The sequence below is a fragment of the Oxyura jamaicensis genome, chromosome 1, assembly GCF_011077185.1.
Source record: "Oxyura jamaicensis isolate SHBP4307 breed ruddy duck chromosome 1, BPBGC_Ojam_1.0, whole genome shotgun sequence".
Taxonomy (NCBI): domain Eukaryota; kingdom Metazoa; phylum Chordata; class Aves; order Anseriformes; family Anatidae; genus Oxyura; species Oxyura jamaicensis.
Genome location: NC_048893.1, coordinates 28,067,140 through 28,211,318, shown reverse-complemented (window position 1 = coordinate 28,211,318; position 144,179 = coordinate 28,067,140). Strand labels below are relative to the sequence as shown.

General features: G+C 38.9%; 2 protein-coding genes and 1 long non-coding RNA gene across 4 annotated transcripts; 1 reads left to right on the top strand and 2 right to left on the bottom strand.

Annotated features, from left to right (window-relative positions):
- Positions 1–71,605: 71,605 nt before the first annotated feature.
- On the top strand, positions 71,606–79,927 carry LOC118170230. Its single transcript, XR_004752582.1, has 3 exons — positions 71,606–71,797; positions 79,536–79,620; positions 79,710–79,927. It is a non-coding gene; the product is annotated as an uncharacterized LOC118170230 (long non-coding RNA).
- Positions 79,928–82,876: 2,949 nt separating this feature from the next.
- On the bottom strand, positions 82,877–105,179 carry TMEM168 (transmembrane protein 168). 2 transcript variants are annotated; one of them, XM_035332302.1, is made up of 5 exons: positions 104,926–105,179; positions 100,197–101,463; positions 89,084–89,226; positions 87,740–88,014; positions 82,877–84,171 (listed from the first exon to the last, which is right to left on the bottom strand). In XM_035332302.1, the coding sequence occupies exons 2-5, from the start codon at positions 101,331–101,333 to the stop codon at positions 83,624–83,626; spliced, it is 2,103 nt and encodes a 700-aa protein (XP_035188193.1). In that variant the 5' UTR covers positions 101,334–101,463; positions 104,926–105,179; the 3' UTR covers positions 82,877–83,623. The 2 variants fall into 2 exon arrangements, with proteins under 2 accessions (XP_035188193.1, XP_035188199.1); XM_035332308.1 differs by lacking the exon at positions 104,926–105,179 and adding an exon at positions 103,174–103,736.
- A 2,350-nt stretch (positions 105,180–107,529) lies between these two features.
- Positions 107,530–141,531, bottom strand: BMT2 (base methyltransferase of 25S rRNA 2 homolog). Its single transcript, XM_035332317.1, has 5 exons — positions 141,251–141,531; positions 129,433–129,574; positions 120,701–120,874; positions 115,115–115,229; positions 107,530–110,168 (listed from the first exon to the last, which is right to left on the bottom strand). The coding sequence occupies exons 1-5, from the start codon at positions 141,504–141,506 to the stop codon at positions 109,539–109,541; spliced, it is 1,317 nt and encodes a 438-aa protein (XP_035188208.1). The 5' UTR covers positions 141,507–141,531; the 3' UTR covers positions 107,530–109,538.
- Between the last annotated feature and the right edge of the window lie 2,648 nt (positions 141,532–144,179).

Genomic DNA, 144,179 nt, shown 5'->3' with positions numbered 1-144,179 from the left:
AAAGCAGAAGGAGAACTGTCAGAACTAGAATTATCTGAAGAACAAAAATCCTGTTTCATGAGGTTTTTAAGATTTTGAAGATCCAATATTTATTTTCATTCCACCAAAGCATAACATTGTAAAATTATACATGAAGTTGCCTGCAAATATCCATTTACATATCAGAAATCTCAGGTTTTCTTGTTCCTTTCATCCTGTCTGACTGTTCACAGATTCAGAACCTTCCCTAGTGGAAATATCATCAGAGCAACATGCTCCAAAAAGCTTTAGGATTTTGAAAATGTTTATTTTGACAAATAGAATTGCAACTGTTTTTAATTAGAACTCTGATTAAGCAACATCTACATAAAACAAATGCCAAATAACAACTAAAAATTGAATTTATGTTTTGACTTATAACTGAAAATCATCTGTCCAAGATGTTTAACTTGATCTTCTTATAGGTTGCTGGTTTCATTTTTCTTGGAAGATGCTGGTGAATAATAAAAGTTGGACGAAATCCTTAGCTTGTAGCCCTGTGCTACTGGGATTAAAGGAGCTGTTCTCTTCAATTGAGAAAAAAGCACTTTCAGTCCATTACTTGTTACAGTTCTTATTTTCCTGATAGATTAACAAGAATACTGAGATCTAAAGAGAAGAACAGAGGGGATGAATGTACTGTGTCTTCCTCTGGGATACATAAAAACTAGCAACACCATGGCCAAAGAGCTTACTCTTATTTGAGAACTTGATCAATCTTAGAATTCAAGAAAAGGTTTTTATAGACTCTATTTTCTATCCTTTCTCTTGTTTCTGGGCCACATTGCAGCAATTGAAATGCTGTCCACGATGCACTGATGAGCCAGCAAAACCCCTGAATGGTAATGAGAAGCGTCCAGTGGAAACAGGCTCAGCACAGTGCTGCTGCTAATTTATCATTGTGAGGCAAACCGACTTACACAGAAGGGTGAAAGGACAATTTAAAAATCTATCGCCTGCCAATTTAAGAATCTATTGATAATTATGGGTTTGTTTTTCATGTTCTGCGCTGCTCATTTAATATCAGTATCTTCTGCACCACATAACTGACTTTGGAAAATATTGCTTGTCTACAAGGTGATATGAAATTTTCAGAATCACTCTTTGCAAAAGCTTGTGGCTGATTAATTGACTCCCAACAATTACTGAACACTCTAGTGTTTTTTTTTTTTTTTTTTTTTTTTTTTCTTTCCCTGAGGGGAACACAGAAGCATTTTCATCAGAAAACCTCCCCCTGGGTCCTCATAACCATATGGGTAGATATGTGGACTATTTTAAATTGGTATTTCAACAGCAAGCGTGGCAAGGATTCTAGCTCTTTTTGTGCGTCGTCAGTGACCAACTGACTTTGCATCCTGGAGCAAGCTTAAATAACTAGATAACGAGGGAAAAGGCTAGCTACCTGCAAACTAATAGTAATAAAGAGAACTTCCTAATATTATTTTAATAGAATTTTAGGTGTAGGTGGCTTATTTATTTATTTATTTTAATAGTATCAACCAATCAGTTCACTGCGGTAGGGAAGGAAAGTTTTTTAAGATTGCTTCTTGCACAATCTAACCTATACAGCTTTATCGTGCCTGGTTTACCTCACCTGGTGCTTGTCTCATAGAAAAACCTCAGGCAGGAGGACCCACAGGGCCATGATGCCGCTGACAGGGACTGAGTCAGCTTGTCGAAGTGTATGGGGAGCAGATGACATCTCCTGAACTGATTCAGCAGCTATAAATAAGCACTGACTGACTCATTTAGGTCTTTTCCGTGAAGAAGAGTGATCACAGCAAAAAAAAAAAACACGGGATAAACTGACAAGAAAGAGCCACCTGACTCTCCGAGATGTTCCTTCATAACGTTTTGTGCCTGCCCTACCAAACGCCCTCCTGTCCTCGAGCACTCGCTTTAAGGTCTTATCCCCAGGTGCCTCTACAGAGGGGAGACCAGGGCAGGCGGGCCTGCCGCTCCTGCCAGACAACAGCCGACGTGTGGGGGGCTGGCTGCCGTGAGGGGAAGGCCGTGGGTGTGTGGGAAGGCGGTGGGCTTGAGGGACGGGCAGGGCCTAACACCGCCTGCCTTCGTCCTGCCGGGCCCTCCGGGCACCGACAACCTCCCGGCGCCGCTCGCTGGCGCAGGGCGACCCCTGGCGGCCATTTGGGAGGCGGGCGCGGCCCGGCGGGGCTGAGGCGAGCCCGGCGGCAGGGGGAGCCCGGGGAGAGAAAATGGCGGCGGGGCGGGACCGGGGGCTGAGGGGCCCTCGGAGCGTGGCGGTGACCGCAGGCCGGGGAGATATGGGGGGCAATTTTCAGCCGGATAATCCAACAGTGGACTGAGGCCCTCGGCCGCCCGCCAGAGCACGGCCACGGCAAGGCTGCAGGCGCCGATGTGATAGCGGCGAAATGTCGGGTGCGAGGAGGAATGAAAGCGCCTGAGCCAAAGGGCTGCAGGCTGGCTGCCAGGGCTGGCTGGAGGCTGCTGCCAGGCAGAGACGGGTTTTCTTCAGTGACTTTAATATTTTTTTTTCCCTTCAAGGGCAGCTGTAATGCCTTTTTAATAAGTTTTTAGATGCTTATTGCTATTATTTCCATGGAAATTGTCAAGTCATCTCCTTGCCGGGCTTGGAGGAAGAGCAAGGAGGTTTGGCAGAAGTTCAGCAGATGAAAAACATTAACTTAAAAATTAAAAGAGGGAAATGTGGATATAATAAATACAAATTTTAAAGTATTTTGCAATCTGGTCAGCACTGGCTTTGTCATCCCAGGTATGTGAATCAACTCTGCTGTACAATGGTACACCTAGGGAACTCGTGAACAAGTCTAAGAAGGAATTCAACAGCTCAACGCGTCTTTTCAAATGTCCATGGGCTTTTAAACGTCCCCTTTCACTACAAACACGGCCACTTTTGTGCAGAGGGCTGTGTGTGCTCCTGGGAAAGGGCCTGTGGTGAACCTAGAGGAGACAAGGAGGGCAGCCCTGCCCAGGCGATACAAGGCAGGGGCCCGTGGTCTTGCACAGCTGGGAGCTGGGGGCAGCACTGCAGTGGTTGTAGGGTCCGGCTGCTGCTTTGGTGGTTGCTGCCAAGCAGGGCCTCACCGTGTGTAGGCTGCCTCGTGGAGCCTTGAAGGGGGAGTGTTTTCTGGGCAATGGTTGGCTGGGGTCCCTCTGGTCCGTTCAGCATCTTTTTCTCCTTCCTTCAGATCCGTGATAAAATGACGTTTTGCCACTGATTAGACAGGGCACTTGCACCAAATGTAAAATGCAACTAAACCTATTAGACAACCACTGACATGGACCCACACACACATAAGTCATTACTTTGACAAGGGGTAGGCATAGCTGTTGTTTTGGAGAGGGGTAACCCCTCTTGAAAATTGTTATAATGCAAGGTACAATTATGTATCAGTGATCTATCCACTCATTTTGAGATGGAGAATTTCTTAGGCCACTTAGCCTTTCTGAATACCCTTTACAGCTAGTAAAGATAAAGCCATTTCTTTCAATAAAGATCCTTCAAGAAACTATTATGTTTTACAGACCATCATTTCCCTTGCTATAAGAATCTAGGATTCATAGTCTGAGTTTCTGACATCTCACTGAAATAGCTACATCAGTTTTTCCCAATATTAGGTTATTATGCAGAACCTGCCATCCCAAAGTATCCATCAAACTTCTTTCTGCTTTTTCTAGGAGCAGTCAAACACCCCAGGTTGAGCTGGGTCCATGCACATGGGTCGGACCTCCCACCACTGAGAGATTCCAGTCTCCTGTGTACTTGGCTTTCCTTTTGGAGGAATTCTGTTCACAGTCCCAGGATTGCTGCCAGCTTGCCGATTGCTCTGCGTGATCGTAACCTGTTGTAGTTTAAGGCATTTCAAGACAAACTCGTTTGTCTCATTAAAGCTGTCATTCTGATATATACAAAATTTTGACTGGTATTTATTAATTTAGCTATTTGTCATGGCAGAAAGAGAAGCATATTCTGACAAATACCATCATAATTCAGTGCGTCTCAGGACAGAGTCCTGCTTCCATTTACAGGACTGCAGCCTTCACATTTTTAGTACCACAAGTGTATTCCACAGACAAGGGAAACACACCTTTCCTGGACAGTCAATACAATTTCCTATCCTTTACTTAGGAATAACAAACACTAATACGATTACCTAGCATTCAATAAACTATTCAGAAAACTTTCCATACAGGTTCTACTTTGTGACTGCAGGTGTCCTTGACGAGTGTGTTTCAGCAAAAGGTCTTTATGGTAGTTTCCAACAATTTGTGTTGTACAGCTTAGTTCCAGTTCTTTGTTAGGTCTCTAAAAAAGCAGTGGGGTTCCTCATTTCTATTTCACTTGTCTCTTTAGGGGATTCTTTTATGATTACCACAGACTTCTCACCTGCTGTTAATTTCTTGCCAGCTATTCATGCACTGTATTTTCTTGTTCCTCGTGCAAAAACATAAACTTCATGTGAAAGAACTACTGATACATTTACTTGAAACCTTTCCTCTCTCTAATGTATTTTTCCCCCATGTAAGTGGTACAACTATAACAGGTGTCACTGAGAGCTGCATTTAAACCTGTAATTTGAGATCCGCAGTCCTCATCTGGGAAATAGGATGCAGTAGCTGAAATCTTCTCAAGCCTGCTGCATCACAGCCGAGCAGCCTCTCATTGAGCTACCGGGCAAAGCAGGAGTAGGGACAGTAATACTACCACTGTCTTTTTTATCCTGTGAAGACCATGATTCATCAGATGTGCTCTGAAAAGCTGAGCAGATTGGGCACTGTAGAAGAGAGAGATGTGCAAGCAGCTCATTTCTGAATCCTGGCAGATCTTAGCTGTGAACTAGATGCTAATGGATTAGCATTGCCAGGAGAGGGTACTTAGATGCTCAGGGAATCTTTCTGCTGCAAAGATGCTTTTGGCTGCTTCCAATGTATCATGGCAAATTAGTTGGAGTTTTGAAGTTCTTGAATTTGAGCACAGATGCTCAAGGGGCAGTTAGCTGGGAAAGCACTGGAAACAAGGTGCCTAAAGCTGTATCCTGGAACCCAGTCCAGGCATTAGAAAGATAACCGAACAGGAGGAGGATCTCTGAGGATCTCTGTGTCACTCAGATCCCAGTAACTCACCACAAAGGTGATTGTCATGATGATGTCCGTTTGTTAATCTACACATTAATCTCCCCAGTCTACTGGTGTGAAGTGGAGGGAGGCAGCAGCATTTTGCTGGTTCAAAGAGGCATTGTGGGGATAAACTAAACAGTGTGAGACATCTATTGATAAGAACCAGATAATTACATATTTTTCCAGAGGAAACAGTAAGTAAAATTCTGTCCAGTTCAACAAACACGGGATTTTCCTTAGAATCAGCATTCCACCTGGACATTGTGAAAAGACGAGAGCTTCTTAACCCTGCTCCTGTATAGCATGCTCTAGGTGAGCCTGCTTGAGCAGGGGGTTTGAACTAGATGATCTCTGGAGGCCCCTTCCAACCTCAACCATTCTGTGATTCTGTGATTCTGCTGTTTTTCCTCTGTCAATTCACATTCAGAGCTACTCAAAAGTAGTTTCTTTGCCTCTGAAAGGCCAAAGGAGGCCTCTTGCTCGCTTTGGAACAGGTGGGATGGGAGAGGATGCTCCTTAGCTGCTCAAGGGCTAGAGACTTTTCTGGCAGTAATAAGAGGTGACAATGGCACTGCTTGCTTTTTTTTTTTTTTTTTTTTTTTTTTTTTTTTAACATTATTTTTTTTGCTGGCAGTTTTTCCCTGACTCCATTCAGCATTCCAATCTCAGCACCCAAAGTGCAGAGCATCCCTACACGAGCATTGCCCGAACAAGTTCAGTGTTTCTTGTTTGCTCTGGAGTGTGTGCCTGGGTGGGGGTCAGGGCTCACAGCAAAGCAGATGGGCTGCAGGGAAACAATGACGTTCCTTGGCAGACCTTGATCCATTTTTAAAGCCTCCTGATTTCCCTTTCACATTACAAATTACTGATTAAGGAAAAGCACAGACATAGGATTCCTGTACATTGAGACATAGAGTTTATGGAAGATGTAACATTCTGATGCCTTCAACGACATCTGCGCATGCCTGGATACATTCACCAGTAAATGCAAAAAAGAAAACTTCTTTGGGGACAGGTGCTAAAAATAGGGAACTTGCAGTAAAGAAGTTTAAAACAAGCGCTAGAGAGAAAGCTGAAGGCTTTTCCGGAGACAATACAGACTTTTTCCACTAGGTGGTGGAAATCTGCCACCATCCAGAGCTTTTAAAAAAACAGGAGAAAACCCACATAATTGTGAAGGGCAGGCTGAATTAAGATAGAAAATAGCTGTAATAACAGCTTACGATGTATCGATTAAAATGAGTTCTCTGCCTGTCGAAGAGACAATCATAGAAAATTATTCTTAATGCTATCCATGACACAAAGGCAAAAATGTCAGTTAGGGAGGTTTTCTGATGTTTTAGAAAAGGAAATGAAAGAATAATTTAATCTAAATGGATTCTCTCACCCTTTACAGAAGGACTGTCATCTGTAATTTCAGACCATAGGAACTCAGGAAACAAATCTCACATGCATTTATTTATCTTCAACTGACAAAATATATTTTTTAAATTAGTAATTTTAATTAGCATGCATCATAGATTTCCTACAGCCTAAGACTCACTGCCATGTAGGCATTGTTTCTGAAGGTGTCCTCGTGGTGGCAGCAAAACTATCAATTATTCAACAACAACAGATTTGAAAATCACAGAACTTTCTGTTGTTCTTGGCACAATCCTTGGCTGGAACAGCAGAGACAAAGCACATGCTCTGCTGCTAACATCAGAGGAGGAACAAGAATTTGCAAAATCATTTGCTTCTTCTAATACAGCACCAACAGATGACCACTGCTGACTTTATTCCACACTTTCTCCTTCAAAGCTACTAGTGTGCCATAGCTGATGTAAGATCCGTGTTTTAAGATGAAGGCAACAGTCATGGACACAGTTTTCAAAGATACTGAGGACCTACTCTGTTTGCAGAAACTCAAGGCTATTGCTTCAGTAGCAATTCACACATCTCATAGAACCAAGCCATCAGCAGAGCATTATTTTGATAGAAACGAGACTGTAAGATGCCTGCTTTAAAGAAGCTGTCGTTTAGATAGTGTGCTTGCCACTCATTTATTTAACAGGAGGCAATAAATCATGTTCTTGTTAGTGTCATTCTGAGTATGCTCCATTCGTTTTCTGATCCATTTTTATTCAAACTCTATATTGCAAACATCAAAACTCATAAATTATAACCGGTGTTTACATCTTGTTTCCTGGTAAAGTATCAGAGCTGAACACAGCCTTAATCTTTCTGCCCAGTGTTATTGGTACAAATCTTCAGTTCTGTTCATCACACTGAAATCTGTCTTCACTTGTACACGGACACACCTTAGTCCTGCTGCTGAATTCCTTGATATCTTAGCATCTATCATAAAAACAGCTCATAGTGAGGTTAAAAGGCTTAACTCTTCAGAGGACTGATGAGCCTTCAGTTAATGAGTTGCAGCTAATCAGTGCTCTTCTGGTCCTGTCAATGCGGGTCGCACCAACGTCCTTCATGTCAATGCCAGGGAATACGGTCTTGCATCTGATCTCCCTTCCTGACCTGTCTGCTCTCTGAGCAGCCTACAAAGCACGTGGGTACCCGACTGATCTATGCAATGGCTGTGATACTTGCTCTTTCTGCCAGTGATCTCGGATACCTGGATTCAACAGGGTTTCTTCAGATATATCTGGTTTTGCACTACTTCTGTTCTAACCTGCCTCTCTCCCTTCCTCCCTGAGTTAGACCATGTGGTTATGCAGTGATGTTGTGAGCAGGGAGGCTGTGGAGCATGAGGCTAGCTTCATCCCCCAAAACCTTGTAGTCAGAGAATGACAATCCTGTTGTTCAGACTGGCATTTTTATACAAACCCTTTTATTGTCTGGGTTCTTGGACTTACTAGCTGTGGCAGTATCTACTGCTTCCCTTCTCCTTCCTCCACTCAGGGAGTGACTTTGGATGAACCTTAGGTAAATATCTTGACTTATACATGATAATTAGACCTTTTACCTGAATTGCAATATCTGATATGTTTCTGGTTTACAGAACAGCAAAGCATTTCTTTCCCCGCTCTCTAAGTCTTCAATACGTATCCCACTTCCATTAAAACTTTCTTTCAACATCACAGTTGATAGGATGAATGGAGACTGAAAACAGTGTAAAGAGAAACTTACTTATACATTCCTGTCCTCATCTAGATGGTATGAGAATTTTCTAATAATGTGTCCTACTGTGCTAATGGGTCTTCTTACCTCTGCTCTACATCTGCCATCAGAGATGTGTAGAAACACTTACAAGCAAGTTCTGTCCTTGGTGTCTCCCCCAAAAACTCATGCAGAAGAATGAGAGCTGTGAAGTTTCCCTCTGGCTAAATAATTTAAAATTTACATAATAAATTCTAGAAAAAAAATGTTATTCTTTATAATATGCTTTTATATATGAAGGCCATTTTGTTGCTTTTATGATGCTTAGTGGATTACAAAATTAAGTTGTACTATGTGTTTAATATGGTCTGGTAGTATCAGGACAATTTTGAAAAGGAAATTCACAGCCAAGTGGAAACCAAAACAGAAGACATGTTAGCAACTTTCTAGAGAATGACCATGAACTCAAACTCTGGTTGTGGTAACCAGAAGGTGGCTTGTTCAGTTCTGTTTACTTTAAGAGCCCATCTGTTCTTCTTTCCTTTCCCTGGATGAAGTGATTCTGCCAGAAGACCTGGTTACAGTTACCTCCAATCTGGCTACCAAAAATATTAGTGTGTAGCGGTTGTTCTGAGACTAGCGTGAAACACTCTTCCATGAATAAGCCATTCATGTGGGTGCTCACAGGAGGAAATATATTTTCTTTATTTATTTGTTTATTTTTGAAATGAATAGCTGGAAGACAAGTATGCTGGTTACACTACAATGGGAGGTCCAGATCAAAATTTACATGCAGGGCTATAGCAAAGAGTGTTAGAAAATCTCAAGTTAGCTAGGAATACCTAGACAGATATAACCATAGCTAGGTTACTTTCTCCTGCTAATTGATTTTTTTTTCCTTCCTGTTTATTTTATGGACTTCTGTTAATAAGAGCGTTCCATATTGCAATGGAAATGTTGAAAAAGGAGGCAGTTATTCCTTTTTTATTTGATATCTGGAGTGTCATTTAAAAAGTTAAGTTGTTTGAAGAGCTGAAGAGCTGAAGCTCTTTTTTTTTTTTTTTTTTTCTTTTCCTTTTTCTTTCTCTATTTTTTTTGTCCTGCCTTTTCTAAGGAGTAGAAGCTCTGCATTCCACACATATGCTAATAATTTCAAGAAATCCATTATTCATTAAATGTTACAACTAATTTTAGGTCTTTCATTTTGCAATGTTATCCTTCACCCTCAGAAACTCAGTATCACTTACATAAAGATTATTTTAGCAGTTTCCATTACACAGTCTCACATTAGCAATCCAAACCTTTTCTTCTCTGCACACAGATTTCCAACTAGGACAATATTGTTAAAACACAGAAGTTACAGGACTTGTCTTCAGCTTTATTTGCCTTTTAATGGTCCTGGTAAAGTACTATTTCATTTGCAAATGCTTCCTTTCATGAAAATGGAATATATCAACCCTAAATTGTCTTGGCTGAGCTGGCTTGAGTACAGTTGCAGCAATATCTATCTCAGACTGTACTGCTCACGCAGGCCAGTACAGTACAGGAGCAAGACTGTGCTGAATGTCATTTTATGACGACTGCTCTTCTACCAGGACCCGCACTAGCTAGTTTTGGTTTAGAATCAGGCATTCAGCTGCAGAAGAGAGAAACTTCAGAGTCCATGATACTAATTGCCACAGTGTGATTATAAATTTCATGGTTCAGGGCAAACTCAGTTCCAAGTCATGGCATTAAACCTGCACAGTTTACAGTGTCTTTTGTAAATTGGTGAGCATATGTGAAAACATTGAGTTGAGAACCTGCCTATTGCAACATTGACTTTATAATTTCTCTGTAAAGCCTAATGAAGTCTTAATCAGAACTTGTTAGACCACAGGTAGGTACTGCATCCAGTGCTGGTCTCCCCAGGACAAGGACACTGATGAAGCGGGAGCAAGTTCAGAAGAAGGCCACCAGGATAGTAAATGTCTGTAGCACTTGCCCTGTGGTGAGAGGCTGAAGGAAGGGACTCCTGCAGTCTGAAGGAGAGATGGCTTTGAGGACACCTAACAGCAGCCTGCCAGTACCCTCAGTACCATCAAGAAGATGGACCCAGGCTCTTCAAAGCAGTGCATCTCAGGAGGGCAAGAGACAAGGGACATAAATTGCAACAAGAAAGGTTCTGACTAGATGTAAGGAATCTTTTATTCCCATGAGGACAGTCAGGTTCTGGAACAGGCTGCTTAGAAATGTTTGGTGTCCGTCTTGGCATTGGAGGTTGTCAAGGTCCACTTGGATAAATCCCTGGGCAACTTGGTCTGATTTCACAGGTGACTCTGCTTTGAATGCAAGGGTGGGCTAGAAATGCCCTGAGGTCCCTTCCAATCCAAGTTACCCCATGATCTTATTCAGATCTTGTTCAGATTTGTTGAAATGATTAATTCCTACTTGTATCATAAGACAGGTTTTCAGTGGTGTGGTCTTTATTTTGATCCACCACTGGGAGGCACTTGCCTCTGCCCAAAACTCCAGGTGGCCCAAGGGTGGTTTGCCAGGATGGAAGATTCCCAGGTCCGATAGCTCCAGAGATAACTGGTGGGGTGGGTTACAGTCTCACTGAATGCATCATAGTGTTAGATGGTTTGTTGGAAAGTCTTCTCAGGGACTCCTGTAGTACACAGCACTGTAACACTGGAGCTGCTTCTCTGAAGAGAGAGAAGCACAACAACAGCAATCTGAATAAATTGCGTTTTACCCGTTCTTGCTTGTCTGTTGTCATAAGGGTACCTCCCAACCCAGTTTAACCCTTGGGTTAAGGCAGTTTTCAAGCAATTGACTCCCAGATGGTATAATCATTCCCTTTTCCTGTGTCTGATTTTAGTGCCAACTCTTTGCAGCTAGGGCTATTTCCTATCTTGTGTTTTTAATTTCTCTAGAACTAAGCAAATTCAAATTCAGTTGGTCTTTGGTATCATAATAAACCCAACAAATATTCGAGACAGGAGGGTGTACAACACATGAGTATATTATTACTAACTGGAAGAAAATGAGAAAGAAACTTGACAGAGGAATAATTATATTCTCCTAATTCCTTTATTCTAAATGTCTATCCATATTACAAGCAGGAACGGTTATGTTCTTCAAAGAAGAGTGTGATTGTGGAATGGAAGACAAAAGCACGAAATGGGTCGATAACAACAATGATAGAGCTATATCGGTTGTGTTTGTCTGTGCGTGTGGTTTCTGAGAGGCTGATAGTTAAGATTTAGCACATGCATCAGTGGGATCAATATTTATATGTGTACACATCTGTGTAGAACATTGCGATGATTTTGAAGCCACAGAAATAATATTTAAAAAGTGAAAAAGTATCTAGTACACTTCCTTCTGGGTAGGGGAGCCAATGATGGTGCGCTGGCAGCTTTCCTTCTAGCATTTTCTAATTTATGAATACCTCAATTTGCAACCTTGATATTATTTTGCTGCAGGCTTTTTACATTTCAGACAGACATATCCATGCATGTGTGCATATCTAAATGCACACATGCAAACTGTATTAAATTCACACACGTCTAAAGATGTAAAACAGTAAATAAAGACCCAGTAAGTTATTGCTCTTCCAAGGTGCCTTTGATCTAACAGATACAGTAGCAAAAAATTCCAGAAATGTAGTCTGGTACAGATGTAACATTTAATCCTAACATGTACTTTTTTTTTTTTTTTTTTCTTTTTTAGGAGAAATGATCACATTTCATTTTTATTAAAAATGTTTCTGCCCAAGAGGAGCAATTTTATACCAGTCTGGAAGATTGCTTGGAAAGCATGAGACAAGTTCCAACTGTTAATTATTATGTCTGACACTGAATTTAATACATGATGGTAAACTGCAGGCTGGACATGTTATAGGAACAATTTTCTTACATTTCAAGGTTCAAAATCCCATAAATCTCTTATCAGCTTCCTAAATTAATGATTACAAGAAATGGATTCACCTCCTCTTGTACTGGAAATAGCTCCTAGACAGTTTCCATTGGTTTTCTTGCTGCCATAAAGCCAGTCTGAAATTCTTGTTTATTTATTTATTGCAGTTTAATAGCACTCCTGGTCTTAATAGCAGCATGAAAATGAAGAAAAACACTTGTACCCTCAGAGAGTGAGGATGACTTTAACCTATCTATAGGAAAATCATTGGATTTTCTGGCTAGTTCTCTCAAATCTTAACCAATACCAGTGATAGTATGAAACTTCTGTGTAGTTTGCTATCGTGTGTGAAATGACAGCCACAAGCCAACCTGCAAAGCTGGAACCAGTTGCTTAAATAATGAGTGCAGCTTTTTGTAGATGTATGTGGTGGTGATAATGATTTAAATTTATTTATTTATTTACTTTTGCTTCCTTACATCTGAGTTAGTAAAAATTTGTACTCAGCTGAGCACATTGCTTCCTTCAGTTTACACTTGGCCCTAATAGATATGACAAGAGGTTTGCCACTGACTTCAGAAATTTCACCCAGTTATGTCTAGAACTAAATGACGACCTTTCCAGGCAGAATTTGAGAAATTCACACATTGACTGAAACTGGATCTGTTCTCTCTGTGGTTTCTGGGAATATTTGTCTTTTGAAACACTGTATTCCCTAAATGGCATTTCCTGAAGATACGCAGGAAAATAGCAGGTGATGCAGCATACATAAAATGTCTTGAATAGAGCATGGACTTCCATATGGATCTTTGGTAACTGGCTAGCAATGCTCTAGGTTGTCTGTTTTATACATTTTTCAGTCTCATATCTTGAATTTATATTTGGCTATGAAATGTTTGCTCCAAGTATGAAGGCTCCAGCTTCAGTGAAATGGATGGAAAACGTTCCTGTGCGGACTGCATGCAGCCCTGCGGGGACACCACTTAGTCACATGAAGATCTCAGACTCCATGAAGCCAAAGCGCTCGATTCAGATGCGGCTGCCCCGCTCCTTGGTGCCTAGCTATGTGCGCAGGGGACAGCACGGAGAGAGTCCTGCAGCCTTCTGGATGGGGTCTGCTCAGCGTCACGGCTCCAGCGGGCCCTGGAGCAGCAGCAGGGAGGAAGGCTTCTAGGTCATCCCATAAACCTCCAGCCTCCAGCTGCTAAGGGAAGGCACGAGAAGTGCTCATCAGATGTTTACATTTTGTTAGGATGCCTGTGGCATGAAGGCTGTAAAAAAAGAAGAGAACGGCATTAAAGGGAAAGAGAAAAAGAAAGTGGGCACAAAGAAAAGGTGAAATGAATAATTTGGCTTCTTTACCAGGACAGGCATGAGAAGACAAAGGGACAGAGCAATCACATGCAGTCCACATTGTTTTGTGTACTGTCAGGTTTATGTCAACCCTCATCTAGGATACCAGCATCATTCATTCTTCGGAAGAAAAGTGGGGTAAGCAGGAGGCTTCATTACGTGAACTGACCTAAAACAAACTTTGCAGTTCTATCTCGGGGCAGCTGTTCAACTATTAAAAAATATTTTGTGAAAGCTTCAAGTCCTGGAAGAACTCCAAGTCACTTTTGATGTTTTTTTTTTTTTTTTTTTTTTTTTTTTTTTTTTTTGAAAGCTTTAATAATAAAAAATATTTTGATTGTATAAATAAAATCTTTCTTCACATCTGAAGTTTGAACCTTTGCCCTTTTTCTGCTGTTTTGAAATCCAGACACTGTTAAAAATATATTCAGTGCTGTGGTGAATATATTAGCATCCTAAAATCTCACTTGGGAGCAAAGTTTCAGGTTTTCATTTTATTGATATTTTGCCAGAAATTATTTCATGAAGCTTTTTAAGGGTCTGGAATATCAAACATTCTATATGAAGGTGAATGTGATATATATTGAAAGTCTGGAATGATATGAAATACTGTTATCAAATTTAAAACAAATAAAGCAGGCAGAGACTGATTCTACTTTTTAAAATCTACTTTTTAAAAATCGCTATTTTGATATTATGGGATTTCGTCTAAAACTTCATTGTACTTTATTGGCTACAAATGATAAAGCATATTTATATTAGAAGAGGACATTGAGTCAGCCACAGTATGTGAACTGTTACAAAAGAGAGAATATGAGTACATTAAGGACAACTTAGCTGCAGGTTATTGCTTTACAGTGTTTTTCCATCTATGCATTTTTATGTAAAAATAACAAAGGAGCTCAATCACTGTAAGCCTAGGAATGCCTTCTGAATTTTAAACAACAAACAAATGAAAACTGCTGATTCAGTTTTCTATTTTTATTATTTTTCCACACAAGGTATTTCTGAACTGGCAGTTTGAAGGGTCTGAAAATGTCATGCATATCCAACGTCCTGAGTAACCTTAGCCTGGATGCAAATGGTACAGTTTAATGGGAATTACATTTTTTTTTTTTTTCTATCACTTTCTGCTTCCTAATAAATGTTCTAAGGAAAAACTGTTTTTTAAATACCAGAACTAGTTTCTTTCTGATATATTTTCTGACTTAAGTGTCAATTAGATGGTAACAGACCAGGCCAGAGTTGTTCTTCTTCAAATGCTCTTCCATTGAGTACAGTTCAGTCACAGTGGCCAAGAAGAAGTCTGTTGAGTTTCTCAGGGTATTGCTGGGTGAAAGATGCTGCGTCTGTGAAAATGTATGCCTTGTCCACATTCATGGAAATCTGTGGATAAATCCACCAGGAATCCCAGTTAAGTAGAGTTCTGTGGTGATTTGTGTCATCACAGTGACACAAAGCAACCAAAAGGACCTGCTGTGTCTTATCAAACAGAAATAATGGGCTCCATTCACTCTACACCAACAACAGCCAGGTAATTCCACTTTTATGTGCTGCATTACTGGAGTTACACTGAAACAAAGTGAGATTAACAGAAGCAAATTGGGCGTTGTGCTTTAGTGTGTGTGGAAAGACATTTGAACAGAGAGGCTACAGCCAAAAGAGATCACTGTCTATTAATAAGCAATGTTGTGTTTTCATTTTAGAACATTTGGGAAGGACTTAATTGTATATGAAATGAGGCATATTACGAAGATGGTGAAAGGCCTGGAGGGGAAGACGTACGAAGAACGGCTGAGGTCACTGGGCCTGTTCAGCCTGGAGAAGAGGAGGCTGAGAGGAGACCTCATCACAGTCTACAACTTCCTCGTAAGGGGGTGTCGAGAGACAGGAGACCTTTTCTCCATTAACACCAGTGACAGGACCCGCGGGAACGGGGTTAAGCTGAGGCAGGGGAAATTTAGGCTTGACATCAGGAGGGGGTTCTTCACAGAGAGGGTGGTTGCACACTGGAACAGGCTCCCCAGGGAAGTTGTCACTGCACCGAGCCTGTCTGAATTTAAGAAGAGATTGGACTGTGCACTTAGTCACATGGTCTGAACTTTTGGGTAGACCTGTGCGGTGTCAAGAGTTGGACTTGATGATCCTTAAGGGTCCCTTCCAACTCAGGATATTCTATGATTCTATGATATTCTTCACTGCCCTGTGTAAGCTATAGTCATTTTGCTAGTACAAAATTGATGTTGATTGTTATCATTTAATGCTTACTTTATTTTACACAGCATGCAGGTCACCTTTGGAAATTCTGAGGTGGGAGAGGGTAATGTAATAAAGTAAAATATGTATGAGCTAGGGAGAAGGGAAAGTCCTCTAATATAAGAAAGATTTTCATATTAAAATATATATGTATTTGAGGTTTAGTTCTGGTATTCTTTCCCAGGAAAACATCGAACTGAATTCTTTTTGTGGATACAGGGAGAATAGAATAGGACCTTTTGTCTTGCTTTCTGAATTTTATCGGACACAGACAGTAATCTTAGGTGCTGATCTCTGGTCATTTCCCAGTGCCCTTTATATTCCTCTGTTCAAAGGACAAGGATATTCATGGAAAAAATAAAAGCAGAAATCTGGTATGCTAGAGGTCTGCAGTGTTTAATCACATTAGGAAATCCATTAAAATTTGAAGCCATCTTAGAAGATGCATAGATAGCAGTCAGCTGCTGTCCCCCACACTTCTCAGATCTGTGCGAGAAAAAGATAAGTCTATATAGTAGCAAGTAATGGTTATTACACTGACATTTTTTTTTTCTGTTTGGATTTGGATCTTTCTACCAAAATCTTCCCATGCCCATGGAATTAGAAACTCTTTTTCCTTTGTAGGTAAACATTTATTTTCTATGATTATATGTTATATAATATATGTTAATTCTAATCACAAAATTGTAAGAATGCTTGAGAAACGAGTGCTCTTTTTATTTTTATTTTTCTGTTACTTATTTACATACATGAAAAATAGTTGTGACTTTGAAGTACATCTACAGATTGGATTAAACATACCTGTATTTGTGGATTCTGAGAGAACAAAGCATAATCACGACTTTGTATGTAATGAACAAATCTGTGTAGGATTAGAGAGGAAACAATTTTCAGTACTAAATAAAACAACCTTTTAATTGAAAAATTTAGGAAAACTAAAAGAAAAAAATATATATTGGTATATTGGGCTACTGTAATTATACTTTACAGATATTTTTGAATCAAATTATGTTATTAAATTAATTCAAGTCATTGTTTACTTCTGAATGTCAGCCAACAGAAACCAAGTTACACTTTGGGAACTGTATGGTTCTAAATATTACTTAGAAGAGAATCCAAGATCTGCATGAGTAAGCAACTGCTAGCTCTAGGGAATCAACAGCAGGTGATGTCCAGGGCACATCCCAAGACCAGCAGGTAAGTCAGATCCCCTCATCTTCATGTCTTGTGGGTGCAGTGCTAGAGCAGCCCAGGCTCAGCCTGATGTGTCCCTGAGTAGATGCAGCAGAGCAAAGCTGGGCGCAGAGCACCATGCTCTTAGTGGCAGAGGTAAGCTTAATTGTCCAGTGACATGTCTCTGTCATGTCACTGAATGCAGCAAGACCAAAGATTCTGGCATCATTATATTAAAGCAGCACCTCAAGAATCTTTTCTTTCTTTCTCTGCTGGTTATACTGTAGGAGAGTAATTTATTATATTGGAAAGGATGCACTGCAGTTGTCCCAGCTCCCTCCACAGGTGGTGCAGTGAGGTACAGCTACATCCCCTCCTTGGCCAAATCTGGCACAATTTCAGAAGTCCCTTCCTTTTCTGTGTCTCTTCGGACTGACTAAGGAGTTCCACAACACAACAGAGGAAAGTGAAAAGTCTTATTTTTCTTTACAGAACCGGCTTCCAAATTATTTGGAAATATATTTTTAGTCCCCTGCTAAAGACAAAAGTTATATGTCTGTTTGGCCACTTCCATTGGCAGACTTCCCTTTAACACAAGGAGAAGTAGGGCAGTCTGCTACTAACATAAACTCTTTTTGAGTTTTATCTTTACTTGGCTCTGGATGAGTTGCTTGTGTCCTTCTGGATACTGCTATGAGGATGTAGGGGAGGACAAGAGTGACAGTGAATGTGAGAACAAAGCATGAGGCAAAGCTGGATGCTTCTGGTTCTTATTCAAAGGATAAGGATCCATACCCATGTGGGCAGTTCAGAAAGTGGGGTCAGAAAACAGCATTTATCTTCTAATATCAGGAAGAGGCTGAAGAAGAAAGCTGCTAACAGAGGGGCCATCTAATATTTTAGGAAAGTCAGTAAGTGCTCCTGCACTGAGAACCAATTGATGCCATAACAAAAAGCCGTGGGTTATTTTAACATTTCTGTCCTGTTTCGTACGTGCTTGTTTTGGTTTACCTTCCCAAAACAAAATCAGATTATAATAGCAAGACCAATAGCAGCTGCAATTGGAATTGTTGTAGCTTTTCCTTTTTTGCTGATCAAATAGGACAACCACTGCCCTCTAAAAGGCAACTCAAAAGAAAGCATATAATTAATGCTTAATACTTTCAGTTTCTAGTGCTTTCATTTTCCCCCTTCACTGTCTGTACCTTTGATAAAGAGAACAAAAGATTTTTAATGGTAGTTGACAGTAAGCAGGCTTCAGTACCAGAAGTGACAGATTATATGCAACTATTGAATTTCATATTGTCACAGAGCTGTGTTCACACTTTTAATTCTCAAAGTCTGTGCACTGCATCAAAATGAATCCAATAGCTGTAAAGGACAAACATTGGAAGGGGATTTTTCTGTAATATTCTGACTATATGTAGCTGACTATCACCAAACTTGGTTTTTATGTGCTTTACCACCTAACAGATTGTCGTTTGGACTTGTGCTCACGTGCTCCTCACGCGTACCACCGCAGCAGTAGTACTGTTAAAACCATGAAGCCTAGGCACATAAACCAGGCAAAGTTTGCTGGGAGAACCAGTATCTTTTACCATAGCACCTGATATAGTTGGAGTAACTGAGAGTGCCACAACCTAAACTTAAAACAAGTCAGTGTGCTGACCCAAGGGCACTTCAGCTGAGAGAAGTGATTTAATCAACCTTTAAGAAAAAGTAAACACCCATCAGCAGGCTCTAGAGCAATGCCCTCCGACACTTTGAACCTACACAGAGAAGAACTTTATGCTGGAGATATGCACTTAAATTCTCTTCTTGATATGGAGAAAAAGTCTGAGTAGGTGTCCTAGATCCCAAGAGTGTGTTCAGCCCCCTTAGGTATTTATTGTATCTTCAATCTTATGTTAACCTGGCAGAAGTGGTCAAGAATGTTCAGCAACTTAACCCGTGAAGACCACAGAAGAAATGCCTGGTCTGGGGGTGACCAAAAGGTGAGAGCTTCTCAGCCCTACCAAAATTCAGGGACACCTTCAGCCTGCCCTGAAACAAGCATTAAAGTATCCAGGAGGTATTACTGTAAAAAACCTTGTGCTTATATTCTTGTGCCTACTATAGCTACTTTGCAATGACATTCAGGAAAGAAGTCATCACGCATCACCCCCACTCTTGAACCTTAACCATAAAGCAGTTTTTCTGTTTTTAAATATCTCTTTGCAAAATATTGAAATAAATAGTGAGAGAACAGTATTGTTCAAAGATTAATTTGCCACTGAGATTGTTTATGCAAACTATATCTTCTGTTGAGTATTTTAATGTTTTAGTGAGTCACATTGCAATTACATTTTTCCCCTTAGTTAGATGGCAGTAATTAGCTATGCTACAGGAAATTGCCTAAATGGAAAATTTTATGTAGGCTTCCTACAAATTTATAGAATATATCATGGAAATGGTTTTCCTATGCGGCTGAGAGATATGTCTTCTCCCTCACCCCAGCTTTAGACTGTTTTAAATCTATTGACTTCAGGAAAGTTATGCATGATTTACCCAAAAATGGCTTTTATTTCCAAATGAGAACAGAATCAGGTTCCTGATTCTCTATCAGCATCACTAATGAGGCACCACGTTGGTTTCTTTGCTATTTTAAAAAATGTTAACACAGTCACTTGTGGCTCAGTGGAATAAAGCATTAGCAAACATAGAGTCTGATCTACCATCTCTACCTGGGATCCTGGGATTTCATTTATAGGGCTAATTGAGAAATATCTTGTGTGTTTCCTTGCCCTAGACTTTTAAATATAGTTGTAAGAGTATTTTGCTAGCATCTTCATTTTTATTTGTGGACACAAACACAGAAATGCACATATATGCATTTATAAACACACCCGTGAAAGGAGAAGAGAAAACATATGTATATGGTTAAATCTGTTCTGGGGCAAGTACTGACAGAGATGAACAATTTGTACTGCTTCTGGAAAACACAAACATTTACAAAATTATTGAATAATTTAACTTATTGCCATCTAATTTTTCAAATGAGGTCTATTAACAAGATTTGTGAATTCTAACTGTGTATACTTGGGAATTTTGTTCTACTGGAAGTCATCATAGATCTGGATTTAATTATTTTTTAGTCAGAAAACAACTGATCATAAATCCTCAAAGTATTGAAACTCTGGTAAAAAAATAACGGCTATACAGTTGCTGAGTCAAAGTTGTCTCTCTCTCTCTCTCTCTTTTTTTTTTTTTTTTTTTTTAAGGAAATAGTTGAATTCCTGTTTTATGAAAAAGAAACTCATTGAGTACGGTGATCAGCATATCCATAGCATAATCTTTATTGTGACAAGTTTAACTGGTGGATGCAGAAATGCTAAAGCACTCCATGTAATAGCTAATTAAAACTTGTACAAAGGGAATTCAGCATGGAAAGATGGTTACAGAAAGTACAGGATTATGACTTGAGCATCTGGTCAAAAGCAAAAGAGGCCATGTCCTATTTTCACAAATAATTTGTGGACTCTAGGGCGATCAGTGCAGAGAACACTAAATACACTGATATGGGCTCTGTCTACGTTTTAACTATGCTACTTTTTTCTCCTTCTTAGTGTTTATTCTACATAACTGTAAGGGAGAAAATTCTTTTGTTTTCTTTCTAACTGTATTTTAGAGAGCACTGTGGAAACTACTTTCTGAATCTAATCTGAACATGAGCTTAGTGTTGCCCTCATTACTGTTCTGACCCCACCGTTTTATGTTTAGTACAAACATTTTATTACTTTTCATATTTTATCTCAAAATAATTACAACCTGTTAAAAAATTGTTAGTTTTTGAAAAACACAGACTAACAGAACATAGACTTACAGAATCCTTTCTTTATCTGGGTGGTAAAAAGGTCCCAAACTGTCAGAATAGTGAGCTTCCACTGTATGTGGTCATTTTAAGATACTTAATGGGATTTCATTTCATTTCAAGCAAAGTATTATTATTCTTGTTCTAATAAAGAATGCTGATAATGCTGCAACTAAATGTACCTCCATTAAAGTGAAAGATCTTTTCTGTATGATGTATCAGTCTGTCAGTAAGGGCAGTGGTGCAATACTGTACAATTTTCAGCATTATCTTGTGCATAATGCTGAAAATAATGCAAACAATAAAATAACCATTTTTATAATCCACAGTGTGCTTTGAGCCTTGTTCAGTATATCTAACCTTACTAATTGCATTTATTCTGCAATTCTTGTTATCTAAATGTTTTCTCATGTTCTCTAAAAGGCCACAGGTTTCAACAAAGCTACCCCAGGTGTGAGAGCACAATTTCTAATTAGTCTTTAGTTCTGTGACTTTTTATGGTGTCTTTTGTACAGATTACACTACAATTCATAAGAATTTTAATGTTTTCTCTTCTGGGATAATTAAACTTGTTTAGTAATAGCTAGCTCTAATTCCTGACTGGGTAGATACAGGAGAAGTAGTCAGGTATTCTTCATAGATACGTATACAAGATCCTATCTGCAAAGGGACATATAGTTTACCTAATGTTTTTGTGATTTCTTTCTGGGCTTCATAAATACATACATTTCAAGAGACTCTATTTCCATCTGCTGCTTAAAATGATTTTCTGGTTTACACACAAGGTTACATGTGGATCTGCTTACATTTTCATTACTTTTGCGGGACTTAAAATATCAAATTTTGTGCATTTGAAAGTAAAGAGGGGAAAAAAAAAAAGAGAAAAGCAATATTTTTTAAATGACAAAATTATGTTATTATTAGACTATTCATGAAAGAGCATATAGTGCTCTAGATGTCTCACTTGCTGGCTGCAATACATCCATCTGTTTTTATGTTGTGCAGCCCAAGTATAATATTGCAGCCTGGCAAGAGATTAAATGATTTATGAGAAGAAAATGCTTCAGTGAAAGCAGATCTATAAATGCAACCCCACTGCTGAAAACGCTAGTGATACTGATCAGCGAATTGCAGCAGAAATTGTGGGTCCACTGAAAAGATAAAGTGCATTTTTCTCATGGGAGAACAGGTTTTTCAAAACAACGGTGACTGTGCCAGCAGTGGTGAAAGGGGTGTAAAATTGCCTTGTTTAGATCTTAGCTTAGTCTGAGTATTATCCACCTTATACCACATATTGCTGTAATAATGGAGGAGAGGGATTATGTGGGAGAAAGAAAGAAACCTTTATGTGGCCATTTATTTATTTATTTATTTATTGGAAGTAGCATCTATTTGAAAAAATCATGGTTTTGGAAGGCTATAATTAGCACTGATTTTCCAATCAGATAGTGATGTGCCAAATTAAGCAGGGTAGGTAGCAGTGCCAACGAATACAACTGTATGGTACTTTTGAAGTTAAGATCCAAACTTTTTTTGCCATAGTTTTGCCAAACTTCAGATTCTGTGCTGAAAATTTTCTTGCTGAATGCCTGATTCACACAGGATTTTCCCTTTCCCTGGTTCATCCCCCTTTGCTTTAAAGTTTCAGCTGTTTCCAAGAGTGAGACAAAACGAAAAGATGTGCTGCTAAGTTAAGAAGAATTTTGGCAGCCTTTGCTTCTGACCAGATCTTGCATACTGTAGTGGTTTTACTCAGGTGGGTGGCTGAGCTCCACCACAACCGCTCTCTCACTCCCCATCCTCAAAGAGGAACAGGGAGAAAATACGATGAAAAGGGCTCAAGGGTTGAGATAAGGACGAGGAGATCGCACAGTAATTATTGTGATGGGCAAAACAGACTCAGAGTAGGGAGATAGTAAGATTTATTGCCTATTACTAACAGGCTAGAGAAGTGAGAAGCAAAGAAACCAAAAGCACCTTCCCCCACATCCACCATCTTCCACTTCCTCCCCCCGAGCAGCGCAGGGGAGCAGGGGAATGGGGGTTATGGTCAGTCTATAGCGCTTCTTCGCCGCTGCTCCTTCTCGGTCACTCCCATCTCCTGTGCTGTGGGGTCCCTCCCACGGGATGCAGTCCTTGCCGAACTGATCCAGCATGGGCTTCCCACAGGCAGCAGCTCTCAAGAACTGCTCCAGATATGGGTCCGTACCACGGTGTCCATCTCTCGGGAGCAAACTGCTCCAACCTGGGTCCCCCACGGGCAGCAGCTCCTGCCAGGTCACCTGCTCCTGCGTGGTCTCCTCTCCATGGGCTGCAGGTCCGGCCTGGAATCTGCTCTGGCAGGGGTCTTCCACAGGCTGCAGTCTCTGTTTGTGCAGGTCCACCTGCTCCACCTTGGTCTCCTCCATGGGCTGCAGTGTGGAACCCTGCTCCCCCGTGGTACTCCATGGGCTGCAGGGGGACATCCTGCTTCACCATGGTCCTCACCACAGGCTGCAGGAGACTTCTGCTCCGGTGCCTGGAGCACCTCTCCCCCTCCTTCTTCGCAGACCTTGGCGCCTGCAAGGCTGTTCCTCACTCCTCTCACTCTCCCAGCTGCTGTGTGGCGCAGCGTTTTTTTTTCCCTGTCTTAAATATGCTCTCACAGAGGTACAAAACAACATCACTTATTGGCTCAGCTCTGGTCAGCAGTGGGGCAGCTTCTAGATCCTTCTCACAAAAGCCACCCCTATGGCCCCCTGCTACCAAAACCTTGCCATGTAAACCCACTACACATACCTAGGTTTTGAGCAGGACTTGAAATTTGTCAGTAAGCAGTATTTGTGGCCAGAACATCTTTGCACCATGCAAAGCTACCACAGACTGCCCTTATTTCTGAAAGGCCTCAGTCTATACATGGTCAGCAGAAACGTGGAGTCAGAGCCAATAGAACAGTCTCTACAAATCCTGTCTGATCAGGGTCACCTAAATTTACTTGTAAGTTTCTCTAGTGCCTGAATTTCATCTACCAGATATTTTCAGTCTGAGAGAACTGGGATCCACCTTCTGTTTAAGGCCACACAAGACACACAGACTAAGAATCATCAGGTCTAATTCCTATGGGAGACAAGGAGCTGCGTGGCCCAGCCTGTCACCAAACCTATTTGGGGAATTTTACAATGACAACTTAGGGCACAAGCATCCCCAGAGCCTGGTTCTTCTTGCCATGCTACAGAATGGGCAGCCAATCAGGTAAGCATTTAAACTCTGAAAATTAGCGGTAACGTTATTACTCCGTGTCTGAGCAGACCGGCAGTGTGGAGAGGAAGCAGTGGCACTGGGGACAGGCATCAGGCATCAGGCAGAGGGGAGCAGGGTGGAACTCCTCTGTGAGCAAGAGCCTGAGCAGGCCAAGGAGGTGCAACAGGAGGCAGAAGAATAGCAAGAAGTGTTTCCAGAAGCTGTGTCAGCTGAACTACTCCACAGTGTCTAAAGGATATGTGATAGTGCAGGCATGCAGAGGAAGGAAACTTTAATTCTGCTTGTCAAACTGATAATTATTTGACTTCCAGGGTTCTTGATAGCGAAACATCATTGTTCTCTTGACGTGACTTCTTTATGTGCAAAATATCTGGAGTGTGAAAATCTCAGTCTCACTGATCTCAGTGTAAATTTTGTCACCAAGTCTATTTGGATGAAGATTTTACCCATAACATGTAATAAACGGAGAAACACAATCACAAAGAATCATGGTTTGTCATTTATTTAGCTTGTGTTCAAGATTTAAGAATGACAACCCCCCAAAAAAAACAAAACAAAACAAACAAACAAACAAAAAAAACCACCAAAACCAACCAACCAAAAATACCCCAACCCAAAAGCTGAGATAGAAATAGTTAAAATTAAATATGGGATGAGGTGTATCTGAAACTAGGTAGTGATTAAATAGCAGAAGTGTTGAGGTTATACACTGAGTACCAGATTCTTTTGCAGAACGACCACCTAACCCAGGTGTGTGAAGGGCAGCCAGCCAGACTTCCTTCTCTCAAGCAACTCCATGCACCAGATGCAGTCAGCACTTGAGCCTGTGACCTGTGAACAGTGTGTGGCATATGGGGTCGTGGCTGTGAGAGAGGTTGTGCTGTGTACTACAATTAACGTGTTGCCATCCACTGGAACGTGCAGTGACGTAGGTCAGAGAAGAAGACATTTCCCAGGTGTTGCCTTGTGCCGTAGTTCCTTCCTGTCATGATATAAAGATAGAAAAATCACAGAAGAACCACCTGACTTTCATATGAAGAACATTTAACTCACTCAGGCACAAGGTCACATCTCACCAGAAGCTCATAGAACCACTGTATGTTCCAAGATGAAATATGCGTGCCTGATTTATTTTACTTGAGCTTTATCCTGCTGTAAGAGCTGTGCTGAGGAAAGTATCAGTGCATGTTTAGTTTTTGGATTAACTTCAAAGATAAGTCAAACTGAATACATAGGAATTGTCAGTTGCACCTTTCTTTTTCTGTGTTCAATTCTGGGAATACTCTCTACCCACTTGCATGTCAAGATACAGTTCTGAATGTAAGAAGCTACATTTATTTTATTTTTCCCGTCTTGGTTGTCTCTTTGTATTTCTGCTGAGCACTCCCTTTGTTTCTTTCATTTATACATTAATTTATTCATTCTGCCATTCGTTTTTCCACTGTAAAGGTACCTCCACATGAAAAGTACAAACACTTAGTGCCAATCCTTTTTATAACCCTTTGGAAATTGTAAGTCCCCGTTGCCATTGACTTTTCTGTCCAATGCCTCCTGAGACAGTGGTGTCACCTCTTTTTCTTGTTGCTTAGACTGCTATAGATAAGAGGGAGAAAGCCTTTTTTATATTGTGTGGTTCTATAGAAATAACTTTTTTTTTAGAGTTTCCCGATCTTGGAATTCTTGCAGAGCAACAATGTGAGAGAGAGTGAGACAGCCCTGCATGTTACATGTGTGTATAAATAGAATTACTTAGCTCTAACTGTGACACTCCAGGTCCTTTATAGTAGGTATACTGTGAAAGATAGAAGTCCACAACTTGAGCTCTCTTCCAGCCCCAAGGGACAGTTTTCCCTCTACGGGTATGTGAGTGACTTCCACTGAAGTGAATACTAACCAAAATGAACTGGTGTGAGAATGATTCAAGCATCATGATCACCGCTGGCTTCTTGGCAAGGTAGGAATTCTTGTGTAATTAGATGCTGAATAATTCCACCAAAGTTCATCTAACCATACTGGCAAAACATTCATTAGGGTGGTACCTTGGAGGAAACATGCAAACACTGCATGGTGAATATTTCTGCAGTGGTCCTCCCAAGCCTTCAGGCTATCTGCTTTAAATACATCAGAGGCTATTTGGGAGCTGCTCTAAATCAGAAAATTGCAAAGACAGAGATTAAACTGAGGTTTTCTGAGAAAAAATAAATAAATAAAAAGAAAATGAATTAGCACAGACATTTTGGGATAATTTCTGTTCAACATTTAAACATTTCGAAAATACATTCATACACAGCAAAGAACAACAATCAATTTTCTTGTTGACAAAGACATAATGCCGGAAGTAAAATATTATTTGGTTTTCTGGTGGTTCATATTAAACTGGAGAAAATGGGACCACAATAAAACAGGCTGTTGGTGAAAAAAGTGTTTTAGATTATAAATGCTTTGGAATTTGGTATCAGAATGCTGAATATTTATTGCTGGTGCCACTCCTGGTGAATGAATGCTTATTTATCTTTTTCTGTGTGCTGGAACATAAAAAAGACAACCATCTTCAAAGGCAACATCTCCTCCTGTTATTTCTATGCCTCCAGAGATTAAAACTGCATGGAAATCATGATCCCCAGGTAGACAGATCTTTTGTAGAGGCATGTGATTGACTTTTGACCCTTTTCACAGCATTACCTCTGTAAAATAAGACTTGTGCATTGATCTTTTTACTTGCATAGATCTTGTTCAAATTTTCTGTATGCTGTCAACAAAGACATCCCATGCAATATGCTGGAATTGAAACGATTTTGCGTCTTTGCGCTTGTCAACACTGAGTTGAAAATTACAACTTGACTAAATCACATATTTGTTTTGTGGTATTTGTATTCATTTATGTTCTGAAGGAGGTTAGTGATCAGGAATGGAAACCTCAGTACTTCAAAATTTAATGGCACAGAAGGCACATCTGGGGATAGAGGAGAGGAGAGATGAGGGAAAAGGGCAATTAAAGTTCTAAAAGAAGATGGCTAGACATCACTTCAGAATCTCTTCTCAAAGACTAAATGTTTTCTGAGAAGATCTTTAAAATATTAGAGATAATCTTTTGATCTCCTCAGATTTCCTTAAGTAGACATTGAATCTTCAAGACGTTTTCTGAGTACTTAAATTTTTGTGATGCAGATCTCACTGTTAACCTTGTTAATCTTGCTGTCCATACAGATGACCAAAAATGACCAAAAATGTCCAAGCAGGGGTTCTCAAAATTTTGATGTGAAGATTGATATGAAGAGAGACTTTCTTAAGATATGATGTCCTTCTGGAAATCACAGGAATGCAGTGTCATAAACACTTCAATGAAAAATGTTGGGTATGACAATATTTACACACTGATGGCACCTGGAAGCAAAGAAGAATCAGCATTTAGGACTCTGAGTATCCTCATGGGCTCATGGCCAATCAATTAAAATTTTTTCTCTAGCACATTGAGATGATTGCTGTCTGAAACCATAGATACCTGAACTCATGCAGTCAGATATATCACCATGCTTGATCTGAACTTTAACTATTTAATGCGTTGGAATCTAGTATATAAATAATCTTATCTGATCTAAATCTAATGCTTTGGAAAGGTGAGAGATTTTTACAATTCAACATTAATGAATTCCATCAATCTGAAATTTGTCATGTGGTTTGCTCGTATTGCATTCTTCAAGAAGAAGAAAATATCCAATATAAATATTAGATGTTGACTCGAAAGGAAAGAGCTGCACTATTAATACAATGGTAGATAATTGTTATCGTGATGTTTCTTAATGACTTTTTGCCTAGAATGCAATGCCAACACGTGTTTACTTTCCCAGCTGTCGAGAATCATAGATTCTATCAATGGTCTAAGACAATACCTTTCTACATTTTCTCCTGGTGTCATTAGCTATCTGTGCTGAACTATTTTCAGACTCTAGTACTGCTGTATGTATGGCTGAAAGAGTTATTCTTCCATTTTTCATTGGAATTGAAAAGATAGCCAGTACTGAAGGTGGGTGCTTAATGTTTTCTTCATAAAATAGTACTTAATGTCATATTAATGTTGTTGTTCATCACTTTACCTATTATTTGTTTTTGACCAGGACATAGCTGTGAAACAGCTGGATGCAGTTCAACTTTCAAGACTGCAGCAATGCTAGGAAGCTGAGGAAACTTGCAGGAATACATGGAAAATAACACATCTGTACTCTAAAGATGTGTGACTGCCAGCTGTGATTAAAGTTCAAATTTATGGAGAACTACATATTCCTTGCTTCTCTTAGCTAGCCATGGCAGTTTTTGCTACCCAGTAAGATATGAATATATCTTTTGGAGAAGGATATTGTGCCTATCTCTATACCAGTATAAGATACTGGTATGGGATGTATTTTTTACCGTGCCATACCTTATCTAGAAAAATAAAGAGAAGCTGTGGAGAAATGAGCAGCCTTGTTTGTGTGTTTTTGTTTGTTTGTTTGTTTTTGTTTGTGTGTTCGTTTTTTCCTTGTAATAACGTTACTTCATATATTCGTAGAATTCTACCGTGATGCATAATGTCCATGTATTTCCACACACAGTCTGAGGCATAGGCTTTGGTCTATACAACTCCTAACTCATAGTGAGACTTTTCTCTATATCCTTATACAGCTCCTGGAATGGCAGGGATAGTGAGAGCACAACAGATGTAACCCTAATTGTTCTAAAATGCAAAGAGCTGACAGCTGAGGGTTTTCTGCAAAAAGCTCTCAAATTTGCAACCTGATTCTTTCCTTCATTAATAGGGATCCACTTAGGGGAGCAAAATACCAATACCTAGTGACAATTGATGGTGGAGAGAAATGTCTGTTAGTTCAGCATTAGTTTTTTGTTACCTGATGATGGGATGAGGGACAAATATTTATTTATTTATTTATTTAAAGTCTTTTAACGTGATTCCTTTGTTATAAGGCAAGGGAGCTTAGAGTCTACAACAGTATCTTATATGTGCTCTAATTCTGAGTAAAAAAGTAGGTTCAGAGCAGCTGTGTGGAAACACCACAAGGTCTCTGGACAGATGGCTTTTGCCTGTGGCAGCATTTCCAAGGTCTATATGGACACTGGCAATCTGAAATAACTTTTTTTTTTTTTTTTTAATGAAAGTGAGGGAATTAAAAGTTTATTGTATATTGTTGGATGAGAGCTCTGCAAGTATTTTGCGTGCTCTTGCAGTTATAACTTATATAGAAAATAGGCTAGACATGCTATTCACCACCCCCCTGACCAGACTTCTATAAATCAGTGGTACATGTTATGAAAATCTATTTTGAAAGCTGACAAGGAAGTATACCAAATCATATCATTTAGAACCAACAGAAGGTGTTCATATTTTTTAAAGCAAAAGCATACAAGGCATAATGTTGGATTGCACAGTACCACATCTCTAGTCTGCTTTCAAAGTGATGTTTGTGAGTACTCTTTTTCAATTTTTTTGAAATAACTGTCTACTATGAATTGTAATTTTTTAAATCCATTTTATATAACAGAAGCAGTATTCAATTGATTAAGATTTAATGGCAGAACATGCTAATCCAAAGAAAGGAACATAAGGTCTTACTTATTATGCTGTTTTTTTCAGCCAGAATATTATTATTATTTCTGATAGATTCTATGTTCTCTGTATTCTGTATCAGAGGCCTGATTAGCTTCATTCTACGGGGGGAGGAAGAGGAGGGTTGTTGCACACAGCCAGAGATGCCCAAATTTCAGCAGAATTGCAGGATCAGCTGTAGAACTTAAAATATTTGATTCTGTAAGTAAAAGCAATCTGTAATTTTTATAAATATTTTTAAAATGTAATTTAATCAAATAATAAATAAATAAAACCTTACATAACTCTTCACTTCATAAACGTATGCTTAGTTTCTGTGGTAAATTTTTAATGACTGTATGTCTTTACAGCACAGACTGCCAGATCAAATAGACAGCTTTAGGGATGGAAGCGAGGCTCAGGAAGAGTTTAGGCACTGAAGTACAATACTGTGTTTCTGGAGGAAGGTGCCTGCACCTGGGATGCATCAGAGGTGGTCCGAACCACCCAGATGTCATAGCTCTGTGCTTAACTGTGGCCTCAGCCCAGCTAGAACCCAGAAATGAGGCACACCTCCATTCCCAAGAAGGGCTGATTCCAAGTGGGCTTTGTAATAAGCACTTAATGCACGGCACATGAAAGTGAAGATTAGTGCATTTTGAAGCACAGGTGATGCACATTCAGCAGCTGAGACCCATTCCATGCTTCCCTCTGAGCTGAGGCAAGAGAGATGTTAAAGTTTTGCCTACCATCTCCAAAAGGAGCACAGTTACCTGCAGGCTATTGCACTTGGCTGTCTCTTCCATTTTGTTCATTGAACCTCTGCTGTCACCTAGGGAAGAATTCAAACCTCCTGAGGGATCAAGCAATTGCAGCTGTAGGAAAGGCTCTCAAGTTGAGGGACCTCTCCTAAACAGATGATATTACATTTTTTTCTCTATACATCTACTTATCCTTGCTTATATCAAAATATTTTTAATATAAAACACAAAAGTTTTAACAGCAATGAGAACACCCATGAGCCCACCTTCCAAAGTAGCTCTGCTAACCACTAATTAGAGAGTCATAGTCATCCCATTGCCTTCTGATTTCATGAATTTCAGATTTGTTGCACGCTTGTATGGGTTCAAGAGCAACGATGAAAAGAGCACCTCTGCCACTGCGCCTTGCTGGATGTGTAGGCTTTTGTGCCCACACCCTCTTTATGGATTTACCTGTAGTCTCACCAAAGAATTTTTTCAAAAATATACTTACAGTTTCATCAACTTTTCAGCAAGCAACTTGGAACTGGAATGAAAAATCTTTCTCCTCGTTTATATGGGGTACGTGATTTTATTTTTTTTTGCCTGAACTTCTGTTGGAAAATAAATTACTTAAGTAATGCTTTTTACTTGGAAATGAGTTTTGTATACTCATTCTATTTAAGCCATGTCTTTGCTTAAGCGCAGAAAGCACTGATCACAGAATATTGCAAAAAAACACAAAACATTTGGACTTGCCTGTTTTTTTTTTTTTTTTTTTTTTTTTTTCCCTTTGTGAGAACAATAAGAATGGACTACAGAAAGGATAATTCAAAGAACCTAGCAATAGTGTTTTTTTTTTATTATTTTTATTTTTTTATTTTTTTCCCTCACTATGCTGAATTTCAGGTCTTAGAGTCTCTCCTCTCCTCTTCCTCTCCTCTCCAGTCACTAGGGCATAAAATAGGGTGACATTACTGGCTACCATTTCTGCTCCAAGGCAAATTGCTTCCATGTTTTATAGCAGTGTTCTGAGAGTACTTCTGTGCTCTCAACCTCTCAAGACCTACATTACAATTTGGGGTAAGGTGGCTGTCCTACAGATCCTGCCTTTGGTACAGGCAAAATGATTTTTAATCTTTGAAAGTAGCTGCTATACACAACTGTTCACTTTTTATTAATTCTATTTGAACTACCTCTTTTGCAGGTAATTCTAGCACCTATGGACAGGAAAATTACAGCTAAAATGAAGGTTATTTTTCAAACAATGTCATTTTGTTATGAGTTAGATTTTTATGTATTCTACAGCTCAAGTCTGAAAATGTATTTTGCCATTTCAGTGGTTTTATTCTGAACCTAAATGTGCTAATAGTTTAGAACTGGCTTACTGTGTTTTATAGTTTCTAGTCTGGCCAACTGTTTTTTTTCTTCATGTGCTTATGATTAAGGTCTGCAAGTTTAGGCACAGAAAATTGCAAGTTGCGGATGCTTTTTCCCTCTACCGCCCTGAATAGAACCTGATGGGTAGGATACTATTTTGGAGAATGGAAGATGTGTCTGAACATCTTAATGCTCAAAAGGGATTTCCATATTGCTCTCCCACATACTACAGGCCTGCTTTCACAACTAAATATCTCTCACTGTGATTTAAAAACAAAATAATAATAAGCCCGGCTGTGTTCTTGGTAATAGCATTTGTAACTGCCAGATCTTTGGAGAATGCTTTAGCCTCTGCTTGCCATACAGGTGAAAGCTAGCTCGGGAACATCAACTCTGCAGAGGTGATAGGATTTTGGATTTTCAGTTGTTCTCTAGTTGTCTCTCATGTGCTGGTGCTTACCTGATCCTGCAGTGAGCTGGTTCAGATTTTCCAGCCAGCTGGTTCCACAAACTGCCTTTCCATAATGTCAGATAAATGTCAGCTTGGTGCTTGACTGTCCATACTGGGAAAGGTGGTGGGACTGCCCCTCTTGGCTGCAGGCAGTCATTAGGTACCTTAGATGTCTTCTCAAACTGTCCTTCTCTGCACATGGGGTTTTGAATTGTATTTCTGTAGTACCAAACTCTGATTTTTTATTTTTCATTTTTGTGTTGCTGACACATCTGTAAGCAGACTCTGCAGTGTCTCAGACACACCCAGGATGTAGTTTGTTTACAGAGATAAATGTGTACAAGGACAAGAGATCCAACACACTCATGACTTTGCCAGAACCAATGAGTGTGTGAACAGCATGCTGAGTTTTTTTCATCTTTTCAAAGTAAAATGTAGAGAATATTTTTGAAGGACACATGATTAAGCACATGTAATTCACTGAAATGGTCTAAAATAAGCTTTTAAACTATAACATCTGTCCTTTAAATTATCCAGACCAATTATCTGTTATTTGTCTTCATGCTAAGTTGTACTTAATTTTTTATTTATTTTATTATTTTTAATGAAAGTCAGATTTCAGGAATCACAAAACTGCATTGTTAACTGAACAACTGTATTTTCCAAGGAATTGGAGCATGGATTTAATTTTTAATGGAATAAATGGATTCAAACTTTAAAACTGGTTGGGGAAGATATTCAAATCCTACTATGAAAAAACTAGAATAAATGTCCGATCTGTTTCATTCATGTGATTTACATGCTTTCTTCATGGAGAAAAGTTTATACAGCCAACATACTGACTTACAAAAAGTAATTGATCAACATGTGCTAGTTGTTTCTTAGTCTTGTACTATTTTTTAACAATTTAAATTTTTTTTTTAAAGACAGAACATTGTCTAGTCTGAAACAGGCACAGATCAATGTAATGCTTATGGCTGTTCAGAATTACAATCTTATTCAAGCCAAATTTTTAATACCATCATGCAGAGGAGGAGCAGAAGGAAAGTACACTGATTTCCTATAATACCAGCTGATACCATCTGATATGCAGTGGAAAGGCCACAGGGAAATTAAGCCAAATATTAGTTGGAAGAAAGTATCAGAAGAAAGAAGAGGCAAATGTATGAAGTTAAATCACTCACTTCATTTATGAATACACAACAGAAAACTGAGCTGACTGAAAGAAGAATGTGAGAAAATTCTGGCACCAGACATCCCCTGCCTGTGTTGTGGCTTTCAGAAATACCTTAACTTGGCAACTCAGCTTTCTCCCAAGGGCTCTCTGCAGTCCATCTTTGTGCTCCATGTCCAACAGACAACAGCTTTGTTGATTTAGAAAACAAATAACTTACTGAATTTGTGCACCAAGTATCAAGGTCTCCTGATGTATTTATTATTTTCTCAGTTAAATGAAAAAACATATTTGATCTAATGTCCAGAACATAACTTCATTTTAATAATTCATTTCAGTATTACAGTATCAATATTGTATTAATATATTAGAACACAAGTATTAAAACATAGAAAATGAATAATAGTAACAGGTAGAGAAGGTTGTTTAAAGTTTACTATTTCTGCTTTGTGTAGCAGAGAATAGGAAGCAATTAATTTCTACCTATTTCTCAAAGCATAATGAAGAAAAAACAGCATTCCAAACATTCTTCAGGCCCAGAAATTAAACTAAACATTCATAAAATCATTCCTGTCACAACTTTTACGGCAACTAGTGCTGACTGGCCTCAACTTCATCTCTGTTACACATGATTGGACTTTACCAGTCTGACAAGTTTTGGACAAGAAACAAGCTTTTGCGTATGTTTAATTCTTTCTTTCTTGCCTTGAATTCAGTTGTATCTGGAAGTGAGGAAACCATCTTTCCCAAAGTATATTTGATAAATTATGGCAGCCAGGAGAGTCAGCTCAGGTAACCTTGAAATTGTTTGGTAGGATACAAACAGGAGACCAGAGCTTCTTGATTCAGTCCCTATTGTCATATTTGGCCACATGCTTGCAAAAAATCTGCAGCTTTCATTACATAAAATTTGGAAGCTTTCCTCTGGGAAGTTTCCCAAATGCTTCCCTCCTCAAAAACAAATCAAAACAACAACAAAAAACATAACAACCAATCAAAACCAAACAAACACACAAAAATCAACAAGGACCTCAATAACCTTAAAGTGAACTCAGTGAACAAAACACACACGATGGCAAAAAAAAAATAAAAAATAAAAAAATAAAAGGATTCCTTTGTGAAGTCTAGTACTCCTAACTGACATGTGGTCAGAGGAGGGAAGCTGGCTCATCGTTCTAGAATTTGAATGGAAAAATACTGAACAAGTGGTACTTCACAAAATACTAGTGGATTTGTTTCTTGTTCTCAATGGAAGGACTGCTTCTCCTCTCAATGAAGCTTTGGATCCAGCCTTAATTTGATCACGAACAGAATTTTAGAAATGTTTGTGCCCTTTCAGCGCTGTTCTTTCATCAGCAAATTCAGCTTGCCGCTATAGGTGCCGAGTCCACATTACTTGAAAACCCAGCACAGTTTACTAGAATCTGTCTCTTTCAGATCGCAAGCCACAAAACACTCAAGAGCTTTAGTGTAAAAGACCAGAAATGTACATGGTACAAGATGCCACAGAATAAGAGAAAGAGAAAAAATATGTGCCATGTGCTGTTCCCCATATTGGAGATTAAAGTGAAAACGACAAAGAAACCTTTATCTTGTAAATTTTTATTCAGGGAATATTTCTCTGCCAATCTGTTTGTTCCTAAGCATGAGAACATGACATGCTAGCCAAGTATCATGAAACTGAATTATGTGTTTGACTGATGACATCCTGGAGAGCTGCTAGGAAATTTGGGAGAATGCGTGATTTGGGTCACCAGAAGAAAAGAAGCAGAATTCTAGTCTGACTGATTAATGTTATTGTCCCCAAAGCTGGTATAAATGTGTCGTGCACACCTCTTGTGTGCAACAGAAAATTATAAAAGACTTAGCTACAAATTCAAAAGGTATGAAGACTAAATTTCCTGTTACTTCTCAGATTTCCCATAAAGCCTTCACCTTCTCCATGCCCCCAATCTTTTAAAAGGTGTTGAAGTCTGACTGCATTGCAGTCAACAGCCAGGCTCCAGTTACTGGTCTTCCTGTTCGTGAGGGAGTTAGTAAGGTTTATGATTTATAATTTTGTTGCAAGTTTAATGTGGAACACCCAGAGCTCCTGCCTCTATTGCAGCTCCCACCAATAAATTTTACAATTGCTATGGTGTCTGTGCTTGCAGGTTTTAATATTCAGATAAGTTGTCCTGCAGTATATTATCTGGATTTTCCAGATTTTGTAGTTTCATAGTAGCTGCTTAAGTGAAATACCTCATGTTGAACAACTTTTATTATTATTATTATTATTATTTTTTCAATACAGTTTCTGTTTGGTTGCATACCTATTTATTTCTTAGATGCCAAAATTTCTCCATGATAATACCCCTGGTTGCCTAACCAGTCCAATTTGAAGCTTATGTGTTGTTTGATATTGGAATTCGAAATGCTGGTAGTTTTGTTGTTTTTTTTACAAGTCTGCAATAAATACATTTTTGGGGCTTAGTACTGTGATAACTTTGCAGAACTTAAAATTAATTTGTCAGAGCTATGAAACATCTTCTTGCTTATAAGAAGACATTGCAATGTGAAATAATATAGAAGTTCTCATATCAGCAGCAAGTTTTATTGTCCACTAACTAGTGACCAAACTATTAGAACTTCAGCTCCTCTAAAGTGCCATTTTACCATTTAATCCTATAGAGAACACTGCTTCATGGAAATAAGAATCTGTCCTTATATAATGGCTGCACAGGAAAAACAGTAGAAGTAGTTTTCATTAGGATAAAATGAATTTATCCAAGGCTAACCCTCCAAAAACTAATTTGTGATTCTGATCATATGTTTCAGTTATTTGAAACTTGCTGTCATCTATATGTAGCCTTTTATACCATTTTATACCATTTTTATGGTATGTATGTTACATAATAACGCACTATTTTGTGGGGAGAAGAATATCACAGGTTTAGCGAACTGCTGCATTTTTGATCAGGGAGTATATCAAAATAGCGTTCTTTTTTTTTTTTTTTTTTTTTTTTTTTTTTTTTTAATATATATTGTCCTGTTTTAGTTTTGTCATTTTTTATCACATTAAATTTATTCTAAACTGAGTGACAGCTGCATCTTAGAATAAAGTTACAGTACAGCAAAATTAGATCAGTGAACGCAACAAACAATACTACATTTAGACGCTCAGATCAGACTGAGCTACAAATAATCCATCTTCTGAATATATTAGGTTATCTTATGCTTGCACATTACACTGAGCGTATTAAAAATTGACTTGTGAGGTGTTGCTTTTTATTTTTTTGAGTAAAATTAGGTATTTGGTTAGGTAATGGAAAGGAAAGGCTGAATTTCTCTGTTTCTCTACTCAAATAGCCCCTATCATTAGGTTTTCTCCTTAATGGTCAGTGTTTCTGAAGTCATGGGTAACATCTTGATCCTTCCAATAGACTTGAATTTTTTGAAATTATGTAGTTATGAAATTATATCCACTGCTAATATTAGGTTGACCTTACAAAACTCTGAGAACTCTTGTAAAATATTGTGCATTTAGAGCTTTTGGGGGTGCTCGAGACTTTGTAGGGTTGAATCTTTTCAATACAGTATTATTTTTCCTAATTTTATGATTAATGTTTATTAAAGTCAATAACACATAATAACACATATGTGGAAATGGATCCCAATTCTAGAAATTTTCATTTCTAGAATTTATCTGTGGTGCATTTATACTTATTGATTAAACATGCTGATAATGGTAAGTTTGATTTGGCTTTGCAGGTTTTTTTTCTGTAATCTTATTAACTTTTTTTTTTTTTTTTTTTTTTTTCTCTCCAAGGGAGTAAATTGATTTATATGAGCATGCTGTTAATGTTATAACTCCTTGTCTAGCCCCTTGGGTTCTAATGTTTTTTAAACACAGTACAATTATGGGAAACATTATATAGGAATGACAGCATAAATCATCCCCATAGGAGTCTGAACAGTCTGGGGAGTAATTGTATAGAGCCCTGCTGAGGTAAATAAAAACAGTAATTTAAAATAAATAGAAGACCAATGGTGCTAATGTGGATGTCTCAAGAATATCATTAAGTTTGTAATGACAATGTTTATTTGGTGTAACAATATTGGATGTAGTGTAATGCTGGTGCTTATATCATAACTTTATAGTTCATGAACCTGTCTTTTTCTTCAGAGAGCATAGCAAGTTGGCTGTGACTCCAGATCTATCCTTCAAACACCAGCACTTTCTCAAAGAGCATATACACGTGAAAAGTAGCAAGGTTCTCTAGGACTTTGGTTAAATTTAGTATCAAATTCCAGGTATAAAAATATGCTTGTGGGGATGTATTTGTTCTTTGTTTCCTGTTCCTATGTCCATAGTCAAGATGTTGGAAAAGTAGGGAAATTAAGTACTAAAAATATTTTATCTGACATTCATCCACATACAGCAGTGTTGTTGTTTAGGTTCAACAAGGGTCTTAGCCCACCTTGAGTGCAGAGTGAATTGGACAGCTGGGCATCCTAGTGGGCTTCTTGATTCACAGTAACTTCTTCATCAGTAATTAATACTTACTGATATTCCAAGATATTGTTTTCCAGTGAAAACAGTTAATCTGAAAATGATTTTTTATCAATCTGTAGGTTTCTAATGTGTATAAATCTATATAATAGAAAATACTTCAAAAATATGATCTTTTTATAAAAAAATATATTTCTGCAAAATAAATTCAACATCACATATAAAATTATAATGCCCATTATACTGTTACTATTACATTATTACTATTATATTATTAATACTACTGTATTAAAATAAATGCTGTTGGATGTTGACTTTGTTGTCCATATTGATTTATTCTAACATAACATATAAAAGCTTAGAAATTTACTTATTGTCTTAGAACATTACTTATTAATACTTGTCTGTTTTTATTTTCTTATTTTTTTATATTTTAATATTGCCTAGGAACAGGTAATACAGCTTTCACGAGCGATACAATGTTTTCCCTAAAAGTTCTTACAATTTGAAGGAGACTAATTTTCTATATATTGACTGTTCAGCTTTCAAATATTGTTCTGCAGTACTGTCTTATGCCAGAATAGAGTTTTTAGGAAACGTTTCATATCATGAAACAGTGTTCTTTGACAATATAAGAAGAATGAGAGAACATAGATGGTTTGGTGTTGGTTTATATCAAATATTTTGCTGCAACCTTTTATGTAAGTTCAGCTTACTCAGTTAAATAGAAGTATTTAGTTTGGGTAGTTGTGCTATACTAAATTAAGAATAAGCAGTAGGTAGCCATTTTTAGTATTTCTTCCAAAGAATTCTGTGCTTTTCTCCACAGCAATATTGTGGAATTTAATAATTGCTGTCTTTCATCCTGTCCTGGTTTCAGTTAGGACAGTTATTTTTCCTCCTAGTAGCTGGTAGGGTGCTATGTTTTGGATTAGGATGAGAAGAGTGCTGATAATATGCTGATGTTTTAATTGCTGCAGAGCACTGCTTATACTAAGCCAAGGACTTTTCAGCTCCTCGCTCTGTCCTGCCAGCGGGCAGGCTGGGGGTGCAGCAAAAGCTGGGAGGGGACAAACCCAGGACAGCTGACCCAAACTGGCCAAAGGGGTATTCCATACCATCTGACGTCATGCTGAACAATATATAGGGGTGGCTAGCCGGGCTGGGGGGGCCGGCTGCTCGGGGTTGGACTGGGCATCGGTCAGCGGGTGGTGAGCAATTGCATTGTGCATCACTTATTTGTACATATTATTATTATTATCATTATTATTTTCTATCTTAATAAACTGTCTTTATCTCAACTCACAGGCTTCACTTTCCCGTTTCTCTCCCCCATCCCAGAGAGGGAGGGGGGAGGGTGAGCGAACGGCTGTGTGGTGTTTAGCTGCCAGTCGGGTTAAACCACAACACATCCAAAGCTCTGTTCTTTCTCTTTCTTTTATTACTTTTCCTTTTAGTTTACTGCCTCTTTTGAAGAGAAGTAACCTACTGAGCATTGAATCTGAGCCTTCAGGGATGTTTGTCAAGAGATTTGCACCTATTCAGCCACAAAGTCTATGTTTAATCCATTTGTGGTGGTTTCTCAACTAGGTCATAGCTTACTGCTGTGGAATAATTTTGAAGTTACAGCTTCATATTACAACTGATTGTGAAGAAATATCAATATTTTTGAAAGCGGACCTTTACAACTATGCTCACTAGATTTCTCTTTGTATATGGTACTCTGCAATAAACAAATTTTCTCCTACCATCTTCTTAAAAAGATAGGTATCTCATGTCTATTACTAGATTTATTTATTTATTCATTCATTTATTTTTGTATAACAAGATTTTTCTCCTTCTAGACCACAATTGCTACATATTTTGATTCATGCTTGTAATCCACAGGTCTGTTTTATTAGACATCTTAAATAATATTTGAGTCAGAGATAGAACTTCCAAGGCAATTTAGAATTTCTGGTTCCCAGCTCTGTATATATATTTCAAGTATGTTTTTGATCCTGTTGATGGCTATTTTGAACACTGATATTCCATTTAGACCTTTAAAAGAAAAATATATTTTTTTACAATACTAAGAAAAGCTTACATAAAAGTGCCATTAAAAGCCTAAGATTTTAGAAAAAAACAAGCAAACAAACAAAAATAATTTCAGTTTGAATTTAATTACTGAAAGAATACCATATTTTCATAAAGTTTAATTTAGAATATCCCTCCTTAATCTCACAGTTCTGGACTACAGGACCAGTATGAGAGTTCTGTAGTATATGCACTACAAGCATCACAGAGGAGGCTATAATTTTATCCTGAATTTGTTTCTGAATGCATAGCAAGAAAAAAAAAAAAAAAAAAAAAGGCAAGTAGGAAAGATCTTTTGAAAGACTAATTGTCTGACATAACTCCTCAGCAGATTTGGGAAGATAACCTGAGGAGACATCAAGTCAACTCAGGTGAAACTTTTAGAAGATACTTCCAGATAGAACAAAGTAAATGTTATTGTAAAAATGTCATTATTGTGTACTCCTACTCTATGTATTAAATGTTCTGATTTAATTGTGAAATGTGTCTGATCATAAGAAAAATATCTATACTTTTATTTGTTGCTCTATGTCATTTATTCTGTAAGATTGGAAAAAAGCAATAGATGATGCTAATAAAGCTGTCTGGTTGGATCCTGCAAATCCTGTGAGTAATTGTAGTATGAACTTCATGTTCTAACATTTAATTTCTATTAGTGTTGGATTTTATTCATTTAACTATTGCTGATTTCCTAGAAATAATTTATGTAATCTGTTGTATTAGTTATATGAGAAGAACACTTTGACTCGCTTTTAAGCAGCAGTGCAATAAGCAAAATAACCTACATATACTTGTGTAAAATATATTATTTTGTAGGAAATTTTGGAGTGGGAGAACATAATGTTTTGACTGAGAAATATTTGCAGATCTACATTTCTATACCTAAAAATGATCTATCTGAAGGAAAACTTTTCCTCTTACATGTGTTGACATGGTTATGTAATGGAGATCTGTCAAAGGCATTCTCAAGCTACTGAGTTTCAGTACTGGAAAACAAACAAACAAAACAACAACAATAATAACAACAAAAAAACAGAGTTGCACAGCTTAATTTCTTCAGGTACTTGAAGTAGCTAGAGGGCTATGAGTACAAAGTCATACAAGATTTCATGGTCCAGACATACTTTGAGTGACACCATTGTGTAAGAAAGGGGTTTACTGATGTAGGCTTACCAATAGTGTCACACAGGGGACACAATTTCTGCTTGAATGGTTATGGCTAGAAACACCAGGATTGCATAAAATACAAAGCATCCAGAATTGGTCTAGGATATTACTTTTTAAGTAAAAATGTTGTAACAGATATACTCCTCTTTATATTGGAAAAATGTCACTGTGTTTCTTGGTACACACCAGCCAGATGTATATTGGTTTTGACCAGACCTGTCTCTACTAACAAGCACCTGCTAGATGGTGCTCTTTAAGCCTTCCATGTGCTTCAGGGGCATCTTTACATCTTCAATCTCTATACCAGAAAGGTTCTGCAAAATAATCATTACCTTCAGGATGTAACAAACTGACTCTGCTGCTATGCTTTGTTTTACAGAATACTCTATGTCAGAACTCTTCTGTGGAGTACTGTGGAGTAGCAGAAGAGAACCACTGTTGATTTAGACCACAGCCTCAGGCTGAATCCTTCTCATGTCCATGCTTTAATCATAAGGGGAATGGGGGGAGGGAGGGAGGCATCATAACTAATCTTAGGGCAAAAGGGGGCCTGCAGCCTTTAGAAAAAAAAATAGTACTATGCCAAGGTATAGATATTTTAGTTTGTTTGACTTCTCATGCTGTGTTTAATGAGAGAAAACATGAAACCAAATTAGGCTTTAGTTTAAGCACATGCATATCTTTGCTCAGCCACTGTTTATGCTGAAACTGGAAATGAAAATGTTTATGCTGAAATGGACCTCAGATGCTTTTGATTCTTGAGTTTTTATTTGATCTAATCTTCTCATACTGTAGAGTGTTAAATTAAAAGCTTTGTTTCTGGATCACATTTTAGTCATAATTCCATACCCATTTAATTACAATTTCTCATCCTTCCTGCAGTAACTACTAGTGCTTGCTTTAAAATAAGCAAGCCTTACTGAAGCAGAATGTTCCTCAGCACATACAGTTCTCCCTAGGGAGAAGGTAAGGGAACAACAACATGTGACAGATGTTAGTCACATTGCTATGTGTACTACTGGAAGGCATTCAGACACTATTGTGACAAATGGTGTGTAAAAACCTGCATAGAATAAAGCAGGAATAGGCAATATATTGCAACAGGTGAAGTACCATACTGAATTATCTGACTTTTGGCCATCATTATCTACATTCTGAACTACATTTTACTCACTGTCATCTGCCTGGTTAACAAGTGCTTTCTCACTATCAGAGCCGTTCTCTGAAAACAACTGTTCTTCAGAGGAAGGATTCCAGTGAATGTAATATTTTAGAGGGACCAAAAGAACTATTATTATAGTTTGAAATCAAAAGGAAGCTTACAGTGATTTCCCAGGATGTACTGATGTGATTGAGGCATTGAAATTTGAACTGATTATCCTCTGAGAAGTTGGGATAATATCAATGATGAAAGAATGCCAGCACCCCCCAAAACAGTCATTTTGATATACCACTGTAGCAGACAATATTTTCAAAAGCTAAAATTGTTTTAGAGTTCACTGAAAGAATATATGCAAAATTAAGATGGGTGGAGGCTGAGACAGAAGAACTGGGAGTGTCTTTTCTTTCTGTCAGCATGACTAAATATGTTATTTGAGTTTTGAGGAGAAAAAGGAGTTGCAGTTAAATTGAACAATATCATTAAAGTTAAAATTAAAAATACTAAGAAATATAAAGATTCATGGCTACTGAGCAGTGTGTGTGTGCACATAATAATACAGAATCAGGGGAACAGTTCTAAATACTCTTGCAGTTCACAGGGTAAAACACCTGATCAAACCTGGGTTTATTTTATCACCTCCTGACACATTTCAGTATCAGAAAGAAAGTATGCTTTGAAATAACTGAGGATCAATCAATATTAGATTTTCTTCTCCCTTCTTTTTTTTTTTTTTTTTTAAGAAGGAGCCATAGGACTTTTCAACTTTGTATTAGATGCAAATTACTTGGCATGAGACAATATTATATAATAAAGATTTTTTGCAGGTGATAAATTTGATCAGCATCTATATGAAACACACAAAATGAGAATTTGGGAAAATCCCTCAGGCAAACCTCAGGCTGGTTTACTGAAGGTTACACTTCTTTTACTACATGAATAATTAATTTTTGGAATGCTTCTTGCAAGCAAACCTTAGAATACAGAACAGCAAGATAAACCTTTTCTGTCAGAAATTACTTTTTATGCAGTATCTACATTATTATGTAATATTTGGGGCAGATAAAACATCAGTTTCTATGGTACCAATATGACAAATGGTGATGAAGTGTATGAAATGTAATTAATTATTCCTTAAAGCTAAAGGAATAAAGTCACCTCACTGGCTGGGAATTGAAAATATGATATCAAAGGATCTTGCTAAGCAAACTGGGTGATTAGGCTTCAAGACAAAATGGTGAAGGGGTGATACTGAAGAATATACTTAATTTTAAACACAGAAGTAACATAAAGGATTTCAGTGTGACTTCAAATTAATGATATGCTTCCTGAAACCAATATTTTAACTCAGGCAAATGGACTTTTAATATATGCACCTGGAGTATTTGAATTCATTTATTAGATAGCTTGAAATTTCTATATGTTACTCTTTATAGAATAGTGTTGTAATTACATACGTGCATTGTGATTAGAAATGCACACAAAAAAGAAGAATGGGAAAAACAAGGGTGTTACGCTAATCTGCTGCTTTTTCAGCGTTGTTACTCTATATTTCAGTGATTTCAGTTAGATCATCACTTTGTGATTAAACAAACGTAGTGAATGGTGAAATTAGGCTGTGAGCCTCTTCAGTTCTGGTCTTTCAATTTTTGTGATTCTGAGTCTTGCTTCAGGGAAGGTTTTTGTATAGCTGGCTAACTGGGTAAAATGTTTTGTGAGAGAGTTTATTTGTATGAGAAAAAAAAAAAAAACACTCTTCGACTAAAAGCTGCTTAATTGATAGCTTAAAATGGAAATTCAGAAATGGAATAACTGTTAATGTTCCTGGTAATTCTCTGTTGTGCTAAAAGGCACAAGAGTGCAAAAGGGAACAATGAGTAGTACTGATCTCCCATAGGAACGCTACTAAAAAAAGCCCAGCCAAGCTGTTACACTAGCATGGGTTTAGGAATCAGTTAGTCTGCATATTCTAGAGAGCAGTAGCAAGTCATTTTATAAAGCTAGGTAAAAATATTGCCCTTTTGTGCCTTGAGAAGAGTCTTGGAAACTGCTCTGTTTAAGCTTTTATTTTTATGCTTCCCATGACTGAGAGTTTCTGTTCAGAAAATGGAATATTTATGGTAAAACTGCATCTACCACTATGCTGGCCTTAAATATAATCATATATCATTGGAAATGAAATTGCAGCACTTGTTTATTGAGAACACATTTGGGTAAAAACAGTTTTGATTTTTGTTGTTGTTTTTATTTTTAATGTCTATCTTTGCTAGATTGAATGTATATGATTATTCGATAGTGTTTTTACATAAGTAGAGTTATTTTTTAGTAAAAGGGTCACTGGGTGGAGATGGATGCTGGTTTGCTTTCCAGCTCTCTAGTTAAGAGAAGCTCTGCACCTCAGCTGTTACCCTTTATTGCTGAGAGTGCTCAGGTCTGAATTTTGATCATCAGAGTGGCATATTGCAACAGTGCCTTGTACATGAAGCATAATCTGCTGAAGTAATGTAGATGAATTCAGCTTAACGTGACAAATTTGACATAATAATATTCTTGAGATTTATTTTTTTTTCCTTAGCTCAATACTAACATTTTTGTGTATGGTGGATGGATTCAATACTGATTTCTATCTGATATATGATATGCAGTTGCTATGGCTACTGTTTTATCTAGAAACTATAGCAAGATCATGAACAGTTGAAATAAAGGTAAATTAGGAATAAGTATTCTGTGTTTTAAATGTTGATCCAAATAAGTACACTTATTTACCTCCCTGTATTTGAGAAGAGTTTATAAATAATACTCTTTTGATAATACATCAACACAAGTGCCATTTTGGGGGTGAACAAAAACATCATTAAAACTCAGTTCACAAAGTATTTTGCAAAACATCATATAATAAATATAAAAACCTGAAATACTTCTCTTTTACAATTTAGTTATACCAATACATGAATCATCTCTGTTACTTAGGTTTTGATTTAGTGGTTTACCACTGGATTCTTTATATAGTTAAGACACAAATGGTTTGTTCCGTGTCTAAAATGTATTCTGTAACTGAGAAAAGAAAGGTCTAGACTACAACTCGTTATTCTTGGATGGTGTGGTCATTGTTTCTTGGCATAGTACCTCAGTGTTATCCTCATTCTTGAGTTTGAACTCATGAATAACACATTTCTACTTAATGATATATCCAGTGAATTCTGGGTCTTTAAGCACAGAAGAATCTCCTAGTCCCTTTGAGTTTAGGGCTTGGGGTCAGATTCAAATTGCCCAAATACCTTTTGTATCTCGCAGTTAGAAGGCCAAGTCTCAGGCAAATTAATTGTCTGGTTTTTGGCATCACCTAGGTCTAGAGGCAAACTCAGATAATTTCAGTCCTCCACTTTGGTTTTCATTTTTGGTGCATCAGGATGGCTGCTAGAGTATGCTTAGAGGCATCCTGACCTGGGAAAGCAGTTACTTATGTCCTCTGTAATACCTCCTATGATTTAATAATGGGCAGCAAAGCTACTGAATTTAGTCTAAATGGCTAATTCAATCTAAATGCATTGGTCTGCTCAGACCACTTTTGCTTGGACCGCACCGACTTTGGTACAACCTTTGTTGGTCACAATGGCTTTCAAAAGGAAATTTAATTTTGTGGCTCTGTATTAGCTTCTAAGTGTTCCAGTGCCTCACCACTCTCAGAGTGAAGAATTTCCTCCTAACCTCTAATCTAAATCTGCCCTCTTTTATTTTAAAACCATTCCCCCTTGTACTGTCATTATCTGAATGAGCAAAAAGATGCTCTCCATCTTTTTTATAAGACCCCTTTAAATATTGAAATGTCACAGTGAGGTCTCCCCAGAGTCTTCTCTTCTTCAGGCTGAACAACCCCAGTTCTCTCAACTGGGAGAGGTGCTCTCATAGGAGAGGTGCTCCACCCCTCTGATCATCTTTGTGGCCCTCCTCTGAACACATTCTAACAGGTCCACAACTTTCTTGTGCTGGGGGCTCCAGACCTTGATGCAATACTCTTAAGTAGAGCCTCAGAAGGGCAGAATAGGGAGGCACAATCACCTCGCTTGACCTGCTGGTTGACCTCTGTTGATGCAGCCCAGGACATGGTTGGCCTTCTGGGCTGCAAGCGCCCACTGCTGGCTCATACCGAGTTCATCCACCAGAACCCCCAAGTCCGTCTCTGCAGTGCTGCTCTCAATGAGTTCTTCTCCCAGTCTGTACTTCTATCTGGGACTGCCCCAGCCCAGCTACAGCACCTTGCACTTGGACTTATTGAACCTCATTAGGTTCTTGTGGGCCCACTTCTCAAGCTTGTCTGGGTCCCTTTGTATGGCATCCCTTCTTTCTGTTGTACCAACTGCACCACTCAGCTAGGTGTTATCTGCAAACTTGCTGAGGGTACACTCAATCCCACTGTCTATGTCATTGATAAAGATATTAAACAACATCTGTTCCAAGACAGATTCTTGAGGGACATCATTTGTCACCTGCCTCTACCTGAACATACAGCCATTGTCCACCACTCTCTGGGTGAGGCATTTAAGTCAACTCCTTATCCACTGAATGGTCCACCCATCAAGCCTATATCTTCCCAATCTGGAGATCAGGATGTCATGTGGGACAGTGTCAAAAGCCTTTCAAGAAGTCCTGGTAGATGTCATTGGTTTGTCTTCCCTTGCCAACTGATGCAGTGACTCCATCACAGAAGGCCACCAGATTGCTCAAGCACACTTTGCCCTTGGTGAAGCCATGCTGGCTGTCTCAGATCACCTCCTTATCTTGCATGTGCCTTGACATTGCTTTCAGAAGGATCTTTTCAATGATCTTCCCAGGCACTGCGGTGAGGCTCACAGGTCTGTAGTTCTCTGGATACTCCTTTCCACCCTTCTTAAAAAGTGATGTTTCCCTTTTTCCAGCCACCAGGAACTTCACCTGACTGCCAAGACTTTTCAGCTATGATGGAGAGAAGCTTGGCAACTATATCAGCCAAATCCTTCAGGACCCTGGGATGGATGCCATCAAGCCCCATTGGACTGAGGCAAAGAAGTTGCTGAGTACCTCAGCCTTCTCCATGTCTGCTGTTACCAATTCACCCTTCTCATCCATCAGAGGGGGTACACTCTCCTTGGCCTTTCATTTCTGACCAATGTACCTGTAGAATCCCTTCTTGTTATTCTTTGCATCCCTTGCCAAGCTCAGTTCCATCCATGCCTTGGCTTTCCTTATTCCATTCCTGCACATCTGCACAGCAACCCTGTGCTCTTCACAGGCCACGTATCCTTGCTTCCACTTTCTGTGCATTTCCTTCTTGTGCCTCAGTTTGACCAGCAGGTCCTTGCTCAGCCATCCCAGTTGTCTGCCCTCCCTGCCAGCTTTCTTACACAGGAGGATGACGAATTCTTGTGCTCTAAGGAAAACATCCTTTAAGAGTCACTAGCTCTGCTCAGCTCCTTTGTCCCTGAGGACAGTGTTCCATGGGATCTCATCCACTAGGTCTTTAAATAGCTCTAAATAGCTAGCTTATCAATTGGGTGGTAGGGAAATACTGCTTCATTTCAAGAGACTTGTGAAAGTTTGTGAAGGGTGAGAACTTATTTTTTAAAAGTCACTAAAATATTGTATGCATGACATATTCTGCAGCAGTACCTCCAAGATTGCCTACAGGAAACTTAATCTGATATGCAGTGGATGCAAATACATTTTAGAAACTTTTATCGTAGACCTATGGGTTATCAGGCAGAGAACATCTGAGAAAGCATAAATGTTTTATCCTTGCAACCTAATAAAGAAGGTGGGATAGGCAGAATATTGGAGTCTTTTTTCAGGTGATACTTGTTAGTACCTTTAAAAAAGTAAGAATAAAATGCAAAGAGAACAAATCTATTTTCTCAAAGCCTTATGTATGAATGAATATAAAAATTAAAATACTGTTTAATACAAAATAAAAATAATTACAGTTTGCTTACAGTAGCACATTTTTCTAAGAACGACTGCATTCTTTTTAAGAATTGATTGGGATGTACTAAAATGATTCACTGTGTTTATGAAAGCTTGTCTGGATAATGGCAAGGAACTAAATCCTCATTACAAGAAATAATTTCAGTGGCTTTTTTTCTTGTTCAGACACCTTTGGACACTAAGCATACCTCACACTACTATGATTTCATCTTATTAGCTGTACAGTCATTTCTTTCACAATCATCATCCTGTTGTGAGAATCCTAAATGCAGTACCTTGCTTATTTTGCATTTGTCAGTCTACCATCTGTGAATTGTTTAAATACCACAAAATGTTTTATATTATTAAACCATTCATGTTTACTAATTTCTGCTCCCCAGAGTATTTCCAAAAATACCAGTAGCAGTTTCGTTCCATGTTTGTCAATTGCTATTTATAATCCAGGATTACAGGTGCCTTTCACATTATAAAATGTATAGTGACAAAACAAAACAACAACAACAACAACAAAAAGCTGGAAACATATTTTGTGTTCCCTGCCTTCACAAAATAAGTATATAAAGGCAGTTCCAAGAATGGTAAAGAGTTTTTGGTTGTTGAAGATTCACTTGCATTCTAGGTCAGTTAGAATTTAGGTGATCTAATAGGTCTAAGTTAAAGTGCCTCAAATTAATGTCTTAATACTGCTTAAGATAGATCATTCACCTGGTATTTAGTAGATGTTCCAACCATGCAAGGAGACATTTATTTATGACAGTAAGCCTTCATTTTAGAAAATAAATTGATTTTGTTGAATAGGGTACTTTTTTTACTGTGATAATGCCCACTAAGAATTTGATTTTCTTTTTAACTAAAGTAGTTGGTAAGTAGTACAAATTGTGGTGTGAATGTAGCTATGTTTGCAAACTTGTATTGCCAGTATGGTTTATTGTCTTTCCTCTAGAGGAAAAACCTATACTAACATTAGCATTTCATGTGAATTTTCTTTACTTATACTATACAGGAGATTTAGTAATGTAACAACCTAGTTATAACGATCCTTTTGTTGTTGTTTAGATAACACCTTCAACCATATTTTTATTATCAGTGTTTTTTTTTGCAATATAGACCATTATAATTACTCATGGTCAATAATGCAATAAAATTAATATATATATATTAATATTATATATATATATATCTCCCTTCAAGTACTGTTTGTTTAGGGAGTTACAACTTCCCTTATGAAAAGCCTGTCTTTCTATTGCCTCTGCTGAAATTTAGGAGTACTGAGAGGTATTCATTTCTAAAGCTCTATAATCCACTTTGGGACAACACAATATATTTCTTGTACAGACCTCAGGGGACTGTCTCTGCAAAACTCCTATCCTCTTCTAGTGCACTCCATACTGCTGTGTCGGTATTACCAAATAAAATACACCAGAATGGGTTCTCTGACTATTAAGGCAAATGTCACATTATGACTTGTGTTCATAAGACCAACCTTTATCTATGTTAAACATTATGGCCATATCATACTGGGAGTAAGTGCCTGGCCTATGCTATCCCAACAATATGAGGTAACTTCGGAGAGCAGAATCTGACACAACAAAACCATAGTAAGGGATTGTGCTAAGAGGTAAATAAATAAATAAAAAAAAACTGCAGGACCATGCTTGAGACTGTCCCAGTCCTGTTTAATTCTCTAATGTAGACCAAGCTTTTGAGACTTGCCATTTGTCAGAGAAAGATGCCTGGGAATTAAGATTTTTCTTGTGCTCAGACTTTACTAGAAGATATTGATGATAAATAACTTAAATGTAGGCTTAATCTGACCCTTTTTTCTAATGTTGTTATAACTTAAAATAATGAAATGTTCCTCTCTGACTTATAACACTGAATTTAATAAATTGTTCAGTCTTACCCGTTTCTTCCATTGAGGGAGCAGATCTCCTTCCTATGCCTCCCATCCCATTCTTCAGGATATATAGCTTATGAGTAAAGATGCAGAAATCGTTTAAGTATTGCTTTCAAAAAAAAAAAAAAAAAAACACAAGCAAAAAGCAAACCACACAACAACAACAAAACAACAACAACAGCAACAAACAAAAAACATTGTGATCGTCCTTTCCCAACCTGTCTATTTCTTTATAGGCATGACCTTTGGTGTAGAAAAACTTCAAGCCAAACAGAAAAAATTATATGCATGCATTATAATTCTTAACACCTGGCAGTATATTTAGAGGAGCAAGTTGGACTGGTTTTGTAATGTTTGGGGTTTGGGTTTGTTTGAAGCAGAAACAGATATGATCAAAATATGAATTTAAGACTGGAAGGGGACATCTTGGGTCACAAAATCAGGATCCTTGCAATTACAAGTATCCATGTCATGCAACATTTTGGTTTGTCATAACATTTTTTCCAGGTCTCAAAATATAGTTTTTATTTTATCTTAAGTTTCCTCTTTTTGAAGGTAAATATTTTTTTTTTTTTTCCCCTCCAGAGAACAACCCCTCACTATTTTAAATGCAGATGTTGTGTATAGCCAGACATTTTTCTTTTTATTGCAAGTAGGTTTTGCACTGTGCTTTTAGACCTGTTGTGCAACAGTTGCCTTCCCTCTGTGATTGCAGAGGAGTCACTTTGTTCAGGCACCTTTTACAAAAGAGCACTCTACATGCAGAAGACATAAAAGTCATATGCAGGAGGCAGTTTTTTATTGGCTAAAACACATAAAAGTTCACCAACACCTGAAGAGCATTAGATGGCCAAGATAGGTACCAGTCAAGGGGGGAAGGTTGACTTCTGCTGTTCCCTGGAACAGACCCCTGATAGTTCTTGTCATTCTCTCTCTCTCTTTTTTTTTTTTTTTAATTTTATATTTTTTCCCCCCAAAAAGATTCTATACCTTTATTTGTTGCTTTTCTTTTTCACTTGATTTGCTAACAGTCCCTACCTCAGTAATCCTCTAGTTGCAATTTTACCTTTCTTATCTTGCACGGTTTTACTCTACAGATCTTCTCCTTGCTTGCTCTCACCTTGCAGTTTCCTCAGTAGGCAGAGCTAAGGTCACACAACTCGCAGCATCAGCGCTGGGCCCTGGATCTGCTCCCCGGCAGCTCTGGTGGTGGTGCAAGACTGTCAGAAGTGGCTGGAGAGAGTTACAATTGTGTTGGCGTAAAGTCCCATTGTATGTACTGTAATTAAGATTTTCCATACACATAAATATGTTTATGTTCTCAACTGCATCATTAAGGTTGTTTATGTACAGGCCATTGTTCTGAATGATTTAAAGATGCCATTACATACTTTTTCAAAAAAATGTGTTGCTAACTCATAAAACTTTCTCTACCAAAATTTTGAAATTGTTTCACATTTTAATTTCAATGAAGCATTAAGGAAATAACTGAATGCAACTGAATCACTTAGTGCTGTTACGGAACATACTGATTCCTACTTGAAAACGTTTCTACCTAGACCCCACCTGAAAGTGTAAGCTTTTTGTTGTTGTTGTTTGTAAAGATGGGAAGGGAAAGAATGGACAGGTAAAAGGTAAGGACAGAAAGGCTTAGGTTAATTAAATGAAGACAGGTGGGTAGATTTGATTTGCTGATTAATCTGCAAAATATAGTATCTGCAAAACATTTTTGCAAATAAAATAACTACAGAAAAATGACCAAGTTATGTCTTCTTAAACTTATCCATAGACTTTTATTATTATTATTATTTTCCTAGATACATTTAAATGAATGCTTTTCAATGCCACTTACCATTCTGATATATTAGGTTGCTGGTTAGAAGGAGTTCTTACAAAGTTAGATCGCTAAGAAAGATTATTTTTGCCTTGAATGTGTCAAATGTATTAAACAGATTAAAAACAGAATTCTTATCATAGTTAAAGAACAGTCCCACCCTTTATCTAGAACCACAAGGAAAAAAGTACTATACTTGTAGGGAAGGTTCAAAACAGATTTTTTTTTTTAAAAAAAAAAAGATTTTTGAATACAGAGTATATCTGCATGCTTCTGTCAAACAGGGAAATATAGGATGTGGAAGAATTTTAAAATGATTGAAGTGCAAATATAAGTCATTTCTGGTTGTCGCTTCTCTGTAATTTGTTTATTTGTTGTCTTTTTTTAAGTAGTAATGTACAGGGAGGTGAAGATTTTGATATTCATGATACTAAAATATAGGAAACCATGAGTGCAAGCAGATAATGAGTAATGGTGACTGTGAAATATGTCCAAATATGTCCAAAGGAGGGAACAGTAGTATTGTTATAACCAGACCAAGAGTAAAAACCATAAACACAAAACATAAATACTTATGAGATTTACTTAAAAAATATTTTCTGGGAAAGCTACAATAAGAAACATCTCAATTTAGTGCAACTCTGGAATAAACAGAATTATATGAAAAAGTGCAGCAGAAGGTAAAATTGGATTTGATCCCTAATCCACTGTCCAGGTACAAACACGCTGAAACATAAAGTTACTTGTCCATATTCTCTTCAGAAAGTGAGTTTTCAGGGAGGATTCTAATAATCACAAAGACTTTTTCAGAGTAGCCAGTAGAGAAGGAAGACTTTAGATCTGTGAAGAAAAAACAAAACAAAACAAACAGAAACCAACAAGATGGTAATAGCAGTATAAGTGTCACCATAGGCATGAATTACAAGTTGTTCTGCAAGGTAAGCATTCATTTAAGAGCTGTGCAGTTAATACTGATTAGTTAAATTGTTACCTTTATTATTTACTTAAGTTTATACATGTGACTTTTCACTGGGGCAAGTGCTAATTAGTCAAATGGTTTTCTTTCATAGTTGAAGTGTATACACTGTGAATTTTTTTCATATATTTCAGTTGCATTTTAGAGAAGGGGTAGCATCACTATTGTCAGATAGTAGTTGGGTAATGAGGAAGAACTGTGAAATAGGATGAGCAACATTGCCCTGGCAAGCTAAGTATAAAATTCTAGGCATCAGGCTAAGGCAGGAGAGACGTCTATACACATATAGACACATATAGACACGTCTATACACATATATGTATATATACATATTAGTTCAGGGTTTCTTCAGGAATTAGTCCTTCCCTGTGACACAAGCACAGCACTTTCATCAATCTGAATCTAAGGGGATAGTTGGTTGGTTTTGTTGGCACTACAAGAAGTTTAGAATACAGTAGCTGATAATAAGGTATAGATTGATGTTGCCTTCTCTCTCCCCACCCAATACAACCAACCAACTAAAAAGCACTGCTTAATTGTGACAGAGGGCTTTATAGGGGAAGCTAAATATGTCTTAGCGATTTCTTTCAATTTTTTCTAGAGTCTTCAGTAAGCTGGGGAGGTTGAACTGAAGAATAGCAGTTGTTGGTGGTGTAATATAGCACAGTTCATACTGCAATCTGTTGGTGTCCCAAGAACTAGTACAGCCAGTGATTTAAAAATAGTGCAGAAATGGGTAGTGGGGTGTGGCTGGTGGTTGGGTAACAAATGGCAGCATAAGAAGCAAGCCCCTCTCTACAGTGAATGAGAACTCAGGAGAGATGGAAAATCCTAAAGCTTCATGAATGAGTGAAAACAAATACTTATTGTCGTACTGGTTATCTACCCATTCAGAATTTGGTAGAAGAGACTTTTACTTTTAAATACAGGTTAAATTTTGACCAGGCTTATAGTAAGACTGTTTTCAAACTAATTTGTAGATAACAAATATGAGTTATAATTACTTTTGGGAAAAAAATGGCAGGCATGATTGTCTATATCGTCATTTGAAATGAAAAATTTTAAGAACTGTCTACAGATTTAAAGTGTGGTGACAAGCTACACTATAAACAATGCATTTTAATGGTTCCTTTAAGGAGGTAAAACATATTAAAGACAATAAGGAATCAATAAAGAATTAATTTTTGGAAAGTGTCAAACGTTATATAAATATTTTTTGAAATTGATGGATATATGAAGAGGAGGAGAATGTATTGCTAAAAATATGTTAGAGAAGTTAGAGAGGGGAGGATGGGGAAGAGATGTAACAGCTTAAGATGGCAATGTGAAATGAAGAGAGAGGGTTACTGATAATTTCACAGTAAGCTTGTATTTAGCTCAACAAGACTAAATGTTTGGAAGCTGTGTTAGAAAGACAAGGTGTTTTTAAGCAGTAAGTGGAAAATAGAAAAGCTTAATGATTTAGATTAATATCTTGAACAGCTTCAGAACATCTTTTTGACTTTCTTTAACCAGAACTTCAAAGTAAATCTTGAAGTATTTGAAATGTCATTTTTTTCTCTCCTGATTGTATTCTGGATTTGGTGTATAAGCAGTCTCCTCAACTAGATATTTGACCTTATTAGTGCCATTTCATACTCCAGAAGTAAAAGAATATGAATTTCCTGCCATTAAAGTTTCCTCAGATTTACAAGAAAGATCAAGAAGAAAGAACACTTCTGTATGCTCAGTCTTTGTGAAGTAAAGAAATGCTGTATCCTAAAAAATATTAATGGTTTGTCTGTCATTTATTTTATCCTTTGTTTAGTCATAATTTATTCTGGGATATTTAGTGTTAATTTGTCTGTTGTTGTGACTTACTACAGGATAAGAATAGAGGATAGTGTGAGGGTTGATGGTAAGCTAGAGAACATAGTGAAACCAGAGATTTGGGTGCACAGGAATTAGGCATTGAGGATGAGACAGCCGTGTGGATATTGTAGCTTGCTTGCTATTTTTCTTATTGAGAGGAGTAAAACTGAGGGTGGCCATGCATTTTATTTTAATGATTGAGAGAGAAATTGCTTCTGTCTCTAAGAATAAAAAGATATAATGTGTAGTTGGAGTATCAGCATGTTTTTCTACTGATAATATAATATAATAAATTTCATCCAGGAGTCATGCCAACTAATTAAATTTCCTTTCAAGTGAAGTTCCCCTTTTTTATGTTGGAGGAGACTGTAGGAACGTTTCCAGCTCCAGGTTACTCAAAATTATAATCTTCATAAACATTTAACAGAAGGGGACACCCCCCCCCCTTTTTTTTTTTTTTTTTTTTTTTTTTTTCCCAGTGATATTTTTGTGAGTCATCACAAAATGTAGTGGTAGTAGTGTAGTGGCGATTTGTTGTTGCTGTTTGTTTTGTTTTTTTTTTTTAGGAATTCAATCAGAACAAGAAGTCTCGTAGCTAGTATAAACACATGCACATACATACATATAAAGGAAAAAAAAAAAAGTGTGCTGTTTTATCATGAAGGGAAAAGACTTCTCCAGTAGAAGAAAAAATAAATCAGACAGACAAATTATGGCAAAGCATTGTTCCTTGTGCAATCAGTAGAGGCAGATAGTTTGACACCAACAACTGTGAGCTATGTGCTTTTTACAAATATTTTTGACACCAGAAACTCGAAAGGGCTTCTTAGTTCATCATTTGTCTTCCTTTGAAATAGACCAAGCCACAACATGTAACGTGACATTTAAAGTGACAGAATAATGCTTTCTTGTGGTTTTAATATGGAAATATAGATATGCTTGATACAAACATAAAAGTTGTGAGTGCTGAGAATGGAAAAATGATGAAAATTCCACACCGATATGTACTCCCTTTCTCTAATTAAAATAATCTAATGCCAGAGAAACCCAAAATCTGAAAAGGAAAGGCAAGAACTACAGTTTCTTTACTGGTACAGTGGTGACTTTCTTATGCTATAGAATTGAGTGTGATATTTTCTAGGATTTATAGGTATGTCTGATATTTATCATTTATTAATATTTTGAATATATTGATCCACTGTGGTATGGAGTTTGAGACTAGCTGCTCCTCCAGTCTTGGTAGGCTTGTAGAGAAGGAAAGGAAGACAAATTGTGATGGTTCTTCTATATTTTAATATTAGTGAAAAAGCTTGTAGCTAATTACAGTACCCTATGTATGAAATGTATCTAGCGAGTCTTTGGTGTGCAAGCTGTTCTAATTTACAGAATAAATAAAAGTAAAAGCACAAAGCATTCTCCCTTCTGTCTTGAACACATCTTTTTCAGCAGGAGTGTTGCAGGGTTCAGAAGCAGCACTGGCAAATAATGCCTGGTTGCTGCAGTCCTTCACTCTACCAGTTGTTCAGAGAGCAGCTGTCTGACAGCTGGGGAAGTGAAGCACCTTAGAAGTAAGTTCAAAGAAGCTGCAAAGATGAGTGGAAAAATGTAGAGTAGTTAGAATGTGGGGAAGAGAAATAAGGTCTAAATTTCATCCCTCAAAGGTGTTTGCTTCCAGCTGGGACTTTTAGAACTCAGTTTTCTTCCTGCTGAACTAGCTTCATTTTAGTATAGCTGAAAAAAAAAAAAAAAAAAAAAAAAAAGGTAATTTTAAAGATGGTACTGATTTAATTACACTTTGCCGTGTAAGGCAAACTGCAGTTCATCTTCTGTCTTTGTTTGTTTGTCTGTTATTTTTTGTTTGTTGTTATTTTCCATGGATAAGTACCACATGTTTATTTTCAGTTCTTCAGACAATCATAGAAATATTGGTTGGAATGGATCGTTGTAGGTCACCTAGCCCATTCTCCCACCTGCAGCATGACTGTTGCTAATCTAAAACATGTCAGCTGTGGCTTTCTTTATCTGAGTTCTGAAAAATCTCCGGGGGTGGAGATTCCATGGCCTTTCTGGACAAACTGTTCCAATGCTCAGGATCTTTCTGGCATTTTTTTTTTTTTTTTTTTTCTAATGACCAGTATGAACCTCACAATGTACAATTTGAGGTCATTTTCTGAAAAGTTTGACACCATTATTTTTTTGTAGCTCCCCTGCAATTAATTCTTCTAGGCTGCAGTTTGGTCTTCTCAGCCTTAATCTCCTCTTTGTCAAACTAAATAAGCTTGCTTCCCTCAGCCTCTCCTGTAGGCCATGTGTCCTTTGCCTCTTGACAGCCCTCTCCTATACTTTTTCCAGTCTCTACATTTTCTGCTTTAACTAGATGCCACAAAGCTAGGCAGACTCTTCCAAATGTGCCACATCAATGCCAAGTGGAAGAAAATGCAGTGACTTGAGATCCGCCATGACAAGCCCAGGAGCTTTTCAGCAGGGTTGCTCTTCAGCCAGTTGGTTCCCATCTGTCCCGATGCATTTGAGTATTTCTGCCCCGGGTGCTGAACTTGGCTCTTCTTGTTGAACTGTGTGACATTTCTATTGGCTTGGTCCCCAAGACCTCACTGAACTGAAAGTGGCATTTTTCAGAACAGAGTTTTTCAGTCAGTGGCTGTAATACTGTAGAATTAATCTCGTTTTAACTTGGAAAGTTTGAAGTACCTTTAGTGGCAAATAACTTTATAATATGTTTCCAAACAAAAATCTTTCGCCAGAATCCACTGCTTTGTTGTAATTGTTTCATTGTCTTAGAAGTTAGTCGGATTTCATTTGGAGAAATTTTGTAATGTAGGAATGAACTAGGTTTCTGCTTTAATTGTAATCTTGTTTTCTCTAATCTTGGAGCTATTAGGTTTGAATTAGCTTGTGGTCTAATTTTTTATCAGGTACAATGGGTCCTGAAATAAATTTTGCAGAGTGCTGAATTGACTCAATCTGTCCCAGGGTCAGACCTAGAAGTGCCAACAGTGACAGATATTTGCAACTCTATGAAGAGACTCCATATAAATCAAGAACATCTACATTTAGATTGCCAAATTAAATGTCCATTTAATGTGGGTTCAGCTACTTGAGGAGGAGGAGAGGAGAGGAAAATTTACCTTCTAGCTTTTTAGAAATGTACCAATGTTGATTTAATTATACCTTTATTGCTAATAGATGTTGTTTACCAGCTGGTAGGTAGTATGCCTAAGACTTTGCCTATTGCTCTTTCACAGCATGGTTACAACTTCATAATGAAATCACAGATTCATAGAGGCAAAAACACAGCTGTTTAAGCCCATAAAATAAATGGTTTACAAGAAAAAGCATAATCAGTAGTATCAAGTATTTTGTCAATTACATTAATAACAGAGAAATAGATAACAATGCCTATTTGACAAGAAACTGTTTTTAAGATGTTATATTTGCAAAATGCTTGTCTTTTCTTATTACAGAAAGCAACAAGACATCATGAAAGAGAGATATCCATTATTCATGAATTTAAATAATCTGACTTGCATGTGGAAAATAAGACTGAACTAGATTTTACACTGTTACAGTGGCCTTCTAAAAATTACAGGCAATTATTGTTTGTTGTCTTCTTAAACTAATCCTGTTTCTTCAGAGGCTGATTCATTGTATGATCTTGCAGTTAGTAAATTAAATATTTTCTTATTAACTTCAGTATAATTGACACCTTGTATGACTCAGAGTTCTGAGAGTAAACAACTTGGCAGAATTATCCTGTCACATCTGTGGGGCTGATTAGACATAAACATAAGTCACGACAGTTTAGGTTTGCTGTAGTACATGTGGCTTCTCCAGATGCCCCTGTATTATAAGCCTGGATATTAACTAAGACTATGTTGGTACAAAAGACCAAAGCAACCCGGAAGAAGAATATCATTACTGTATTGCTCCATCCTATATTTTAGGCAAGAACTGTTGATCTCAGCACAGAATTAGTGACTAGGTATAATATTCAATGGAAGAGTCACAGGCAGATGAGTCTCTATCTGTTTACTCAAATAACATATTTTTGGAATATCGTTCTTCCATAAGACCTCAGTTCTGGTTAGCACAAAATGCTTGAATCTCTGTATTTTTTTCAGCTCTCCTGAATATGTTTCAGGGCTTTATACCTATTTCCAAACATAAACTCTTCTCTCTTTCCACTGAAAAATCACAGCGAAGCCACTGTGTTGTTCAGTGCAACAACTGTGCAGTTGCAATGTGCAACTCTGAAATGCAGATGAGATTCGGTTGTGTCAGTTCTAAAGCTCTGTCTTCTCCCTCTCACAGCTACCCCCGTGAGAATTCATGGCATTTCTTGCTGTCTTTATTCAGGCTTTTTCTTTCAAAATCTTACAGCATAGTCTCAAGTTGACCAAGTTCCCTTCATGTTTCTGACTCAGAGACTCTGTATTCTCTAAAGATGACAATATATTTTGAATCATTATTTTTTGCCTTTTTAAAATTTTATTTCTTCCTTCCTTTGTTGAGAAGGGGTTCTCTAGTAATAGTGTTACTGTAGCTCCGATAGCCTAAGGGTATAAGCGAACCAAGGTTTATAAGTCTAAGTAACATATTTTAATTACTTTATCAGTTGAAACATTCTATAAAGAAATCAAGATTTCTCTGACACTCATCCAAGGCAAAATGAGAGATGCTGATACAGGACTTGATTAATATAGTTAAAAGAGGAAAATATAGTGACAATTAATAAAGCTTTATAGAAAAATGACATTAATTAATTGGAAAACAGGTTCTCCTTCACCAATTCCATATTTTTGTATATTACCAAATATATTCTTTAATCTGTACTTACACTGTGGATTAGCTTTCTCATTTTTCTTCAATTAAGCTCAGTTTGAACCAGTAAAACCTTGAGTTTCTAACCAATGATGTGATCACGGATCTTTAAGGCAACCTGGACAGGACATAACCCTCAGGAGCTCACTCTGGCTTTTACGGCCAGTTACAAACAGATTAGAGATCAAGATTTTTATATGTAAAAACTGTTTAAATGCATATCTTACTGTGATAGATACCGTTATGTGTCAACTGATAAATTATGTGGGTTAAAACCCATTTCACTTGAAATAATACTGCTTCTGTAGACTCACTAATATAAATGAAATTTTGGATTTGCTTTTGATCTTAATTCCATGCTTGACACCTACATCCTTCTATGAAACTGGAGTTAAATGCCTCCCAACTTAGGCAACAGCTGAACCAGGGTTTTAGAACATAAATTTTGGACTTTGGCTCTTTGGACTTTGTTGGAGGTACCTACATGCTGCAGTGTGCAGTGGTTTGTCTTGCACACATGAGCTTTGGGGCTATTTATAAGCTTTTTTTTGCTCCCCCCCCCACCCCCCCTTTTTTTTTCCCCATTGAGCTAAATGTGACTTCATTAATTGGCATTAGACAATTTGATTCCTCTATCCAACTTCAAATTTGGGAAACCTGTTTTGAATTCAACCTTTCAGCATACATAAACCTAGTATTACAATCTTCTTGATGACTTTTTTTTTTTTTTTTTTTTCTATTTAAGTCAACAGCTGTGGAAATAGGAACATTTTATTTGAATATGAACATTTTGTTTTAATTGTGAAAGTTTTGTTTCTTTAAGTAATGGTAAAGAAGGGGTTTCTTGAACAAAACCTTTAAACTGATAGCTTTTTTGGTGTCTTTACAACCTATTTTTCAAAGTATTTAATTGAAGGTTAATAGACTTCACTTTTTGGAAGTGTCATCAACTAACAGAAAGCCTTTCTTAACTTACCATAGAAAATGCTCCATGGCTCAGGGTTAGGTAATACTCCATGAAACTCATCAACTATATTTTCAGTTAGATCCATTTGATTACACAGACTAAGTACAGAATATGTTGACATCTGAAGTAAGATGAAACATTTTTAGAGAACCCATTCATGGATTCTTGGCATGGATTATCTGGAGAAGATTTTTTAATATCGTGGAATTAAACTTCATTGTAGGATTATAAATGATTACATTTACTGCTCAATCCTGCCATTACCAAGAAAACAAAACAGGTTTCCTCTAGTAGTATGTATCAGTTTTACTCCTGGACTGAGATTATTTTATGGTTATTCACATTTCAGTTTCAAATGCAGTTTAACAAGCTTACTTCTTTCCACATTTGAGAAAGTTACTTCCTACATGTTCAGAAATTTGCAAAAGTAGGTCTGAATTTTGTGGCCTGTAGAAATAACTACAACTGAAGTGACATGGAAAATCAAAAGTTCATCTCAAGTCTCTCAGTACCTCCAGAGTTGGAATTGGAAGCATGTGTTCCTGTATTGAGAGACCAGGTTTCTGACTTAAGCTAGAGTTATTTATAAAATAGTTCAAGAAGGATCGTTGTCCTTAGAGGAACCTTGTGCTTTGCCTTTGAGTTCAGCAGTAATCTGTCTGATGTAGTTGTTTACAAAAACTTTGCATCCATGTAAAACTTCAGAGAGTTGCACTTTTCAGAGTAGTCAACAGTAGGCCTAAAATGAAAAAGAAGCATTGCGCATTGAGCATTGCACTCATATCATCCTTGCTAAAGATTAATCTGAACTATGTCACAGCTCTTGGTGTCAAGGCTATCAGTGTGTCAGTGCCAGTATTTAATTCCCGAGGAAGCCAAAACCACTTCAGTGAAAATTTATCACTATCGCAAGTACAGTATTTTTTGTACAGTATTTTTTTCACTAACATATCAAAAAAGATTGTGTTTGTCTCAAATCACTTTGAAGTATTTCACAACAGGCTTTGTGTAATGAATTTTCAAAATAATATTGTACTGTACAGCTTGCAATCTTTTATCATAAATATAATACAATGGAAGAATGCATAAAGTCTCTTTTGCATTATTTTTATTTGATCTCCATTTAATACATTGATGCATAAATTATATTCCTTTATTGTGATTCAGTACAAGCTATTTAATTAAAGAAACAATTAAAATGCTTCTATTTTTAAAATATTCCCTTATTCTAGGTTAACTACTTTTCCTTCTCTGTATATATATATATATATATAATATTTTTTTTGAAACAATATCCCCTGTTTTTATTTGGGAAACATTTTTGTTCAGAGACTTGGAACCTGTTCCTTTGCTTGATTTTTGTAGGGCTGGAAATCTTCCATTATACTTTTGCTTATAAAATATGCAAGTCTAATAATTTAATTGGTGTTTCTTTTATCTTACCCATGGCAATGATTGTTCTGTAGACAACAGAGACCACATCTAGCTGCTACTGAAACCAGACTCTTTTTCTTGTAATCTCAATGGAGAGTGAAGCAGGTTTCATGAAAATGGATGATAGCTTGTAGATCAAACAAAGGTATCCCCGTGTTGCTGTGTGATGAAGATGCATCTCAGCACCCTTCTGTTCTGTCCATTCCTTGAGAGAGCACTGCTATGATGTATTATAAGCCAGTACTGCAGCCTCAGTCTGCAGATTCTACTACTAATTAAGTAGTAGGTACTACTACTACTTAAGCAGTCTAATCAAAACTGAGAATTTCTGTTAAATGAGTGTTTCTGTCAAAGGAGGCATACTAATATTCCAAGAAGTTTGTGTTGGCATTAGATACAAAACCTATACATCTGGAGTTCTTTTCTATCTGAAATTTATTTCAAAACATTATTCCATTTAGAAAATGAAGCTGTTTCATGTCCCTGATTCCAAACTGAGTTCAATACCCCAGCTTTCAATAGCTCTTAGGTCTTTTTCCTGGAACAGGAAGATTTCTGTCACCAGAAGATTATTTACTGGCTATGACTGAAGGCACTGTGACTGTAACTTCTGAGAGCTTCAGCTGAGGACTTGCTGTGTCGTATTTGCAAGATATTTAGCACCTTAATTCATATGTGTATCAACATTTGAGACCCAAAAACGAGACAACTGGTTGAGAGAAAAGACTCTCTGGGATGCCACTGAGCTGTAAGCAGTCAGCATCCTCTGGGAGGTGCTAGTGCTTTATAGTATTGCATTCCCAGCTTATACATTGTGGGGCATATCTTTCTAGTGAGGCACTGAATGCCTTTTATTCTTATCGAATTTAGGGAAACTGGGGAGGAGCAGTCTTGGAAAACTGGTCTCTTAAAAAGCATCATAAAGCATGGTCTCTTAAAAGCATCATAAATTTTACTCATTTTAGATCATTTTTCTGAGTGGCATTATTAGCATATTTAGAATTATTGTTTATTTAAAATAAAAATGGAATCTTTAAAAATTTCAATTTCCAGTATAGAAAACCAGAAAAACTGCATTATTTATGCATTTAAGTCCCTGTGATAGCGCACTGATTTACAATGAAGAAAACCATCTCACTCACTCACTTATTTTTATCCAGGCATGTTTGCACATACCTTGTTTTACCTGGCATAATTATAACCAAAATACAGCAAAATCTGAAGGAGATCTTCTGTTCCTTTGTAATACAAGTAATGTAAAGGGAACAGATTTACTAAGGCCATACAAATTAAGTCCCTTCATGTTTTTCTTGTCAACCTTTCACATGCTTAGTGCTCATTTCAGCTTGTTAAAAAGAGCCCTTATCATAACATTATAGTACTTGATTTTAAATTTCTCACTGAAGATTGTTCAGATAACTGTTCTGGCTGCCTCTGCACCTGTTTTAGATCCTGCAGGGACAGTTGCTCTTTGTAAGTCCTGAGGACCTGTGACCTCTCTCTGTGCTTTCCCTGCTCTTGCTCCAGAGGGTTCTCCTGTGCCTTTGCTCTCCTGGGGGAATGGCTTCTCCAGCCATGCTTTCATGTCTCTTGTGTCTGCACTAAAAAGCTTCTGCTGTCTTTTAAGCACAGTTTAGAAACCATCTGTACATTTCTTCTCCTCACTTTAAAATTTGTACCAGTTTTGTTTGTGTTGCAACACCATATTGGGGGAGGAGGGGGGAAGAGAAACAGATTAAATTGAATTTTGGCATAGTTCTGTTTGTCATGCTTTTCCCTCAAAAATTAGCAGTCCTATTATATTTATCACATCAATCCCTTTCAAGTATTTAGCTTTTTTTTTTTTTTTTTTTTTTTTTTTTTTTTTAAAGCAGTAAAACTTCACAGTAAATGGTAAATGACTTCATTTTTATGTTGCCTATTTTTTTTTTTTTTAAGTCTCAGGCTTTAATCCAACTTGCCATGGCATTATAATGTTGTATTTTAAAAAACATCAAAAGGCATTTTTAATTTAAGCTGAAGTTCCTTTTATCTTTTAATGGTATGACATTAATGCCAAGGTTTTGGGGATTTTGTTTAGCTATGGTTATCTAAAGATAAGCTACTGAATATATGACCTGATTCTCAACATCCTCAGATAGCCCAGGAAACCCAGGATTGCAGTTTGGTTCAGAGCCTGTTTAACAGATTTATTAGCCTAAGAAGTTCCTAAAGCTCTTGAGGTGAAGCTAAGCTCATTATTTATGAAAACAAAGCACACGCAAGTCTTGGGCCAGCGAGTACCTGTATGCTACTTCCAGTCTGGGAATATATTAGACAGCAGTAGGAGGAAGCATTTGTCCAGTGCATAGCTGTGTGCATTTTGTGCAATTGTGTAACACTGCAAAGCCAAACCTTGTCGGCAAAGCTAATTGCTTCAGAGAGAAGCATTGCATTAACTCTGCAGGTCTTGGTCCCCACTTCTGATTATGTGGCTTTGCACTGTGCCCCCTTACTGGCAGCTTTAACACCCTGGTTCAATGACACACTGGTTTCTTGTACAGATAAAATGACAACTTACCTGTGCTGGTCTTCCAAGCAGTCTAATGTCTCTCAGTTTAGTTACAAGGCATCTGCATCTTGCCAGCTTCTAAGATCCACCTAAAAACTTTTTAACCATGCCTTCTGAAGCATGCCCTCTTTAACCTGTAAAAAAAAACTGTAATAAAAATAAATAAATAAATAAAAACAGGTAAAACCAAAGCGAATAAATGTGATCCTGCAGCACTCACTCAGTTTTGTGGCACTATATAACAGAATTCACAGCCTGAAACCCTGGCTTACCCTAGGTCCATGAAGGGATTTGTGTGCCAGCAAGTTGGTTTGCTAATGTTTGCTGTCTTGTCCCCCACAGCTTAATCTGGAAACTTGTATTTACAAGCCTGGCCTCCCCAGAGCATGTCATGCACACACCTGGTGTCCAGGCCTGTTCAGCTAAAAATGGTGAGCTCTTCTGGTGCTGAAGGATTGCTGTCCTTTAGGTTCTCCCCACATTCACCTGGGATTTACAGTTTCCTCTCTGATAGTTAGGTACTTAGGAAACAGCTACACTGGAGCTTTCAGCAAAAATAAGAAAGATGAGTTTAACAGAGAGATTTCTAAGGAATTATTTTGTATTCTTACTGCATTCAGAGCAATGCAAAATAGTAGAATTTCTGCAGTTAATCTCCTCTTGGGTGTTTCTGGAGATCTGATCCAGACCTGGACTCTTGACAATCAAGTTTCTTGTACCTGAGAAAATCATGTCCTTTAAACATCTCACCTGCTGGTATAAAATGCAGATCTTACAGTTGTTTTGATTCCCCCAGCTCTGTTGCTTTCCTTATTTACATCTCTCTGGACAATATAAGGAGAACCAATTTCCCAGCCTAACTTCCTGCACAACCTATTCGGCTACTGGTTGTCTCATAAGGAGACAGTTTAGTTTCCAACTTCCTGTCCTGTGGCATTTCAAATCTGATTTAAAAAATAAAAATCCAGAAAACAAAAAGGACAATCCTAGGATCACAAACATAACAAAAAGTTCATAACATGCAGATTTCTTATCTTAGCATATCGAAACAACATGTCTGAAGTCTGCCGTAGATAAAACAACACTATTCAGTACAGAATGGATAAAACCAAAATGGCAGGCTAATTTTAATGTCAGGCAGCAAAATAAAGAGTTACACATGAAGTTTTTTTTAATTATTATTATTATTTTTTACCTTTTTGTGCATTATAGGCTGCTTTGGTGAGATCAGATAGAGGAAGGCCCGAATCTTTTGGAGGTCTGGGGAATCGCAGCCAGAAGGAAGCTTTGCTGCCTTTTCCCAAGTGTCAGCCAACGCTTCAGCATCCTCCCAGGATCCCTCGTCCTGGAGCACACGTCCCTCTGACTCAGCTTTGCCTGTGCCAGTGGGGGGCTCAGAGTTAGGCCTGGGAAGTTTTAAATTATTACAGCTGTTTTGGACAGAATCCTGAGTCAGGCCAATTTCAAAAAATGCATCCAGAGAAGATGGCCTTAAGACAGTAAGTATGTGCTAGGCTTGTGTAGTATCAGAATGTAAAATTTCATGGCTATTTTAAGCTGAATTGATGATATTTGCATTCTTTAAACTTAGTCACTAAAACATGTGGCCTAGTTTTCAGAGATTTTGCAGATCCTTTTTTTTTTTTTTTTTTTTTTTAATTAAGAAATACTGATTACATTTATGATGAAGAAGAAGCATTTAAAGGAATACTAATGAATAATACAGTATTTTGTCCCTCTTCTTCTAAACTGCTTCAGTTTAGGTGCTCTGTATAGCCATAACAGGAGACTTGTTTGACTCTCAAGTGCATACAGCTGTCCTTACAGAAAAGGTGTATGTTTGAAGGGTCATGGGGGAATACAAATTGTAGCAAAAAAAAAAAAAAAAATTACAGGCAGGAGAGAGCAACAAAATCTCAGTTATTCTGAGATGGTGTGGAAAGACTGAGAGACCCCTTGTGACTAATTAGCTCAGGAACAGCTTTGACTCAGTGCAATTGCTAAAAACATTTTAATCCGAGGTATCGATGCTTTAATAGCAGTGCAGTTTACCTTACGAGCTTTAACAGGCAGTGGTGTATACTCCAGAAAAATCTGTGACTGAGTGCTATTTACTTCACTGTGTATTGTTGTACCCATAAACAAAAAGGGCATGCAGACTACTATGAAGTCAAGCATAATTGCTCTCGATACACAGTGCTACCTTCACAAAAAGAAGTCTTTAAATGCATGTATCCCTTTGGTCAGTGTAATCCAGTTTGTCATTGCAATGGAGAGGAATTGCCACAGTCTTGTTCCTGCTTTCAATCAGGCACACGAGGCACTGGTTTGTGCTGTAATTTTAACAGCAGTGCTGTCTATTGTGTCTCGTAACAGCCTTTGTGAGCAAGGTAACGTACTTCCAAAATCAGTGCCATGTATTTTAGTGAAGCAGGAAGGGACCTGGAAGTTTTGGGACTTACGTCTCATCATTTGCTTTACTCTTCTAATTGAGGTCGTTGTTACTTGGGACAGTTACAGAAACTCTCAAGTACTTAGTTTTCTGTCCTGCTTCTTTCATTTTTATTGCAGTCTCATATGAGTATGTTACACAACCACTGGTAATCCAAGACTATTGTAAAGCTTTGGCATTTTAGCATCTGTTACATGAAGAGCAGAGGCACGCCTGAGGTAAGGGGTAGGATTTTCCAAGAGAGAGGACAAATAAACATAGGAGTTTATAGGGAAAAGAAGGCTGTTGCCTCTGACTATGTATTAGGATCTTGCAGTTCCAGTCCTTCCACAACATCTGAGATTAGACCTCTGTGCTAGGGGACAAGAGAGCTGCTCACCCTCTAACTTCCTCAGTCACCTTGTCCAAGACCCCATCTTGAGCTAGCTGAGGAGGGCATTAGACACTGCAAAGCAACCTTCAACTTCTGCCAGGCACTTTTTGTTTTGCTGGTATGTAATAATGCTGGCAGGCCCCAGCTTCCTGCTTCCTCTGCAGGTGCTCGGCACAAAAGCAGGCAGCCAGCTGGGGGCAGGAGGCAGGGACCTGCTGCTGAGATACAGAGCTTGTTCTGTGCTCACCAAAGTTTGAGCTGTCATGCTACATTACCCATTCTGGGAAAATTCGCTGTAATTCCATATTTGAGGGTATCCATTTCGTTTTGGCTGAGCCATTTCACTGGATACCATTAACGGCCTCACAAAAGTGCCTTGAAGACTACTTTACAAAACAGTTCAAGAACAGGGTATAGAAAATAAATGTTCAGAAGATCCATTCATCATTTTAAAATAGCTATTTTCCTGTGGCACTGCAGAAGTTTCAATGAGCTGACAACTCCAAAACTGAAGGTGCATCTTCACAGGGGTATTTATTTTGCATTAAGCTTAGCTGCTGCTCATGAAAGCAGCTGCAATAACAATGCAATAATTAGAGTGCACTGACTGCCAAGACAGTGTTTGTTCCTCGCTCTCTTTTGAAGGTGCTTTAAGTTCGCTGCTTCTTGATGCAGTACAGACAAAAATACACCTTTAAAGTATGGCAGTCCTTCGGTTTTTCTTCACGCCAGGAACAAGCAGTCCTTTTGCCTTCAGGTGTTATCCAGCTGTGAAGAAAATTATGGGCATTACCTGCACATTCCTTAAATCATCATCACCAGAATATGGCTGTGGTACCCTAGGACTGTGTCAGCCAAGGAGGGGCAGTTATTGACTTTGAGGGGGAAGAAAAGGTTCAGGATGGGCTCAAGAAGTATTCCTTGAAGGGTTAACTGGACCAAGATGCATCTGGCTAGCCAGCAATGTTTTATTAACACAATGAGGTAAAGGCAAATTGTAGAAAACAGAAAGAAATTCAAAACAAAGAAAATTCATGAGTTCGAAAAGGAAATGTGGATTTGAATTTCCTATTTGAAATCTCTGGTGTTTAATGACACTAGCTGGGATTTACACTCCATCAAAATGGGCGTTCATGATGCATTCACTCCTGTATACAGTAAGGAGTACCCTTCCTTGAACAGGGGTGCACACGTATGGGAGTTCTCCCTCCATCTCCTCTGCTTACTTCCATGAAACTTGTAGGAACCAAACATCTTTGTCATCTCTACATTGATACAAAATGAGATTTATATTGGCCACAGTGTTACTGGGAACATATGCAGGCACAGAAGGGGTTATTATATGTGTCATCTCCTTAGGAAACTGTCCAAAACCCAGACCTCAGCAATATTTTTATCGTACTCATGGTCTGACAAGCTGGATGGAATTTTGTCAGAGAGCACCCAGCAGAAGCCTCTTGGCTGCCAACAAAGCTGAGGACAGCTTCTGGTTCACAAAGCTGGCAAGAGAGAAGTTCAAGAGAATTCTGGCATCAACAACCAACTTGTCTACCTTGTCGGTGTTTTTAGTGTGCACACACCCTAGATTTGAGTAATAAAACCTTAAAATAAATGAATTTCTGGAGCAGTCTAGAAGCAAGGCATCAGTTAAAGTAGGTAGATTCAGTTGTATCCCTAGGTTGTTGAGATGATACTTATGGCAGATGACTCTCAGAATTATGCCATGGTGATGAAGCATTTAATTGCCTAGCTCTACAAGGATTGTTGTAACCATCAAATGAACTTTGTACCTATCTTCAGGATATGCTGAAGGTACACCTGTAACACTGCCAGACAGCCCTCCCTTCTCATCTGCCCCAGCACATGAAGATACACCCCTGCATGCCAACAGCATTTTGTGAGGGATCAATCTGCCTGTATCGTGCTGAGTCACACTTACCTTAAACACGTACATTTGTACTTTTTAATACTTTTTTTTTTTTTTTTTTTTTTTTTTTTTAGATACAGTCTGCCAATAGAAACCACTGCACAATTAGCAGCTTACTTCGTGAAGGGATTCTTAGCCTGCACTTTCTTCCATGACTTTCCCAAGTATTTCCTGGCCAACATCCTCTGAAAACCCTTATTCCTTCCCCACTATGGTGATGGGAAAGATTGCTGCTTATAACTCTTCTTGGTCAGTAGTGCACAGCAAAAAATAAAAATAAAAATCACCCACCTGCCCAGCGGCCATATATTGCAGGAGTATACAGCGAGTAATCCTGACTGCAGGGTGTCAGACATGGGAAGAACGAGGAGGGGAACCATTTACTGTCCCCAGTCTAGGGAAGAGGCAAGAATCTGTCAGCCGAAGAGGGTGGGGGAATGTATCTTTTAAGACACCAAAACAAGAAGTTAATCTTTTTCTTCCTGCCTTTCATAGTAATGGACCTTGATCTATTAGTGCTATCAAGGACTATTACCTTCTTCCTTGCAAATCTGAATGAGAAGAGAAAAATCAGAGGAGAACATGCCTGAACAATACCTAGTAGTTCAAGATGTCTGGCAGCAAGGGTTTTTGGGACTGAACAGGATCTCTCAGGGTTGGAAAGGGAAAGATGAGGGGTTAACCATGTTATAACCAAAGATAATCACACTATCAGCAAGACTTAGGAAAACAGAGATGAGTGAGGATTCCTCCTGCTCTGTGAAGAGCAGACAATGAAGAGCAGACAAATGTTTTTTTTTATTGGAAAGAAGACTGCAACAAGGCCTTTATTTTATTTTTTCTTCCTGTCACAGATTATTTTCTGCATAGGTCATAGCATATGAGATTAAGAACTGAAGGTTTGGTTTGAAGGCCCTACTGACACAGGATACCCAGCTGAGGGCTCTCTCCCCCACAAGATCTTGGTCCTCAAGATACCTGAAACAGAATGGGCAGCAAATTGTAAAACTGGAAACTTGTGATGTCTTGGACTTTGACAAATCCATGCAATAATTTCTATAAGCATCAAAATTTAATGACTTACACTTTTTAAGTTTACAAACTTCCCACTTAGGTGCACTTCATTACAGCAAAATAACATATTTTTGAGAAGAACAGGTGTTTTACATCACATCTGTGTAACTGAAAAAAAGACCTACTAACGAGCAATTTTCAGCCAAAGTTCTGTTTTCATATTCTTTTTATTATTATTATTTTTTTTACTATTTTATGAACTATGTAAAGTATTTAAAAACTCCCTGATGTTTCCATGAAATATAGGTGCCAGTGTATAAAGAAAATAATTAAGATCTTAGTGAATTACACTGTATGTTGAAAAGACTCCAAGACAACACATGCTCAGTTTTCATGAAATTGTATGATGCATTTCATTAATTGTTCAGGCCCCATATTTTACAATATTAATTAAGTTTCATAGCAACATTCATGACATTTAATAGCAATGCTCATACAATATTAAACAAAGCATTAAAAGAAAATCACAGCCATGAGCTTAATAAATTACAGGAGTGAAAACTTCCTTCCGAAATTTAAGAGAACAGTCATCCTGCTTCATTTGCGTTATATTTCATTAAAGAAAGATAAGCAATGTTTCACGACAGATTCACAAAATAGGTCTTAAAATTCTCACCAGCCATTTATAAGCTAGCCATTCAAAATCCCACAAAGTGTAAAGACAGCGTAGCCACAGCTTAAGTGGAATTTACTTTAAATTATTAATAACAAAAAAATAGTCCCCTCCTGTCGTAGCAGGAGTGCTGCTTTGACAGCCCTCATCAGAGGCCACATAATGCTCTTCCCGTATCTTTCTGGCTGCTCAGAATTTCTGCCTCCATGTTTGAAGTAGAAAACCTTGCCCCTCAAAGACTTTTAAATGGAAATCTCTAGTCTGGCAACATGCCTTTCAGATTTCCAAATTTGTACTTCATCCTTGCCTTGCAGCTTGTCAGACAGTAATTCAGCAGGCATTCAGGAGAGGGCTCTGTTGATCAGGGAGGCTGGGGGAGGCAAGGTGGGGCTCCAGGGGGAGGACCATCAGCCCTACCAAGTACAGTAGCTGCAGGAAGAAATGGATACCTTACAGCACAATAGTTTAATGTTGGCACATGGATCACAGTGATAAACCCCACTTTGGAGTACTGAATCCATCAGCAAAGAAAGGCACATAGTGCAATAACAATGAGAAAGGTCCTTTAATCACTCCCACCCTATTAAAAACTGGTCACCTCCTACCTGCACCAGCTGTGTTGGCTTTACATCAGTGGAGCACAAGCACAACAACCTTCTTAGAACTACCTGGTTGCTGATGAGTGGAGGCAGCAGTTTCTAGGGGTTGCTGGTGACTGCCTTCTGCAGGCTGGTATCAGGGGCCTGGTATTGGGGTGCTGCTTTGAAAGAAGCTTGTCTCTAGAGGTGTGATCTTGTTCAGAGAAAAGTTCTTCAAGCAGGGTGGGTCATACTGGATGTGAGGAACCTCCTTCTCTCTTCTTGAGCCCTGAAATGTCTTTACATGGCAGCAAGGGTGTCTAGGAAAATTCACTACAGGATACTGGCGCTTGACTCCTTGTCTATCATTTGCTGGAGCTGTTGGCAAAGCTGCTTCACCGGCAGAGTAGGGGCTGTAAGGAGCAGCAAATACAAGGCCATATAGGTATTAACAGTGCTGTGGAGTGGATCACTGTGCCTGACATGTACGCTAATAATGACCTAGAAACAACTGGCAAGCGCAAGAGGAGGGAGTCATGGAGAGGTGCTGGTAGTCTTGCACCCCACAGCCATTCTGTGCACTCACTTCATCCCACAACACAGTGCTAACTGGACCTTTATAAGCTCTACCGTAAGCTCTGCAATAAGTAGGTAAGCATTACCATCTGGGTTCCTTCTCTCTTTTTTTTTTTTTTTTTTTTTTTTTTTTTTCCCTTTGTTTTTTCAATATTTTGCTGTATTTGGCTATCAGTGCTTGTGGATGGCGATATAGTATAAAGCATATCAAAAAATATAACTACTCTGGAATATTTTAAATACTCTAACTGTACTGTTAAAGCACTCAGTCAGTAAGGTTTAATACTGAAGGACAGTGTTGTGTGTGCTGTACTCTAGGGGTATGTACTGGGTTTTCTTCTGTAGCTTATTAATTGCTTAAGGAAAGCTTCCTCTAATGGGAGTTTGTAAGGGGCTAGTTTGTAATTTGGCCATGATGAAGAAATTAGCATAGTAAAGGGAGTACTTGGAACTAATTTTTTGGTTTCTCCAAAGAGGAACACACACATTTTTCAAGAGAGACCTTCACATATCCTCAGATCCTTACATGGACAAGTTAGGGCTGAACAAAGTCTGTGCTGTGATTCCTGTGAGCATGAAGCAATTGAATCCCATGCTGTTTTACTTTCTGTGTATGAATGAGAGGTCTACTGCTGACATTTGTGATTCAGACTCTAACACTGACCGCTTTCTCCATCAGTGACAGAACTGCTTTGCTATAAATATTTAACAGTAATGTTTAATATTTCCAGACATGACAGAGCTGAAGCACTGAAGTGACCTGCTTTTTTTTTTTTTCTTTTCTTTTTTTTTTTTTTTTTTTTCTTTTAATGTGTGTGGTGGTTGAAAGAAGAAATTCTCCTGCTCACTTCTTGGAAAAGAGTAGAACAAAATGACAACCACATTACAAAATAATAATAATAAGATAATTAAAAAATAGAATTGTCATAAGGTACCAGAAATGCCTTGAAAGCATGGCTGACTGTAGGATGTTCCTGTGAAACCATTCTGTGCCAGCTCATTAGAGGGCTTTGGCAAGGATATTTGGCATAATATAGGTTTTATTTAGAATTAGGAACTCTGCTGCCCTGCTCTTGGCAAGAAATGAACTTGCAAATTAAACTGTCTTGTAATATAATGACATTACCTTGTGTTATGAATCATTGTAGAATTAGAAACATTGATCTGAATAAGAAATAGAACTTCTTACGAACTGGAGAAACACAGACAGCTAACATTGAGGGAAAGTGCATAGATACAAGCGATGAATGTGTTGCGTGCTCTCACAGATAAAAGCAATTCTTAAGGTCTAAGCCTGTGTTCAACACTTAAATCCTTTTTTTTGCTAAGGCTTTCAGTTGCTTCAGTGGTTATCTTTTTTCAAGTTCAATTTCTAAAAAAAAAAATCTTCTTCACTGGACATCTCAGGTGACATAATATTAAAATTTTATATTTGCCAGGGGCTTACTTTTCAATTATAGCAAGTTTGAAAAGTCTAGGTTAGGTGGAAGAAAGTTTCAAATGCAGGAGGATCGAGGCTGGGCATGTGATGCCTCTCTAAATGTTTGATGAAACATAGGGCTCAGTTCTGGCTACCGGTGGGGAAAAAACCCACAGGGATGGTTATGCATTTCTGGAGCAACTCACTGAGCATAGCTTTGGTTTAGTTTCTAAAGTGAATTCAATGCTTTTAAATCAAAAGTGCAAAAAGCCTAAATTGGTCTTCAGGGTTTGTGTCCCCTTTATAAGAAATGAATGCATTTTAGGTGTGATAATCTCATCTCCCTCAACGTGCCTCAGACTCACAGAATTACAAGTGGAGAGAGAGCGTTTCCCTGATATTTTCCTGCAAATCTTTTTCTCAGATCAAAGACAGCATCCAGCCCCCTGAAGAAAGCCAGGTTACAGAGCACTACAGCTATTTTCCTCTAGCCTGAGCATACAGGAACACAGTATGCTTTCCTGAATTTGTTGTGCATTCATAAACATCCTTATGAAGTCAAGCTGTGAGTCACATGCTGTGTCACACTACAGGGAAGAAGAATATCAGTTGTATAGCATTCTTAATCATGAGGAGAAATGGATTTGACTAAATGAATATGCAAATATCAATACAGAATAAAATTATGAGTTCTTCCTGATGTGCAAAATGCCCTGGTGAAAAATATTTTACTGTATCGATGCTTGACTTCAGGAGATTGTTCCTTATGAAAGGAAGAAAAAGAAAGAAAGGGGAAAGAAAAGTAATTTAATTTCTTCTTACATTATGTTGTTATTGAAACTGTTGGTATTTTTCTAGTTTGGAGAAGTGTAGCTGACATGAAGCTTTCACAGCATACTTTGACATTTAAAACACAGCTTCCTGTGTTTGCATTCATGCATGGCTTCCTGAGATGAAGAGTGGTAAATAAATGCTGTTTTCCTGCATACACCATGAGGATGTACTGGATGGGATTTTTTCTACAAAAAGGCAAGTTGCTTCTGGGGCCTTAAACACCCTTGCCCTAATAAATCAACAGGTGTCTGGCAAGGAGGCAGGAGTTTTCCTTCTGACCCCAAACTTGGCATTTAGAGCTATTTACACATGGTGTGGGAGGTCACAGTTTGCTGCATGCTACTGCTCAGTGAGAATGGACCTCACCACCCCCAGATGTCAGAGTAGTCCTTGCTGGAACATCTGCTCCGTGTCTCATCTCAGTATTTCACTTTGGCCTGGTAGCATGGGCTGGCTCAGGGAAAGATGCTATCTGCTGTCCTGAGTGGGGAAACCTCATCCCAAACAGCTTTAAACACTGTGCTGAAGTAACCGGAATGCTGACAGGTGAGGCCAGATTTCCAGCACCTTTAGTGAGCACTTGAGCCAGTCGTCTAGTCAAATGGCAATATCTTTCCTCCCTTACCAGCTCGTGTCTAGAGCATGTGTTTGGAGGTCTTGTCTGATCAGACCCATGAGGTCAGGTTTTCCAGGAGGAAACCCTTGGACAGAGAGGAGCTCGTAATGCTGGGCTGGGTGGTTAGGTACACAACCCCCTGCAGGCTGAGGGCTTCTAGCCAGACACAGCAGCAGCATAGAGGGGACACAGAAGTTCCTTTGACAGCTGCAGGCACTGGCAGAGTTCAAACCTTGGGGCTCAGGAGAGATGAGGTGTAAGCCCTGGCACTGCAGCAGGGATCTGAACGTGGTGCCCCTTCTCAGCAAACCGCTTGGCCTGCTACCCCTGCAAACATAGCTACCCTACTGACAGCAGTGTCACTGTATCTCTTATCCTCTTCTCCTTCTCTTTCCCTCAGCATGGTTTAAAAATGCCATTTTAATGGTGAAACAGGGTTCCAGAAGCTAACTGGAATGCTTGGCTTCAGAACAGGCTTCACAGATCCCAGTCTCAAGCTGCTCACCCGCCTGTAGCTGGGCTTTTGGCACTTCCCAGTGCTCTGTGAGCAGTGTCCTGCTTGGCCGGGGGCCTGGGAACCTGTCTGGGTGCCTCGTTTTCCTCACACGTCTGTGACTTGAAGCCCTGGGATGGAGCAACACCGTGCCTTCCCACCACACGCCTGGAGCAGGCAGAGGCCCTGGCCTGGCCCTCCTTCCATGTGAGCTTGGTGGGCAGCTCCTCTCCACCTTGTGCACCCAGACCCGCTGCATGATACCTTTGGGGCTGGCAAACAGCTCTAGTAGAGAAAGGTGCTGCTTCTGCATAAGGAGGAAAGGCCACCAGAGATGGATTTACTTCAGTGGTGGAATGATGAAGTGAAGTGCTAGCTGTGTCCTGCTGCCTATCTCCTAAATACCCAGTCTTAAAAGTATGTTACAGCTGCCATTTGGTATGGCTCTTAGGTGAATAAACCAATGTCCAGGTCTGTAGGATACACAGTTGGCAGAAGCACTGGCATGGCTCTCCTGAGCAGTCCTGATGCAGGATGACCACACACCCATGTGAGCAGTGGGGTGCTTCCACCTGCTGCAGGCCAGTTCGGAGGATGTTCCACACCCGCTGGCGTTACCATTCCCTTCACTTCTCGGTGTGGGAGGGTGTTTGGGGTAAGCCTAATGGCTTTAAAGAGGAGCTGTAGCTGAGCTAAGCACTCCAACCAAGATCTTCTGTGGTGGAGAAGACAACAAGATAAATATATGAAAAATGACAGATGGATGAGTTGGAATGGGCTGTGAACTGACAGCTTTGTGACCAGTTCTGACTTATTTCCCTTTTGTGGTCTAAAGCTGAGTGTCTCATAAATCCTGAAGACATCAAAACTGTAACTAACATAGCAGAAACCATCCAAGATCTCTGGAAATTTAAGGAGCAGTGACTATAACTAGAAAAGAAGGGAGAGTGAATGTAGAATGAGTTGCCTCGCCAAAGTGATATTTTGGGTATTTATTTCAGTTTCGATGTTGTAGGTTGACTCAGCACACTGACACAGTTGTGAGTATTGGTGGTCACACAGTGACTGTCTTAAAGTCTGACGTGGACCCAAAAATGAAAGTAATTTCACAGTTTACAGTTCTGTTTTACGGGTGAATCTTAAAGACCCTGTTATCCTCCAGCAGATGGTTGATAATGCCCTCACACTCTGCCAGCCATGAGGCACGTGGCTCCCTGGCAGACCAGAGGGCTGCAGGCTTTTCGGGGGGAGGAGAACCTGAACTGACAACAAGAGTCCTGGCCTTGGGTTACTAGCTTTGTATTTTAGAACCCTCAGCGCAGCTGCTGTCCATGAATCTGTCCCTTATCTCTTTAATTCAATTACCTGCAACACGCTCTGGCAGGACTAGCAGCTTAACACCCTGTTAAGGTTAGTTGGTGAGGAGATGGGGAAAGAATCACAAAACAAACTACGGTAATACTGCCCAGCTGCAAATTAATATCTAGCACCATGCAATGACCAATAAACCTTCTCTCCAGGGCAAGTGCAAGCTGCTAGCTTTTCGGTGGCAATTCTTTACTGTGCAATTGTACATAGCAATTTCCCAATTGTCATTAATTCATTATTTATTTATTTTTTCTCAGAAGAGCCACAGGTTGCCTGCTGCCCAGCAATGAATTCCAGACAAGTACTAAGGTCTAACTATTGAGAACTGTTGTTATTGTTTTATAAAAACAAACAAAACCCACCAAAACTCCGTGAATTGTCTCAATGCTGCACATTATGATATGGAATTAGAAACTTAGAGGAGGTTCTCGGGAGCACCCCACTTGCTAAGTTTAATTCTGGCATCCCCAGCAGGACAGTTTGCTTATCCAGAACTGGAGGTGCCTGCAGACTGCATGTGTTACAAGTCTCCGTTGGCTAATTCTGGTGTGTGTGCACACTTTTTTGTGCGTCAGGACCAGGCTGGTCTGCTTCCTCCTGTCTCTGGGTGGAACCTGTCTGTTCTGCCTTGTCCACACAGGAGCTCACCCCATTGTGCATTTTCTGTACTTGAGATGAAGTAGATGATACGTCAGCCATCAGAATCCTTCCTGATAGTTATCTTAGCTATGCTGTTTTTATTCACCTATGCCACACAAGCAGACACCACAAAATATTATTTCACTTCCTGCCCTAAGTCAAGCCGTCTTCTGGTACGTCTGGGCACAAGACAAACAGGATGCGGGGCACTCGCTGGACATCCTGCCCCGCTTCCCACCCGTCTTTCAACGGGGCCGTAGTTCATCTACCTCATGCATGTAGGCCAGTGCTGTGTTCTCCCTACATTCATAAAATCTCGTCAGAACGTGCTAGGCCTTTAGAGAATCTGTGTCTCTGAGGTACTAATCTTAGGTACTAGAGACCTGCCTTGAATTCAGCAGGGAAGGTAGCACTGTTCAGATGAGGTTTGGGTTGGAAATTAGGAGAAATTTTTTCTCAGAAAGAGTGGTTAGGCATTGGAATGGGCTTCCCCGAGAGGTGGTGGTGTCACCATACCTGGGGGTGTTCAAGGAAAAGTTGGACCCAGTGCTTAGGGACATGGTTTAGTGGGTGACATTGGTGGTACGGGGGTGATTGGACCAGATGATCTCAGAGGTCTTCCCCAACCTTAATGATTCTGATTCCTCATCTAGAGAAACATGTGGAAACTGAGAGTAAAAATGAGCCTGAGACCTGGCTTAAATGGAGTGAGCCACCTTCCTCACCGGTGATGGCAGAAAACAGGAAGGTTCCTTGGTGCTGCGGCAGGCATTTCGTGCAGACACTGCTGTGTGAATGTGCCTGAAGGTATGGGTCAGCTACTGTTGCCATTGTACTATATAAAACCCACTACCTAGGCCAGCTGTCGCTGTAGAGCGACACCTGGTTTCAGGCATTGTATTTAAAAATAAAACCATCATAATTTTTAAGACACCTCCTATCTAACAATAAATTAAATGGTGCTAGGACATGAACCCAGAAATGAAACGTGACCACCAGTCCTGTTGGTGTGTGGGGCTGGGCCACGACACACTTGTGGTGAGCTGACAGCTTCCCCAGGCAGGGCTTGGGAGCTGGTGTGGGGAAGGGTGTTCAGCAGGCAGGGGGGTTCAGCAGGCAGGCTGGATGTGGGTGCCCTGGTTTGTAGGTCAGGGTGTAATACTACGGCCAAGCTATGGCTGCGAGAGACAAAACTGACCAGCCCTGAAGCCTCTCTGTAGCTGTAGGTCTGCAAAGTCTGTTCCCCTGGCCAAAGCTCTGGATCAGGCCCAACTGTTAGTATTTCTTTTCCTCCTGGTTTTCCTTTTTTCTTCTTCCATTTCCTTCCTGGAAAATAAGTAGCCTTTCTCTAAGGATAAAATCTTCATACTCTTTTGCAAGGCAGAATAAATCTTTAGGGCTTTCAGCTATATAAACCTGATCCGTCAGGTTTTTTCCCCCCTCCCCATCTCTCTTAATGGATCTCATGCATTTATAATATACTTCAGTACCGTGGTATCTAGGGACCTTATGCACAATTTATAAAGCAAACATTTTTTTATTATTATTATTATTTTTTTTTTTTGCAAAAACTTTCTACTTCTCTTCTGGCTATTGCCAATCTCTGAATCAGGCTGTTATCTTGATTTGCAAAGGAAGCGAGTTGTCTGTTTTATGGTCTGACGCAGACTGTTTTCCAGTATCCTGGCCTTGTGTATGGGGGATGGCAAAGTCAGGCTCACGTTGCTTTATTTTAGCAGCAGATATTAATTATAGAACTGTCTATCATCAACAGAGCTTGTTACGTTTCTCCGTCAGCTTCAGCATGGGCATAAGTCAGCACTGGCCGTCCCTCAGTTCAGAGCATTAACTGAGGTGGGAATCCAAAATGTTTCAATGTAGCCTGAGATGGTGATACTATTGCTATAGAGAAAATTGAGTGTTAATGAGGACTGAAATTTTAAATTTCCATATCATTGGTTGCAAGCAGCTGCATGCACAGATTTGGAGTAGCTTTCCGGTTGGTATCCTGAGCAGTGTGTCTGCTCCCTCACAGGGTGACTGACCCTTCACAAATGCCTGAGATATGCATCTGGTTGTGCGAGGACATCACACTCAGTTTGGGTCTGGAATCTCCAAAGGTGAGCTCTGTAACACTGAAGGCCTTTTTTTTGGATCCAGCTTTTTAATCTCCAGGCTTGTGAGAGCATGTTTGTATTTCACTCCGTAGTGACGGTGCCCAATGTATGCAGGAGCTGATGAAGCCCAGATGAGGACAGCGCTGGATCGGTAGGGAACAGGGATCAAAGCCTTTGTACTTGTTGCCAAATCAATGTGCTTGATTTTTACTTGTTAATTTATCCGCTACAAAATGTTGTGGGCTTCTTTTAATATTAGCATTTTTCATCCTACATAGTAGTCAAGTGCAACTAAATACTGTATTATCGATGAGTCTGTTTTATGTTCTTTCCTAACCAACACTTGCATGATTTCAACAGCAGAAGGCTTTCTGAAAACAGGTCAATGTTCAAGAGAGCTGAATTTGAAGAGCTTTTTAAAAGTTATTCTGCCACAGTACTGGCAAAAATAAAAGCTATTTACTAGGTGTTCTAGGTTACATTGTTTTCCAACACAAATATGTAACAGCACTTAAGGAGAAACATTATTTGGACATTCATAAGTTTGAAGGATCTCTGAGTCAAATCTGAGGTTTCTTTTTCCTTTGCTGTCTGGTCAGTGTCTTAAAGCAGTGACTCCCTCTGCAGCTCTGGGTAGCGGAGATGGCATTTCCCCCTGCAGTCTTCACTGAGAGGGTTACGAGTGATGCTAGGAGTGTTTCATGAGGAGAGAGTGCAAGAACATCCCTAGTAGTTTTTTAAGAGGAATAAATGTGCCAATTTGACCTCTTCACCACTGTACACCATCACAGTTTCCTTCTGCTTTGTTTTCCCAGGCTTGATCCAAGTCAGACAGGAACCCTCCATTAACTTTAGAGTCTGATCTTACCGGAGATGACAAGTTTGAACAAATACAAATACTCACATAAATGAAATCTTCAGTTAAGACTCTAAAAAGTAATGTCTCAAAGCACAAGGAGCTAGCTTGCTGACTAAATTATAAAAAATGGGAAGGTAAAGGGTATGTTAATAATTTATGTTAATATTTACCACTTCTATTAAATTGTTAAGTTACAGATAATCCTTAGTGTTTTCAGTAAGTCCCATTGCACCTTCTATCTAAAAAAACAACAACTCTGAAACAAGACGTACACAAAAAAAAAACACAAACATGTAATTCAAGATGGAGCACCAAGGTTTTGGAAGTGATAAATAAAAACATGAAATGGAAATGAGCATCCAAACCAGCAAAATGTATTTAAGCAATATCACAAATACACACAAAAAAATCTATTTACAGATTTAAAAACAATATCTCCAGTAAAAATCTTCCCACAGAAAGGTATTTATACATAAGAAATTTAACCCAGTTACATTGTCCACTGCTGGCACCATAGATGCTTACAGCTAGCATAGCGTTAATTATGTCTTTGCAAAATAAAGGGAAAGCTTAATAAAACTGATGAAGTTTCTAGGAGAAACTGAAGGCCAGACAACAACAAACACAAGGCATGCAAAGCATAATGAACAGCAAATACTTAACTCCGGTAGTGCAAAAATTAAGATGGCTTTTATTCCCATACTTGTTCAGAGAAAAAAACACTACTGTGAATTTATGATTTGAATTTCTTTTAAAGACTGAAGTTTGTAGGACTTAGTGCATATGCATGTTTCAGCAAGGTTGATAATGTATGGGAAGTAAATGAAAGTCAACATAAAATTGATATAAATTTATAGCAACCTTTATAACAAAAATTCTGAATGTACAATACAGACAAGCATCTTGAAAAAAAAAAAAAAAAGTTTAGACCTCAAGCTACCCTTCTCAATCCATATATATAAATCCATATAATAAATTCTGGAGCATGTCACCACTAGATAAAAATAAGTTGCATGTCAATGATAGCATATGTAACATTCTTTGGAATTAGGTCTGAATTTCTCTTTCAGGCTTTGCCTCTGTATTTCATACAGAGCACAGCAGAGGGATAATCCCTCGCTTCCATGAGGAGCTTCTGGTGTGTTTTCTCTCACAGCGTGCACGTGGGACTGAGCCAGGGCTAGGCAGAGACCTGTGGAATTGCTTGAGTACCAGGCACCAGAGGAGAGCTCTGCCTTCACCTGGTCCTTGCCTGGGAACATGGGCCATGGTAGGATGTCTTGATATTAATTAGTGTAGAAGTGGTGAATTAATACTGCTGAATTCCTGAGGCTCGTCATCCTACACCCTGGATTTTGAGACAAAATACGAAGACAAAATACAGTCTCTTTGTCCAAAAAGGCCTCACAGTTTTGAATGGCTGTAAACATATATTTTAGATTAAAAAGGCATTTTCACCACGCCTTTGCTTTAAAAAACAAAAAGTAGGAATAACCTTAGTTAATGTTAATATTATTAGAAATTCAGAAAACTAGAGTTAATTGTGAAAACTGAAACAAATCTGAAAACACATGATTGGTTTTGAAAATAATCTTTTTGCAGATTGAAGAGCTGACTCTTCATTTAATTTTTAACAAACTGCTAAAGATCACAAAGTCTATCCTACAGAAAAACCTAACAGTTTAATAAATATGCTGGAAACCATTTAATAAATTGAGGCAAAAGATCAGCACCAAATGTTGTGTTTCTTCTGTACAAAATTGTGTATCATGACACTGCGGAGCAGATTTTTCACTTTAGTCTACTTACAGTTCCCAGCCTATGCTGGGAACGTCAGAAATCCCACGTTTTTCAGTTCCTCTTGTCATAGAAAGATACAGACAATGTTCATAAAGATGTAACAGTAGAAGCAAGAGAGCAAGATGTACCCATTGTAGTTAGAAAGAAGTGTTATGGTTGATGTTCTACACATGTGCAACACCACAAAGCGCACTACCTTGGTGGTTTAGTTATTTAGCTTCTGACTTACAGTATTTAGGCAAACAAGACAAAAACAGCTACACAGCTTCTCTGACTGAAGAGTACCAAGACAGGATTTCCAGAGACCCATCCAACTCTATTACTGAAGGACTAAGAACAGGATCTTATGGCTGGGAGAACAGAGTTGAGGAACATTTAGGATTCAGTGCTGGCTTATGAGAATAATTTTTCTGCCAAACTGCTTGCCATACTTTTGGGCGTGAACCCATTTGTCTAATCCCAGACTCAACATTTTACAGGACTGAGGTTTTAGGAACAGCAAAGACTTCAGATACATGTGGAAGCAAGGCAGCATTTGTATTTCTTTTTTTTTTTTTTTTTTTTTTTATACTATTTTCTTACTTAAATTCCCTTTTTTTGGTTGTTTTTTTTTACTTCAGAGTAGCTTTTCAAAAATATTAACAGCCTGAAAAAGACAGAACCACCCAGACCAGTGAGGAAAAAACCTCTCAGTGCACTTTTAACTCCAACAGAACATTACAAGATTGTCTGATTTCCTTGTTTTCTGAAGCAAATTTCCACCGATGGCAGTAGAGAATGAGGCAAGAGCTGAAGACGTAAAAGCACATAAAACAAGATTCCTGGTAGCTACTTCTCTACAATGACTATTCATTCTTCTCTTCTAATTTTTGGCTCAGTGCTGTTTTATAATAGCCTTGATCCCACCAAACAATTTTAAGGACATAAATATTAATTTCAAGATTAGCTTGTTTCCCTTCCGGTATTTGAACCTTATAGGGGATATAAATGACAAATAAGCACGCTCTAACATTCATAGGAGCTCCTGTCTGTCACACTGGTGATTCTGAACAAAGGCTGCTTAAAGTAACACATATGAACATGCAGACTGTTGCCAAAATGCATGGTCATAGTAAGTCTCTTACATATGTACATACGGTCCAGTAACAAAACACAAATATTATAGTCCTAGCCTCTTCTGTTTAAGACTGCAGTTTCTAACTGTTGCATATCCTTTAGCTGCTCAAAGAGCTGAACAAAGTGAGTGTAGCAGATTATTTCAGAGAAAATAGTCATACAAAAAGTTGTAAATACTTTAAAGTGAGAAAGTTCCCAGAGCTCTCACTTCGTTTCCTCTTTGGTTCCTAATTAGGATTTGACGAGTTTGAAACCCTGTCCCGTGTCCAGCACTGTGGGAAGAAACCAACTCATTTTCAATCTTTTCAAGCACCTAAAACATGCTTTACAGACCCAGAACATATTGAGACCACAAAACCAGTTTGCCAAATGCACTAATGGATAGGTAATACGTGGGAAATAAATCATCCAGTGTTTGGCAATATCACTTCCCGTTGGCAAATGCAAAGTGTAGTCACTCCAGTGTTTTGACACACCATACACTGCTTTCACTGTACGACCCTTTTCAGACCAGCTGATGTTGCTGTCAGGGTTACAGTTGTACTCAACCCATTGCCTGGTGAAGTCACCAAGCTGTGGAGGGTCTGCTTCCTCAACGTCTACAACCTTGGCCATTTCTGCTCCTTGCACTGCAATGTACTGGTCATTTACTTTTCTTACTTCTTTAACCCAAGGCTGAGAGTTCTCACAGTCTAGAACAATGATGAGTCGGGAACAAAAAGTGCCGTTCTTTTCTCTCCACCAGTCCAAAAGCGTGTCAAGCCGTAAAGCATCACCACCTGCAACAAGGAAATACATTTAACGTTACCATGAAGAAAGTGAAAACTCTACAGAATTTTAACTGTGACACTTGCAACTTGAGTGTCCAGCTTCTCATGCTCTATCTCAGCTCACGCTCCAGCTATGCTTTGAAAGCGAATGCTTTTATTAAGCAAAGTTACCTATAGTGGGGATTCCTTCTGCCTAGTGTAGCGGATACTTCAGGAACTATGTAGCTTTGAAAAGCAGACTACTTAAGTGCGCAAGGAAAACGTCTTGCAAACAAGTGAATAAAACTCCACTGGCTCCACAGTGACTATTAAAGTGAAGAAATTATGTCTGCGTTTTAGCAAGTTGGAGCTATGATACAGATTTACAGCAAAAACTCTAGTTTGAAAATGTCAGCTTTAAAAAAAAAAAAAAGATGACTTTCAGAAGAGGTAGAAAAACATTATTTAAAATAACTGCATTTCTATTCCATCGTGATTTTCATTGTGTAGCATAAGTACATTTAGCAGTGTTTAAAATCTTGTTACTAGGAATTGAACTGCACAGATCAATCTCAAACAGAGTAGCTGACTATTATAGAATTCACATTTCTGTCTATATGGGGTGACAAAAAAGTGCTTCAAATTAATAGCTTGGAGTTAAGGCTTTGAGCCTGATATTGCAGTTATAGTAAAAGCAAAATTACAGGGCTACAACTTTGTCCAAAACAAATGCAAACCTGGAAAAAACAGCATCAAAGAAAACCATAAGAATATACAAACATACATTAATGACAGTCTTGGCACACGATCCGCAGATTGCTGTACTTACAATATTTACAACAGAGTGTATTTACAATAGAGATTTGTATAGAAGCCAGTTTCCTTTTTTCCTAGGTAAGCCTTCTGTGTCAATTATCAGTAAAATGTATTTGTTAACATTTGAAAGGCTTATAAATAAACTTTATTTTGGTGTCACTATGCATGGGTAAACTGTCCAAAGAAAACTAGTTCATCCTTCATACGCACACAAACACACCTTCCATTTCCAACCCTACTAACATCAAACACATGCATTGATCAGCCAGCACGAGATTCAGGCACCAAGCTGAGGAAGAAATCCATGTGTCTGGCCACATCTGGCTCTTAGTCAGGCTTCACAGGCAGTTAAGCTGACAATTCAGCAACACAGACAACACTTCAGCAGCCCAGCTTTTGCCTTTGCATTAGCTGAGAATAACATGACCTCCCAGGTCGTCTCACTGCTCATGCTTTATGCATGACTAGTTAACAGTTTCTTTTGTACACTGCTGTGTTACATCCTACCTTCCAACAACAGAGAAACATCATTAGTGAACTAAAGAATCCAGTAAGCCTCCTTTAAAGGATGTCATTATAAAGCAAAGACTACATGCTACTGCTGTGCTGTAGCAGTGCCTAAGCCAGCAGTAAGATGCTCCTTTCTGTTAGATCCAAATGTTGTATTTCCTGGTTGCCATCCCTCTTAACCCTCTCCAGAGGCCAGAGGACGGCACACATTGCAGGAGATAATGACCAGATGTTCCACCTGCCACAAAATGCCACTGCCCAGCACAGAGTACAATCAAATATCCTTAGTCTTTTCAGTTTATACTTCAAGTTACATTCAGGAGCGCTGCTATCTGGCAGGATTATCAAGTTGTGCCCCATAATGTATCTAACTCTCACAATGGGAAACTGAGCACAAAAAAGGATTAAAGACAAGCATCAACTGCTTGTTCCTTTTCTTTCTGTGACTATAGATTATCTCTGAGTAGAAGCTGAAGATGTGCTTGGATAGAGAACTGAGAAGGAACTGCTAAGAAAGCTGAAAACCACCACATTTATACACTGTATTTTTATCACAGTAACTCTTTTTTATTGCAACTGGTACCTTCACCCTTATCTGAAAAGTAAAGACAGAGTTTAATACAGACTATAGCTCTCTGAACAGGTACACAGAGATCTCAACTCCTCTGCCACACTCCAAGCTGGCCAGATGTAAGCCATGATCTGGAAGCTGTTGAATTTCTGCATCAGCTTTCATCTGTACATAACCTAACAGTGTATGCTGCTGGCTGGAGGCAGTCTTGCAGTTAACAGGCTCCACACCTTGTGTGGACATGCCTGGCAACTGCACGGGGTGGCAGCTGCTCTCAGGAACAAAACCACCGTATTCTCAGAGAGGTAATTCACCCATATTGGCCCACACTGTGTTACATCACTCCTGCTGAGTACTGCTGCGGCTTTTTTAATCCGCTGATAAAGATGAAGCCTTTGAGAAAAAATACGCATTGCTCTTCAGCATGTGTAGTACTTTGGGCCTGGAATTGCACCAAAACAGGTGTTTGGCCTCCAGACGAAGACTGACCTGTGGCTGAACAGCTCAGCATGACCACACGCAAAGCTCCAATCTGTCTACACTGCTCAAGAGCACATGCTCCTGTAGAGAGACTGCTGACAAGCAGACAGCAGCTCACAGGCAAAGTACTATCTGTGAAAATGAATTCTGTCCCAGGAAGAAAACAAGTTGCAAATTTTCAAAGTTATTACTAGAAGATTCACTTTTTGCACACAGAAGTATCAGAAGCCCCATTCCATACAGCAAGAGAGCAAGGCTAAGCCCATCAGTAATGTGAAAGCCTCACAGGTTTACCAAAGAACAATTTTTACACAGTTGGGATAGAACTGCATTATTACAAAGAGATCAAAAATGGGCCAGAAGAGGGGAAAGCAGTGAAGCCTATGCCAAATATATTTTTAGGCGTTAAAACAGCCTTTTATATGTGCATTTGTAGTCTTGAGGCTACAGTGCACCCACAAGGACTCCCAGAGTCTAGGATGTCAGCAAAGCATAGTTCCTACATGATACAAGGTTTGCTGTATGTTAGACCTGCTTTTCTAGCACGGGATTTACACATGCTTCCTACCACTTTGATTAATTCTGTCTTTTATAAAATACAGAGTACATCTTAAGGACACACAGGCAATCCTTCATGACAGACTAGCTGTCACAGCAATACAGAACGTTGTATAATTCACTCATAAGTAAGTGTGCTGGTTCTGTCATGTCCAGGGAATGAGAAGAGATTATGCTTGCTCAATACAGTGAACAAATATTCCTCAAAATACAGGGAAAAATCTGTATGTAGAGCAGGAAGGGGTCATTTCCATATTACTTTTCTGGAATAAAAACCTGATCATTAAAGGCGACTTTCTTTGAAGGCAACTTCTTGAGCTGTAAGTGCAGTAAGAAATCGTGTTTCAACTTGTAAGAATACATTTGGGGTCAACAATAATTAGACATTTTTGAGAACAACTGTAAGAACAGTTAGTTTCAAAATGTTTTTTATCAGAGTGACTAAATACTGAAAAATGACATAGAGGTTCACACAGTAACATACCTGACTGTCATACAGAGAAAGGTAAGGAAAGAACTGCTTCTTTAGATCAAGTTAACTATAGTAAGTGTGACCAAAACAGAAATTTTACAATACTTTTTCTTTTTGTAAGAAAGAATTCAATGATTTATAAAGTTTATCAATGCCAAAACTACTAATTAAAAAATCCATGTAACAGTTACCTGCTAGTGCCCATTCACCAGAGCCATGTGAGTGACCACTGTAATACAAAATATAGGTATCATGTCTGGGTCCATCTGCAGTCCGAAGTTCAAGAAAAGACTTGATCTTGGAGTGAAGGGTATCAAAGGACAGTCCACTTGTAGAGTAGTCGCAGCCGTATGTCTCAATCATGTGATATGCAAAAAATCTTTGAATGGCATTAAGCATGCCTGTAGACCTCAGGTTTAACTCTTGCACATGATCAGGTGGAAGAAGAGTTGGCTGGCCATCAGGACTAAAGAGAAGAAAAAGTTATGATCAACAACAGTTTCACATTTAGTGGACTTTTAGCAATTGGCAATTTTTTTTCTTCCCCTGTGAAATATTTTCTCCTCTATGAAGTAGCACTGCTGTAAATTCAAATTGACTTGAAATGTACAGCTTCCAAACAATGCCAAATGCTGTAGTTAAATGAGGAGCCACTACCTCCTCCTCCCGTCACACTTGTTCCACTTCAGAGTGTAGTCTTTACTCAACCCCATACAGGTAAGTGACAGGGAGCGAGAAAGAGTGTCTTTGGACTTAACGCTTGCTTGTTCTGCTTGCACTCTGAACTTGCTGAACGAAGATGAGCAGTGATTTGAACATGCTGGGCTTCATCTATTTCCTGGAGTCCCAGTGAGAATACACTGCCTTCAGACAGGCACTTGTTCACACACAATTGGAACCAAGAGCAGGAGAATGAATGCTTATCTGCACAAAAAAGTCTTGCAAGCGAGTTCCAACAATAGACTTTGAGAAATGCAGGTACACATTTTCTTTGGATATTTTGAATTCATATATCTCTGTTCCAAAATAGCTTTTATTCAATATGGAACTCACTTATGCAGATACAATAATTCTTACTTGTGTGTGTTGTTCAGATGCTGATCTTTCAGCATCAGAAGCAAGTTTCAGATAATGGCATTCACTGCTTAGAAAATGAAAGTTCTAAGAAAAGGATGAAGTGGACCTGGAACAACCCAGGTATCTACAGGTATGTGTGCATATATACCTCACCATGAATACATAATCAACAAGACTTAGGATTACAAAATGCATGCTTTTATATACATTAGATATGTAAGTTTTCATAGCTATTCATTAGTCATGACAGTAAGAGGTTTGGTACTTCAAGATACCCAGTGGAATTAGTTACTCATTCTTTTTGAAAGGTGAAAGAAATGAAAAAGAAAACTAAAAAATTGTCTGTTAATTAAATTTGTATTTTCTTATTGAAAAATACATGCAACAACACTGGATTGCCTCTATTGGCTAACAGCTCATGTATGCTACTGTGAAGTTGAAGTGCACAGTAACTATACCTGCAGAAGTTGGTGGGAATCACAACAGCATACCCAACACACGTTCCTCCCAGGCAGTTTCCCAATTCATGAAAAAGCCCATGAGCCATGGATTCCAGAGGCAAAACGATGAGAAATGCACTCATGAAGATCCCATTGGTTGGCTAGAAAGAAATATATATATAGAGAGAGAGATTTAGGTATGGCATGAAAAACCCGTCCTGTATGCTGGTTATGGTTTTTAATAATTATTTCCTGTGTTTGATCAAACATAACTGGATCCTGAAACATGGAATGTGAGTTATTTTGCATAATGTAAGCTTATTTTTCCACATGTTGTTACACAATGAAGTACTTTAAAGAGAAGTGAAAGCTCAATTTGGATATCTGGGGAGAAGGTGGTTGGCAAGCAGGGATCACTCTTCTGAAAGGAATGCATTTGAAATCACTGACAGCACAGGATTTAGGTTTGAAAACCCTGATCATAGCTTAGCTTTACCTATTTAAGCAGAGAAATCACATGCCACAAAATTATTTAGTTGCATAAAATAAGTACATTGGTAAATATCAGCAGGTAAATATCAGGACTTAATCAGTAGAGTACCGCACAGAGTATCATGTACCTAGCATAAGATGACAACATACTATATTGCATCATTAAAAATACACATTTAACTATTCTTGCTTTTTAATGCTAAGAGATTTTAAAAATATTCTTAGTGCAGGCTATTTAATGTGTCACCCAAAGGATGACTTATGCGAACATTAAGAACATTATTGCAATTAAAAGACCATTCTTTATCAGCTACACAAATATCAGATGAGAAAGCAAATCTACTACAAGACTTTGTAGAGCCCATGCAGCTAAGGCCCTACATGAAACTTTCCTGTTTTGTAGACAGAAAGCAGTTTTGGAAAAGATTACTTCAGTAAAACTCACTGATACATAAATAACTTCTGTGAAAAAAAAAAAGTTTTAAAAGTTATGTTGCAGACACTAGTACTAATAAATGGTATGGTTATTCACAGAGTGGTTTGGATTGAAAGGGACCTTAAAAACCACCCAGTTCCAACCCCCTGCCATGGGCAGGGACACCTCCCACCAGAGCAGGCTGCCCAGGGCCTCATCTAACCTGGCTTTGAGCACTTCCAGGGATAGGGCATCCACAGCTTCTTGGGCAGCCTGTGCCAGTGCCTCACCACCCTCTGAGTGAAGAATTTCTTCCTAATAACTACTCTAAACCTACCCTCTTTTAGTTTAAAGCCATTACCCCTTGTCCTATCCTATACTCCCTCACAGAGTCCCTCCCCAGCTTTCCTGTAGGCCCCCTTTGAGTACTGGAAGGCTGCTATAAGGAATATTAAGTATTCATGCTTACGTAGCAAACGAAATATATTCATACCTTATAGCCTTCTGTCTTTAGAACAGTCTTATGACCTCCCAACCACACCTATTTTTGTGGCCTCATTGCATAAACCTACAGTATTAATGGTTTTTTATTTATTAATTAAAAAAAAATCTGGATATTCCCTTATTAACAGTCTCAGTGATTTGATGAGGGCTGGTAGTTCACTTTACACACAGACAAAGCAATTTATAATTTGGAAAGTAAATGAGTCTGAAAAAATGATACCTAAATGGAGTCAGTTCTTGTCGACACACAGCACTAACGCAAAAATATCCAGTTTTTAAGACCAGAAATACTGCATGACTTTTCAAGTGTTACTTACCTAATGTGCCTCCTGAGCTAAGAAAGAGTGTTTGCTGAGTGTCCCAGTTCTAAATAGTGCCCCATTGTACTCCTGACAGAAGGATTTCACTTGTGTGTCCTTGAAATGGTGACAGCAATACTTTTACCACAAATAAACACCCGGATCTGATATTACCTAATAACTAACTGATAACTGGTAACACTACTCTCAAATAACTGATAACTTAGCTGATAGCATTGCTCTCAAATTCCACTACCTGAAGCCACTAGAAGATTATGGCCAGAACCAATGATGCTTTATAGAATTCGCTACAAATGAGAAGTTTGTTTGTCTCACTTCTAGTGCTGAAAAGTGAGGCCAGACACTGAGCAGACGTCAAATTAGAACTGCTAAGGAGAGCTTCCCATTACCCACAGCCCTGCACACCTCATCAGAAAAGTGCATGTAAATCTGCTAACTGCTTGGCTTCAAAACCAGCCCAGATACAGCAAGTCTGTAAAAGGCGATAATGCTCTTGTTAATACTGTAATCAGATTTCGTGTGGTATAATGTCAACTGATGTTTTGGTGCTAATAATTTCAATCCACAAGGAGTAATGCATGCCTATTAAGTGCACATACATTATAGGAGATTCTTATCCATCTCGGGAGCTATCTTGCATCACTCTGGATACATTCCTTTCCCATTCCCCATCTTGCCTACTACTCAGAGGGTCAGGATTGATGAGTGAGTTAGGTTAAGTTAGGTATTTGGGGCAAGTGCAGAGAAGCGTTCAGCTAGTGATTCTTGAGTTGTGTCAGAGAATAAGGATTTTCAGAATAATTTCCCCAAAACACAGTGTAACAATTATGGTGCAACCTGAACTTGTTCTGTTGTAAATCAGGAGAAAAACAAAACAAAAACTTTTTTTTTTCCCCAAATGCATCAGCAAAAAGCTTGTTTTTGTTGCTCAGTTTCCCAAATATGCTCTGAAAATGAAAAGGACTCAATTAAAAAAAAAAAAAAAAAAAGTCGTGTTAATGTTCATTCTATAGAAAGTTGTTAAAGTATAACACATTGATGAAATTGTGGAGCTCTCTGGCTGAACTAGTTTCAAGATTTGAAGACTTACTTTTGAAACTGTAGAAGCCTGAAGGTAACTTGCCTTAAGTTATTATGCAGAAATTGAAGGGCTCATCTGGGAAAGCTTCCTATTTATGATCAATCTGAGGATTTTCTAAATCTTGGAAAGACTGAATGCATGGACCGTGAAGTATTATAATCCATTTTTAGAACTACGGCAAATTCAGCTTCTCCGTCATATGATGTATACGACTTTTTCAGATCTTGTTATACCAAACTGCTCTTACATTGCATTAGTGTTTTGATCTGAGCGAACATATTACAAAACAAAAAATACACCTGACCATAAAAACTACAGCTACCAGAATATCATAAAAATACTACTGTATCATTACTTGCTATGACTTTTTATTTTAAAAGTTTTCTTCCAAACTACTGTTTTTCTAAACACTCCCTGCACTCCCCAAGCCCCTAAAATATATACAAGTCAGTAAGCCTACAGGGTGTTCTGCAGTAACAGAACTTGAGATCATCAAAAAAGTTAAGTTTTCACCAAATTTCTGACCAAGTCTGATTTCTAAAAAAAATATTTACTTTTAATTGCTGAAAGTATTCCTACTAATACAAAGCTACCAGCAGGAAAATTCACAAGTACTTGTCAGATAAAGGCCCTATATAGAAATGGTAAGCATCACCTCCTACCATAGAATGGCTCAGGTTGGAAGGGACCTTAAAGAGTATCTAACTCCAACCCCCCTGCCATAAGCAGCATGCCACCCACTAGATCAGGTTGCTCAGGGCCTCATCCAACCTGGCCTAGAACACCTCTAGGGATGGGGCATCCACAGCTTCTCTGAGCAACCTGTTCCAGTGCCTCACTACCCTACAAGTGAAAAATTTCCTTCTAACATCTAATCTAAATCTCCCCTTTTTTTTAGTTTAAAACCATTCCCCCTCGTCCTATCATTATCTACCCCAGTAAAGTGTGCTCCATCTTTTTTTATAAGACCCCTTTAAGTACTGAAAGGTCGCAGTGAGGTCTCCCTGGAGCTTTCTCTTCTCCAGGCTGAACTCCCCAGCTCTCAGCCTGTCTTCATAGTAGAGGTGCTCCAGTCCTCTGATCACCATTATGATCCATCTCTCTCTGTATCCTGCTTTTAATTTGTACCACATATTAAAGAGGAAAGGGAAATGCATTCTATAGTGTTATGAGTCATCTCAGATCCATCTGAAGTTTCAAATTCATCTTCATTTACTGGCCATCTTTATGAAGTAGAGAAATATATTGTTAGGATGGATATTTTACACGTATAGGCATTTATGTAATGTAAAGATGCTGGCTGTCAGCACTTCTTCAACAATTTTGTTTTAGAAGAAATATATCACTAAGTAATATAAGAATGATTAATAGTGTTTAGAGCAGCTCCGTAGTAATAAAATATTTTAATTTAGTGCTGCAAAAAATGACAGCATTTTAAAACACCTAAACTATAACAACTTGAAATAGCAAAAAAGAAAATCTAATTAAGCTACGAATTCATGTAAATCTTGAGACAGGTCCCTCTTTTAAGATAACAGATAAGATGCAAGGTGGAAAGTTACTAAATCCAAAAGATCTGATGACTGGTCCTTAATGCAGCAGATGGCCGTGCATACATAGCCAGGGCCACAAAGGGATTCTGTTCTTTCATCTGTTGAACCCACTTTCAACTGCACTGGCAAACTTGGCCTAAAGTAGCCCTCTGTACTCCGAGTGCCCATTGACCCCAGGCTGCACCTAAAGCAAACAGAACACAGGGACCTGCACAGCAACAACACTGAAAACATAAGAAACCATTTTATCTTTTTGTCTTTGGTGGCTGTTGTTTTTGTCTGTTTGCCTTTGTCTGTCTCATTCTAAATGAGTACTTCTGAAATACACAGTGCGTTCGCAGTTCAAAGAATGTGGAAAAATAAAATGAAATAAAATACTTCTTGCCTTTGGCTACTGAAATGACAGACAATGAGAGATGGGTGACATTTGCAAGTAGTACTATCTTTCCCCTTCCTTTAGCTTTTCAAGCAATACTGAATGGTTAAATGTCGCTTTGTTAAAACACCAGAAGTAGTTACAGGTATTTTGTATCCAAAATATATAATTTTATATTCATGGATAGGATGACCCCATTCCCAAGGAGAAAACCACTGTTGAAAGTGAAGCAATTCTGACAGAGTATTTAAGGATGGAGCGTTATTTACATGTGACTGAGGAAAATAACTAAGAGGAAGAAAAAACTAAAGAAGCATTAATTTAAATTGGAAGCCAGTTACAAAGACCTACAGAAAAGCCCTTCTGATTCAAACAGAAATAAGTTCATAACCAGATGTCAACTTAGATTATCACAGAACCTCTGAAGGTCACCTGGTCCTACTGTCACCCTGCTGAGGGACAACCAGGGAAGGTGCCCAGGATTATGCACAACAGGCCAACACATCTGAGGAGGCTTACACAGATGTTTTTGCCTATTTGTGAGGAAACATTCTGCCCTGTTTTCCATTATCCAAGCTGAATTTATCCAATTTCTGGTTTTATATATCCCTAAGTGCCTGCACACACATATAAGCAAATATGAAACAAAGCTGCTTAGCTCCTCTGCATTTATCGTGCAAAACCAAAGACATATACACTCAGTGAAGAAGAAAGCTCTGGAGAAAAAGACTAACTTGATAACTAATCTACAGACATTTGAAGGATAGCTTATTCCAAATGAAAACAAGAGCTATGCTTTTACAGGAAAAGAGAAGCTTGCAGATACAATGCACATCAACAACCAGGTGAAACAGCCTTAGACAACAAATTATTTAATGAAAGAACAGTCTCTGGAGAGCAATAAATAATCAGCTACCTCTGCCTATTAAAATAACACTGGGAAAATCTAGAAAACAGTTTGCAGAAAATAGCCATCACGTTCCCTGCCAGGCAGATTTAACGTGTTGTTTCCCATCTCTGACCCCTGCTCTAATCCCAGGAAAGCCCACGCCGTTGCACAGATGGAACAGCAAAAGCAGAAGGGGTTGTCAATTTACAAGCACATTAACTTGAATCCGGAATATTCGGAATGCAGCAATTTGAATTCTGAAATTAATGAGACTGACAGCAAAGCTGAGCATATTAGCCAGATTCTGTAGGCTTACAACAAATACTTTCTCTTGTCACAAAATAACACTGGTGCTGCCTCTCAGCATTTCGCCACGGGGCTGTGGACAAGGCACGTTAACTTGGCTCTGAATTTCAGTCTGACGGCACTCATCGTGATACAAGGAACATAACCAATTGCTCCTTATTACACCATCCCAAAGCCCTGAGCCTAACTCAGCTACCAAAAGCACCCAGGCTCATGTGAACTCTGTCCTCATCCATTCTTCTCAGGTGAAGGGCTGGAAGGAGGCTCCAGAGGTCCCCGACAGCCTCAGGCAAGGTGACACCGACCAGGTACATCCAGGTACTGACCAGGATGGGACCAGAGATGCAGGCAGCCCAGAAGGGCTTGAGCGCCCCTTCAAAGGGGGGAAGATGGGCAGCAAAAATAAAGAGGGTAAGGGGTCAGCTTGAGAACGGTTCAGCGGGGCACGAGAGGGATTTAGGACCTAGCTGAAGAGATGTGAAACAGAGGGGAAAGGGGAAATGATGGTGTTGTGAAAGAAATGGAACACATGAGTCCGTAAAGAAATTGTGAGGCTGATATGCAAGTCAAACAGCAAGCCCAACAACAAGCAAAGCCCAGCAAAGACCGGATTAAAAATACAAGTCAGAAAGAAAAGCAGGGGTAAACAAAGGGGGAGTAGATATGATTTGCATTCAAAACAGTTATTTAATCTGCAACAGGAACAAAAGTACGTGTAAGTAAATTCAGAGGTTACTTAGAAAACTTTTTACTATTCAGAAAGCAATCTGTTCTTATAGAGAAGTTAAAAAAAAATCACCACCTTTGATTTTATTAAAGCATTGTGACCTGAGCTTTCAAAAACCTTCTGCACGACAGTCACACTGCATAAAGAATACAAAATCACTAACTCTCCCCAAACAAGAAAACACACACACACAATAAACTGACTGTTCTTCCACGAACAATTTGAGTTCAACAGTACTGCTCACTTAAGCGCAAGTACTCATGCATATCATGAATACGATTACTAATCCATAAAATTCACTAAAACCAAGAATAATGTACTGAAAGCACTTCATTCCATTACTTTACCTGTCTCTGACATAGTTCATTTTTCTCTTGGTAATACTAAATACGGTCTTCCAGGGATAATAATTCTCTTCAGGCAGTAATTAAGCAAAACTGCACTGCTACCTTGGCATATAGCACTTAACAAAATCTGATTTGAAGTTTCTGAGAAAAAGATTCCTCCAAACCTTTCCAAGAACTATGCTTGCAAATTCCAAGCCCTTCATCCCCAAATTTTTCATGATTTTACTAGCTTCCAGAAGAGGTAATGCCTGAGTCATCTGCACGACTTCTGCTGGATCCTATCCTAACCCAGAGCCTAATTACAGGCATGAGTAATTGCTGAAATGAGTAAGTACTACTGGAGCTAAAGAGGCTATTGATCTGACTAAAATTACTCACACAAATGTAAAGGCAGCGCAGAACGCTTCCTGCAGATTTCACAAGGAAAATTTTCAACGGGTTTCTGCTGACGAGTCAAGGTGTCTTTCTTCTCCAGCTAAAGCAGGGATTAATCTCACAAGCAGACCGTGTCACTATTGAAACATGTCCCACTGAAAAGCTGTTACTCCATTTTTGAATGCAATCAGCTTTGACAAATTACTTCTACACTCCTCGTGCTTCCTGAGGTCATCCTCCAGCTTCAGCCAGACTCGAGGGCTCTGCTCTTCACAGTTAAGTGTGATCTGTTAGAGAGGGATTCTGCTTTCAGGAGCCCCAACCCTTCCCAAGCACACCTACAGCCCCTGGCTTCTTGCAAAGGCTAGACTCCCATCGAAGCAAGGTCCTCAGCTAACAGGGCTTCACCCACAGCAGTTCTGCGTGAGTCACAAAAGCCCTGTGTGCACAACAGTGAGTTAATTCTCCTCATTTTAAAGGCCTTTCTATGAAACGAGATTATTAATATTTTTTCCTGGCAATTTTCGTCAATCAGCATGCATTCTAACCACCAATTAGCAGACAATTTTCTCTTTAGGCCTTGACCTCTTATACATGTTATAGTTATACGACGCACTGATATTACAGATGTTCAAAGGGCATACATAGCATTTCTGTAATGAAGTTCTCCATGAAACAGAACCCCTTCCATCCGCTACCCCATTTCTGGCTATAAGATAACACACACAAGCGAGCCTGCTTTTTCATATGCTAGGAAGCAACTTTCCAAGGCGCGGACTTTTAGCCAATTCTATTCATTATGCAAGAGGCCAAATGGCAAACCATTAAGCAATTCCAAGCCACCTCTCCTATTGAATGCAGTGTCATTAAACTAGCTTTCAGTACATCCTCAGACAGAGGAAAGGTATAAACACAAAGTGCTTTGCCTTCTAGGTTACACTTAGTACATTTCAAATACAATTAGCACTTACTAAAATGACATAAATCCCAAATTGCAAGTTGCAAAGACTGGAGACAGTACTGTTATTTTACACATGCAGAAAATGTTAAGAAGGAAACTTTAAAAAGAGCAAACGCATTTTCAGGAACTTCTGACTCTGGAGTACTTCACACTCCTAAGAACATAAAGAAAAAATATGTTGCAAATTTAACTAAAGACATTCTCCTCGTTGGATCTTTGGTGCAGCCTCGTGCGGTCCCCCTTACCTTTTCATGTTAGGGATGTATTTTTTATCTCAGAGTCCAAATGCATGCCTAGGAAAGACTGTAAGGATAGAATAAGCAGGCGTGTTTTTTGAGTACTCCAAATACTGGTGGCTCTTGAGCCAGACACGGGTTCCTTACAGAACATAATCCTCAATGAATTTGTCCCCAGGGACTGTGCAGTTTCCCCTTGAGCCTGTATGACTGCTCAGCACACCGTGATGCCCACTTCTCAGCTAACTTGACTCTGTAGGAGGAACTGTCCCCATCTGTCTGGCTCATTCCTGCTTCCTGCCAACTCAATTCCCCTCAGCTCTTGAGCTGGGACTTACTGTTACTTCTCCACATCACATATAATATTTCATATTCCCACTTCGTTATCTCATTTCCACGCTGAAGCATCCCCACATAGTCATTCCTTCCATGGAAACTACGTTAGGCCTCTTAATGAACTTCATCACCCTTCTCTGAACCTTCTCCTGTTTTCTGATCTCTAGGATGGCATGTAAAAATTGCACAATTATTTGAGATATTGAAGCTATATTTATACTTATAATATATATATATTATAATATATATTTATAATTTTATTATTTACTAATATATATAATAATATATATTATTAATAATATATTTATAATATTATAATATAAACATATTTATGATTTATACTGTGGCATAATGATACCTCCAGTCCTTTCCCAATACTTCCCAATACTTTTTTTTTTTTTTTTGACCATTAAAAAACATTTCCACAGAAAGGCATCTAACAGCCCTAAGGTCTTTTTCTATTACATCCCAATGTTGGTAACTTTTTTTTTCCTTGCATCAAGGGTTTCTTAAAAACAAAACAAACAAAATTCAAATTCCAACCTAATAATTAGGAATTAGGAATATATTTATACATATTTAAAGAGGAAAAGCAGTGAGTATTTTTAGCAATTTGATTTGTCTCTGTTATGATATGTGTAAAGCATCATAAGGAAAGTACATATTCACTGCAGAAGTTTGCTGCATTACCATTGAGTTTGCTAGACCTTTGGAAACAACACTCAAAAATCCTGCAAAGGACTCGAAAATAGAGTCTTGAGGCCTGCAATTCCCCCTAGAAAGAAGAAAAAAAATCTAGTTTCCTTAAAGTTCCAGAAAAAAAAAAGAAAAAAAAAGTCCTGCAAGAGGGTAAATCGTATGCTCATACATCATTAATTTCTTATTTCTAATTATTTTGAAAAATGACACTATCCAGAAAAACAAAGAAAAGGCCACAGCTCCTTGCAGTCACTATAATAAATGATGTATCCATTTATTAAGTCATGCTCTGACCAGGTCTGGTAAAGTATTTCGTTTTCTGACAACAGATGAAATAGGCTCAGTGATCTGTGTGGCAAACATCACACCTCTGAAACAGAAATGATTTTGGTTGGAGACAAGTGCATTTGCAGTCTTAAAGTAACTCATTGATGTAAATACATAATGGAAGAAACACAAATGCAGTAAAATAAATGCCAATATAATTTTCTACTAAAATTATTATTATTATAAAAACTGTATTTCCTGACAAGTAAAAGAATGTGGTCTGATGCCTCTCATTTTTGCCACCACCATTACTCCCCTTCCCACCAAACAAGTAACAAACAACCTATTGGACAGAGGCGGTGAGCAACAGCTTATCTTATGTACACAGAGGATGCCAGAAACTGAAGTTAGCCAACAACAAACTCTAAGTTTTTAGCTGAGCTGCCAGCTTGCTCTTTGTGAACTGTCCTGCACAAGTCCTTCCAAAGTATAACAGGACTTCTCCAAAATTGGAGAGGCTTGGAAATTATCAAACATGTAAGAGCCGCAGTTATTTCTGGGCACACAACAGAGACAGAAAAAAAAACGATGAAGAACTATCAGCACAAAGAGGAAAACGTAACTTGATGAGCTTGAATCCAAACCTCCCTGCTTGTGTACCTGCGCTCAGGAAGCAGGCCCTGAAGGCAGTGCCCGCATGTTTTAAGCAGACCAGTTGGGAGAGGGAGCCCTGCCCATGGGGGCTCTGTCAGGACACCCTGGTGGCATCTGGTGTCCAGCTGCATGTGGACAGGTTCTGGAAGCCACCAAAATAAAATGCCTTTCTCCTGTGACTACCTGGCCAGCCTGTCTCCTGTGACATTCCTGGCTTGTTCTGACTTGTTGGGTATAAATAGGTGGAGGGACTCCACCCAGATCACTTCTGTAATTATTAACTAATGCATATCAAGGACTTTAAAGGAGTAGGTTAAAGACAGAGAAACTAGTAAGATTACTTGAGAGATGCTAAGAAATTTGCTTTTAATGAAGAAGTCACCTGGAAAACCAAAGTTAAAGATTTGCATTTTGCTTGGTGAAATCCCATAATTCTCAGTAGAAAAAAAACATAACATGGAAGTCAACAATAAAAAGGCTCCAACTCTGAATTGCTTAGCCACAACACACCACCAAACGGCACAATAATTTTTAGGAGCCAACAATTCTTAGGAACGTTCTCAAGAGGGAGATCAAGATAAAGAGATTATTACCTGCCAAGAGACTGCCCCCAAAACAGCAGTTGCGACAAGGCTGAAAAATACTAGCTGTTCTGAAATTAAACAGAAGTGACGCATTCCTTTGGATGCCATAACTCTGTCAAGGCTGTTGTTTTCTGCACGGTGGGTATAGTATATCTTGTGACAGTCATTTAGTTTTGTGTGAAATCCCCAAAGAGTTATAAAAAAAATCACATGACAGATCATCCAAAAAATTCCAAAAATAGAAAAACCAGGTATCACAAAATACCAGAGATCCAAATCACGTAGCTTAAAGGCGGCAAGGATGAAAAAGATCAGTTCAATGACTCCAACTGAGATGACAGAAAGCCTTCTGCAAATCTTACCACGGTACAGGTAAGGCTTCCATCGTTCAGTAACAGAAAGTCCACTGAAGTAAACGTCGAGAAGGGGATCTGAAATCAGGCAGCTGAAGAAACAGGCCAAGGCAAATGGGTTTGTGGGAATGTGCAGTGATGGAAAAAAAAGTAAGGATGCAATGGCTCCAAAAATTGCCAAATTTGGAATTGCCAAAAAAGACTTCATACGTAAGTCAATAATTAACACGGCCAAAGCCATAACCAAGAGAATGATACTCATAGATTCTTCCACCAGCATAGTTGTGCTGGCAATTGCAAACCCAACTAGCTCCAAGAACTCAACTGTTGTCAGCAGAGTCGGTCGATGATGGATACAACCACAAATCCTCTCAACCAAAGCACACAATACCCTTAAAACAATGGCAGAAAGGAGCAGATATTTAGTCGCTTCTTCTTTCACATCATTCTTGAAGGCAGAATTATTAAGAAAACAGAGAAGGCCAAGCAAAAAACCAAACCAAAGATTGGAGAGACTCAAACTTGCTGTTTCCATTGAAAAGTAGTAGTAGAGTATGCTGGCAATTCCAAGAACAAAGAGTCCCAGAATAAATATTACCAAAATCAGTGCATCTGCAGTTTTTTCCCATCTGACATAAAGGCCCATGCAAATGGCAACCAGTAAATTGATTCTGGCAAGATAGCCCAGATATCTGACTGATGAATGCATGTTCACTTCTCTGTTTGCTTCTTCTAGCCTTGTCATTGCTGCATAGAGACAATGACTAACACAGTAACGCAGTGACCTACACATGTAAACTGCAGTTAGGGGGTTTTACCCACGTGACTGAAAGAAAATATTTGGGTTTCATCCAACAAATACAATGCAACACCTGTCTTCTGTAATATCATTGCAGTAACAGTGGTCCAGAATCACTGAAGTTCTGGAAGAAGAAATAAAAGAAGCATTAGTAGAAATTAATTCCATTTAATCATATACAGCCTAAACATGACACATTCAACATCTAAATTAAAAACCACATAATGAATATCAGATAAGTGTATTCTCAAAGGTCAGTCAAATTGGGGTCATTATTAAAATAAAATGTTTTTCACGTAAATTTAATTTCATAATTTGAACATAGGAAAAATTTAAGCCAAAGCCCGTTCAGCTTTTTACTGAGTAACACTCATTGGGTATCTATATCGGATATCTACGGGTATCCAAAATATTCTTACGATACCCATTATCTTCTAAAACATTTCTCTATTGTTTTAAAGCATTGTTTTATTTCACCATCACATTTTATAAGTTCTCACTTTACACTAAACATTTTCAGTATGTTTTGCAAGACTCCTTTTTAGTAGTTGAATAGCTACAAGGGTTTACAAAGAGAACTTCACAATCAGTTAATGAGCTTCAACACACAATAGATCACAAAAAAGGCAATTATCATTATCTCCGCTTCTGGGAAGGGGAATAGATACACAGTTTATCAACTGGTTTGGCATTCAACATATTCAGAGATAAAATCCAGCCTTCTTTTTTTTTTTTTTTTTTTTTTTTTAACATCAACTCAAAACCTTTATTTGCACCTCTATGAGACACTTTTTCCCCCACCGAAAAAGACACACAAATAAAGCGATCAAGATAAATATTACATTTGGAATGTAAGCGCTCCTACCCAGACCCATTTGACCACCACCGTCTTCTTTTCAATACAGTATAGGAACACACAATAATATTCTAAGACAGAAACCAGCAGGTGGATCAGAAGAAAATAAAGAAACAATATGATCAGTATCAATATTTTTCCCTTGCTAATTTTCCTAAGAAGCATCACAAATTAGAAAGGGCCTCAGAACAACCAAATTCCCTTAGTGAGAACTTACTGAAGTCCTGTGTAATAGTTATGTTTAAGTGTAACTCTTGTTTCACAACATATTAACAAAATGTTTATTACCGAGTACAATTATATACGTTACAGGCAGTCTCCAGCAAGTAAGAAGACTCATTTGTAGCCTCTATCATTTCTGAAGTAATTACCTAATTGCCCATCTTTCAATGACTTCCGAAGAGTTAATGGTATGAGAGAGCAGATAATGCCTCAAGAACGCTTAAAGCTAGTGTTATAGCTTACTGCTTTCATTTATAATGCTGGGGAAGTATTAAAGGACACTTTGACTGGAACTCTTAAGACTTTGTTCTCTCTCTCAATTTGTATTTATTTATTTATTTTAAGTCAGTGAACACCAAAAGTATGGGACTGATTTGCCTATCTGCATTGGCTTCTCTGAAGACTGACATGCCTTATCAAACCAGCTTAAGTAACTGGTGCAGCAACCAACTACGCCTAAGGAATCTTAGTTTTTAAGTTACTTAAAACTGATGATGTGTATTTTCAAATTATCTTAAATACCTAAGATACATTGCAGATATTATTTGGAAAGAACTGTGCATTTAAAATCTGCTTAATTAAAACAGCATACATACCATCTACTCAAAAGAGATGGTTATTACATAATGCCATTGCAAGTTCTTTGGACTTCAGCAGTGTATTTTCATAGTACTCATTATTATTAATGTATGATACATATGAACTTAATTTTGAACTGCCTAGACACTTAAGATCTTGTAATATTTATCCCCTCACCTAGTAGAATACTTTCAACCTTTCCTTTGTTTCCTGCTTCATATAGATAGCACAGCTCAGTTAGCTATCATATTGCTGGTGGCACCGTATCAGGTATTACAGCACTGGCCTCACTCTTGTATTCCTGTAATACAAACAACACTCATGTTATAGACAATCTGAGCCGTTTATTTAAACTCCTGCGTGTCTTCTCCCCCCACAGCAAAGTCACCAGTTAGCTCACATTGAAACCGTGAGTACAGAGGTGTGATTTCATATTTTCTTCCCTCTCTCAGTACAGATGCTTGACTGCTGCTGTGCTGAACCACATTTGCCGTCCTGTCCCGCTGTCTCACTCACTGAACCTTTCTGGAATCCCTCTGTGACGAGGGACTGCTGCTCGAAGTGTGTGTGCAGACAACAGCCTCACACAAGCCACCAGACTGGCCCACGTACAAAAGGGGTAAGCTCCCAACGAATGTCCAGCTTAAAATTCTGCCACTGTCACTAAACCCTTTTTGGGTAGGATCAGTACAGAAGCAACACCACCACCCCCCAGCAAGCAAGCAGCCACTCTGAGAGGCAGAAATCCTCTGCCCCGTTCAGTGTGTTGCTGGCAACAGGTCATGAGAAATGTGGCACAGAAGCTGCTGCTGCTGCCACCAATGTGCCTGCACGGGGTGCCAGCGCGGGGAGCACGCATGGGTTTAGAGCAGAAAGGCACAAAGCCTGCACAAGTGCTGTTATCTGCAAAATGACAGCTCCGACCTTGAATTCAACCTCCTCTTCCTGGCTTTCCACCGAATCAGCACAAAGATGGGCTAGTAAACCCTGCTACTGACTGTGAATATCCTCCAAACCAAATCGCACGGTCAACTTTCTGGTTAGAAGAAGAAAAACTAGTGTTTTTGTGATTTAGATACCAAATCGCACAGATATTACCCAACTGCTGTAACACTGCGATTTCAATGGGAAACTTCTAGAGCCGATTTATTCTTTACAACATAACTATTTGCTACTTTTGTCACTCATTTGTATTTAGACTTTGAGCAATGACATTACAAAGTTTATTTTATTTAAAGTAAGGGCCTTAAGGTTTCAGGTCGCAACATCTGCACTAAATATTAGAGCAAATCAAACGTAGATGCCAAGTAAACAGAACGCACGCGTTTCTTTTTAAACACTCATCAGTTTTTGCAAACCCGTGTTTTTAAGCTGAACCTAAAAACTGCTTTAAACTTGAGCTCAACTATCTATAGATGTTCAGGAACAGTGCTCCCAAAGCAGTTTTTAACGTGATTTGTAGGAATCGAAAGAAAAACCCAGAAAAGCACGCTTTAGTACTGTAACAGCAGTTGAGTTCCAGTTTGGGTGAGGCCTCTCGAAATTGGATAGTGACGGTCTCTTGGCTGGAGCTGGCCTCCTGTTTTATTCACCCAGTTTAGCACAAGTTTACAACAAAAGAAACTCCGGGAGGCTTTAAAAACAAAAAAAAGCAGTATTTATACAGAGCATAAGTTGAGTGTTAAGCCTCGGACCGACGGCCCCTTCCCAGCGCCGAGCCCTCAGGCCGCTGCAGGCACCAGTCTCGGCGAGGGCAACGCGCCCGAGGGGTCCCCGGCGGGGCAACGCCGCCCGCCCCGAGCCCCGGCTCCCCAGATCCCCCCTCCCAGGGCCCGGCAGTCCTCGGGTCTCCCCGCCGGGCCGGTGCCGAGCCCCCCGGTGTGCCCCGGCCCCGCCGTGCGCCCCCTGCCCCCGCCGGCCCGGCCTCACCTCCTCGGGCGTCCCGACAACTCCCCGCCCCCCCGCGCAGCGCCGCCGCCATCTTAGGGCTGCGGCGGCCCGGCTACGGGCAGCGCGGAGGCTCAAACGGCGCCGCCCGGGCGCTGCCCGAGCACCGGGCCCGGCCCGCGAGAGGGATGCGAGGGGATCCCTGGAGGCCAGGGCGAGGTGTTGGTGGGGGAACGGGCACCTCCGCCGCTCCCCCGCGGTTCGAGGAGCCGGAGGTGGGGGTGCGGCGTTCCCACCCGCAGCCCCTGCCGGCTCACGCAGGGAGAGTTCAGCAGTGGGTTGACAGGAATGAAAGCACGTCCTCCCCTACACACACACACAAAATGGAAGGCTGGTGGGGTGGAAGGAGGGAAAGCAGGCACACGCCCTGTCAACCAGCAGGTGCTTGGGACACACGAGGGAAGGCAGTGTGGAAATGAGGAGGCGTGCCTCCCATCCTTCACTAGCAGCACCATTCTGCAAGAACCCAGACAGGCTCGTACCTCCCAAACTAAAGCTTCCACCCCCGTTTTATACAAAATGCCATCCGTGTTTCATTCACAGCACTGCCTTGGCAAGCGCAGTCAGGTGGGGGAGAGGAGGAAGCTCGTAGCCCTTAACGGTGCCATTGCTTACACAGGCACAGCAGCGGTAGCTGAGCTGGAAGCGGAGACAGCCGCCACACAGTGGCCCCTTGACCTGCCACAGGGCTGGCTTTCTGCAGGTTCATGGCCCTCCTTCCTGGAATCCCTTCGTCGTGGGTAACCCCCTCCTTCCCGCAGACAAGCAGCAGCAGCGCTGACTGGCAGCAGCTGGCCCCTCGAGAATCTGAAACTTAGTCATGCTTTCTCTTCTGCCTGAAGCTGCTGGACAACTGAGTCACAGGAACCCCTCCTAAACCCTCTCCAGAATTTAAGTAAAACTATCCCATAGGCCTAAAAATTATGCTTTTTTTTTATTTTTTAAGTTACGAGGTTTTCCTTTAGAAACACCTGCTGTGGATGCTTTAGTTGCATCATGAAAAACACTTAATTGAACCTATTTCATCAACTGTAATTTAGGAATACACTTCAAGCAACTACTTGTTGAGCTTCCTAGGTAGTATTTTATAGGAAATGTAGGAAAAAGCAGCTAAGTTTGCTAACTAACTAACTAAGCAATGCAAGTTTGCTAAATGTAACCTTTCTAAAAGTCTTCCCACTGTTCCACAGGTATAAAACAATGAATTTAAAGTGAGAGTAAAGGAGCAGGAACCCGAATAACCCAACTTTGCAAGGAATCAAAGATGTGCTGTGGATTAATGGAGGTATGATTAAAAGCACTTTTAATAATCACTTCCAAAGGCAAGTCAGCAAGTCTCCCTTAAGCAGAAAAGGATAGGAAAAATCTGTGAAACAATGCTTTTTAATCTTCACTGTTAAGCAAGGGATTCAGAAGACACCTGCTAAGCCCCATAGTGCTAGGGGCACACTTAAGTTCTGCTAAAATTTGATTTTCTTACAATCTTGACCTGATTAGGAGCCTTGTACCTTCAGTTCTTTGGGTTGCTTTTCCCACTGCCATCCTTTCACAGCACCTGCAGAACTCAAAACCATCATGTGAAGGAATACAGGGATGACGTTAAAGGGCAGACTTACTGTAGCTGCTGCAAAGATATTTCAGAAGGACAGAGGGGAAATTAAGAACATCTAGAATGGAAAGAGGAACTGCATTACTAAGTAGTCACACTGTAAGTAGGCAGAAAATAAATATGATACAAGATCAACTAGAGGAACTCCAGAAATACTTCCATAAAGCTCATGCCACAACTGAGATGTAGAAATTTAGTACATCAGTTTCAACTTAACTTCTTTACTAGATTCCAGTTTATAAAATAAACCAGTGTTTTCTTGAAAATAAGAACTATGCATTGGTTTTATTGGACTTCAGTGTAAACCAACTGCAAGAGAAAAAAAAGTAACACCCACATCTCAAAGAAACAGGTCTTTTTTTTTTTTTTTTTTAATAAATGTGCTTTGTTCACAAAAAGTAGTGACAAAAAGACAACAAAAATGTAAATACACTTTTTCTTTTTCCTCTCCAGCACCTTAAGAACAAGAGATCTGTGTCATCCCTTGCCCAGTCAAAATTCTCAAACATTTCATAACCTAGAAACATTCCTCTTGCACCAAAGCTAAATATCCAACAACTCCCACTATCACTAGTATTGTTCAGGGAGGTGTAAGTATTCATGTAAAACTGACTTTTATTCTCCACCATAATCCACTGTCCCTTGTAAAAAAAAAAAAAAAAAAAAAAAAAAAACACTTCAGGTATTTAGAACAAGCAGCAAGAAAACCAAGCTGTTACAAATCTCAGGTCCCTAAACCACAAATACAATGGTGTCACTGAGCTGCCAAGAAGGCCTAAATTTTAATTATTATGTTTTAAACACTTTAAGGATAAATCTTGGCTCATTTGTAGGAATCACAAACCAATTTACATTGGCCAATGCCAACATTTCTGTCAGCTGGTACACAATTTTTTTTTTAGAGGAATATCAATTAAAATGCTAGGTAGACTTTGAAGTATGTGCAGAGTAGGTTTCTAAAACCAGCTGAATTAATAGCACCAGTATTTTAGCTTTAACAATAGCATTGCTGGAGTCAATTAAAGAAGAGAGGTTTTGACTGATGAACATTTTAGTGAAAGTGAAATGGTAAAGCATTAGATGCCAACACTGAGTTATAGCTGTTTTTGAATCTGTTGTACATTTCATTAGGTGTTTTCCATAAATATTAAGCCAACCATGATAACTTGTCTTTTTTTTTCCCTAAACACAAGCTGTATAGGTGTTTGGTTTGTATACGGCTATATCATTCAGCCTGAATAACAATTTTGAATCAGATGTTTGGGGACACTTTAAATTTATGAAAGGAGACACAGAAAGCTTATATTGAAGAATAAAGCATTGCAGTCCAGTTCACGTTTGGGTGTAAGTAGGACCGATACAGTATGACTCTTTGTAGGAAACTGTATACAAGAAAAAACAGACAGGTCCAACTGGCACTTTCAGTGCAAAACTTCAATGGAGAGTTTTCATTTTTGTAGCAACTACTGTAAAATTCACACTAACACTTCAGTTTGCCTGGTAACATCTGTATTATAAAAACAACATGGCAGATTGAAAGTGTTTCCACCTATGCAACTTCACACTGTATTTCTATTTTCTACCGTGTTGCTGCTGTCAGTCTTAAATCCATGATGCGGCACCTAGTTCCAATCATTTGTGATAGGCACTCACTCACAGATTTTAAAGCCTAACATTCAAATTTGAAAGTTCTGGTCATTTTTAAATGGAGGGCAATCTAAGCTAAACTAATACTGAATCCTCTATTTTTACTGCTGAACAGATTATTATTATTTTTTTTTTTCCTGCAAAGTACTCACAAATTTATTACACAATTTAGAAAACTTCATAAACATAAACCACTTGGTTTACCTTCTTACAGTGCAGACCAGTTTTCAGAAAGCTATGGGGTTTTCATTTAACTAAACAGAAGACTGGGGTCCAAATAAGCAAACAAAATAGTGTATGTTAACTTCACTTGTGGGGTCTGAATGTCTTTTGTGCAAATACACATCCGTGAAAATCTTGTGAAAATTTTCCTTTTTTTTTTTTTTTTTTTTAAAACAAAATCAGTCTGTAGTTATCATACAATTGTTCTTAATTGTAGACCTCCCAACTTAAAGAAAGTTTGTTTTGAAAAACACATAAATAATTTACTTTAAAACATGACAAAAAAAACCACCACCACTCCCCCTCTCCCCCCAAAAGAAAAAATACAGAACACATTGGGGAAATACTGATGTATGTTAGTGCTTGTACACTGGAAATTGCAAAACCATGTTCCAGCTTTGAAGTGAAACAATTGTCTAGACGTACCATACTTCTCTGTGTCTGGGAGATAACCTCTTCAGAAATCTCATGTCTATCTGCTATTTATGCAATGAAATTACACAACATGTATAACTATGGATTAATATATTCCAGTGTTTTGGTGTTATCTCAAGAGGGCTGCAATTAAAGTAAAATTAAATGTGCATTATGGTTTCTCTAGCCCAGGCTTAACCAGAGCAAAAGAAATTTTGGAAAGAAAGCTTTGTTCCATAATTAAAAAGGGACATGTGTAACTAAGCATCTTAACCTATCTGCACATTTAATTAAAGTGCAAATTATTTATTCCTACGTATACTTCTCAGAAGCCCACCAACTCCAGTGCCTTATGCTCAACCACTTTACGAGTTAAAATATTGAAACAACATTTAGCAAATTAAATAGAATTCACACTTCACAGCACTAAAGAAAAGAATGGTACCTTTCTGGAAGAAAATTAGTGATACATATTCCAAAGAAAGTAACAGCAATTTATGCTATGACAAGAGTCATTTGCATAAAACTTGTATTTTTTCACTTTCATACAAGAATAAATTTTAAAATTCAAAGGTAGAAAAAAATAGCAAACTCTGTAAACCGTTGCATTTTCTTTATGCAAACCGTTGTTGTGTGTTGAGCCCACGTTAGTATAGCAAAATTAGTTAAGCAAGAGGTTTGATTTAGCATGTCAACTACTACATTAACTCAGAAGCAATATAGGATCTTCGAGCTCGTAAAAAGGAATTGAACTAGACTGGCTTTCTCCAGAGTCTGAGTCATATGGAGCATCAGGTAGCTCCATAAAACCGTAAGCTAGCTGTTCATCTTCTGTATCTGATCGAACGTAGCAAGAAGTGTTGGAATATTCCTCATCCTCTATACTGTTGAAATCCTGCGGGATATACAACATTCCTGGATAGTTCCTGCTAACTAAGTCACTTGTTGTTTGAAGGGAGGTTTTCCTAAAAGCCATTAGGTGCATGTGAGAAAACTTGGAATATTTGAAGCGTTTAAAACCCAAGGACTCTATGGCAATCTTCCAGCTTTTCATCATCATAGCTCGGCGATTCTGGTGAGATGAATCAGGAGTTATTACAAGCAATAAGCCATTTAATACGAGAAGTTCGTGTGCCTTCTTGCAGCATATCCATCGTTGATAGGGTGATGGAAAGTAAGAAAGGAGGAGCGAGAAAACGACGACATGGAATAGTTCTCCAGGTAGAGAATCAATAGGATTTTTCAGTTGCTTAAGAAAGGCATCTATTGCATCTTGTGCCAGTTGGAGAGGTTGCTGAATTTGTAGATTCAAGAAGTCACATTTGTATACGCTCTGGTGGAATAAGAAAAACAGAAAAAACAAACAAACATACATCAAGGTTAGTTTAAAGAGCAAATACAACTTAAACCCAGATCAATAACATCCTCTTCAATTCCTCGAGGAAATGTCAAGCCTGCTGAACATCCCTCTTGCTATTAAATCAAGCACTCTGAAACAGCAATTTAAAAGTAATGCATATTACTAGCTTTCACAGTTGCCAAGAATGATTTGAGATATGCAGCAATTTAGCAGAGATTTGATAGCTGAGAACTGTTCATTTAAAACAAAGAAATGAAATAGAAAGCCCTAATAGAACGTATCAAATCAACTGTCTTACAATTGATTTAAGAAGAATTCAGATGAGCGTACATTGCTCGTTTCCCCCAAAATCCCATGCTTTCATAGTATATCATGCATTGCCAATAAAATTCCATGTTAAGGTGCAGCAATAGAGTAAAACAACACAATTCTTACAATTCCAATATAGACTATATTGGGTTTTAATTTGTATATTTCTATTTTTTTTTAAACAAACAAACCTGAAATAAGTAAATAGGAAATAAATTTGACATCATCAGTATTTCCACCAGCTCTCTAAAGAATCCAAGAGGCTTAATAATTTGGTCACTTGGAAAAAAGAGATGTTCCTTATTGGCACAGAAAAAGGAAGAAACTATGGCAAGGCAAAATACATCAGAAGGTTACAATACACTAACTACTTTGTAACAGCAATGAAGGTACATGTTTTAACCTTGTTGCAGATCCAAAGTTTACCAGTAGACATTTGGGCAAGATAAGATTTTTAAATTTATCTTTTAATCATTTGTGTGCTCAAACTGTCAAAGATTGAAAGTGACACCCTGATACAACATACAAAAGAACAAATTCATAACACCCATAATCACAGAGAACTCAAAAAATATAAAATAGTAGGCTATTCACTAGGCTTAAGTTTTGACATTTTATATTCAAAGCCTAGTACTGACTTCTCTCATGAAAAGGCATTGAGATACAAGGTTGCAACTTGATAGAAACAAAAATTGTTATTAATGCTTACAGAACATGCAGTGAAAAAACAGACTGCTAAACAGCTACATGAATATTAGAGCTGAGACAAAACATTCTCCAGAGCATATCAGAAAGGTGGAGGTAGACCTGCTGCATTTTCATATCCCCTTCCCCAAAGTATTTATATTATATTTTATGAAGCAATATTAAACAAATCAACATTATTGCAAAGTTATTCATAAAGCAACTGATATGCATGGTTGTTCCCAAGTAGAAGATAACATTTCTGTATATATAAAATCACATTCTCTCCAGAGAACATGCAGAAAACTAGAAGGAGTAAATCAATCTTCCAAAAATTTGTAATTTACTTTTCAATAGCTTTAATCTTTGCCTCCAATACAGATGAAAAAATAATTCAAGAAAGATTGTAATTAAAATTCCTTGATCGTACTGAAATAATTACAACCATTATATCTGCAGGGTTATATTCCACTTCCTTGTACTATTTAGAACAGGAAATCAACAGTAGTAACTTCAGGATATATAGAAACAACTTCAGAAGAAAAGTGTTCTGGAAAGTAATTTTCCAGGGCAACATGCTAACTTCACTTAGGAGGAGGAGTTAAAGGCTACACATAGTTGAAAAAAATTTACACTGCAAGTATTTCTCTGCAGTAGAAAGGTACTAATAAAACAGTTATGCAGAAGAAAATTTCATGATTAAAATATGTTTCAAGTGGAATCTGAACTCCGCAAGGCAGTTTTATGACAAAAATGTTGCTTGGCTGCTAAAGTGGGGATTGCTACTCTAAATGTAGAAGTCTTGAACTGATCTTACAGTCTTTCTATACAGCTAACTCATACTGATACAGCAAACTCATATTTCAGTGCGTACACTAACATTTAAGAACTCAGTCCAACTTGTCTTTTCTCTTTAACTTCAGTATCATTCCAGACTTTTTTTATCTCAGACTGTATTTACTCCAATACATCTGCTGCATATTCAGCTTGTTTCCCAGCACTATAAAATTGTACTGGGACTTTCACCCAATTGAGATTTGCCGTTCATTCCAATTATAGTCTTCTCCCTTCCCCTGATAAGTAGACAAGATAAACTCCTGTAGGAAAATATCAGCTTCTAATTATTCTCTGGAATATTTGTGTCACCAAGTGTTTGAAGGAACGACCAACAAAAGCACCAGTCAAGAAGAAACTTGTTCTGCTTACCTTAGTCTCTCTTCCCCTTGAGCAACCCCCCCCACCACACAAAGCACACACCCAGAACGTTTAACAGAAATATATTTCTGCATTCATATCACAGTTGCATCTTCCGTGTAATAAAACGGACTCTAAACATTGTGAAGACATTTATTCTTTTGTTTATGGTTTTATGATTCTCTTATTAAATAAAGATTTTAGTTCCTCTGACAGTTTTTCAATTATATCCTCAAGATTCCTCAAATTATCTGAAGTATTTTACTCAGCTTCTACTTCTATATCTAAAATATTTATATACAGATAGTGAATTAGCCTATTCTTATTAATGAGTAATTATTTAACTCTTTATTCAACAACATTTAAAAAACTGACTTCCTAGAAAGTCTCTATGTTTCAATTTGTTTCAAAAACCATTTTGGTATCTTACCTAAAAGATCAGCTAAGTGAGAAGGTTTTACAAGTTCTTCTATTTTCAACTTCAACCACTAAGTTACTGCATCGATTTTTTAGGTCAGAAGACAACATCAACTCCCACAAGAACCCTCTGGCTGTTATTCTGAAATCTTACAATCAGCACAGACAACTGCTGGCCAAGAGATAAATTTATTCAGGTTACACTGCTGATGCAGCTCAAAGCAGAGTCATCCCAAATACATCAGAGCTTATTAATTCTAGTTTGGAGGAGGACCTGAATTTACTACAGCAGTAGCATTTGAGTGCACCAGTTGTGCTCCTTTTTACTCTAAGAATGCTAGCTAAGTTGCAAGGTGCTCTGACTATACCAAGGTACCAAGAGAATGGCAGTAAGAGAAGCTGGTGAACCTGAGGCAGGCCTCACAGTAACCATGCCGATCTGTACGGCGGTGCTCCAGCGAGTTCCTGTCATCAAGGTATGCTGCTATGTCAGAATGCAGGAAATCAATTATCCATCGACTGTACTGGGAGAGAGCCTGAAGAACTGGTTAGTACACAAATCACACAAATGCTGACTACCCCCTCTTCTGTTGTCTGGCCTGGATTACTTGTATTCCTCAATTACATCCACAGAAGTAACCTGTCTAGAACTTTTCCAATAATGATTTTGGTCACTGTAAATTTAAACTTAATTTCATAAGAAGAAACGTATTTTATTTTTTTTAAAGGATAATAGTATGACAGCCTACATAGTAAAATATTAATTATACATAACCCCAAATTAATGGTAAGACTTGTGTCATGTAACTTCAGGTGCCTAGGCTTCTATTACAGTCACTGGAGAGCTAGTCAATAAAGGATCAGAGATCATGAGATCAGAATGCAATTCATCTCACTGTAAAAGAGGAGATTTTAAAAGTTTCACTAACTCTAGTTTTAATAGACCTGCACTGACTAATTTGAACGTAGAACCTTGGATGTAGACACCCGGGCTGCATACATCTCAGCTTGAAATTTACTTGCCATGTATGGCCATTTTAAATGCCTTAGGCTGCCACTTCACAATGGCACATATCTCCTTCACATCCCACGTCATGAGCAAGAAACAACCCTAACGTCCTACTGCACCTTAAGTGGTAGCAAGCACTTGTGTTTGGGCAACTGATGCCTATTCCTCAAATTAGGCAAGATGAAGTCCATTAATAGTTGCATTGTGTTTTATTTGAATCTAGCACTGACTTACTTTAAAAAGCAATTTATAATACTCAAGTATTTGTAAACAATTATCTTCCCTTATATATCCATATATATAGAAGTTGGAGATAAATTAGGTGTTAGGGAACCAAACCTGGCGACCACAACAAAATGCCAAGTATTTTGCATGTAAGCCATGCTGCAGCAAACAACAGAACACTGACTACTTTCAAGTTAACTGTATTATTGTACTCGTACCTCTCCACATCTAAAGAGGGTTACCATACGCCACTGATTTTAATTTTAAACTATTATAAAAATTCAACTTAGTAGAAGTTAGCAAGGTACGTATGGTCAAAGGTCTCACATTTCCTGACAGAAATTCATTCCTTTATGTATCTTTTCCTTTTTCCACTTTGTCATTTTGCCTGGTTAATAAATACTACCAGGACTGACAAAAAAAGTTGGATCAAGAGGGAAAGACAAAAGAAACATGATTACGGCAAAATTAATGAGTTTAGAAATCTTACTAAATAAGAAAAGTGAGACAACTGTATTTTTTGTATTACCCCAAATCTATTACTCACCGTACGAAGTTCCCTAAGCAGTAATTTTGTCCTCAGCGTTACGGTTTAGTATTTGTAGCAATAAACTGAAAATCCCCTTTATAGAGCACTTCTGGTTACTAAAACTCCCCACAAAAAATACACCAAGTAGAGGCACTGATTATTTCTTTCTGTCAGTAAATGCAACTTACCAGAGGTTCAAGTCTAAGCACAAGCCTACTCAATTTTCATTTATGGCTTTTAAGATGCAAGAACTCATTTCAGACTGCATTAAAAGATGGCTACTAAAGCTTTTCCAATTTTAAGATGCTCAACAGCATTATAGAGGTATAACTCTTGAACAAAAATGTATTTTGAAATCAAAACTAGTTAGCTATTATTTTGAAGCCTGTTCATGGGAATGGATGTAATAGAAGAACCACGGTTCCTTTTAAAACAGATGTTTAGGATACATACTTAAGTATTAAACAGTTGTTTTTTTTTTTACAGTCATTTCGAAGTATTTTAAAATATCTGAGAATCAAATTTATATCAAACATAGTAAATATTACATACCTCAACAGCTGGAACAATATCTATGCCAACTGTCAGAAATTCTTCAAACTTCAAAAATGGATTAAAGCAGCTACCAACGTCAAGTAATCTGATCTTTCCCAGGGAGTGAAGCAACCTAAGAAGCAGCAAGAACTCAGTTTTACCAAGTGTTATTTTTGAAGCTATATTCTGAATTACAATTTCAGATAATTAACGCAAAAGATATTCGTGTTGAACACTGTAGCAGTGACTAATAAATGAATGCCTTAATTGAGCTGCATCTAAAGAATCAAAAGAACAGTAAAGCAGATGATTCCCTCAAGCTGAAAAATTTATGTTAAGAGCATCTGTAATACTTTAACTTCATAGAAGGGCTTGGGTTGGAAGGGACCTTAAAGACCATGTAGTTCTAAACCCACCCCCCTGCCCCAGACAGGGACACCTCCCACCAGACCAGGTTGCCCAAAGCCCCATCCAGCCTGGCCTTGAACACCCCCAGGGGCATCCACAGCTTCTGTGGACAACCTATTGCAGTGCGTCACCACCCTCAGAGTGAAAAATTTCCTCCTAACTTGTACTTATAGTAACAAAGTAAAACGGCAACCAGTGTGTCCAGTACTCATGCTGATCAGTAATTTCTCTATCACTTTGCGTTTTCCCACTTTACCTTTTTGTGGTACTTATTGACGTTTAAGTGACACAAGTCATTAGAATTGAAGTTTCAGGAGTACATAAGAGAAACTGACAGCACTCCATGACCTACCTACTCGTCAACCCCATATTTAAAAGGCATCCCAAGTCAACTATCATAACTGGTTTAAGCAGAGGACATCCATTTGTATTCCAAAGTAAACAAAAATATCCCTGAATGTGAAAACGTTTAGTTATTCCCTGCAAAATATCTAAAAATATTTTATTAGCTTTATTTTAGCTAGCGTTTTTGAAAGTGGACAACTGCTTGAGCTTCACTCCAATTTTATTTTTAATGGATGCTACGAATGTTGGATCAGTCTGTACAGAACCACAAACTTAAAAACTGGCAAGTGAAGTTGGAGCAATAACCACTTGGACCACTAGCGCTCAAGAGTTTAAATTCCTTCTGTTGGAACATTTACAGGGCTAAGAATTTTCCGTTATGTTTTGTAAGAAACTAGAACACCCAAAATCCATTAATGGAGGCAAACAGAAGTGAACTCATAGCTTTCACAGGGAGGAGACTGATAACTTTCCAGTAAGTGAGTGTTGCTTTTTGCTTCAAGTTTCCGTAGCCAATTCTAAATTGGCATCTCCAAAATATCATTTGTTGCCTTTCTGGGAAAGAATCAGCCCCAGAGAAATATAACTGCAAAAACTTTCAGAAACAGATCTACAGAGCTAATGGAGTCCAAAAAAGCCATGGTTGTATTCACATCAACAATAAAGCTGTAAGCAATACCACAGAAAAAGTTTTTAAGAAGCAATAAAGAGATCAGAGTTCTCTATGTTCCTCCCCAAACTCTTCCTTAACTCTCAATGATCTACCATGAAGATGATGATAGTGAAGCAAGAGAAGATTCCTTGTTGCCTTCAGCTAAGTAACACTACCAATCTTGTGGATTTTCCTTCTAAATCGTAGATATCCATGGAATTCTTCTGTCAAACTACCAGCACCAAGTCAAACAGCCCAATTACCTCTAACTCAGTTAGAACCACACCCATTACACAAAGCTATCCTGTAAGACAGCTGACAGCAGGTGGGATTTGAAAATGAAGATGATTGCAACAATTTTTCCCCACCTTAGATGCCAATGACAATGTACTCTGTGCAACAGATTGAATTACACAGTAGGACCATTGAGAACCTACTGGCAGCAAATCACAAACATGGGCTGATGTCAAGCAGTGTCTTTTTCCATGTCATGTTGGTACTTCTCAGAACAGCTCTCCTCCTTGTCTAGCAAATACAGTCTCTAATGGCTTAGTGTCTTTTTCATGTCAAGTCTAATGGCTTAGACTTTTTCGTTCATGTCTATATGTACACTAGTGTTCTACATTAGTCTAACAGTAACAGCAAAATAATTGAAGATGCATGGGACCACAGGAAACAAAAAGGGAGTTTGATTCTATAGGCCAGCTCAGAAAAAGCTTCCCATAAAGAAGAGCAACAGCCTCTGGAGTTCTCAACATTTTCCATTTAAAGCGTTAGATAAAATACTTGAACAGATTTAAAATTAAGTAACACAATATAGAACCCTCTAATCTCCAGGAGAACCCACTGCACCTATGGTGAAATGAAAAATCACTGTGATGCATTCTGTTTCCCTCTTATAAAACCTACATTCTTGGCTGCAGTGTTGCTTTTGACTCAGTGAAGAGGTTGCACCACTCGGACTACTTCTGACAGCATTAAAGCATGCTTCTGGATAGCTACACCCCTGTATCCCAAGCTGAGCAGAAGCCATCTCTTCTACACTAATGGACAACAAATCCCAAGACATTTGATACAGGACAAAGGTAAGTTTCTTCTTTCACTTTAATTGGTGCTCTTTCAATGACAGGTTTCTCTTTCATTCAGGTAAGACTACTGGACTCCAAATTCAATATGAATACACTTTGAAACCTTAAAAGTAGCAGAGATTCAGATGCTCACTTGTGTTTTGGCTTTCCTGCTGCTTGTCAGGTTGTGCTGCCCCTCTGAACACAGGTGCAATAAATATCTTAACAGCAGTTCCCAGGCTGCCAGTTCTACCTATTCTATCAATAAGAACAGGATCCTAGTTCGGTGCTTCAATTAATTTTCGGAGGTCTTCAGACCACTGGTCAGACACCTTTTTTAAAACAAACATAACTGTCATCTAGGTGACAGTCACTGATCCGGTGAGCCAATTACTGTGTTACAAAGGCAGTCTTGCTGAATTCATTGGTAATCACCCTTCAACCCCGTTTCCTAATGATTTTCAGTCAAGGCAACTATATGAAAAGTAAGAGAAATGCTTTGCACTGTCTGTAATCTCCAAGCACATCTTGAATCCACAGTTCTCCAAGGCACTAATATAGTGGCAGAAAATGTGAATAAAGATCAGGAACTGGTGAAGAAGTGTCTGTAACCTGGGAAATGAGTCCATTTTAAACTTATCCTACACTTGCTTATTTCAAGAACTTTTTTAATTGGACTACAATTCTTGATTATTAGCTCCCTTAAAAATGCACGTATTTTTAACTAGGTGTTGTACAGGTGACATTTTCTCTTGGAAGTAGATGGAAACCAGAAACTAGAGTAGTTACGTAACCACCAGGAAAGTCATTTTATCTCTGTCATTAATCACTTCAAATGCTGAACTTCTAGTTTACCATTTTCAATTATTAAACTACTATTTATCCAAGGATGGGAGGGGAAAAAATTCCGAGGCCCTATGCTGTTGTCAGAAGAGCAGAACAAAGCTATACAACTGGTTCTGAGTGCCAACACTGGTATATCTCAAACCTTTATTAACATCCAGACATAAACACACTCCATGGAAGGACTAGCTTGCTGAAAGAAGGAATGATGGCTTGGCTGTCTCTTCAGGTACAACCTAACACCTGAGAAGAATTATACAAGAAGGTTATGATTTTACCATTAAGGAGAAAAATGAAGATTTTAAGCTGATGGAAAAAGACAACAATACTCAAACTGCACAAAGAAGGGAGAAGCTAGTAAACAGCAGATAACAGCCACTTTTATATTTCAAGACTGAACCACTTTGAAGCCCAGCTTAACATCAGGTGAAGATGCAATGTTAGATACAGAAGAACTGTTCCTGGGATGGAAATAAGTACTACAGACAACATATTACTTGTTCTTTTTCACTGTCATCTATATGTCCACATTAGTTATCTCTGTGTGATTCACCAATTTTAGTCTTGCAAAGAGGCAAGCAACACGAGCATCTGAAAATGGCTTCATCAAAGTAGCTGAGTGCCTTTCTGAGCAGCGATACAATATGCACTTCATGAGATCCCAAAGGTAGTGGTAGAAAGTGCCATGGGAACCAGGAGTGCTACCTACTTCTCTCCATATCATCTGGTCTTTTTTGTTTTAAAACCATCATGGAAGCTTTTACTTCTGAGCTAACTCAGTGCTTACCAAGAGTTTTGGGTTTTGATGAAAATAGCGGTGATGGTAACCAATGACTTAGCTGTTGCAGAGCAGCACTTAGGCAGAGCCAAGGACTTTTCAGCTTCTGGTGCTGCCCTGCCAGTGAGGAGGCTGGGGGTGCACAGGGAGCTGGGAGGGGACACAACCATGACAGCTGGTCCAGACTGACCAAAGTGATGTCCCATACCATGTGGTGTCATGCTCAGCAATAAAAGCTGGAGTAAAGGAGGAGGAAGGCAGGAATGTTCACAGTGATACCATTTACCTTCCCAAGAAACCACCACACGTGGTGAGCCCTGCTCTCAGGGAAGCAGCTGAATACCTGCCTGCTGATGGGAAAGAGCAAATGAATCCCTTGTTTGATTTTGTGCATGTGGCTTTTGCTTTACCTATGAAACTGTCACCCTTTTACCTTTCTCTTCCCCATCCCACCTGGGGAGAGAGAGCAAGTGGCTGTATGGTGCTGAGCTGCCTGCTGGGGTTAAACCACAGCAGCCTTACAGAAGAAATTATTACTTGACTTCTATGGCAGTGATTTACAACAGATACGCCCATAACTGTAAGGTTTGTACAGCTACTAAAACCTGTACTATCATTTGTTGCTTACTCCAGCAACGTTGCTTACCCCAGACATGTTATAGTAATGAGAAACCCTCTTCACAGAACAGAGAAACCTGTTTCATAGACCAGTTCTTACAACTGTCCACACACAGAGCGTGAAGCAAGTCAAATACGAGATTTAATGGAAATACGTTTATGCATTCTTATTCCTTTAAACTTAAGTTATTCACATCACACAAGGAATAGTCACAAACATGAGCCTTGTTTTTTTAGGGAAAAAATAGCGTGGACTGTAAGTGAAATAAAAAAAGCTACTCATGAATATGAAAAACAAAATTCTTACTTGAGTGAAGGTTAAAAACAAAAGTTAAAACTGTTGTTAGGGAAATACTTCAAGGATACTGCAACTTCTGTAGAGCCAGTCATGAAACGCCAGCATATTTAAAATTAAGGGTTGTAATTCAAAATTGCTTTTGAAGTATATAATTGGAATCAAGAGTTTCTCTGCAATTATTTATGAACAGAAAGTTTTAAGTACTCTGATATTTACATTTGCCACTTGGTACTTACATAAGCAATTGACTTTTCAACAATACTGAATAGCCATTAGATTCTAACTTAATTAATGTCTCCCTTATTTCACCTCAAGCTTTAATATAAATTGCACTGCACAACAATGACATACAAAAGCAAAGTTACTCTAACACTGAAACGGCGATGACTAAGATGTCATTCTCAAGCGATCATTATTGCATCCATGAAAACTTATACTACAGCTCAGCTACTTCTTTAAGCATGGATATATTCACATGAAAATGCCCTTAGAAAAACAAATGTATCAGACTTCTCTAATATGTTATGGGGAAAAAATGCAGCTAAGTCCCATCACACAAAGAGGAAAATAAGTCTGGAAAACAAATAAAACTTACTCTTCTGTTATAGCCTCATGATTTGTCAAGCCAAGGCTCGGTAATGGTTCTTCGATATTGGGAGGCTGAGAAACATTTAAGGCTGGAGTGGTCTTAGAAGCAAGAAGTGCTCTTTTTTCATCTTTCTCAAGTGCTTTTCTTTTCCCACCATTCTGAAAATATTCTCGGCATACACTGAAAAGACAAAAAAAATCCACAGAAAAATAAAATGGTATTTTTGGTCATTACTGTAGACAGAACACAAGACAGAGGTTTAAGAGATACAAATTCTGTCATCTTTTTAACAAATCTCAGTTTTACTGCAACTTTGGAAAGTCACCTTTAGGATGTGACACACCCCAAATGACAGATAGGTGTTTTATATCCAAATATCAGGCTGTGAGTCACAGTTGTGTAAACAGACTCAAATTAACTTTATCTGGATAGGCTTTCAGTGCAAGACAACAGAAGTCTTGTCAGAAGACTTCACCTGTATTATTGCAGAAGACTTATTTTAGCTCTTTTTTTCCCCGATTGAGCATTTTGCTGGTAGGAAACAAGACAAAATATTCAGTCACATATGAACAGAAAGGTTAACCAGTTTAAAGGAATGAATGTTATCAAAAGAGTTAAATTGCACCTGCATACTTCAGCCAGTAGTCAGCATTACTGTAAGAGACACAAGCATATGTTCCAGAGAATAACCGAATTGTTTTGTCCACAAAATACAACTAGAAATGGAAACAATTTGTTGCTGTGAAATTAAGAAGCCTGACTCACCCTGCACAAAGCAGTATTTTTAATTAGATGCACCAGCCAAGCATTCACATGAAAAGTTTAACAAAAATAGTACTTGTTCCAATTATGTTTTTATAACAACGCATTTTTACGATACTTTCTTGAAACACATTCGATTTTCGTCTAAAAAAAGCTGCAGAGGTTTGAGGTAATGTTCCAGAACACAAATTCAAATTTAGTTTGATAACGCCTTATATTGTATTATCTTTATCCTGCTTTGTATTTCACCTCCCAGATTCAGGAAAAAGACATTTTGGCATAATACGGCAGGTTAAATCACAAATAGAGAACAGACCTTGTAATACAAAGGCTTTATCTAAGTGTTGGTGATATTACAGATGACAAACATACCCACCATAGACAATACAAAGGAAAAAGTTTAAAAGTGTCATTATTGTTGAGTTTCATGAAGAGAAACATATATGATCAAACAGGTACAGATCGAAGCCACTTCACTCCAAGCTGTCAGGGAACGACCACCCTGAATCTGTACATGTGTAATTACAGTAGCACATTTTGTCCACGTTATTAATTGCTGCTGCGAAGGAAAGAACTAAGTTACCTTGCACGCATTTCTGTGCTGACATGCTTAAATGGCCTCAAGATCAGAACTGACCTGTGCCTAACAAAATCAAAGTACAAGCAAGTTTTACTTGCTTAAGCAGGCCCTAGGCATTCTTGCACTAAATATGAAAAGTTTAAAACACAGACAGTAACCTTACGGTAGTAAACAGCCATATGAGAAACAAACACATTAAAAATTATACTAATAGTCAACAAGTTTATAGTTACAACTCCTCAGTAACCAAGGCTATTTTCAGACCAAAGAGAAGCTGGGTGGAAAAGACACTAAAGAAATTAGAAGATCCACATCTTAGTACTGAGCAAGATCACACACACAGAAGACCAGCAGTCCAGGCTACAATGCTCCCAAATACATGAACTGTGAAATCAAACCAACTCCATTAGAGACTGCATGTACACAAAGACAACAATTCTTAAATTAACAAGGTTAATTTAGAAGTCTGTCATTGAACTTAGGGAAAAGAAAACAAAACGCCAGAAAAAGACTTGGATTTACTGCTGTTATGCTAATAAAAGTTGTATTTTACATGATATCAAATTATTTCTTCACGAGCATATAATCAGTTTAGAGATGTCTTTCCTAACTATTTAGCTGTGTGTCATTTAGTCAAAGAAAATGCAAACTCAGGAAAATCCATTTCCTCATCCTATTACAGCTACCTTACCACTCTGCAAGCATTTTGCAGTGTCCTAATTTTACTCTAGAATTCTTTTATCTCATTACCTCTTTTTAAACATTCTGAAGCAATACCTGGTTAAATAATGTCATACACCAACAGGTAAGTCAGAACAAATAAAAAAATGCACAACTTTGGGAGGATTTTTTTTTTTTTCTGCTCAACTATCAATGTTACCAACTTTTTCAGTCACTAGAAGCTATCATGTTGCCCAGGTTAACACTGATAAGCTACGGTGCAGGAGAATAATCTACTTGCAAAACATAGCATAACTCCTCGTATCACCACAAAGAAGTTACTTCTTCCTTATGGTTGGTACTGCTGTAGTTCAGTATTTCTTCCCCATTATTTTACAGCTCTCTCTCATGTCAACTGAGTTCTTATTTCATGAAACAAGAAAGTCAACTATGGTGAGAGATACTGTCTACTTCTGGGTTTTTGCTGCTGGACAAGAGGGGCTAGAATCAAAAGAAGGCTGGAGACTGGATAAAAGTCATGTTCAGATCCCTGTCTGCATACTTGTGCCGTGACACAAGGAAGCACAGAATACCCAATCCACCCATCCAAATACCTCCCAACAACAGGGAACAAACAAACACACACAAGTAAGACGGCAGTTCATAACCACTGAGGGTTTTCTCCCCGAGGCCTCACAGGAGCTGTCTCTGTACTCCCCTCGTGGAAGTGGACCTCAGATGTAAGATGGGGTAGCACTGATCACATCAGCACTTACTGCTCAGTAGTTAATAAAATGTAAGGCACTCAGCAGGTTACCCTTATAGTAACTTATTCATGTAGCCACACGTTTAACTTTACGGTTATTAAAACCCCATCACCAATCACACTGTGGTTTTGAGTACACAGTTACTGAAGACTGCATTTAACAACTGTCTCAAGTAATGAATGGACTATCCCTTAATTATCTACAAAGAGAAATAAAATTAAGGAATCTATTTTATAACTCTGAGAACTGCCACAACTCCATTTTTAACTGACATTTAGGCTTCCACTCTTTGATGATATATTAGCTCTACAATTAACACACTTGTTTTTGAAGAATTGTGCAATTCAAATGCTACCTGAGCTAACACTTGCTACAGTTTACACAAACCAGCAAAATAAACTTTTCAGTTCTAAACTGTTTAGGTTTGCTGGTGGAGATCGGTAAAGTGTGCTGTTCATGTCTTTGCTTATACAAAAATTCCAGGTATTTCCTCAGTGAAATTTGTTTTCTATACTTCGAATCTCAAATTATAACCAATTTGTTCAGGATGAACAGCCTCCTCTCTGCGCCCTCTCCCCCCCAGTCCCATTTGGACTGGACACATATAAAAAGTTTCAGTTAGAGAGTATGATACATATTCATGAGATAAATCATTTGTTCATACTCTTCAGCTATGAAAGAAAAGCTTTGTTGTAGAATACAGTAATCAAAACCATGTGCTTCAATAGAATATAAAAAACTGGGGAGGGGGTGATGTTTCAAATCCCCGATTGCCAAAGAAACACCATATGAAATTTGAAATATGTCAAAAGAATCAGCAGTTATACTTCTTGACAAGTAATAACTAACAACTAAATTAATGCTGGTCACTTTTTATCTTGGCAAAGAGCAGTTTCTGATGGTAGCTTTTTATGAATGCTCAAGAGTTTCAAGGAGACAGCTTTTGCAGGCTAAGGGTACACAGTCCATCTTTTCTGCTTTTCAAAGAAGAAAAGGTGAGCCTTGGTTATGTTCCTTACACTATTTACTAACCAGAATCTAATATTGAAAATCAAGTTCAGTGAGGGTATAGAGAAATAACATACTTCCCAGAGCTGAAGAAAAGTCTAGACTTCTCATTGTGTCTGCAAAACCTTTTTTTTCCTCCTCCCACACATTTACAAATAAGTATACTAAACTCAACTGAAAGAACTGCTGGCCTGAAAAAAAAAAAAAGTTTGAACTCTTCTACAGGTTTAACCTCCCCTACCTCATCCTGAAGAAAATCAAGAAATGGAGAGTTCTTAAGGTCCCTTGGAGATGTTAATCATGCAGGATGGCTGGAAAATATTCTGCTGTTGTCATAAGCATCCAGATTTAGGTTAAGAAAATTGTACATTCAGCCTGTATGACAGCACTATGCATTATAAGTTATCTTAATTATATTTTGTTAAAGTTAAGATGAGAAACTTGTATGCAACACATTTTCTCAATTTGTTTTTCATGCTCGGTCTCAGTTCTAGGTAAGCCACGTCTGTAATCAGACATTTCTCCAGCGTTGTGTCCACTCCCACACCACAAACCAAGTTCTGGGGGCAACATCCTTCACTACCAGAGGATTCCAAGAATTTGAAAATAGTTAGCAGTTATCATATGATCAATGCTCTAATTAGCTCTAGCACTCAAACAGATATGGTTTTGTCAGAACAAAGTATTTAAAAGGAAAAATTAAGGCTGTCATATAAACACGCACAATGAGCATTAAATCAATTTTCTATTTTAAATAGTTTCCCTTCTCCTCCTTGCCCCACCTCCCTTCTAACTAACTCTATTGAAAGAGAATTGCTCAACTAAGTGCATTCATCAAAAAAGCTACAAAATAGCACTGTAAAGAATTCAAACATTAATTTATTCTGTCCTCCAATCCCAAACAGAGCTAGTAGTTATTTTCAAAGATCTTATAAGATCTCCTATGACTAGACAGCCTAACTGATAGGAAAAAATACAACATTTCTTTTGTGGGAAAAAAGCATCCCATAAGTGTTTCATATTTGGCTTGTGGTCTGCTACAGAATCCAAATGCTTTTCTGAAAGACTGACAGATAACCAATGACTCCCTGGCCTGTATTTGCATAGTTGACAGTACTTGGTGTAGGTAACATCATTATTAAACTTAGTCCTGCCCTCAGAGTGAGGATTCTTTGTCGGTCCCATTTGCAAATTTTATGAACAGACTGTATTCTAGCAGATCGTTAACAAAAATATTGATTAGCGATAGACGCAGGGACAGACACTTACAAAGCCCATCTCAGTAAAACAAATAATTAAGATAAGGTTTTAACATCTATTCTTGACAAGTTTTTCCAAGCAGTTCTGCATTCCCCCAACAGTAACTTCTTCAAAACCATATTTCTTCAGTTTACTCATAAAAAGGCTTTAAAAAATGCAGGTCTAGATAATGTTTTGTCATGTTAGCGATTTTTAGCTAGTTAGAATTGCAGATTTGGCTTTTTGTTATTTAAAAAAATAGCCAAGTCAACACAAGTCTTAACACTGATGCAAAAGCAACAGAAAGAAGCAAACCTGCTAGTCTAGCTCATTTTGGTTTAACTAGAACCTGAACAGGCTGGCATTCACTGTCCATACAAAGGTTCACCAGGCTACCGATGACAGCAAAAACTCAGAGTTAGGACAGTTATTTAAGGTAAACACAACCTTATCCCATTTCAGTTTAAGTTTTTTGTTGTTGTTGTAATGTAACTGAAAGAGAAACAGAAATGTTCGTTTCCAAATATCATTTGCTACTTTGCATTTGATTACTAAAATAAAAAAGAAAACGAGGGAAAGACAGCTCAGTGCAGTCCAGGCTTTTTACAACCCCACTCAGCTAGGCTGCATCTAGAAGGAGACAAGGTTTTAAGCACTCTTACCCCATGCTAGCTATTGTATAATAGCGCCCTGGAACAATAAATAAAAGAAAAATGGCCCTATACAACGCAGCAGATGGTCAACAGCACAGTCTACCCCTTACTGCTTTATCTTTTACAGTTTCTAGAATCTGAATATGTGCAGTTATAAATAAAACTTAATGAAGCAAAATGAGTAAGTTTTATGTCACCTGGTTTAAGAACTAACATCACAATATGCATTTTGCCAGTATCTTCTACTAAATAACTAGAAAGACTTTCAAAAGAATAACCTGGCAGGAAAATTATTCGTGATCCTGAAAAGTACACATGGCTTCTCCGATGGTTATTCTGCATCCACTGGTTTACTTTATCAGGTATCTGGTTATACAAGAACACAAGAAAAATGAAGGAAAGATTACCAAAAAAAAGTATTTTTTTCACCTAGTGGAAAAAACAAACAAACAAACAAAAAAAAACACACACACTTTTCTGTTTCATATGTCTAAAAAGATCTTCCTTGAAAGGAAAACCAAGAAAACCTAAGCTATCCTTTCTTCAGCAGAGATACAGCAGTGGTTCCCAAGCACTTTCAGCATTCCACTCTCAAATTAAATTTAATGTAATACAGCAGCTACTTTCCTGCTGTCATGATGACAGACAGTTAAAGCACTGAACAAAAACTTTCCATGAAGTCTCATGCACGTGAAGTTCTCTTGCGTGCAATTAAGCAATTAGACACAAGGAGGAGTAAGGAAAATGGGGCCTGCCATCTGTCTGGCACACCTCCTGGTCCTTTGATAAGGAACAAAAAATTGCAGAACACAAAGTCAATCTGCTGTGTTTTGGTATATAGCCATCCAGGCCTCAGTTTTCAAAAAAGTGAAAAGTAACACTCTTTTCTTTTTCCTTGATGTAAATTTCCTGACCCCTGGACTTTACAGGCTGAAAAGGTCCATGTTTTAAAAGAAGCTTTATACTGAGACAGAGCATTTTAGTGTCTCCTACCAGGTGGATTTTCTTCTTAGTTCATGCTGCAAGGCCCAAACCAGACATTTAAATGTTTACTCTCTAGGTCTTGTTGATTATTTTTTTGGTAGTTCCCACCACCCAACAAACAAGACAGAGTATTAAAATGCTTCAATACAAAGGATATAAAATGTTTTTCCACTGTCAAGGAGGAACATTACTCTGTCCTACAGGAAAACAGGCAAGCTTACCACAAGCTAAGGAAATACTACTTAGCAGAAATTACTTTAAATAAAGTGCACCTGACTTTACTGAAAAAGTTTCACGTATCAGTTGACAATCAAGTTGTAAAAAATATCAAGCAATGTAGCATGGGAATCAGTCCTGGGTCCAGTACAATCAGTACTTGCTCAGATAACCAGAACAGTCAGTATTCCTCTCAACTGCTCTGCAAATGATGCCAAGCTAGACAGAGGAGAAGCTGTAAGAAATCTCAGTATTAGAACTCAGCATAATTTAAGAGAGTGTAATTTAGTAAAGAGACAAAGATCAACTTTTCTACAGAAGCAATGAATAGCATAAATACCAGAAAGCAACTAGCAACTGAGAAAGCCTGTAAAAAAGAAACTCACAGTTGTGGATCAGAAATGAGCATAAGTCAATGACACAAAACCAACACAACCAAAAACACCCACCAGAAAACCCATCAAACAAGGCCAGCTGCATAACAAGAGTTTAGTACAACCTCGATAGTATTTATTTGTTTTATTTATCTCTGACAATGCCAGTGGAACGCTGCGTCCAGTTTTGGGCATAGTTCTTTCAAACTGATTCACCTCTCTTGAAGGTCAGACAAGGTTACACAAAACATGTCCAGGAAAGAGTAAGAAACAGGTGGCTGTTTTTATTAAGCTAAAGAATCAACAGTTGATACATAAAGGAATGGTTTTCAAATTATTTAAGAGTCTATTGTAGAGAGAAAGAAAATGAGCTTGTTATCACTTTCTCCATTTCCAGCAGGCACAGAACATCTCAATTTGCCACCAAGGTGATGTACTCTACACCAACTGTTTCACAGTCTGTGACCCCTCCTTTTTCATTCATTCGTTGGGATCAAAAGACCTGTGTTGCAAATTTAAGTTTAGTGATACCATGCCTGCTTTTCTTCACTGTTTTTTGCTCACTACTTTGTAACACTCACCTCCAGGGTGACTATTCCAGAACTGGAACAGAATGGTACTTTGTTAATATTTAATCTATTAATTTTCAATCTTCAGTAATTGTAAAGATTGTACAGAAGTTGGAGATCTCTATAACTGCAGCATTCTAAGAACAGACTTACAGATGCCTACAAGGGCTTGATTACATATAGTTGATAGACTTCCTCTAGGTCACATTGATTAAAATAACTTTAATGTGATGATGGGAAATCAGAAGGTTTTCTAAACATCTAGATATGTGAAGTCGCTGTACATCTGAGAGACAGACATACACTATCTTTACCTGTCTGAAAACATTCCCAAAGGCAGGGCCATGCATAAATTCTTTTCCACATTAGATTTGTATTGTTTCATTCTGCTGTACAAATTCCATGGTATGCCTCAAGTTTATGTAGGACTTCTAAATGACTAACATTTATCCTCTTTAAGTTTCCTCAAAGATTGAAATAGTTTATTTGAACTCGTTCCATGATTTTGTTATCAGGACATGTAAGAAGCTTAAAGTCCATGCACTTATATGCACAAATCAAACCCAAACTCTGTACGTTAAACTCACACTACATTTGTTACATTAGTTCAGTTTAGGTTCAGACAAAATTACTTCATTGGTCTACTTGCAAACACCTTCAGCATTTGAGGGAAAACAAAACAAAACAAAACATTGTTGAAGATGCATTCGAGGCCTCACATTAGAAGAAACCATTCCATAAGCTATATATCCCTAGTAAGCTGGAACAGTAAGACGGTTTCTTGTTTCAGGAACCAATAAAACATTAACATTTTATAGAACAAATCTTAAAAATTGAAAAACAAACAAAAACCCCTTAACTCCTGTCTTATAAAGAATTGCAAATAGAAAAGAACAATCACATCTTTCAAATACATTAGGGTTTACCTGCAACACCACTCAATCCGGCCTTCCCCTTCGCAAGTTTTTGCCCAGTGATTATCTGCAAGGTTTTTCATTGCCACAGCATATTCACAGAGAGTTTCCTCATCCTCACAGTGCTCACGCCAGATCTTATCAAAGTCTCCCACTAAAGAAAACAACAACAAAAAATTGCACGTTAGATACAACGCACACATATCTAATTGCACATGAGATAAGACAATTGCTGCTTTATTGCAGATGGCAAAATTCCCATCTTCCAATTAGAAGAAGAAGTTATATAATGTAACAAGAGATTACTTTACCTGCATTTAAAAACAAAAAAACAGGTCCTCTTTCTCTAGTTAAAAACAAAATTCCAGGTTTTGGAGAAGGAAGGGACTGTCAGGTACTTGAGAAGCTAGCAATATTCTCAGTGTATGGATTTTGTTCAGTTTGTTCTGTGAAATCAAAGTTATCAGGAAGTTCTGCTTTCAGGTTTCTGTGCATAGCTATTGAACTGGACAAACAGTTTTAGAACTGAAAGACTTCATAGTCACATTCCTGTTCACAGCAGCTACCCTGGATAATGTTACATGTAAAACTGCTTAACTGAAGGTTTATTCAAGGCTATAGATTTCTTTGGATACATTGGGAATTCAAGCCTTCACTACTGTCTGCCTATGCAGTCAGTCTTACCCAATTAGCATCTAGGTGACAGCGCAGAAGAATCAAACTGACTACAGTCAAAAAAATCAGATAAATTTGCCTGCCAATATCCAGGGACAGGCTTATTTTCACTTTCCTCACCTTGCTGAAAAAGAAGACTTGCAGGTTAAATTCTGACACTTCAAAGTAATTAAACATCATGATTTTCCCACTTTTGCTGGGAAGCACCCACTTCTTCAAGTTTGCTTTACATAATGTACTGTCAAACAAAAACAAGATAAATGCTACTGGTAGCAAGCCACGATTCCTACTGAGGTTTCTAGAGCCTGAAAACTCTTGGTATACTTTAACTAAAGAACACTTCTACACTACGCAGGAGAAAGAAAACATGCTCACTAGTACAATCCTCGCTAATTCATTTTGTGTTTCTTAATCAAAAATGTGTGCACACACCTGGTATAGATTTACATAAATCCGCAGAATATTTATCTACCAATTTTGCATCTATAAGCTGATACAGATAACAGCAAGTTATTAAGAGTAGAGCTATATTTTAAGATTTGACTGACAAGCAACATACTTTTAACAACACGGTTCCAAAACCAGTTTTCGCAGCACCTTAATATGAGAAAGAAATATTTACAAAGTGTATCCAAGCATAAGCCGACTATGTCTGCTAAAGACTGAAAGTAGCTTACAGCATGACTGGTCCTCATATCACTAAGAGATTTCTGGTTTTCACCCATTTACGAGAACCCTTTGATGTGCTTTATTTTAATTAGCAGTAATAGATTTCTTCCTGTCCCAACTTTTTTGTGTCTGTGTGTGTGTGTTTGCACAAAGCAGTCATAACTGCTCACCCCACCTCTCCTCCAATTCCAGCAAGACTGGGTGTGATAGATAGCTGCACACTCAGAAGATCTAAGCCAGACATCCAGGTTACTGCCTGTGTAAGTTTGGTTTAGAGATGTCACAGCTATTTTCTCTTCTTCAAAAATAATCATCAGCACACTCATGCAACCATCAAAATGAGTCATGTTTCAAATTAGGTGTTTACATCGCCTTGGATGAGATGGCAGTCAAGATGGAAGGCCTGGGAGTAGACATGATACTATTTTATTTAACAGGATAGGTGAGTAGAAACCCTCGTATTTCCCAAACATCCAAGACTGGGGAGAGCTGCTCTATAGCAAAGGGCCTCGCGTGGAAGCAGTCAGGCAGGACAGGACAAATTCTAGCACGGAGAGCAAGAAATGGTACACACAGGGTCCTACCAGTGAAGAGGGCAAAACGAGCATGACTCTGGGAAACTTGATTTCTTACATCAGAAGTGCTGAATATACACAGCATTGAGGCAGAAAGCACCAGCCCAGTTCAAAGTATATTCTTAATAGCTGCTTAATTGGGATGCAATTTAGATAGTTCCATAGGTTTTCTGCCACAAGACACTGAACCTTACTGCATGAGCTAGGTAACTGTAAAATGAATGACACGCAGTTGGCAGAGCTTTGTTCAAGGAAAACACAGGCTAAATAGAAACAAAAAAAAGTTAACAAGTGAATGCTTACTAAGGGAAATTATCACCGATATGAAATCCCAAGTTTAATACTATTCCTCTTTTCATCCATTTGGTCTATTCCTAGACAACAGTTCTCTTCTCTTTTCAAATACCACTTTTTCCTTAAAACTTAAGAAATCAGATAGATGGGGAAGAAGAAATACACAAAAAGTCAGATGCCCTTAACTAGCCAGTGCTTTCTTACAGCACAGTAGCAGTGCCTCCCACTCCTCCTCCCATACCCACCCCTGTTTTTTCCTTCTGAACAAAGCAGGGATGTTCATATGGAGGGTGACTTTTTACTCAGGCAGATAACAATAGGACAAGGGGGAGTTCAGTTTTAAGCTAAAAGAGGGGAGCTTTAGATTAGACATTAGGAAGAAATTCTTCACTCAGAGGGTGGTGAGGCACTGGCACAGGCTGCCCAGAGAAGCTGTGGATGCCCCATCCCTGGAGATGTTCAAGGCCTGGCTGGCTGGATACTCTATCAATAGAGTACCTCTAAAGGTAGGGAAAATGGCAACACAGGATAGATATGGCATGGTTTCTGCCTAAGGAACACCTTACAGACACAGGAAAGGGGTAGATGAAAGCAGAATAGGACTCCGCGTGATCATGAGTGAAATGGAAAAGTTCAATATAAAACAATGCTTCGTTGTTCTAAGATGGAGACATCTGGGAAAAGCATAAAAGGGCAGCTTCTATGCACAACGTTGTTTCCTCATAAAACGCATAATTTAGCTTAAAGTTCATGTAGCCCGGCAAACTAAGGGAAAAAAAATCCATAACAAACTTCAAAGATGTGGCTTCTAAGTCAGGAGTTCCTAGACCATGAAATCACTGAAAGACAGAACAGTGAGCAAGTGCAGGGAGATACTTCTGCAGCACTTGTCCTATATTCTTGTCTAAGCACCTGCCTTTGACTCACTGGGTTTGATATGATGACCATTTGTCTGCCCTTTTCCAGAACAACCGCAGATAAAAGGTTTTCTGAAGAGACTGACATCATTGTGCAGTGACTTTCAAAGAAGCATTTGAGGTTCAGTTTCCCTTGAGCAAGTACGTACCCTGGCAGGGAGTTATTTTGGTTTGTTTTCCACATTCTTCTCCAGCATGAGTTTTGAGAAAGCACAGACAGGAGCATTAGGCAAATTTACAGGAACTCAAATTCCAGAATCACGCTCCAATACTGCCCGAGTTGAAAATGCAAATAGTGATTCCTCTCTGCTGACAGATTTTAAGGTAGTGACTACAACAGGTCTTGCAATATCTGATTTTAAAGTGGTACCCAGAACACAGCAGAGCTGTGTATTAATATTTTCAGTGTTATAATCCATGTGCAAATATGGCATTAAGTCTAGTGCAGTTAAACATTTATTTGTGAATCATTGCTTGAGTAACCAAAAAGACTGTAAAATGTACGGGAAGGTTCCACAGCAAATCTAATGCTTACTAACAAAAAAAAAAAAAAAGATCTGTTAAGCAATCACTAAATCCATAAATTAAATTTGAGTTTGTGGTAGCTGATCTAAAGGATCAAAAAAAGCCTCACATCTTTGTCACATCTTAATATTTGGCTTAGTGCATTACACTTTTCATCTCAAGTTCTCATGACCATACCATGACAAAGTTTAAGGCTTCTCAACATACTCACTAGGCACCTGATGATTACTTTTTATGCAATTTAAAACCTGTTTTGAGCACTGACTCTTCAGAGATCTTTACATATCTCAGATCTCCATAAAGGAGCCAGTTATGCCAAAATCCAGCTGCAAAGCCTCTGATTTGTAAGGCCAGCGCATAACAGAAGTTTCACATACCTATCAAATCACCACAGTGCAATTATTTTAAAGGTTTTTGATATCTATTCTCCTCTCTATCCAAAATCTCTTCACCTTGAAGATTAATTCCTCCTTTAAAAACAAAACAAGGCCAAGTCCACCTCTTTCTAGCAATTCAGTCAATGAAGAAACGAGTGACCAACTCGGAGGCTCTTCACAGCCCGACCTTTTCGAGAAGAAAACCAAAAAACCAGTTGTGTCTACCTAGAGCATACAAATCCCTCAAATCCACCCACACGACTCCTGCACGCAGAGCAGCCGCTCACGCCCCCAAAGGCGGCCACGGAGCAGTCAGTACTCACTGAAGCCTGTCTCCGAGAACGAGCCAGTCACGTACAAGTTGTTTTTAAATAACCCTAATTACGAGATAGTTTTAATTGTGGGGAAGAGCAATAGACAGCTAACGTTAGCTGTAAGTTTTCACAACTGAAGACATTTTTAATAAAGAAGAAAGAAGTATGCACTGATACGGTAAGGACTCCCCAAAATTCAGCTTTCTTCCATCCTAGATTTTATCGGTTTTGTTGTTTTTGTTAAACTGGTTCTTTATAGAGTGTTAAATTTGTCTTTTAAGGTATATTAAATAAATAGAAAAAATTAGTCAATTCTTCTTCTTCAACTAAGACTTCTGACAATAAATCAAATCAATTTGTCTTTTCAAGACAGTTCTCTATAGAAGAAACAGAGCTCAGTTTTGCTAAAAGCAGTATTTATCATTTTGGCATGGGATAACAACCCAAACAATTGATCTGAATCATTCTGTTTTATCCAGTGATATCCAGTTATGCCATATGAAGCTAAATGTACGATCTGCAATCGGGTAACTTTTGTAGTTATGATTTTCCTTAATTCCCTCACCGCACTTTAAAAAAAACAGCCAGATGGAGATGGCTGCAGTACCTCAAAATGCAAGATACTTCATCCATCACCAAACTAGAACGTACCACCTGCATCTCTTGATTTAACTGACACCACACACTTCAGATTCAGATAGATGCAATGTCATTTTACATCTTAATCAACCTCTTGTACTCCCCAAAGTATTTTTTATTTTTTTTTAGGACTTGAAAATAACGGCCCTTCCAATTCCAGTTTTCCTTGTTTGGCATGTTATAATCTTAATTAGTAGCTGCAATAAAGAAAAAAAGACAAAACAAGGGATTGAAGTTTTGACCACCTGCATCCTAGTATCAACTGGTAATGCAAAACTCAGAGGTAGATGAAAAGGGGGTGGATTGTATCTATTTAACAGCACAAAACCTTCCTGCACACACCTTTGTTGGCTCCTGTGAAGGAAAAAAATAAGCTTAAAACATTGACTAACAATCAAAGACAGAAACAAAAGTGACATGTTCATATTTGTATAGTTGTGTTAATAAAACTCCTTGAATTGCTCATTGTTAAAAGAAAACCTATGCCCACATTTAACAAGTGTCCATGACAATGCCGGATAACTTGAGATGACAGGCTGCTAGCCATAGCAACGCCTAGCGAGATCTCTGAGCTTTCTTTTTTGTTGTTGTTGATGGCAATACTCTGGGGAATGAAAAAAATCCATCTCATTTTAGCCTCTTAGAGGCTCTCTTAAGCCCCCTGCCTCTCAAGTACTTGCTATAAACAGTAAAGCAGCTTCTACATTGTGCCAGCTGGGAGAAGAAATCCCACACTGTCCACCAGGCAAAAATTGAAATCAAATTCCTGTGAATACTTCACAGGACATTATTTCTTTATTAACAGCGACTCATCAGTCGGAATTTAGTTGTACTACTACATCTCTGGATGCTATGGCAGTGATTAATTACACGAGGGATGTTTCCTAATCTCTGCTATTTACTGCTTTCAGAATATACAAGATAAACCAGAAACCTACTAACATCCATCTTACTAAAACAACATCTGAAAGACATTAGGTATTTTTGGCTTCGCTGTTGTCCAGTTTTACATGTCTAGATACTGAGCACGAACTTCAACTCGGACAAAGTTCAGGCAATTTAAGCTAGTATTTTTTCTCTTGGCCGACTAGCATTTACTTTACATTTCTTAGGACTTACCTGAAATATTTCACAATTAAATAATCTTTTAAAGTGCACAAATCTTGCGTATGCATACATGCACACACACACACCAACATATCGATATCTATCTATATAAATATGAAATCTACCTGACAAACTATCTGCAGCTGGTAAACATCTTGTGTGTGAATCTACTATCTATCTGTTCACAGTAAACAGACGTCCAGGGTACAATTCACCTGCTACTGTGGGTCAGCTCACATCACCCTGAAGAATGATTTGTGTCTCCAATCTGCTACAAATCACTTTAAAGACTGATGGCTGTCACACAGCCAGCGGGGAGCCCATTCGTGATAGCTGAAGCAATTACTGCCCCCAGGTGTTGAATCGACTCTGTTTGGCAGGATCACCCCCTCTCCTCTCCAAACCTGGCTTTGAGGGATGACTGCGTGCTGCACCCTAAGGACACCAACAAGGAGGCAAAGACATTAACGTAAAACTGATTTCAGGGGATTTGTGTAAACGTGGGAGCAAAAACCTGAAGCAGCTGAGGCACAGGTACAGATTTCATCATGCTGACCCTGCAACAGGAACGTTGCTTTCCCTGCAAAAGCAATAAAAGGAGCTGGGAAGGAGGTTACACGTAGCTGTTTGTGCAGTGAGTGCAAGTCCGTGCTGTAGCCAGTGGGCATTCAAAATTTGTGGGCTAGCGAAACGATAGCAGTAATTTCACTGAATTCCCCATCAACCTGCAAAATAATACGGGATTTTTAATGAAACGTTCACTCAAACTGTGGTGTGGAAACTGTGAGGATGATCATATCTTAATGCTTACATCATAAAATACCATCAATTTTGATTTATAATAAAATGAAATTTAGTTTGTTTGAAAATGTAACAGTATTTCCAAATGTTTCATTTTCCAGGAAATTAATGCAAGTGGGGAAAAACAAATGGACCTTATTATATCTATAACTGGTTTACTGTAGAAATAAAGATAAGATTTCATTAGAAAGGAGTAGCAACTGTTAACATACCACGTAGAGCTCAGTAAAAAAGTTTTCCTGCCCTGTGAAAAATGTCACTATTTCAAAATGTTTCCTGTTTCATATCAGGAAGAACTTAAGCTCTCTCAAAGTTTTTCATGAAAAATATGGGAGGAAGATACCATAAAGCAACTGACTTCAGAATGATGCTTCTCACATCAGTGTCTACACCACACCTACTCAGGCTACCTACTATTGCAGGGCATGGCTCTCAAAGGTCTTCCACATTTTCTGGAGTTCTAAAACCTCTTAATAAAGTTATAACCAATTTCTTCAAAGCCTCAACTTTTTTTTTTTTTTTTTTTAAATATATAAGGAATCTTACCACCTTGAAACGTTGCTATCAGCTTCTGTGATGTAGTAAATAATACTTAGTAAGACTAGTATCAATTCTGCGTGATTCAAAGACTAAACAGCCTTAAGAGGTGTAAAGATAAATACAACACTTATGAATTATTTTCCTGGGTGTTCACTAAACACCTTTAAAGATACCTCAAAGTTTTTCCACTTATATTAAACACAGGGTTTCCAGTGAGAAGCAGAGGCTGTTGCAAAACTTCTTTCCAAACTATATATAAAACCCTCTGTAACCAAGTGTCAGGCTGTACAGAAAACATTTACTTGATAAATACAGGCCTGCACGATTACAGAGGTAATAAACAACTCACAGAAAAAAACAGGCTGCTTCTGTACAAGGAAGGGATTTTTATACCACAGTAAAAATTAACCCTACTTGGCTATTAGGAGCAACTGTAAACAAAAACCAATAGCACACTGCACACGTTCAATAAATCATGTTTAGTTGCCTATAAACCACTAAGTCTGCTTTAAGAAGCCTGACTGTTGGGCTTGACAGACACCAACGTATTGCAGCCAATGCATGCTCCAGCCCAGGGCTGCAGGTGCCTGAAAGGAGCATACTGGAAAACCCTCCACAAATTTTGGGTCACCTATGGTACCAGGCAACTGAGCCACGAGCAAGAGACTAACCCCAACACTGCTCCGCCATACCCATTTTGCAACAGGCTAGTATGAGAAGACTAAATTCAGGTTTCATGAAAAACCCTAATTTGTGTACTTTCTAAGTGCTCATGTCATGTATTCAGAACCCTGAAGTTTCTTGTGACTAACGACACACTTGAGAGCTGTTGTTTCTGCTTGTGGATTTCACCCTGGTGTGTAAAGCAGCTAAGGCTCAGCGAATCCAGGGTAGGAAACAGGACTCTAGAAAACCTTAAGTTCTACACTAATGAGACATACTCCTAGGCGAACAGTTCACACCTCGGTGTGTTTGTTCTCACTTAAGAATGTTTTCTTTATGAAGACAATACTTACAGGCTAACCTGAAGAATGAGGTGTTTTTAGGAACCACTAGACGGGTTTTGTCTGTGTCTACCGCTGCCTTAAAGGAGTCTGACAACTTATTAATGATTAGCTAATTTAGTTGACACATTTACTTAGCGTGGAAAAAGTCCTTCAATAATTCAAATATATATATATATTTTTATCCTCCACACTAAGAAAACCCACACTGATTTGTAAAACTTCATGAAACCATCTAAAAATACGGAAGACACACAATGGTGCCTTAGGATCCACAGTAAGAGTATCCTGCAATCCCAAAATACCAAGTCTGCCATGGTACTTATGTTTACAAGCTTCCCCTTCGTTATTCACTCATTAACATCAGAGAGAGTGTAAGGGAAAGGAAAGGAAATTGAAAAAGATGAAAAGAAACGGAGATGAAAGAAAAGAAAGAATCAGTATTTCCACTCAAAGTCACACTAGATTAGTAATACCCAGAAAACAGGAAAAGGTAAGTACTGGTCACACAGTACACAAGTTAAAATTGTTAAAGAAGGAAAGCACACTTTTACACAAACTTAAAAGAATTTAAGCTGAACCACTTCAAACATTGAAAATTCTTGGTCATGAACACACTGGCATGGTCTGGGACCAAGATATTACATTAGGCACAGTACAGAAGTACATACAAAACACATCCACCAAACATAAGGGTAAAGATAGTTCAAAGAAAGGCAGAAATTAAAAAAGAAGCCAAGATTCAGCTTTGATAAACTTCAAGAGTTCATGGTTTTTCCTTAGGAAAAAAACCTGTCAATCAACCTTTAGATTATATGAAACTGACTAAACTTTTCTCTAGTGATTCCTTAGAAACAGGAATAAGATGTCGTGATGAGTTCCTGATTAAAAAATACTGCTCGTGCACTTTGTCAAGTTTATGACTTCTTCAGAGAAGTGTTAGCTTGCAGTTTTGAAGCATACTGCTCTCAGTTTTGTACCGGCCCATTTTCCAGAAAAAGAAAGGGGAAATAAACCAAGAGCAACGATGCCAGTTATAGGCAAGTCAGGTAATACATGGACTTACCTTTACAACTGCCTACAGAAACACAGGCCTTGTTAACACCAGCAAGGCAAATGAATTCTCGAAGTAAACAGCTATTAAAAATCAAGCCTGTGTAACTTCTATCCACAAACATCCCTGCATCTCAAGGATGCATCTATTCCTCTCCAACACTTCTAACAGAACACAGTAACTTATGATCATATTATAGTATCAAGTGGTTTCCTAGACCCTATGCAACATAACCATATACCTTGCAGAAAGACATTCAACATGTTTTTTTCTATCAACAAAATTAACACAGACAAAGCACTAAGTCCATGCAACAGCACTTCTAGTGCTGTTTGCTTATTTAGATGAAATTGAAACCAGCTTCACAGAACTCCAGTAAATGTGAGAGCAGTCAGCATAAATTAAAAAGAGACAATGCAAGACCCTGGAATAACACAGATAGCCCTATTACTGCTTCATACCACGGTGGGAGCACTGCACTGGGGAGTCAAGAAACTCTCCTTGTGTACATACCAAGGATACGTTTTTTTAACCTTGTTTCTTTCATACACTCAAGTTATGATTCATATTTTACCAAGAAATTACAGATGATTTACTGCTTTTTTGCTTCTTTAGCAAACCAACAACTTTGACTTTTTCACACTAATGCAGTTGCCAGTCAGCGCAGCAGAGTATTAGAAAATAAAACAAAGGCATTTCAGCTGGAAATTCTCAAGTCTGCTTTTAGAAGCAGAGAGAAACGTGGGGAGAAGGACTCAGAACTTCCTTCCAAAAATAAAACTCTGAAATTGAAATAACCTAACGTATGAAGTACAACTACTATTAATCACAGGTTACTTGTTAAGACTACCTAACCATCGGATAAGCACGTAATGGGCGGAAATCTCCTTGTTGAATAGAAGTGACGTGATTAACTACTTGTTTTTAAAGCTTCTCTTTAAAGATACAAACAACATTGCTAAATTAACATGACTAGAAGATTACTGTAACGTTTCTGCTAACGTGACTTACAGGGCCTATGAAGTAAATTACAGTACTGTTTTTTCCTTTCTTTTAACCACTTACGTTCAACTAAAGATAAAACCCAACTTAACTTTTCATTCTAAGTTGCCCTTTGCTGAGCAGTGTGCTTACACTGACTTCCATGCAATTTAGGCTTCCATCTGAAGCAACTCAGTCGTTACGGAGACTGCTCACATTTCTTAAAGTTAACAGTGACAATGTTTGTCTCTTTTAATCTGCAGGCACTGCAAAACAACAGAGAAATGGGAACTTCTGGAAGCTGCACCCCTCTGCCAGGGCTGGAATGTTTGAACGCACTGTGTTCCTTCACCCAAATGGCACGGGAACACGGGAGAGCCTCCCTTCGGTTTTGGCTCACACTAAGGCCAAAATAAACAGCAACTCTTGACCAGTGTCTACACAGGTAGATAGATATCTGTGCCCAAGCCCCACGGTCAGGCTCCTGTGGAGGCTCCTAGAGCCCAGCAAGCAGCCTGACCTTGCTGCTTTAACAGACATGTCACATGCAGACCTAGAAGGCACACAAGGATCCATGGCAGAAGAGGAAGAGTCCCTGTTTTACAGGTGTCCTTCTGGAGGAAAGTAACCAGCTGTTTACCAGGCACTAGCGAGTGGTGGACTCCCTGAAAGAATGAATGAATTTCCTGTAACCTGCGCTATAAGGAAGGTTGGAGAGATCATTGAAGTCATCCTTAGGAGCCTACAAATTCCAGAAAAATAAACCTCAACTCTTGACACTCATTTTAAGACATTTCTGTATGTTTTAGGCACTCCAATACCACCACCACAACACCGCACAGGGGCATCCACACCGCCGCCCAGGCAGACTCCCAAGGCCCCAGCACCACCTCTGCCATAAGCCTTGCCCCAGCCCGACCCCTTCCCCGCGGCTGAAGGAAGGAGCAGCGACAACAAAGAGCAGAGCCCGCCCGGGTCACCAGCGGCTTCCCCGGGCACTCGCGACCCGCAGGCAGCCCCAGATTGTCCCTACAGACCGCCCCAACCCGAAGCCCCCCCCGGGGCTACCACCCCCCAGAGCACCAAGCCCCGCGGCCGGGCGCACCCCCTTCACCTGGCAGCATTACCGGCGCTGCCCACCGAGGCCGAAGGCGACGTGCCCTCCTCCTCCTCCGTGCCGGGGAGGAGCAGGAAGCCAGCGGGAGCTGCTCCGGGCCGCCGCCGCCCCCCGCTCCCCGCCACACCCCCTTGGGCAGCGGGGGACGAGGGGGGCGCCGGGCTGCCAGCGGGAACACCCCCCCCGTCCTTCCTCCTCCTCCTCCTCCTCCTCCCCGTCCTCGTCCTCCCCCCGCGGTTACCTTCCCGGTACTTCTTGCGCAGCCTGCGGTGGACGCTCTTCACCACCCCGGACAGCTTCTCCTGCTCCAGCTTGCGCTCCTGCTCCGGGGGCTGCGGCGGCGGCGGGGCGGCGGCGGCCCCGCCGGGCTGGGGCTGGGGCCGGGACTGGAGCTGAGGCCGGGGCCGGGGCGCGGCCTCCATGGTGGTCCCGCTGCTCCGCGGCGCGCAGCCCGGCCGACCGAGGGCTGAGCCGGCAGCTCGCCGCCCGCACCGCATGCGCCGCCCCGCCCCGGCCCGCTCGGCATGCCGGGGATTGGAGTCCTCGGGGGGATCCGCCGCCTCCTCCGGGGCCGGGCGGAGCGGGCGTGTCGTGACTTGTCGCGACATGTCGTCATGTAGCATGACGTATGGTGACGTCACGTCGCCGCTGAGGCGCCTTCCTGCTCCGACGATCCTGTCGAAACACATCCTGGCTTGTATCAGGAACAGTGCAGCCAGCAGGAGCAGGGACGTGATCGCCCCCCTGCACTCTGCTCTGGTGAGGCCGCACCTCGAGTGCTGTGTTCAGCTTTGGGCCCCTCACTACAAGAAGGACATCGAGGCCCTGGAACATGTCCAGAGAAGGGCTACAAGGCTGGTGAAGGGCCTGGAACACAAGTCCCGTGAGGAGCAGCTGAGGGAACTGGGGTTGTTTAGACTGGAGGAGGCTCAGGGGAGACCTTATTGCTCTCTACAACTACCTGAAAGGAAGGTGTGGGGAGCTGGGGGTCACCTCTTCTCACAGATAACTAGCGATAACATGGCCTCAAGTTGTGCCAGGGGACGTTTTGATCGGAAATTAGGAGAAATTTCTTCTCAGAAAGAGCAGTCAGGCATTGGAAAGGGTTGCCCTGAGAGGTGGTGGAGTCACCGTCCCTGGGGGTGTTCAAGGAAAGGTTGAACCTGGTGGTTAGGGATGTGGTTTAGTGGGTGACATTGGTGGTAGGGGGATGGTTGGACCAGATGATCTTGGTCTCTCCCAACCTTAATGATTCTGTGATAAATGGATGCCAGCAGGCCGGTGTCCACCAGAAGCCTGCAGCCCTACAAAGCCTTTATTCTGCCTTCCTGGGGCTGCTCATCCTGCCTCCATGCTGAGCGTGGTTTCCAGCGTTATGGGAGGGAAATGCATCACCAGGGCAGGACAGAACCTGCCAGCAGCAGAGCTGGGGGAACCAGGTCCTTGGGGTTTACGTCTCCTGCTGAAGAGCCGGGGACGCAGTGTCAGGACACCGTTATTCCCCTCCTGCCACACCTCCAGGCCTGGCCAAAGGGCCTCCACGAAGCATGGTCAGTGCCTGGCCTGTGGGGCAATGGCTGAGCATTGGCCTGTGACTCTGCCGAAGCACTGCACAAAACCCAAAGCACTTTTATTCTCTCCTCTAAGCGCAGTTGGAAACAGTAGAGGCAAAACCACTCTTCCCAGGATCGTAGCAGGGACATCTGCAGTAAAGCTGTTTCCCTGTTTGACTTGGCTAGAAGCAGCTCATTGTGATCTCTGAGGATGTTCATAAACGCTAAGAAGGTAATTGCGGCTGCAGTTAAACCAGTGACAAATCACACGGACTTGGGCAGGGTCAAGATTTCATCCTAATGAGAATTCGGTGACATGTGCCACTTTGTCCAGCAGGGCGTATAACAGGTTGTTATCAGCGCTCTGTCAATCCTGCCAAAAAGATTATTTCATAGCTAATCACAGAGCATGGCATCAGTCTGCCTTTCTGATAAAGTTCTTTTTAAAGCTGCAATTATCAAGACAAAACAGAAAAGTCCAAACAAAAGCCTGCCATTATTATTGACTGTAAAAACATCCCTTTTTAACTTTACTCTTAGCTATGCAGTCAAATACCGCGTTGCACACATCTTGCAAGTGGGTTGCAGATTGCGAGCAAAGGTCCAGCTTTTTCAGTATTGTTATTTTTCAGTAAGTGCTTAAAAGAAGTTGCAGTCTAGTTTGGATCTTCCATCACTAGTTTTACATGCCAGTAGGTATTTTATTGTCAAAATGTTTCATTTTTTTTTTTTTTTTTTAACTTAAAATACAGGAGCATTATGTAAGGAGAATTTTATTTTTAGCTGGGTAATACAGTTATGTCTTTCATTAAATTTTCAAACTGCAAAGAAAATGAGCACATGTTAATTAGAAAAATATATTAATTTCACTTTACCTTGGAAAGCATCCGGAAATCTGCTTCCCATATAGGTGATTACATTTCATATTCACAGGACTGATCCAGGAAGCTAAATTTGAATTATAAAGAAGGCTTAGTGCTGGGACTCTTATTTTAGCTTTCTGAAATGCTTCTAGTTTTATATGCAGGTCCATACAAGAACAATTAAGACAGTTTAAATAGAGGGGAATAAATTGATAGCTACTGGGAACTTCCTGCAAGAGGGGCAGCCTACACAGTGGTTAATGCTCCATCCTCTTTTACGCGGTGTAGGATTTGTGGAAGCACAGAATTAAGAGGAAAAGCATAAGCCAATCATTCTGTGTGGCATGATACTAGGAGGCCACTGAGGGAGCCTCTTCAGCAGACTAGGAGTATTGGAGCGACAGAAAGATGGGGGCATTTGAAGAATGCCTGACAGATACTGCTGTGGCATCAACCCCGCTGTCCCCAGCCCTGAGTCTACGTATGCAGAAGTGTAGGATACACGGTCAAAACATAAGTGTATGTGTGATCCAGAAATCTGTGGAATTGGAAAAGTGTAGAAAAAAATGCAGAGTTCTTATTTGAAATATACTCTCTGAACAATAATTTAAAGTTACTATTTGAATAATGGTATCACTGTTGTTTGCCAGTTCTAAGGGATTCTTTCTATAACTGATGTCCTGGGTTGGGGCAATCCCAGACAGGAGAACAGACTGGGAGAAGAACTCACTGAGAGCAGCCCTGCTGAGAAGGA

Bases quoted from the DNA above. Each gene is read 5' to 3' on its own strand.
- TMEM168 (XM_035332302.1), bottom strand. From the start codon at position 101,333: ATGTGTAGGTCACTGCGTTACTGTGTTAGTCATTGTCTCTATGCAGCA. The intron at 89,227-100,196 runs GTAATAATCTCT...ATTTCTTTCTAG, and splicing joins TGGGGGCAGTCTCTTGGCAG to CCAACCAATGGGATCTTCAT. The intron at 88,015-89,083 runs GTATAGTTACTG...TCTTCTCTTTAG, and splicing joins ATTCCCACCAACTTCTGCAG to TCCTGATGGCCAGCCAACTC.
- BMT2 (XM_035332317.1), bottom strand. From the start codon at position 141,506: ATGCGGTGCGGGCGGCGAGCTGCCGGCTCAGCCCTCGGTCGGCCGGGC. The intron at 120,875-129,432 runs GTAAACCCTAAT...TTGTCTTTTCAG, and splicing joins CGGATTGAGTGGTGTTGCAG to TGTATGCCGAGAATATTTTC. The intron at 110,169-115,114 runs GTATGTAATATT...TTATTCCACCAG, and splicing joins ATATTGTTCCAGCTGTTGAG to AGCGTATACAAATGTGACTT.